The sequence below is a fragment of the Amphiprion ocellaris genome, chromosome 12 (genome assembly GCF_022539595.1).
Source record: "Amphiprion ocellaris isolate individual 3 ecotype Okinawa chromosome 12, ASM2253959v1, whole genome shotgun sequence".
Taxonomy (NCBI): domain Eukaryota; kingdom Metazoa; phylum Chordata; class Actinopteri; family Pomacentridae; genus Amphiprion; species Amphiprion ocellaris.
Window position 1 is genome coordinate 24910934 of NC_072777.1, and position 129575 is coordinate 25040508.

The 129575-nt window shown below is 40.2% G+C and overlaps 1 protein-coding gene across 3 annotated transcripts; it reads left to right on the forward strand.

Moving 5' to 3' along the window:
- The first annotated feature begins 11992 nt into the window (after window positions 1–11992).
- bach2b (BTB and CNC homology 1, basic leucine zipper transcription factor 2b) lies at window positions 11993–119792 on the forward strand. Of its 3 annotated transcripts, XM_023266443.3 has the most exons (6): window positions 11993–12409; window positions 30489–30631; window positions 84196–84450; window positions 97579–99090; window positions 109980–110186; window positions 112963–119792. In XM_023266443.3, the coding sequence occupies exons 2-6, from the start codon at window positions 30593–30595 to the stop codon at window positions 113470–113472; spliced, it is 2523 nt and encodes an 840-aa protein (XP_023122211.2). In that variant the 5' UTR covers window positions 11993–12409; window positions 30489–30592; the 3' UTR covers window positions 113473–119792. The 3 variants fall into 3 exon arrangements, with proteins under 3 accessions (XP_023122211.2, XP_023122212.2, XP_023122213.2); XM_023266444.3 differs by lacking the exon at window positions 30489–30631 and having other exon boundaries at window positions 11994–12409; XM_023266445.3 differs by lacking the exons at window positions 11993–12409; window positions 30489–30631 and adding an exon at window positions 71365–71453.
- Window positions 119793–129575: the final 9783 nt, after the last annotated feature.

The following is a 129575-nucleotide window of genomic DNA, read 5'->3' on the forward strand; positions in this document are numbered from 1 at the left end:
ATAAGTGAAAAAATCTGTCAATAGAACAAGTGAAAAATGGCTTGGGAAGATTTCTTGCAATACGATGTGATATTTAGAATCTTGAGATCTTAAAATTAGCTGGGAAAACTTATTTTAACCTATATTTTACCAGGATTGTCAAGCTTAGGTGTCTTAAAATAAGCCAGACGTGCTTAAAAAAAATAGCAGTTTTTCACTCAAAAATCGATTTTCGCTTTCATGTAACCTCCTAATTTGAGATATATTAGCCCTCCTGTTGTCCTCATTTATGGGCACCAAAAAATATAGCTTCCTTGTCTGAAAAAAAATCCCAAAAAATCTGCAAAAAAATTCCCCAAATTTCTAAAAATTTGCAAAACCTTCAGGAAGAAAATTCCAAAAATTCCTTAAAAGTTTCTCTTATAAGTTTTATTTTTAAAAATCCCCCAAATTTGACAAGAAAATTCTTGTAAATATTTTTCAAAAAATGAGTAAAAATCTTCCAACAAAAATACTAAAAATATCTAAAGTGATTACATATATATCAGTAAAATTTCCAATATTTTCTTAAGACCATTCACTAAAAAATCAACCAAAATCCAGTGGAATTTGCTGGATTTTGGTTGATCATTTTTCCTTGTAAGTTATTTTCTTGTGTTGTTTTGTCACTTTAAGTCAGGAGACACATTGTAAAATAAAATTTTCACCTATTTTCCACACAAAGAAGTCTGTTGAGTCTGTCTGCCTATCATCTTCGTTGACTACTCCACAGATAATACGAGTAAATATTTTCATGAAAACAATATGACATGTCGTAATTTCTTTAGCATTCGAGCACATCCAGTATCTTTACATACACAACTAGCTATACCCTGCCCCAGTCGAATTCCTGGCATTTTTTACAGTAAGAAAAAAAAGGTAGTAATTCAACTGAAATTGTTGTAAAATCGTCAGAAAATGCAGGATTTATACTTATTCCAAATGGACTTTGCAATTTCTCCCATCTCCTAGATCATTCTAATAAATGTGAATTGAGAACAGCTGATGTAATAGTTCTCCAGCCCGTTACTAATCAATTGCAAATTGCGGTTTAAACCAAAGAGTTTAGTGAGCCGCAATCAGGATCCATCATTGAGAGGGAATCACACATTGTGGCTACTCAGAAGACATAAAACAGCTGTGAAGCTGTATCAAAATGATTCCAAATGCCAGTGGCCACAGTGGAAAGTGTAATCAGAAAGTACAAGGAGACAGACACGGTGAAAGATCTCAAAGGGATTGGTAGGAGACCAAAAGTAACCCCTGCTTTGACATGAATGGTAGATCAAGAGGCTGTAAGAGCCCAAGGATCACCAGCACCATCGTCCTCGTGAATCTGAGCATTTCTGGTAGTAGCATAGACAGATGGATGTCAGAAGTTTGATAGCTTTTGGTCATCAGTTGTGGTCAGATTTAATAACACATGCTAATTTAGATAACTTTTCCACTACGTCCAAGCAATTTTGAATGGAAAATGCTCTGACAAATGATTCTCTTTGTTCTGATTCTAAGAAATCTTTTAAAGATGATCATCATCACCATCACCTGACGCAACAGACTGATACATATGATGGTGGTAGTGTGAAAAAGTTACAATAAAAATAACTGTGGAATAGAAAAATACAGATATTTGACTTTATTTAACTTGACTTTACATGTTGTCTCAATGCTTAATATTGCAAGAAATAATGAAATATGTTTTTACTATTTGTAATATTTCACTATCATCTGTCATATTTCTATTTATATGTAGCATTTCCTTTTTTATGTATTAGAATTCATAATCACATGGTATATTGCTTTGCTCCTTAAGAATTATTAAGACTTTTACTTATCACTTTTCTATTCTAGTCTTATTTTAGGTCACTTATTTTTATTTTTAATACTGTATTCTGCTTGTATTTTATTGCTTCTCTATTTGACATTGCATTTATTCTCATGCTATGCATTTTTTTTCAGGCAGAAATATTTCCTTTGGGATTGATAAAGTTCAGTCTTAGCTTAGCTTATCATAGCTTATATTAGTGTATCAGGTTTCACTATTTTAGTTTTTAGTTTTCTCAGTTTCTGCCTCTGCTGCTTACAAGAAGTTACTAAATGAAGACCTTTGTCACAATTTAAAGCTGATTTGTTGTTGTAGTTTGGGATTTGACAAAGCACATTTGAGCCTCCCACAGCCAACATGAACTCAACAAATAGTTCCATCTATTTAAACTGCATGGATGGAAAGCAGAAAACAATGATATGACGTCTTTAGGAACGAAATGATTGACAAAGTCTTGGAAAAATTGAAATGACAGAATGAAGTACTTGTGAGTTATGACAAAAAGTCCATCTCTGAGGTCTGCAGGATGAGGATTAAGACTTTGAGAAGACTTGTTTTTAGTCATGGGTGCCGACTGATTGAAGAAATCATGTTTTTGAACTAAAGTGTAATCACATTTTTAGTGCTAATTTTCCAATACTCATCTTCATGGAAAGTCATCATCATTTTTCCTTTCATGTTGTATAAAAATACAGGACATCGCTGACTCTTTCCCTGAATCTCTCCCACTTTGATGCTTTTCCATGCCAATACCGCAGTGCCTGTTGGTGTTGTTGTTTTGATGTCAGCAGCAGCACCATCTCAAATTGCTGGTTTAATGCGTGCAACGGCACAGAGAGCTGCTCTCTCAATGCCACTCATGGAACATCCAGTGAAAAGTGAATACTGCCGCGAAGAAGGGACCGTCTGCTGTACTACGATAATTCATAATTACATGCAAACTCCCTGGGGGTAGTTTCTTACATTTGAAATTAAAACATCTCCAGTGAGTGTTTGCTTGTCCAAATAGGATATGAGCTCCTTCCAGAACAAAAAAACCCAGCCTCCCTCACACGGCTGGTGTTTTTTAAGCTGAGCAGCGTTCTCCGGCTTACCTCCCTCCCACCGCCTCCACCTCGCTTTGCTCATTTAGCGTCATGCATTTGCATTTCTGCCTGTTTGCTTTGCTCTGTGTTTTCACCACTGCAAACTGAAAAAGTGAAGTGAAAACCGAAAGGGCTCCACATCACTGGTTTACTCAGTGCAGTCACTTAGTCTGGTGGCTCATCTCGCAATATTACAACAACAAAACATGAATATAAAACCTTTTATTCTGCCTGTGGAGCTTAATTCATAGAATTTATGACTTTAGCATCAACAGAACATAAGGAAATAGGAAAGTTTTTTGCATAATTTCAAGAAAGGCTACTGCCACGGTGACTAAAGTTTACTCACTGTCTATTCGGTTTATTTATTTGAATAGTTTCAGATATGTTGTTTATCACTGCACTGCACAGAGAATTCTGAAATGCAGTTAAAAACTGTAAAATATTTTGCTTTTTTGAGTTAAAAACTAAAATAAACCTGTCATTTGAACCAAATGTTTGACACAAAACAACGCAAACAAGACATAAAATGACACAAATGAGACACAGAACAACAAGAGGAGACACAAAAGAACAAGAAATGACACAAGACTAAAATAATGCAAAGGAGACACAAAAGAACAAAAAACAGACACAAAAAACACACAAAACAACACAAACGAGATATAAAATGACACAGACAAGACACAAAACAAGAGGAGACACAAAATGACAGATGAGACTAAATACAAATGACACACAAAACAACACAAATGAGATTTAAAAAAGCAAAAACCAGACAACAAACAAGACACACAACAATACATATGAGACACAAAACAGCAAGAAGAGACACAAAGTCATACTTAATTAACACAAATGAAACAAAACAATAAAAAGAAGACACAAAATGCCACAAAAAGATACAAAATAAAACAAATGTCGCCTGAAATGACACATGAAACACAATACAACAATACAAATGACACACAAACAAGCCATAAAATTACAAAAAATAGGCCCAGAATGACACAAAATGGCACAAAATGGACATATAACAATGCTAAAGAGATGCAAGAGGAGATAAATGAGACACAAAACAATACAAATGAAATAAAACAACACAAAACAGACACAAAACAACATAAAGAAATACAAAATAATACAAATGAGACACAAAACAACACAAACAGCATAAAACAGATACAAAACGACAAAAAGATAAAAAAAAACAATAGAAATGTGACACAAAATGACACAAACAGGACATAAAACAACACAAAATGGGATGCAAAGCAAAACAAATGAGACATGAAACGAGATAAACCATCAAAAATTGCAACCAAAACAGCACAAATTGAAAAACAAAACGACACAAAAACAAGAAAAACTGTGGTACAAAACAACAAAAAACAGACACCAAACAACGTAAAAGAGACACAGAGCAATACAAAATAGATACAAAGCAACACAAATGACATGAAACGACAGACACAAAACAACAAAAGAGATATAAAACCATACAAACGAGACACAAAATAATACAAATAAGACATAAAACAAAATGAGATGCAAAACCAAACAAGTGACACACAAAACGAGATAAACCGTCAAATATGACAAACAAAACAACACAAATTGAGAAACAAAATGACACAAAATCAAGACAAACTGAGACACAAAACAACAAAAACTGATACAAAACTACAGTTACAGTTAATGTTGATTCCAGCAGCAACACAATGTAAATACAGTATGTTTCTGGAAAATCTAGTTAGAGTATTAAACAAGAAACAAATTATACAGTATTCAGATTCTTACATTTGAATCATTATAGAGGAAATAAGTGTTCAATATCTCACAAGGAAAAAAAAGCTATTATTTGGAGAAGCATATTTCCTTCTTCTTTATCAGATTTCACAGGTAGGGAACTATTTCTTTAATGATATTGTGTTGCCAGGAAACTGCCTGGGTCGACTTGAATTTAGCTGTTAAAATAATCCAGAAATACTTACTTCTAAGACAGGAACTAACACTGTTAGAGACAATAATTACCAAACCATGTTTTATCTTTCAAACTGCATTTCCACAAGCAAAATATATACACTGCATTGCCAAAAGTATTCGCTCACCCATCCAAATAATCAGAATCAGGTGTTCCAATCACTTCCATGACCACAGGTGTATAAAATCAAGCACCTAGGCTGCAGACTGCTTTTACAAACATTTGTGAAAGAATGGGTCGCTCTCAGGAGCTCAGTGAATTCCAGCGTGGAACTGTGATAGGATGCCACCTGTGCAACAAATCCAGTCGTGACATTTCCTCGCTCCTAAATCAACTGTCAACTGTCAACTGTCAGCTGGATTATAAGAAAGTGGAAGTGTGTGGGAATGACAGCAACTCAGTCACCAAGTGGTAGACCACGTAAACTGACGGAGTGGGGTCAGCGGATGCTGAGGTGCATAGTGTGAAGAGGTCGCCAACTTTCTGCAGAGTCAATCGCTACAGACCTTCAAACTTCATGTGGCCTTCAGATTAGCTTCAGAACAGTGCTTCAGCAGAGAGCTTCATGGAATGGGTTTCCATGGCCGAGCAGCTGCATCCAAGCCATACATCAGTGGTGTAAAGCAGCCACCACTGGACTCTAGAGCAGTGGAGACGCCTTCTCTGGAGTGACCAATCGCACTTCTCCATCTGGTAATCTGATAGACAAGTCTGGGTTTGGCGGTTGCCAGGAGAATGATACTTGTCGGACTGCATTGTGCCAAGTGTAAAGTTTGGTGGAGGGGGTATTATGGTGTGGGGTTGTTTTTCAGGAGCTGGGCTTGGCCCCTTAGTTCCAGTGAAAGGAACTCTGAATGCTTCAGCATACCAAGACATTTTGGACAATTCCATGCTCCCAACTTTGTGGGAACAGTTTGGAGCTGGCCCCTTCCTCTTCCAACATGACTGTGCACCAGTGCACAAAGCAAGGTCCATAAAGACATGGATGACAGAGTCTGGTGTGGATGAACTTGACTGGCCTGCACAGAGTCCTGACCTCAACCTGATAGAACACCTTTGGGATGAATTAGAGCGGAGACTGAGAGCCAGACCTGCTGGTCCAACATCAGTGTGTGACCTCACAAATGCGCTTCTGGAAGAATGGTGAAAAATTCCCATAAACACACTCCTAAACCTTGTGGACAGCCTTCCCAGAAGAGCTGAAGCTGTTATAGCTGCAAAGGGTGGACTGACGTCATATTGAACCCTATGGATTAGGAATGGGATGTCACTTACGTTCATATGCAAGTCAAGGCAGGTGAGCGAATACTTTTGGCAATATAGTGTAGAAAGGAACACAATCACAACTCTGCTGCAACCTGTATAACATGGAATAATCACAGTAGATTAGAAGAACACTTCTCAATGTGACAGGTTGCTTTTTTGTTCTATGAAAACACAAAAGACATACTGAATAATATGCTAAAATAATAGCCAAACTAAATAAAACATACAACTTATTCAAAAAGAAAACAACTGCCCTCAAATGTACACAAAAAGGTAATATAAACCTTAAGGAGAAAATGAAAGCAGAAAATGATATAAATAGCATCAATAACGGTGTTGATAACAAAACATGCTTTTCTTTTTTAAAATATAAAATACTGTAATTTATAGGGAAAGGTTGTGTTTAACAGGTTACCTCTGAGTATAGTTACCCAACTCATCCTACTCATAAAGTACATGTGTTTGATACATGAATTTTATCAATTAGATGGAATAAATTATTGTAAAAATAAAAAGGGGATCATGTTTTTCTCAGGTTATTAAATTTTATTGCTCATTTAATGATGATTTAAAGCTTATTCGGTGACCAAAAACTCTTGCAAACGAGTGAACATAAGAGTCAATCCAGAACTGGAGGACATTTGGGATTCAAAATCTTTGAAAAATAAACCTTGTCTTTTACAGTTTTCTGCTACATATTCGGATAGATTCACTCAGTTTACACATCAATGGTCCCATTTTTATTCCATGTTTTATTTGTTGTTTGCTAACCCTACTCTAATCACAGTAACAGAGTTGCAAATCCATGCTAATATTAGTTTTTTCTCAGGAGTAGAAGCAAGATATTTATCTAGCTGTTACTGCTGACCAAGAGGACAAACTGACTGATGGACAGCAGTAAAGAAAAAAATAAAAACAATTAGTCTGATCCTGATAATATGAGGTAGAGTGACACATTCAATCAAGGCTGACAATGTGATGAAAATATGAAAAATAGAAGAGAGGACATAGCTTTGCTCTGCCTAATCTTTTAGAAAACTCTTTGATGATTTCAGTTCCAGTTTCATGTGATTCACTGTTTTGTTCTTCTTCTGCTAGATAAAAAGGTTTTGCTAACAGGGTTGTCATGGAACACAAGCTCCATGCATATTAATTATTATTTAAAATATTATCTTGATTTCAAAAAATCACAATTACAAGAGACACCAATGAAAAAAATTACACCTGATTTAAATTTCATTTTAACTGTTTTATTTGAGATTGAATTTGGTCGTGGGACAAGAGAAAAATGGCATTTTAGGGGGAACTCCAGATTTATTTGGTGTTTTTAAAAATATTTTCAAACATTCTTTTCTCCTAGTTTTTTCAGGATTTGGTCTCAGGACAAGTAAATGTACACAAAAACTGCATGTTTTGGTATTTTGTAGATGGATTATTTGAAATTTCATGGGTGGGATGTAAAATGTCCTCCAATTCTGGAATGACCCATAATGACATACTATTTGAGTTAGGATACTTTGCTTTAATGATTTGTTCCACCCACTTAATTCAATAATTTCATTGCTTTATTGTCTTTATGAATCCTTTATTGCTTAAGGATAATGCAAAAGAAGACAGTAGAGTGAATCATGTCTGTATGTGTGCTGAAACAAAAGGGATAATATTAAATGGAAAAAGCTGATTGAAAGCAGTATGCCTGGGAGCAATGTTGCATTTTATTCCATTATATTTTGCTTTTGCACATGTTTTTGTTTCCATAATGAAGAGATGTTGTAGAAAAGGCACAAATTGCAACATAAAAGTTCACTAGAATGCAGAAAATGAAAAGTATGATGCTTTAAGGTGGAGGATCTGGGTGTCATCCTCCAGAACATTTCAGTTTATGATAGGAATCATACATTTATGTGAAGGAAAACATAACATTTAGGTGCAATGATTAAACAGTGATTTTTCTAAACACGCATGTTCCCTTCTGAAATCTATAATAATAAGTAAACAGCCATCAGTGACACTAAATGATTTATGAATAACCCTGGATCTTAATACAGTGGTTTGTTTGTTTGTTTGTTTTTTTGCCTGAAACAACAGTCAAACCTCATGACTGCTCAGTGCAGTTATTCTAGAGGCAGCAGAGAAACATTTTATGATATTTTCCCCTAATGCATGAACACAAATAAAAACCATAATCATAAATATCATGTGTTTATTGACAGCAAAAGGAGAAATGACAGACAAGTGCGTTAAATTAACAATAAAAATAAAATTACAGCCAGAAGGAAGATAAATAAGAGTAAAAACAAAACTGCAAACAAAACAAAACAATCATCTACTTTTAAGAAATGAACTCAAATCATATTTTGCCTCAGTGAAGTGAAATTCAAAACACTGCTCAGTGCAGAACTATTTTCCTCACAAGCACATGCATCTCATCTTCTGGACTGTTTATATTCATGTATATTTTTCTACTTACCTACAATCTGTGCAATATTAATACTTCTGTCAGTTTTTTCTAATCTGTATTTTGTGCAATATCCCTCATGTGTGCAATACTTTTACTTCTGTAACAATTACTTATGTATATTTTGGATTCATTTTCCATTTTTGTGCAGCATTCTTAAAATATTTTCGTTGTCTTTGCTGCTGTAATGCTGCAAATCCCCCCACTGTGGGAGCAATAAAGGCTTAGGTTACCAAAATTAATATTAAATTCAATTATTATTAAGACATAAAATGAGCTTTTACCTGCCATATCACTCCGGCTGACAGCTAAAAGTCGACAACTCTGGCCGAGCTGCAGCATTTATGAAAGCTAGTATTTCCAAAGCATACTTTTGCATGAGATCATCAGAAATGAGACTAACTCAGGCACAAAGTTAAAGAACCACCAGTCTGCTGATGTGATGTAAATGTGGGCGAAGCATAGAAGGAAAGTGGGTTGACCTGACTTTGCCTTGAGCACAGGGTCTAGCATGTTATATATTAAATTACCCTGAAATAATTTGAAAATCAATCAATCAATGAGACTTTACTTGTACAGAGCAGCACTTTCCACACTAATGCCACGTAATGCAAAGTGCATTGCAGAAGAAGAGGAACGAAAAATAATAAATGCAAGAGCCTCACTCATAAAAATGATGTTGTAAATGATAGACTGGATAAAAACAGGAAGTGAGGAAACACTATAATGAATAAATTAATGCGTAAAGAGGAAACACCAGCAGCAGGATAAGCCATAATTGTGAGTATTAAAGTAAAAAAAGAGAAGTGATAAAACACACATAATGGACTGAAATGTATTAATAAATTGAGAAATAAATTTAAAAATGAATAAAATATATATATAATAATAATTCCTTTGTTCAGACTTTGGGTAGAAATAAGAGGTCAATATCAGAGGATCTCATGGTGCTAAAGGGTTCATAACATAAAAGGAAAAAGTAATAAAGTATTTTAATATCAATTCTTAAGAAAAATTGCAATAAGGAGGTTAAAATCTAAAGAATAGTAGGCTTCATTATGTCTATAATGTTTTAAAAAGGGGTCTAATAAATGAGAAAGTAAACAGTTCCCACCCTCTTGTTGATGAGGTAACATGGTTGTACTCGTAAAACAAGTATAAAAGCTGCATGTAGTATGTGACTAAAATCTCTCTGATCTTTTAAAAACATGGGAATGCGTATTTGTTGTTCCGACACACAGCATCTCTACAACAGATTGGATGTTATGAAACAAGATGGAAGTGAGACTGTATTAGAAATGATAACAGACAGATGAAGAGTTGAGTCATAAAAGCAGAAATCACAAGTGATTTACATTTTTGTTGAGTGCAAATAAAGTTAATTCCAAAGCACACACTTCATGAAACACTGTTTATCCTGCATTCAGTGAGATAATAATGTGGGCTGAGTATAGAAGCAACGTGGGACGACCTGACGTTGCCTCGAGCGCTCACATTTTATCTTCATTTTAATCTGAAATAACTTGAAAATGGCAAAATTAAGAGGTTAAAATCCTAACAATGCCTATGGTCTAAACAAATAAGAAAAGAAAACAGCTCCCACCTTCTGATACACTGGAAAAAAAAAAAAAAAACTTTAGTTTTTAACAGCTTTTAAAAGGAACAGTTTGCTATTATTTCACAGATTTCCCCGGCTTTGGTAAATTGCAGATATCCTCATTAGTAAAATCACAAAAAAGCATTAATTTACTTGTTTATCCTAAAAACAAACACATTCCACTTCAAAAATCTTTTTTTGTTAGATTTTCTTTACAGTGTGTGACTGTAAAGTCGGCCTTACTTTACAAAAATACGTTACAGATATAAATATTTTTACCATTTGTTACAGTTTATTTTAAACATTATAATATTCCACACTTGTTTTGCACTTTTGTGACCACATTTTCACTTTTTTTTTCTTTTTTACATTTTGTAAACCCTAAGAAAACTGGACATAACTGTAATAATATCAGAAATCTGTATTTCACAAACAATATTTGTTTATTTAGAATGTGTGATTGTAAAATTACACTGTTTTCCTGTTGTTTAATCAGCTAAAAATATTTTTAAACAAATATTGCTATAATTTGAAAGAAACTTTTTTTTAACTGTTATTTTATACATTTTTCCTATTTTGGAATACTGCAGATAGTAACAAGTAAAGTCCAAGAAAAAAGTATTAATATGCAGATTAACCTTTAAAACAACCGTCAAAAAACTGGCATAATGTCTACATCATAAATTTGTGTCTTCACAAATAATAATTAGTTCTTTTATAGTAGCTGACCCAAAAGAAATTAAACAGTTTTACTGTTTATAATCAGGCATTATTCATTATTACTTCCATGGTTTTTGTTGTTGTTTCTGCTGTTTGGTTGTTTTGTTTGTGTTGTAATCTTTGAATGTGACAGTATATTCAGACATTTTTTCTGGCATTCTTGCTGCCTGATTTTACAATTTTAGTTGGTTTGTTTCTTTTTTATATATACATAACTTTTTAACACGGCTGAATAATTTGTGAACCAAAGACCATGTCGGTGGTTTGCATGTTTGACCACTTTTGTGTGTTTTAGGGAAAATTAACTCAGTTAACATATGGAGAGATCAAAGCATTACATCCTCTGGACTGTCAAATATTACAGCTATATTTAAAAATTTTTTTGCCTACCTAAGTTTTCTTTGTTTAAAAAATAATAAAAGATAATATAATATATAATAAGCATTTATAATTTTAATTATTATTGTTTTGTCTACCCTATACAACTAGAACTATATATATATATGACTCTATATATATAACTCTATATATATATAACTATATATATATATATATATATATATATATATATATATATATATATATATATATATATATATATATATATATATATATATATACATAAACTATAGACTGGGAAAAACAAATAAAGAAATATAGATTTTTAAAAACAAGGAAAACTTCAGCTTTGGTAAAACTCCTCATAAAATCAACATTTTGGCTAAATTACAGTGCTTCAGGTTTGCTTCTTGGCTTGTAAAAAAATGTCTTGTGTCATCTTTCACCGTCATATTCCCGCTGTGTGCAGAAAGAGGGAGGAGGAGGGGGGAGTTGAGGGTGAGAGTAGAGGAGGAGGAGGAGGAGGAAGGGGGGGGGGGGGGAGAAGGCAGAATAGGCAGCGAGCAGCAGGAGGAGGGAGGAGAGGAGGGATCTCAGCCAGCCGCCGGTGGAGCGATTCTCCAAACCCGGCTGCGCACAAACTCGGGAGTACGTGCGCGCTTCCCGGCGGCGCCAACGCCACGGCCGCGCGAGCGCTGACGATGTTGTGAATGAGGGGATGGAGTGACGTCAGCGGCCGAATGTCAACAATGTAGCGACGGAGAGAGTAGGCGTTCCAGTCGAGTGTAACAAACAGCGGAGACGGAGCGGCACGCCGCGCTGGATCAACACGCACACACACACACACACACACGCTTTACGCACGTACGGAGGCGCGCACACAACAGAATCACAGACGCTCTTGTGTGTGTGTCTTTTTTTATTTTTTGGTTGTTGCAAATAATCATCATTACCGCGAGTGAGAAATAACCGAGGTTGTGGAGGAGGAAGAAGAAGAAGTCACCTCTCTGCAGCCGGGAGGCTTTGAGGAAACGACAAAAGCGAGTCATCATGTGAAAGAACTTATGTGGGAAGCGGACAAAAGGAGCTGGAATACGAGCAGAATAGAAAGTAAAAGGTGAGCCCGGCCGTGCACGTTTCTCCCTTTTTCCTATTTATTGCTGATGCTCTATACAACCCCCGAGTTGCAAACTTGCATAAGTGGCGCAGCGGTGGGCTTCAGCGAGATATATGGAGGAAAAAAAAAAACTTAAAGGAAAAAAAAATCAGCCAAACCGCATGCATGAATCTTGAAAGCTTTGGCGTGTGGTGCGAATATTGAAGGGTGTAATGTGTTGGGGTGTGAACGCGGGTTCAGGACTGAAACACAACTCAGTACCACATCCTGTTATGCTTTCAGTCAATACGACGGTGTGCGCTCCCCCCTCCAGTTCTTTCTCTGTTTTTTTTTTTTTTTTTTTTCTTGCAAAAAAGTAGATGGTTGATCCCAGAGGAGGGTCAGACATGCCGCTGCTGTTGCTGCTGCTGATACCAGCTCCAGAAACAGAAGCTGGCACTTGCAACGTCATTGAACGCCTCCCTCAGTCATTACATGTGAATCAAATCCATTTATCACTATTATATTTGGAGTAGTAGTAATAATAGTAGTCGTGCGCTTGGGGTTTATATCCTCTCGTCTTCCTCATTAATCTGCAGTGATCACACCTCCTCATTAAGGCACAAAAAAACACAACATCTAAATATTTGCTGTGTAAGGACGAGCCTTATTTGCTCCGACAGCCAATGGAATCATCTCAATCCCCATCGCTCGACGGTGCCATATTTTCATTATCATTAACCCCTTGTGTTAAAATAGATCGGCAGCGAGCCTCCCATCTCCTCACTGAAAATAAATGAGCACATTTTTTTCTTCTTAAAAATCCATCACGTTTTTTTTAAGGAAGCTGCGCCTTTTACGCACGGTCCTGCATTGTCATGTGAATGGATGCTGCAGTAGTGGCTTAGTCAGTCCCCGTCAGTCTTATGTAGGAGTCAGTGGTGAATTGTGGTGTGATGCAAGTCGATGAAATGGTATTTTAGTGTAAATTTTGCTTTAATAAATACATTGTGGAAAGTCGTTGCCTGATTGCGCATTATGTCATGCGTAAAAATCTTGGATAGATCGATTTTTATATTAAACGTCAGTCATGTGCGTGGTTTTTTTTTTTTTTGTTTTTTTTTTTACTGCTTCAAGCCATCCAGCTTTGCTTTGTTCACTTTGTCACAGACGCGTGTGTCCACACCGTGTGCACGCAGCTGAATATTAATTGTGTTTATTTCGGGGATGACTATTGTTTCATCGCCACGTGTTTCATTTGCGCCTGAAATCATATCGTCGGAGCGGAGTGATGCTGCCATTAACGCGGTGATACAGCACTTTGAGGGGGAGCGGTGACAACATCCACGGCATCTCTTTGTCTGTTGGGCATCGCAGCATCACCCTGCGCTCTCCACCTCAACCGCTCCTGGCATGACGTGTCGCATTTCTGCTGCTGCTCCTTTGAAACATTTACGGAAAAAAAAAAACAAAAACGTGTTGCGATTCCACTCCGCGGCGCTGCGGATGGATTCGGAGTCGAGAGGAGGTGCAGGTGTGGTGTTGTATATTAATAGTAGTATTAAGATCTGTGTAATCAGCGTCGTTTTTTGTTTGTTTGGTTTTTTTTTGACGTGAAAACACATTTCCACTGACATCGCTCTGCTTTCACAACACGTGCATGGCGGCGGCACTCATGCGCAGTTTTTACGCACGGAGCCTTTTGTTCTGTACAGTAGCCCCCGCTGCCTTTTTTTCCTCCTTTTCCCATGCATAGCAATCCTCTGTTTTTTTGTGGTGGTGGGGGGAAGCGGAGGAGGGGGGAGGAGGGGGGAGGAGGAGGAGGAGGAGGAGGAGGAGGAGGAGGAGGGGGCGACTGTAAACCCCACAGTGACTCAGTCAGGCTTAAATGCCACTTCATCCAATCTGCCATCGCTTTATCTCCTGCTTGCATCACCACCGCCGTCGCCTGTTTTCTTTGTCCATCAGCCTAGAGTAAGGAAAAGGAGTAAAATGATATAATACAGGACTTTAGCATCATAAATAGTGAGTTCAGTAGACCGGTAATGATGCAAATCTCTCATATCAGTCAGCAAACGTTCATATCAGCCAGAAATTCCAACTGAGATCTGGCTCCTTTTGTGCTCTGAACACATGGAATTATATATGTGGATTTGTGGAAGCAGATACTTTGCATTAACCTTCATCTAGTAAGCATCCATCTATTCTCTATTTCTAGAAAACCATCTTTTTTGTCTAATTCTGTAACAAATCAGACCAGGGCTACTAATTTCTGAAAGCAATATCACAAAAGCAATAAGATCCCCTTTGCAATACGGTTACAGTGATGCCAAATGCGTGCAATTAAGCAATGAAAAACAGCAATAACGTGTTTGTTTTTAATCAAGCCTCCCTCTGGATGATGCATTTTTGGGCATAAGATGAAATCCTAATTGTATAATCACAGTATGATTCCAATGAGCGGCAGTAAAGGATCAGACCAAATTGTTGCCCACTTATTGCATCACATGTTTTTGAATTCCCTCCTTCATTACTGCAAAAAAAAAATGCAGCTTCAAAGTCAAAGCTGTTTGTGGAACAACATATGGTATGACATATATCCGCACCTTTATTCTAAAAAGCTTTCTTTTTCCACCTGCTAAAACATAGAGATAATACACTGGAATTAAATAATGTTATATATTTCAATGAACAACAACTCCCTCATTTGGGGGAACAAGATGAATTAAATTGTATTTTTCAAGCATTTTTTCCTTTTCCTGTTTTGATATGTCAGTTGAAAGGCTGTTTGGTGAATACATTTAATGGAAAATCTATTTATTTTTTTATTTTAGTCACATTTTCTGTCAAAAAACACTACAATAAGTTTGTAAAAGAATCACAAAAACAGACTAATTTGCTGAAATCCGGTGAATTCCAAGAAAAAACAAACCAAGAGTTGATTTCATAGTCCAACCCTGTTTGGAGTGTTCACCTTCCTAAAAAAAACCTGATTTGGTTAAAGCACCCAGATTTGTAGTGGGCTTTTGGAAAACCTCCAAAGGAAGGAAGCAAGACGCCACTGAAGTCCTTTAAAACACGAGTAATTGTTGGACCAACTAGCTGTCATTATATAACCTACATCTCTCCACTTGTGCGTTTCTTGGGAATGTCTCTCAGCCTGAGCGAGGCTGTTTTTGGGGGGATCTTAACATAATGAGTCCCTCAGGCTTCCCAGCCTACAGCTGAAATCCCACACGGCAACAAGATCCCTTCATGTGACCCTCCCGACCCCCCCACCCCACCCACCCCCTTTTGTTCGGGCTTCTTTTGGTCGTGAACTGTAACATCCGCGGCTTCCCTCCTCCGTGTTTCAGCCGGTTGGTCGCAGTCGCTGCTTTGCGCGGCCGAAGTTTCCTATCAAGCTAATTAAAATGCTGATGACAGAAGAAGCTGCTGGTGCTCAAAAGTAACCGAGCACTTATGGGTTAATGATTCATGAAATTGCAGCTGGAGTAGGATGCGACGGGGCGATTTCTTGCTGTGATCGCAGATGAAATTTCTCCCGAAGACAATCCCAGCAGTCTGCGAGGATGCATCATTTTGATGTATGTGAAAAGAGACAGCAGAAGTGTAGTTTGAAAGGAGAGGAGAATCAAAAAGGCTCCTTGTCTTTCTCATAGATTGTCTCCTCTCTCAGCATCTTTAAAGTATTGTCTGCATCACTGAAGATATTTGAGTAACCCCCACCAGCTCAGCCCGACATCCCAAGTCAGTGCCTTGGCTTGGAAAAAGAAAGAAAAAAAACATGTTCCCATAGCTCTCCCACGTCAGCACAAAGGCATGTTTGACTGGGCTGCTGCCAGCGTGAGGCGTAGATGGAACAGCACTGCTGGGAGAAATCTCAGATCCTGCACTTTACACCAAGAGCTATTGTTTCCCTTCTCTCCTTCTTTCTCTGTTGCGATCCCTTTCTCCCTTCCGTCATGGCATGGCTGCTCATTCTCGTCCTGCTGGCGTCCTCGGCAGCGCCGTGCACTGGTCTTGGCATGTGAAATCAGACTGCATTATCCCGGCAGCTCACCATCAGTCTGTGCAGAGTCAGTGCCTGTCTGTCTGTCTGTCTGTCTGTCTGTCTGTCTGTCTGTCTGTCTGTCTGTCTGTCTGTCTGTCTGTCTGTCTGTCTGTCTGTCTGTCTGTCTGTCTGTCTGTGTGTTTGCTGCTCAGTGCACACTCCTGCCAAGAAGCTATCAAATACAAAAACACCGCAGGCAGTTTTCTAATTGTTCTGTTTTGGTTTAGTGTTTTTTTTAATCTTTTGCTTGTGTTGCCTGTAAGAAATTATCAAGACGCGTAAATCATCCTGATAGTTGCGTCAAACCTGCCTGGTGATCTCATGGGCTCGTCCTGCTGCCTCGAGCGGTGAGCTTCACCTTCTGAACTCTGCTAGCAGCCCATCCTGCAGTCCACAAGTTCACAACTGTGCAAAACATACTGATGTACATCTGGTCCTAATAGCTCTGGAATTAAAACACTGCAAGACGGGGAGCTTTAGTTGGTAATGAAGCAGTTTTGAAGAATGCAAAGTGGTGTTCAGTGAATGAAGAGCAGACATTTAGTGCAGTATAAATACCTGTTTGTATTGGATTAGTGCAGCACCACCACTACTACTGCTACCACTACTACTATTACTACTATTACTACTATTACTACTGGCAAAGTGACTTGTGCTTTGCTGAGGTCTGTATAAAGCTTGCATCCACTGAGCTGTAGTGCACTCAGAGCAGAGGTTCTGCCACATTTGGTTTCCTTCCATTCAGATTTCGGGCTACAACTGTGAGCAGAGAAAAGCCTGAAGTAGTCTCAGCTGCAGGGAGAGCTTTAAACACACAATGAACTTTACTCAGAGCAGTTTGTTGGATTTTTATGTGTTTTTAGCAATGATTTGCAGAGCCTAAACATTCATCACAAGCAACATTTCTACACAGAGAGAGCTATCTGAGTAATAATTAACAATAACATGAATAACAGTTGAGATAGACCACGAGATTAAAAGCTAAAGGAAGTGTTGTGATCAGATGATTTCTTTCTCCTGCACAGAACCCCTTCATTCTTGGCACAATTTTAAATTCATGGCTAAACTGACATTTTAAAATAGTTAAAATTCTCACTTAAATCTTTTGAAATTCAATGAATAATTCTCATTTTTTTCATAACCAGAGATTTCTGAATTAATTTCAGTCTTCTTAACATCTCCTTGATTTTCCACTTTATTTTTAACACTTGAAAATTGTGACTTCCATATTTATCTTATTTATTCTAGAATTATAAGAATAGATTTAAGGTAAATTTATTCTTGATATAAAATTTGAAATCAGAATTCATTTATTTTTTCTCACCTGGAATTTTTAGTTCCTCACCAGTCTGAAATCAAGCAGAGAAATTTCATTTTCTTGTCTTGATATATTATATATAATAGTTGCCACAATTTTTTATTTATATATATATATATATATATATATATATATATATATATATATATATATATATATATATATATATATATATATATATATAAATAAATAAAAACCTTCAATTTCAGACAATGAACTTTTGAAAATTTTCCTAAGTTCTTCTTTTTTGTTTATTATTGTCACGGAGTTACATTCATCTTTAATTTAAGATAGAAATGAGTTTCCATTCTGTCAATTATTGCTTTAATTTCTAAATTGAAAACAAAAACTAATTGTCAGTCTAATTTTCTTCTTACAGTATATTCATTTTTCAACTCAGTTGTATCCACATGTCCTTGACTTGTTCAAAATTCCGAAAATAAAACAAAAACAAAAGAAATATTTCTATTCATTCTGACAAATGAATCAATGTGTTTTAACCGATTTCTGATTGGTTTTAATTCTAAATTAAATTGCAATACATTTATTATTCAATTAAAATGTGAACGTTTGGTTAGAATTCTGACTTTTATCTCAATTTTGTCACTTATCCCTTTAGTTTCAAGATGTTAAAATTCAATTTAGAATTCTCACAGTCTTCTATTAAATATTTCATTTCAGAATTCAACACAGATGTATTTAGAAAGCTGAAAAAAAAGTGTTAGCTTCATGTGCAAGAAATAGAATATTTCAGACTTTAAATCTCATAAAAAATCTAAAATTTCTTTACAGAATTCTCACTTAGCTTAATTTCGACTATTTCCTTGAATCTAATATCTGTTTTAAATTTCTAAGCTAGCACTCGGGTTTCAAAAAATTATTCCGAATTCTCATTTCTTTTCTATTCCCCTGCTCCTATCTGTCTTCTATACGTTTCTGTGCTGTCACACGGACACTTCAGTTGTGAAATTTGCCACTGGAGGCACCTAGCTCGATAAAAATAGCTATGAGATTTAAGCATGTGTTACGCTTGTTTCTGAGCATGCTCCAGACACACACACCCCGCGTTGTGTGAAACCCACGCCTCCACATTTAAAGGAGGCCTTTGATGGAGCTTTTGCATGTTGTTTTTGAATTCCTCTGACTTGTGTGTGGTCTTTCTTTTTTTTTCTCTCTCCAAGCGTCACAGAATGCGAGTGACGTGCGTTACAATGTTTCTTTCCCCCTTTGGGCTCAGTGGGAAAATGGCGGCCAAAGAGCCTCATCAAGTGCTTGCGCTGTGTCTAGATATTCACCTCGGTAACGGTAACGGTGCCATTATCACGGCATCTAGGAAGTCTAGCTCCTCCATATATTCATGCTGGGTTTTCTTAGGGTTGGTAGGTTGTTCATGATAAGCAGCGTTGTCTGTGTGGTCCCCAGAGCCCACCCCCCTGCTGCCACCATAGAAATGATATGCGTACCATATCAAATTAGAGCAGTTTGCTGTGAAAACGAGGCGGTGTAAACAGAGTGTGTCTCTGGGGTTAGGCCTCGTCTGAGTCCTCGTGGGGAAGCGCAGTAGCAGCTCAATTTTAAGTCCTCTTCTGGTCTGTCATGGCTTTTCTATGTGTTGCTGCTGAGTCACATGTGAACTGGAAGCTCCTGCTGACCAGCCACCTCTAATCACACATGCAGCCTTCGTCTTGTACTGTCAACCTCCGGGCTCATTAGGATGTTCTTCGCGGTGTACCTCGAAGGTGTAACAACCAAATTGCCATTTCATTTCTGCAGGCCACATTTCTAGTTGACAAAACAGTTTCACCCCGAGGTCTATTTAGTAGCCGGTCGTGTCACATGAACTTCATTATCAGATGGAGATTCTTTCCAAGGTCAAGAGCATCAATGCATTTTTTATAGGCAATGTGGATGAGAAATCCTTTATTTATATTTCTGCAGTTCAGTCACAACTGTGCATGAAGATCATGTGACATAATCAGTGAAACCGCTCACAAAAAATTAACTTTAAAATTTCACCACAGTTAAAGTATTTACTTCTTCTTTAAAACCTCCAGGAGATGTATAAACATATGACTGTCTTGATAACAATACTAGTTTCAGCAGTTATTTTTAACCACAAGCCCAGCCTGTATTCGATATAAAAGAAAAAAATCATATGACGCAGTTTGGTTACCATAGCAACATAAATGACAAATATCATAACACATTTAAACTCAAACCTGAAGAGACTATGTAACCTCCAATAAATAGCTGGCATTCTAAGAAAAGTTCTACACCAAAATCCAAATATTAGAGTCAATATCAACAAATTTTCCACTAAGTTTAACTGAAATATTGAGCTAAATTGCTAATTAACCGCACCAAAAATGGAACTTGAATTAAGGTTAATTTACCAACCCTGTAAAATACTATTGCTATTCTTTCATAAATACAAAAAATGAAATAATCTGCATATATAATAAGAGTAAATTAAGGCAAAAGTAAAATAGACTGCCTCTGTTTACCTCTAAGCTGCTGTAAAGCTTCATCTCCTGCTTTTTCTAGTTAGAAATTTTCTACTTTTAGTTACACTCCTCTAACATCCTCACCACATGTGCATCTGACAGAATGAAAGTATTGACTGTTGGTTGCAAACATTTGTGCTTCGAAATATAAGGACTCCGAAGTAGAACGAAAAGTGTTAGTTTCGGCTCGGTTGTCCCCCTTTATGCACAGACAGAAGAATGCTGCTGTGTGCTTCTTCCTCTGAAGACTGAGGTCATATCCTTCTATGTGACACTCTTTTGTTCTGCTCACAGACATCGCAGGCTACACTGCAAGAGTGAAAAAACCTGCCTGATTCGCTGCAGTCATCGCCGTTTCTTTCCTCTTGCTGAGTTATTGGTGTAAAACTCATTACTGTGTGTGAATATGTCAGTATGTCGCAACAACTGGGTATTTATGGTGCCTCTTTATAACCCAGGCAGACTTCTGAATGCAGCAGGAACGACCAAGTGTCAGTGATAGTGTGATTAAAATTGGAAATTGAAGTACATTCAAGGCCATTTGTGAGATGAGCTCAATGGAAATCTAAACACTTTTTACTCTTTTTGCAAAGCTCAATAAACCATGATATTGGGTTATAACAGAAAATAGATGCAAAAGAAGTTACAAAGTGATGAAAGAACAATTTAAAGCAATGGAAATAAAAAAAATATTTGAACAAATGAGAAATTACCATATAATGTTAAACGATAGTAGATTTACTATAGAATTGTACTATTGTAACAATAAAGCAACAATAAAATTGTTTAAGAGAATGAAATCCTGGAAAAAACAGTTTTAAACAGAGATTTGAAACTAGAAAGTTCTTGATCTCGTTCAGTTGGTTGTTTCAAACAGTGTTCTTGGCTCCAAAGTCTCTTCTGCTTTTTAGCCTCAACCAGGAATTACTAACAGACCTCTGCCAGAGGATCTCAGTCTGTATTCAGGCTCTTAAGGGATTAGCACGTTGGAGATGTAATTAGGGGCTAACCCCAAGAGTGCTGTTAAGGTAATCATTCAAATTTTAAAACCAATTCTAGCAGGTAACTAGTAAATGGATGCTAAAATTAGCATTGTATGGATCATTTTATTGGATTTAGTGAAGATGCTTTGCTACAGCATCTTGGACTAGTTGAACTCTCGATAGGTTAAAACTGGAAGACAGCAAGTTAAGGTCTTTTTTTTGTATTTCAATGGTAAAATAAGCAAAACTGAACAGCTGACTTCACCTTGTAGTTAAATTTGCATTTTTGGCAAAAGATAACACCTGAATTCCTGCAGAGAACCTAAGTAGGAGGAGATTGTAAGAGTCTGGTCCTGCGATAATAATAGTAACCTGTAATAAAAACTTTGATAAGACATCTGTGAGGCAATTTTGGATTTTGCCCACCTGAGAAATAGATGTGGGAGTCATCTACATAAAAATAGAAATTGATATGGTGCTTCTGGAAGATTTGACCTAGAGGTAGTATTAGAATAGAGAATTGTAAAGGACTGAGGATTGAGCCTTGAGGCACTCCGTAAGTGAACTGAGAAGTGGCGCAATTACACTTACTGATGGCGACACAGAATCTCCTACTAGAGAGATTGGAATAAAACCAATCTAAAGGTGATATGCCTCCCCAGTGCATAGTCAACTGCATCAGAAATCGCAATAAGATCTAATGGTGTGGACTGCAAAGCGGGAAATTGCACAAAAGAAATATTGTTGGCTGTATTTCCCCAATTTAAGCAGTCATAGTGAACTTACTCATTTCAATTCAATTCAGTTTTTAATCTAATATGGATTAAAAGTCCAAAAAACATAGCATCTGTTCAGTAAGATCATGTAGTATAGTCGAAAGGAGGTCCAAACAAGTTTTTAAGTGGCCCTTGTTTCATAGGGAAGACATTTGCTGTTGATTTATCTTGTGTGTTTAGTAGGTATTTGTATTGTAAATTTTAGGAGTTCTGTTGATTTGACGTATTTTCTTCAATTGTTTGAGATTTGTGATTGACTTTTGGTTCCTAACTTTGAGAAATAAGCATATGTTTTGTTTTGTTTTGTTTTTTTTTATGAAAATCTGTTTTTTTAGTTTAACACAGGATTGTTGGAGCACACCTCCTAGAAGTTAGCTAAAGAGAATATTCTTGAGATAAAATGCATGTATATGGTAGAGGGACGATGGTATGAGACACTTAGATCCATTGTGAAAATGGGAAGTTGACATATGTGGAAACACCCCTAATATCTGCATGAAGGCCTCTGATAGTTTTGTTGCCGATCAGTTCTATGGGTACATTTAGATCTTTACCCAAAAAAATGGGCTTAAATTACTGAAATTCCAAATGTTTTATTCTGTACTATCAGTTCATATCTGTAGTTACTGTTTTTGGTGATAGAGTTAAAATTAAAACATATTTCCTTGAACATATCTTTGAAAATTAAACAAAAATATGACGTTATGGGAAATGCTTTTATTTTTACTCTTCTCCAGTATTAATATCAGGTTCAAAATCCAGGTCTCACTTTTTTTTTTTTTTTTTTTTTTGCACATCTCACCTTCAGCATCAGTTTCAGATTCCTCACTTTCACTGCCAAGAATCATGCTCAGTGTTTTCCGATCAGTCTTACTGAGTTACAGTGGCTTTGTAGTCACTGCCTGAAATTTAAACCATTAGTTGTATGGGGCCAGAATGAAGCTAGTTCCCATCTTGCTAGAGGGCTGGACGTTTCCTGCCAAGGTCATTTTGTCTCCCCCCCCCCTCCTTCACCTACACCTCCCTCTGTGTGCTGCGGTTCGATGGGAAAAAGAAGTGGAGCTCAGCCGAGCATGGTGGAAGGTATTTCAAACAATCAGCGGATTCCTGGTACGTGGAGTGAGATCATTGTTTCAGTGAAGGAGGGTAGGGAGGGAGGGAGCAGGGATGACCCCAGCAGCAGGACGCTGTCCTCTGTCCGCCAGAGCTGCTCAGTTATCGCCCTGAACTCAGAGGTGACGCCGGCCGTGGCAGAGGTCACGATTCCTCCCCACGTGGATTTATTTGTACTGCTTTTCACATCAGAGACACCCTGCAGAAACAAAACGCTCCCATTGTGCGCGTTAGGCGTGTTAACACGGAGCTCTGACATTTGCAGCTCATGGTATAAATAGAAAATAATAAGCATGCTTCTCCGTCTCTCAGTGTCAGGGAAGAGCTATTGATGATTCAGTACACTCAACGATTTGATTTCTTGTTTGTTTTTGTGAGTTCACATATTAGAGCCGACAGCATTTCATGTTCATGTCATCATTAGAGCTGCGTGGTTTTGAACCTGGCGATTACACAAGACTGCACAACATCCACCTTACGACAGTTCACGCAAAGTACAGTGAAGCATATCCCTCACTTGACCCAAATGCTTTCACTCACACAGATATTTCCGTTTTTATTTGTCCTGATTTGATGTCTCTGGGATTTCTGCCAATTTAACAAACATGCAATTGAATAATTAAGTATTTCAAAATTGCTATTTAAGTGTGGGTAATTTTTAAACCAGCAGAGCTGCAGTTTAATATATCTGACAGCCATTGCCAGCAAATCTACTCAGCTGCAGCTAATTAATATGAATTTAGACTCCAAATTGAGTACATACACAAGTTTCTGGCACCTACAGAACTGAAAGCTGACATTTTAAGAAAAATAAGCAACATCTTTTCCAGAAACACTCTTACCATTCCGCTTACGTGGCTATAAGGCAAAGATGTAGCACTCTTAGAAACAGAAGCTAACTTTTCTTTGTCAAGACATTATTAACAACACTGAAATGATTAATTATCATAAGTAAATAATGAAGCTGTTGAGAAAAAATGCTATGCCATTAATTTGTTTATTAATGTTAATTAATAAATGAAACTAGCTTAACATACCTTTCAAACCATGGAGTACACTCAGGTACAATTAAGTCATATAAGCTGCTGATAATTGTTTAATACTTTATGGAATGCCAAAATTTGTAGAAATTGTAATTGTGATTTAGACAGAAAATGCAGTGTTTTTTGTTTTTTTAACTTAAACCTTCTACAGAATTAAAAGGTGATATTTTAAATACAATTCTGCAGAAACAGACTGTAAACTTCTTTTACGGACAGTAATTCCAACAAATAATGGTAATGAAGACAGAAATCTTCAAAACAGATATTACGTGAATCCACAACTATCTGTATGCATAAATACCACTAGAGTTGAATGAGTTTATTTTTTTTTTTGGTAAGGGAAACTAACCCTGTAACGAGGGCATGCATTTGGAGGCATTTTTACAGTAAACCAAATCTTCATGACGTTGTCGAGGCAGTGGAGTGTAAAAGAACAAAGCGCGTTGAGCGTGCGGTTTGGTAAAGACGTGCAGCTGTAAAGGAGCTTGCGTCGGGTAGGAGAGGAGGCTTTCTGGGGAGGGGGGCATCCTGTGAGACCAGCACAGGTGGTTGGTGTAGTGGTGGGAGGGAATGGGGAGGCTGTGGGCGTGGAAGTGCAGTAATGTGCCCACTTCCTGCACCGAGCCCCCGTGCTGTACTGTAAACCTGTAAGCTTACAACGAGATCAGCAGGATTTGCCGTCGGTGGCTTTTTGCCATTTCGCAGCAGGCAGCCATAGGAGGAGATCCTGTCTGTGCACTTAGTGGCCCACCGTGCCTCGTACTTTTCCTCATGATGGCCTTTTTTCCAATCATGGCACAGGAGAAAGGAGCGAGGGGGGGAAAAAAGGGAAATTAATTCTACAGTGAGAGAAAGCTGTGAATTGGAAGCATAAAACCGAGAGCATGACGTTCACCCCAATGGGTTTTCCGTTTGTTGCACACAGATGTGGAATGGAAAACATGAAAGCCTATGTGTTGGGTTAAATCCATAAGTCCTGCCCTTCCTATGGGGTAGTGATCTGACTGTGGATACATATCAGCCAGGTTTCTGCTGAGCCCATAAAATCCATATACCAGCACACCAGGACATGTTCACAGCCGACATGCTGAGTAGTAGCCCAGTCATACTTTGAGAAGGTCCTCCATGTCAGCTGCGTTGTGGATCTTTCTGTGCATCAGTAGACTAAATATTGTTTTACAGATATTGGATTTGTTGCCGTATTAAAGTATTCTGAGGTTGTATTCAGTGACACCTTTGGATGGTCCGTGTTTCAAGTAGTTACTTGCATAGGACATGTTTACTTTTTTGTGTAAAAACTCTGCCTGCATACAGTTTGCCGTTGCAATAGCTATTTTTGGTAAGGTTTAGGGAAGATTGTGGTCTGGTTTAATTCAGTAAAAGGCCTATAATGCTTTAAAACTGGATGTGGAAGATGTACTTAGATCTTGTATTTAAGTAGAAGTATTAATACTACAGTTTAGTGTTCTGTTACACGTTAAAATCATACATTTAAATTCAAATTTAAGTAAAAGTACAAAGATTTTAGCATAGAAATACACTAAAAGTGCCACAACTAAAAGTCCTCGTAATGCAAAAGAAGTCACTTTTGTCACTTGAATGTTAGAGCTAACAAAAGTGCTTTAAGTGCTTGTCACAGTTTAACTGCTAATTAGCTTGGGAGTTTCCCCACGAGGATCAATAAAGTTTCATCTTAATTTGTCATATTACATTATGGTTTATATGTTTATGTTTTGTCTTATTAAACTAAATCTGCAGAGTAACTGTGACTAAAGTTACAAAAAAAACCCATAGTGGAGTAAAAAGTGCAATATTTGCCTCTAGAATGTGGAGGAGTAGAAGTGTAAAGTAGCAGAAAATGGAAATATGTACAAGCAAAATGAAATTGTTCGGCACATGAGGAAATACTTTTCACTACTCCTTGAAATGCAATGAATTTACATTTTCTCAAACTCCTGGTGACTTTGATACAGGTCACAAATGTGGTACGTCATTCACTGCAAAAAAAAAAAGCTTTGCATTCAACTGTAGGTTTTTAATGGCATTTAATTTAATTAATCATGTAGGAGAAACATTTTTAAATGTGTTTTAGTGTTAAAGTCAGAGTTAAATGCATTATTTAAAAGGATAATTTTCTTAACTTCCTGTTTACATTTTAATAAACCAATACCTCGCAGGACTATTAATAGGTGTCAGATCTGCTCATCCCATGATTCTGTCCCTTGTTAGGAGGGAGAATGTAATCCAAAGCAACTGGAGGAAATGACCTCAGAGCACAGGGTTTATGGGTGGATGGCGGATGTTGACATCTGATAGCCTGCCATTCTTCATTCTTGCAAAACCTGTAGTAAAAATGCCGTTTTAACTAGTGTGACATCCAGAGAAGATAAATTATGGCAACAAACAGCGACAGCAAAAAAAAAAAGTTTGAGCCCTTATGTGTTTGCAGTCAGACGGTGTCGCCTTAACGACCCAAACAAACTGTAAAGCAGTAAAGGAAACCGGCCGTCGGTGCGATTGGAGTTCACGGTCAGTTCAGTGGGTGTCCACTTGTGTCTCCCTCTGGTCTGCAGTGAGTAAGCACAGTCTTGTTGTGTACCTGTAGCGGTCACATGCTCCCCCACGGTGTCATTAAGGACAGATGGTGAAAGGTCAACCAGGCAGAGCTGTGGACGGTCCAATGTTGATACTGAGTCACAAGATTTGCGTCAGCCAGGCATGTCAAAACAGCACAGAGGAGGCGCCTGTCAGCCTGCTACCTGCCTCTGACTTTTACACCAGTTTCCCACAGCTTTTAGATTTGATCTTAAAGTGGTAATGATAAAACTTCCTTACGAGAATTTCTTTCTGCTTGTTTCTGGGAGTTGGATCTTGGTGTCAGTGGTTTGACACCACATCATAACTCTTTTCAGAGCTGATTGGCTGCTTGCAGTCAGGCAATTTTGAAGCGTCCCTAGCTGCTTATCAGCATCTATGTGAGCGTGTGTGTTTGAACTCTTTGTGTTCCTCCAGGTGTGTGTGTTAACGCACATTTACTTTCTATTTTGTAACTTCTGCATGTAAAGTTCTCTGCATATGCCTTTCTAAGCAAATGCAAACAGATGAATGTTCATTATTGCATCATCATTTTGATTATAAATTAAAGCTACTACTACTACTTCATTAAATAATAATGCTAAATCAAATGTGTTTAATGAAAAATAAGAAATCTGATCATTTAATAATTGTTTAATTCATATCTTGAATTTATTTGAATATAAAATATTCAAGACAGATTCAAGAAAATACTTTTTTTCTAATTTCTGAAATCTTAATAATCTTTTTTGACTCTCTTAATAATCTCTTTTGACTAATTAATTAATTAAGTATATTTTGTTGATTATTAAAGTGACTTTATTTCACTAATCTATTTTGCAGCCTTGTCCTGTAAAAGTTTGTTAATAAGGAATGTAGAGCTCAGTGTTTACTTAGTCGAAAGGGAATTAATCAGCCACTATTTGATAACTGATTTCGGTTTTCAGCTTCTAAGCTTTTATAGCTTCAGGACTGTTTGGATATGCTGCTATTTTCCTCTCAAATATCATTGCTGTTAAGGTAAAAACAAGGAGGACATTTTCTCTGTTTTGTGACATTTTTAAAAGGAAAGAAGACCATAATTGGCAGGTTGGTAAATTAAAGAAAGTAGTTATTTGTTGCACTAATTTTGTGACTTAATTGTTAGATCTATTATTAGTTTATGTTGCCAAACAGATTACACGTGATCACAAATAAACAAAACGAAATATTAAAATTTTAAAAAGCTCTATCTCAAACATTTCTGAGGCAAACTTCTCAAGCATGAAAAAAAGTTTCTGATGAAAGAAGTAAATAAGATTATAAACCTGACATGTGGGGCAGTCCTTTGATATCAGATCAATTTTGGTTTGCACATAATATATATTAAACATATATTCAGTTGGTGAGCTGTTTTGTTATATCCACCTTACTTAAATTTAATTTACTTGTTCATTGATATTGTTTTTACAGATCTTTTGATGCCCTGTCAGTTCTTCCTTAATCCCTGATTGATGTTAACATTTATTTATAGAATATTCTAATTAGACACAACCAGTATTAAATAATAATAGATTATAGGTGTTCAAATTTCAATTTTTAAATATTACTGCACAGGTCACCACTGTCCTAAACACACAGCTAACTTGAGAGTCAAAACCAAAGGCAGAAAAAAAAGAGAATGTGCAGTTTTGTCTGTCACAACCACAAAAGAAAAAAAAAGTTCACCTTTCTGGGAGAAAGTGTTGCATGCGTTTAAGGTCCAGTTACAGAGGTTTTCCAATAGAAGGCAGAGAAGAAGAAAGGTTGAGAAACAAAGGGAGAGTTAGTGAGAGTGGAGATCAGTCGCGGTGGCTGCATGAAAGGCTGCTGCAGCGGCCATTTAGATGGATTACAGTAGCGGAGCGTGGCTTTCATCTCACTCAGGGATTGTGTCTGGAGGGGAAGGAAGCAAATTGGTTCTCATCATGCTTAGCAAGTGCTGCTCAGTCTGATTCTAATAGCTGAGTCTGTTTGAACACCGTGATGTATATTTCTTCAGCGTGATATACAAGAGGAGCATTAATATGCTGCTCTTGAAGGCGGCCATCAGTGACAGACCAGAAACAGGCTAATCTGTCATTCTCTGTTCTGTACATTTTCCTAAATGCGATTCATCAGTTCGCTGCACCGACCATTATGATGTGACAAGCGCACAGCTGCGAGCACACTCTCAGGTCGAGCTGCTGGATTTTTATCAGTCGACTCTGGTGGCAGAAAAGAAAGATTTCACAGCTGATTTGAATGTGAAAGCGAAAGATTTCAGACAGACAATGTGCCCTTAGCTCTCACCACGTTATAGTCAGGGCTACTTGTACTGTCTAAGGATTTCAACTACTCTGTGATAGCTGTGATGTGAATCTTTGCTTCATCTGTTCTGTCAAAAACATCCAGCAGAGTCAGTGTGCAGTTCTACTTGTTCCTTAAGTTTTAGGAATCCTTTAAAAATGTTTTAGAGCCAGACAACATGAGGCTGATTAACATGATTCTACAAAAACATGTGAACGAGTTGGCTTGATTTTAAAACTGAGATGTGTAGCTAATGATTGGTTTTATTAACAAATCAGTTATCGTTGTAAATAAAAATGAACATAGCACAATGATTTTGTTTAATGCAATTTTCTAGGTATTTAGGCTGTACAATGTTGAATAGTTTGTAAATTGAAATTCTTGTTTTTGCAGTACAAAAACTCAAAGATACTCATTTTCCAATAATTTGAAGTTTGTTTTACAAAATTAAAGGTTTGTATTTATGCTGCATGAATGAAAAATCAGTAATCAAATAGTCATTTTCTGTGAAATCTGTAAGCTGCTGTAATTTTGTCAGAGATAGTAAGAGAAGTAAGATGTTTATCTGTTTAAGAGCAAAGACGGTGATGTGAGAGTTTTGGCTGAATCTGGAAATCAAGAAAAAAAGAGCACAAAACTTTAGATACATTTATGTACTTAAAGTTATGTGTAGCATAAAAAGCCTTGCAATGAATAGTAAGTATTAAGGAAATTGTACTGGAAAAAAAACAAAATTGAACTGAAGTACAATAAAAACTAATTTTAATTTCATTAAACTTAAATTGAACAGATCATAAATGAAGATCCTCTTGTTGGCTGTTTCCATGACTTTCAATAGCTTTTTAAGTTTCTTCTTCAGCAAATTCCACCTAGAGCTGAGCAAACTCCCTCAGATTTATTGTCGCTGTTGTCGTTAAATCAAACTACAGTTTTCAAAAATCAAGAACAAGCTTTCACACCTCAGCTTCAGTCTGTCCAGTTGAAGCTTCATGCGTCTTTACTTTAACAAAAAACTTAGGAACAGGAACGTTTTTTTGTCCTTTTATTGCTGTTTTTTGTTTTAAGAATATGCAGGAAAACCTGTGCTAAACTAAAAAAAAGATTTTTATATTTTCACTGGTTTACCTTCATTACAGTTACTTTTGATTGTATAAAAACCTGACTTCAAAGAGATTTCAAGACTTTTTAATCTTGTACTTTTATGTTTCTTGTACAAAAGCTGTTTTTTTTAAATGTCTGTTATAAGAAACCTGAATTTTCTTAAAAGTTACAAATGTGCAATTATCTCATAGTTTATACTGTTGTAAATCTGTTCGGACTCCTTCCATGTGAAAGACGTCTGACATGACGATGGTGCACATGTTAGCTTTCCTGTGAGTAAAAGATGAGTAACTGTGGATGATAGGAGGGCCTGTGTTCACGCTGCAGGGACGCCCTCCCCGTGCTCCACCGACCTGCCAATCATCTATCTGACCTCGCATCTTTCTGACTGATAAGTGATGTAGATGTGTCCGCACGCTACTCGTGGATAAATGATCACTAATCAGCCCCCGAAGATGAAGGACAAATCTGTAAGTAGAACTAACGCCGCACTTACTCCAACTTTTGCTTTTACATGTCAAAACAACATTTTCTGTTGGCAGGAAGGCTGTTTTTTCCTGTTGTGGTTAGGCTGTGTGAAGCCGAGGCAAACATTTGTCACAGTGACACACACAAACAAAAGTTCAGCCTGCGCTGTTGTCTGATTGTTTACATTTACAATCTATCTGTATTTAAAATGAAGTAGATATTTTATCAGCTCAACAGCAACAAAACTCACACGCCTTGCTTTTAATTTCTTTCTGCTGTGAAAAAGAAATACATTTGGAGTCAATAATCTTCCTTTAAATTAGATCATTCGGAGGCTCTGTGACTCAGGTGGTGTTGCCTATATGTTGTCGAACAACAAGAGAAAACCACATAGTTCGAAACTAATAAATTCTTGACAATGTTCGCATTTCCATTTATAACTAACTGTTGCAAAGGAAACAAAGCTTCCTTCTCAGACTTCCTTTGCAGGTGCTAGAGTAGCGACTGTAGTAGCCTTGATAATGATGATTAATCCAGCTTTCTCTCCAGTGGCTGTGTCAGTCTTTCAACGAGCCTCGTAATTTTTGCCAACTCCACTGACTCATTTTCACAATAAATGAAACAAACCTACACTTTAACCCTTTCTGGCTAAGAATAGATCCAGGCTATATATTCCACTGAATTAATGCTTGCTAAAGGGAAACTATAACTCTTGTTAAGTGGCATGTTGCTCACGACTCTCACGTGCTTTGCGTGTGTACATAAAGTCACAACTCTTATCCCAGCTTTTCTTAATAGCCTTCGAGCGAACACAAAAGCGTCCTTTGTCCTGGAGCTGTCAGTGTCATAGCCAGTGTTTGTGGCTTAGTGTAAGTAAGTGGAGTTAAAGCCGCTGTAGTAGGAGTACAAGTTGTCAGAGCGCTCAGGCCAGACCACGTGGAGCGCTGGCATCTGTGTGTCACGCCCTGAGACCGGCTCAGCGTTGATACTTTTACTTTTGGCGGCTGTGGCATGCTGCTCTGGCCTCGTACGAGCCCTGGGCCTCCCACTGTCCAACAGGTTGGACTGAGAGTAAAGCTGAAATCAAAAAGCTTGACATGTCCTTGGTGTTTGGTTCGACTTGTGCCCCTAATTGGCTGAGATTGCAAATACAAAAAAATTAATGGTCAGACCAACATCTTGCACGGTAGCTCCACGAGTGTGTGACTATGTTTTTTTGAATGGATGAACTGAGTACAAGTGAATCCCTTTAAATGTAGCCAGTATGAGGACTTTTAATTGTCTTTTAGGATGTTTTCCTCTTTCATTTGACTCGACTGCACAAGAAAACTAAAAGTAGAACTAAAACTAGTTTGTTACTATGTATGAAGTCACTCTCAACAGTCTAACAGGCAGTTTTGAGGCCACGACTGTATGCATTAAACCCGACCCTTAACTCCATTTCATATAGACTGCTGATCCACATCTGGATCCATTAAAGCCAGATAGCTGAAGCGAACTCGCCCTCCTCCTCCTCCTCCTCCTCCTCTTCCTCCTCCTCCTCCTCCTCCTCCTCCTCCTCTTCTCTCCACAATATGGCACAGACGCAGCTCTGACTCAGCAGGTGTTTCACAGCAGACATGTTGGCTTGCCACAGCAGGAAAAGCACAGTTGTTTTTAAAGACATTAAAAATAACTGCATTCCATTCACTTGAGTTGCTTACAGAGTCTTGGTAATGTGCATATTGATCTACTGTCATTCTCGACTGAAATGCTTGATAGAACTGAGTTGTTGTTAACAAAATGTGTTTCGCCTTTCCTCTTCCAGGTCAAAATGTCTGCTGGGAAAATGCTCTGTAGCATGAAATCTGTGCTCGCATTAGAGAACTTGACTTGCTTTTTCCGCACTCTGAGTGGAATACAAACTTAGCGCAAACTTGACAAATGTTGAGCTTAAATTTCTAATTTGATGGCATGCATGTCTATTCAAGAAGAGTGGAAAATGCATGTCCACGTTTGTTTCAGTCTGTAGTACAGACTGTTAACTTAATCCCGCGATGTGTGCGTCCGCTCTTGATGCCCACACAATATAGAGTTTCATTGATTTTGTGTCTGCTCCCTTCCTGCAGGCAAGACACATTATTTTATTGTGAAACATTAATAAAGAGATACATTGTTGTTGGTAATAATGTAGCAAAATCATATTTACATCCATAAGAATTCAATATTGTAGGGTAGTAAATACATATTTGATATATTGTAGATAGTATTTTGTTTAATATGTGCAGGAAAAAAAGCTTACATTGACAGTGGAGAACCCAAACGTGCAAGATTTGTGCCTGTTGTGGTCCAATACTAATTTCAATGTTCTTATGAACTGAAAAATTTGTCCAAATCTCAGACTTGCCTTACTTTGCTTTAGTATTGTAAAAAAACATCTTTATCTTCATTTTAACTTGATTTGTTGACTCCATCTTTCTAGTAAGTGCTAAATTTTGGTACCTGCAGTTTATTCTACCCACAGAAAAGTTACAACTGTCTCGAGATTTGCACTGTATCCCACAGAATCCCAACTCCAATGCAGACTAGTCTGTAGTGTACTATGACAGTTGAAGAAATTTAAGTTTAAATTTGAGCTTTGCAAGGTTAAATACAATTCTAATTTATTCTCTTTAAGTTTCTAAATATGGCATTTCTTAATTATCCCTCCTTTGGGTGTAAGAAAAGTTTCAGACAGAAAGTCAAAATCCTGAATGACTTCCTGCTTCCTGTTTGTGCTCTTGTTAGTTGTATATCTAGAAAAAACTGGAAAACAAAGAAGGAAACTGTAGCTGAAGTCAGGGATGAACAGAAAGGAAAAAAAGTAAATTTATTGTTAAATTACTGTCCTGTCTCCAAACAGCTTTCACAACGCATTCCTTCTTTTTGTTTGTGCAACAGAATACAGATGTCAAGGGACTCCGCTAAGCTTTCAAATGTACTTAAGAATAAATCCTTGCTGCAGGGAGTTATTTCAACATTGTTAAGAAAGAAATTACAACATCACTGAATAAGGCGCAACATGTAGACAGCAGTTCATGCTCGTAGATCAAAAACAAGCGCCAAAACATTTGATCACGCTTCGTTTTTTTCTCACATATGATCAGGAGTTGTTAGAGTTCTGTGAACCGCCTGCCTTCTAATTCAGATGGAGAGTCTCAGCGGTGTGTGTTTTACAAAGCTCAAGTAATCCAAGCACATAATTCACACATGGCCCATGTCTGGAAGTTTAAGTGCCGTCGCTTGTTGCCTGGGTTTTTGCAAGGCCTCTCTGAAGTATCCACGCTCAACTGTACGAGCCTGTCTGCTTCCCATGATGCACCTCCCCATCTCCAGCCTGGTGCAGCCAGTGAAAGAGGCTATTGTTCCTGTCACTCTGAGGCATGTTGCATGCACTTATGACACAGAGTGGGAGAAATTATTCCCATTATACCTCTGGAATGTCTTTGAATCAATCAATTCTGTATGAATAAGTGGCACTCTTTAGCAGACTTTGATTTACAAAGTCATTCGGTCATAAATGTGCTTGTTTGTTTGTTTAAAAGAAGAGACAAGACAGTATTGTACAGTACAAAAAGTCATTGGAAAAAGACAGAATTGCAAGTTTTCTTAGCAAAAGCAACACGTTGTTATATGTTAATGTCCCTGCTCATTGAGGCATTTTTCATCTTTAGCCTGACCTGGCGCAAAGACCTCCTCCAGAGCCTGATTCAGACGTCTGATCCTGTGAATCGAGCGGCCTGTTAACACTTTGCAAGAAAACAAGTGGCTTTCAGGACTCCTCTCCTCTTAATTCCCTTCTTTTCTCACAAGGCTTTGATTGATGCGCAGCAAACCACAGTTGGAAAAGCTCGCAGCTTCTCTCATGGATTTTTGCGGCGTGATGTAATGTTTTGATGATCCTCAGTGTAGTATGGCGTGTGCGGTGACATTCAAAACAAAAGAGATATCCTCCCCTTGAAAAGGTGGACTTCTGTGTCTTCTCAGGAAGATCATTTATGCTTCACATACCACAAGACCCTCTGAATCCCCAAAACAGGACGCTGTGTGCTTTTGACATGCGTGAGAACGTTTGATTCTCCCTGTTCTCAAGTTCCAGGCCACATAAAATGCTTATGGAAGTGAGGCTTGCTGATCCTATTTCTGCATCTATAAGTGGTGGAAAAAAATGCCTAGCCTTGTTTTTTTTTTTGTTTTGTTTTTTTTTGTTTGTTTTTTTTAAATCCCGGGTTGAGTCTGAGTCTGCAGGATAGCAGCTCAGGGTGTAAACCAAGAGCACGATGTGGAGGTCATGAAACACTGCCCAATCCGTCAGCACAGAGTCTATTTTTAACCCTGCTGTATCATGTATCACCTCTTGCCATTTTGTTCTTTTGTTCAATGGGGAGGGATATTTCAGGACACTCTCGGATAGCGTGGGAGGCGAGGTGAGGCGGAACCTCTCCCTGACAATCGATCCGTCCCTCGGCTTCGTGTGTGTGTGTGTGTGTGTGTGTGTGTGTGTGTGTGTGTGTGTGTGTGTGTGTGTGTGTGTGTGTGTGCGTGAGGCGAGGTAAAGCCCACGCCTGCTGCCGACCTGTTGCAGCGGCTGAAAATGTGCTCTTCCCATTCATTAGCCCGCGCTGCTACCAAGCGCTTTCACTGCGTCTGTATTTGTGGTCTCTGATAGGATCCAGATGGCAGTCTGGAACACCCGTGCAGCCCTCGTATGAGCTTCACATATGGCCAACAGTAAAGGAATACTTAAAGGGGCCTTGCACCGAGGTCACTGTGTAAGCAAGTGACGGTCCGTGCATTTATGGTATTATCAGTTCGTTCAAAAGCTGCAGTGTCCCTATAGTAACGCGATTACAGTGTGTACACAGTGTCACACTTTTTTCTGAATGCCTACAAATTAAGGTGAAATGAATAACAATGACATCACGTACACTTTGAGACATTCTGTCCTTGAAGACATCCATGGAGTTGCATTGGATTGTGTGAAGAATGAAAAAAAATCCTCCCACTTTCTTATCAGCACACACCTGGCCAGTCGCTGCATAACATTGCTGTTGTCGGTTACAAAAGTTGCAAAATACCTCATTAATCTGCATCAAAAACACACCCAAATCACAACAGAAGGATGTTGTACTCCCCACTCACTGCCACTAAAATCACAAAGTAGATTTCAGTTAGAAAATGTGCAAATGCAATCCCGGTGATTGCTTTCAGTACACCCATTGCAGAGCAAACAGGAACTAATAATAGGTTTTTACTGAACTTTTTAAACAAAGACACCCTCATACTTATGGTACTTGTGAGAGGCTGAACTTATTCTATAAATGACATGGACTTAATATACTATAAGCCCATAAAGAAAGAAAACTGAACCAAAGCAGCCCATGGTTCAACAGGTTCAAGAGAGGAAGACGTATAGAAAGTTGCAAAATTTTTTGCGTTTGTAAGAGACTTTTGGAAAGTGACATGTATGGAGTTTAGAGGTCTAGTGACTGATCAGAACAAGACTTAATCTCCTCGAGGCAGAAGCCCACAGACTCGTCTGCTGCTGTATTTGTTTGGGTTGGGTTATGACCCTCCTCTCCAGCCTACTGCTGCTGCTCTGTTTTGCTCTGATTTTTTTGCTGCTATGAATGTGGCGGGGGAATGTGCGTGGGGCGGCGTAACGGAGGGGAGAGGAGGGGTGAGCGCAGGAATTCCCACTCACTTGGCTCGTCTCGCATTTGCTGTTCTCCTCCAGCGACTCTCCCCCGCCACACATGGAAGAGGGGATGTTTTGTTTGTGAAACACAGTGCTCTCTGGGCCGTGCACACACCATCCCTGTTTTTCAAACGTCGGGGACCCGCAGACGCTGCGCGATGCCGCTGCTCGGTTAGTGGGGAGGAGCACCGCTGAGTTCATTCATCCGCCTCTCAAGGGCCCCTTTTTGCTTTTATTTTTAGCCAAAATCCATCAGGCCTGACAAGTTGAGGGCAGCGCTCCAGGTCCCTTCCACAAAGTCAATCTTTTCCTCCCCTCTTGGGGAAAAAAAAAGCTCTGGACAGCCCTGCTCCAGGACTGGGGTTTTGTTGAGTCATGTGAGATCATGTATACAGAAACAGGGGAGGGGTGGGGGCTGAAGGTAGAGGCGGGGGGGGCCGTAGGGGTAAATGAGGCGGGTGGAATTGAGGCCAGGGGCAGCAGGGGAGCTAAAATCTCCTCGCAGGCCAGCAGACAGCAGAACATGCCGGTGCTAGCCTTGTATAAGGTAATGTCTAGCGAGCATGTTGGGGTGGGACGTGTGCACAGATTTATTTTAATACACTGCCGGCCCTTGCCAGTGGGGGGAGGGATGTGAAGCCTGCCAGCTCATCCCAGGACCATTGTCACACTCCGGACAAGACGGGACATTTTAGTAGACAAACCTACCACAGGCGAATAAAAAAACAGTGAAAAGAGGCAAGTTTCAGTCAGAGTTTGACCTTCTAATCTGCATGATCAGACTGGATTGTTTTTCCATCCCCTGAATGCTGTTTGCACTCGTTCTCTTCATGCTGTCTTCTTGCGGCTGGACTGGCTCCTCTGACAGATGCATGTTTTGAGTTCATTGCCCTGCAGGGAGGTCTGGATTTGACATGTCAGTCTGGTATTTAGCATCGCAGCGTTACAGTATGAGCGGTTGTCTTGAAGTTATGCAGTACAGAAGTAGGAGTGTGCTGTAGCTTCATACCTGAAAGAATACAGTACGTCTGTGCATCACACCTTTGATATCGACTTACAGGAATGAAACTTAAATCTCTTACGGTAGATACTCTCAGGGCTGCAACTAATGATATCACAAAGAATGAAGTTGCTGATTTCTGTAAATCAGTTAATTGATCATTTAATTTCTAAACAGTCACAAAGGATTGAATATTTTACAATTTCAAAACCATGTAAAACAGCAAAAAAGCAACAAATCTTTATATCTGAGAAGCTAGGACCTGATATTCTACAGTTCTGCTCAATAAGTAATCGTTTTTTTTGTTTGTTTATCCAGGCATATTTTTGATTGTTAAAAAATCTACTTTTTGTTCCAGCACCACGGTAAAAACTGTAGTCACATAGCTGCATTAACTACTAAAAGCTACAAAGATGGATAGTATGGTAGACACTTTTCCATTTCTAGGCTTTGTGTTGACACACGCTGAAGTGTTGGCTCAGCTTTCAGTTCAATATCAATGCAGAGAAAAGTGCTATGATTAAGGATGGTTTTGTGGTGCCAGTCTCAAATTTTCGATTTTCTGTTTTTACATTTTGGTTTTAGCCACAGTGGTGGCAAAGTCCAAAGTATTATAATGTCAGTAGGTTTGTCCCTGACTGGAATATCCGCAAAACCTCTGCATGGGCAAACATTTACAGCTCTGACTTTTCCATGAGGTTGGCACTTTGGATTTTAAATTAGATCGTTTCACAACAATTCTTGGGTGAATTGTCGTGGATTTTGTGACAGATGTTCATATATTTTTCCATATGGATGTGTTGTAACACTTTTTTGATTCTCCGTGCAAGTCACATAATGAAAACTGTTTGACATCGTGCAAAACTAATGCAATTTCATTTAATTCACAAATATTAGCATGCTAACATACTAAATTAAGTTTGGTGAAAATTATATATATTACCCCTAAACATCAGTTGAAAACAGTGTTACTGTGGGCACAAATTTGCATTCATTCCAGTGTCTCATGCAGCTTACGGAGGTGCTAATGTGGCTCAGTCTTGCTGTGCAGCTAAAGACAGAGAGGGAAAGCATGTCTATCTGGCATCAATAATTTAATCTAAGCTAATTTTGGAGTTGGATCAGCATGGGATGCTACTATCAGGTTCAATGTTGACTTCATGGCTGGTAGCCAGTGGCAGTGATGTCCTCTTAGTGCAGCTCGGTTCTGAAAATGACTCCAAGAAAAGGAAATTAGTTTCTGTTTTATATTAACTTCCTCATTCAGCACCAGTGTTAGCTGTAAAGGAGCATGCTCTGGCTTTTCACTTCGCAGGTATTTTCTGTTGTGGAATTAGACTGTTTAGAGGACATTCAGTGGGTTAATAATTTTTATGGCCTATAAAAAGCTGCAACACTCTCGCAGGACATAAATCAGCGTGGTCTGTCTTCGCGGGGTGTTCTGAATCGTGTTGGAAACAAGGCTGCAACCCATTCCAGCCCACCTTGAGCGATGAAGGTCACACAAGAAGAGAGTTAATGACCAAGCGCACAGGGCAGCTTTAATGAGCCCTGCACAAGCGTTTTTTAGATTCCATTATAGGCTGTCTTCTCACTCCCGTTAGAACTGTCGAGAGGCTGTATATCGTCCGTCTGTGCATGTGCGACTTGTCTCTGTGAACTATAAGCTTCTGTGCTGCCATGTACCTTCATGACAGAATAGGAAAGGATGGCATACATAAACATTTGTATAAGTATTGTTGGACATGTTTAACTACTGAACAGTATTACTCTGGGATGTACTGTAAAAGTTGTCATTGTGCTGGATGAGTTCACCAGTGATCTTGAAAGCTCCAATCAGGACATAGGTGAGTCATGCTTTAGACTGCCTAAACAAGCTCCTGGAGATCTGAGGAAAATCAGTCAGCAGAGTTGGTCAAAAAGGGCAGAGGTAAAGAGGGTTGTCATTAATTTTGAACCATTACTCTGAGATGTGGGCTGCAGCTAATTTCAGAATTGATTTATTTGTCAGTGTTTCTTCAGCTTAAAATCAGCAAAGCTTCACATTTGAGAAGATAGAACTGAAGAATTTTGACTAATACATTGCATAAACAAATGAGTGATTATTAAAATAATAATAATACAGCTTAGTGTGGTTTTCTATATTTTCTACAATGCAAGATAACCACCTTTCAATAAGGCCACTATTACAGTTAAAAGGGCAACGTTGTGCAGCAACTTAGGTAAAGTTTAACATGGAAATTTGAGCTGCTGACAAATAGCCAACTGACAGTCAGAGTTATGAGCGCCAAGCTGTGTCATCACACAACTACAATAAACACAACATTGCGGTAACCACTGTTTCACTACTACTCATAGACAAGGACTTTTTAAACTTTTTAAATGATGAGTATGACAGCTCTTGCCGAGTTTTTGACTTTTTAATGATATGCGTCCAAAGCGAGTTTCCTTGTCAAACACATATTTCCCAGTTTGTGAAACACAGTGAAAAAGCAGAGCAGAACTGGCCACCTTTGCCCTGTAACTTCTCATAAGGTTCCAGCTTATGGGAAGCTTCAGGTTAGGAGTCATAAAGTTCCACAAGTGGCAGGAAAAAGCCCTCCTCACAAAGCTCCCAAAACATTTGTGTTATTCTGACTCCGCAGACCCAATTTGTATCACAGCGTTTTCTCTTAGAAATTTGATGCTGCGCGCACAAGCCAAGATAATCCTCAAAACATTGTTATTACATCATCAGGGTTATTTTTTCATTACACAACTGTCCTCACAAGAGGAGGAGTAGTACTAACTATGACGGGTAAACCGACCTCTCGCAGTTTGCGTAGCATGTTGTGTATCCTGTGACCAGGCTTCTGGTCACCCCCAGCTATCAGTACTGTTCACAGAGCCTCCATCCAAAGAAGGCATGATGGGTGTCGTGGATGTCAAAGCAATGTCTGTGGTCAGTATGGCACTCGGAGCACACGCATGTTGCTAGCACCCCCTCGCCTCCAGCTATGTAGCTTTTCTCCAAAAAGTGGGAATCTTTCCTTTGCTCTGTTCTCTTTCTGGTAAACGATGTTGTGGATCATTGAGTTTAACATTAATTAACAGTGAAAAATGTACAATTGCTCAAGGATTATTGATGAAACACGCCCATAAATACATCAATAGCTTGTAAGAAGCCAGAGAGTAGGTAGAGTGCTACTTCGAATCAATAATGTAAAATTTCCAATTATCTTACTCCTGCTGAAATCGAAATGACCCCTCCAAAGGGTTGCGGTTCTCCAGGCTTGTGGAGTCTATAAGGATGTTGTTTTCTTCCAAACTATTGATGCATGCAAATTCCAACTGTGTTGTCAAGACCATAGGCTGAAAGGATGCCTCTGGAAGGAGAGAAACAAAAAAAAGCTTTAGGAAGTTTGGAGCTGTAGCCATGGGAATAATGGGAACAGCAGAGATGGAAACGGAACAACGGACAAAAGCGGATTTTCTTTTCTGTAAATTGAAGTTTACTTACCTTCTGACACAGAACGGAAAAAGAAGCCCGCTGAAAAATGTTCCGTAACGTGGTGGAAGTTGGGGTCATTGTTCTGCTGGTTCATTTCTGTACCATAGCCCTGGCTCTGAGGACTCATCACCATGGAAACCATTATGTGGGGCAATTGGCGGTGGAGCACTTTAGAAATCTCTTTGGAATATATTAGTAGCAGCAAAGGCCCCACTCTCCTCACCTTCAACCTTTCGCCATTGTCTTGGAGCTAGTTTACTTCAGGCGCTGTTCTCAGGATTTGAGGCCTCAGCTCAGGAATGCTCGACCTATAGACCATCTCCACGCAGCAACGCAAAAACAACCCAGCTCCTGTCGGGAGCTCATGTTTGAAATCTGAAATAAACAGGCCTGCCAATAGTGAAGCTCCAGGGCTTTCTGAATTCTCACAAAAAAAAAAAATGTAATTAGAAAGCTTCACTTCATTGAGTCATTCGGGCTGTAGCAGTGCAGAACTTCAATTTCCACTTCAATCAGAGAAATGAAATGATTTGCACTGCAGAGCTAAATAACCACGCGCACAGTTTTTCCTGATGTGGCAAAAATCCAGATAAGACGAAGACTTCATATGGAGCAGATGTGCTGAGACTCAGATTTCACAGAGAAAGCGCAGCTGATTCAGAATACCCGTTGAATTGTAAAGCAGCGATATTACCTTCTTGCCCTTCACACACATTCCCCTGTGGTGTTTCGTTGGCAACATAGGGTCTCAAACCTGAGACACTCAGCAATTTTGTGTTCTATCATCTGGGATTGCTCAGAGGCACTAACACTGCTTTTTTATTTTAGGATTAAAAATAATAATAATACAGCAGTGCCGGTTTCTGTCTTATCGCCCGATATGTCACATTTTTGTTGTGCAGAAAAACAGGCTTCCTAAAGATCTGCTAACCCATCTGGCTGAGGTGATTAGCAAAAGCTGAGGCAGATGGTGCCACGGCCAGATTCTGCATTGCTTCAGGGGTGTATTAATCTGCATATACAACTGACAGCCATGTTTAGCTGTGAGAAATATTTTTCTCTGGCTGAATAGGAGTGTGAAAGTCAGTGTGCTGCAGCGCTGTGTGTGTGGTGGGGTTTATAGGGGAGGGGAAGAGGCTGATTTGACAGGGACCCTCAGGATGTTTTTGTTAGGGGATGAGGGCGGGCGTTACGGGGACCTTCCTCTTCTTCTTGTGCAGCAAACACGCTATAAGTGAATGAGCCACGCAGCAGCAAAGCCCTCCCACCCCCACTGCTGGCAGCGGGGTCTGGAAATGTTGACACACGGAGTCGGAGAGCAGCCCCAGAAACCCCAGGAATCCCCCTGAGAAGACGCTGGGCGGGAGGGTGAGGTGGAGCCTTGGAATGTGCTCGGAGGAGTCAGTCACTTATTTACTAGCTGAACTCGGTGAACCCCGTCTGAGTCAGCCACTTCCACCCTGGCCAGTCTGTCCCACCTTCTCCCTCCCACTTTCCTCACTGTTTTGTTCTTCAACCTACCCCAGTGCTCCTCATTTGCTCACTCCTCCCCTCCCCTCCCCTCATTATTGACAGACACTTTTTTTTTTTCGCTCACTCATTGCCCGGCCTCTTCGCCAATGTCCCGAGCGACCCGATCCAACCCCCACCTGACCCCTGTCACCCTGCCGCTATCCCTCTAGCTGCGAGCGCTGAGGTCATAAGCTCGTGATGAGCAATAAAACAAATGTCAGTGGGAGTGTGAGTCAGGCTGCAGAGTGTGGAGAGCAGCCCGGGTACAGGAAGTACCACATGCACTTTGGCCTTTGCGATAAATACTACTTAGTTTGTGGAGTGAATCTGACCTGACCTCTAAATCCAAGACCCCTCAAACAGGTTCATGTGTTCGTTAAGCTTTTCAGTCGCTCATCTTTTCCCTGTTATCTAAACTGGGGTTTAACCTGAGCAATCGTAGCGAGTATATAAGGCGTAACTCCTGTTCTCATCCTGGAAAGCCTGTATGTTGGCACTTTCACATGTTTCATAGAGAAATTATGTGAAACCGGAGCGTTACGTGACGGTGCTGCTTTTACAGTGGTGGCTTTGTGTCATTCAGACATGGGCGACTTTAAAGTTAATGTTGTTGCAGATTTATCCAGTCATGCCAGATCTGTTACAGAAAGAAATGCAGTACATAACAGGGCTGAGAGTAGGCACTGAAGAACGTTAAGTATACTGGATAATTCCCCGGTTATCTCACAGGTTCTCATCCTGGCATCTGCTGCTTCTGAATGATGCCTGAGATGAGGTCACAGTTGGAACACTATACATAAAAACGCCTGCCTGTCTGTCAGTGCAACTGCATCATTCAGACCATGTTGAACGTGATACACAAATAATACCGATCTGCTGTAGTACAACTGTCTTGACTTACAGAAAAGTGACCAGAGGTGTTCTGGTGTGTCTGCTCCCTTTCTGTGCCGAGGGGAGTTACAATATACTGACCTAAAAACAGCCACAGATACGTATCCGTCCACATCTCGCATTAGTGAGTCATGTCTTGAGTCTGTTATGTTATAGTCTTACATGTAATCTATAGTGTTTACTAGTTCCCTGACTTTTGCCTTGAAAGATCTGGATTAAAATAAGTCCCCTGGTAAAATGGTTTAGGCTAAACCCAGAGATTAGTCATAGCAAGATGCCTTTGCATTGCATATCTGAAAGGATCTGTGCTGATCTGTTGTCACATTTGATAAAGTTGCAGTTGAACGTTTTACAAGCGGTACAGTAACAATAGTGTCAGTGGCTTGTTGTTTTAGTTTCTGTATCGAATTTACACTTCTGATTTGGGGTGACATATGATGTGCATCCTGCTGCACTGATAGAAAAATAATTTAACTTTGTTGAAGCAAGATACTCATTCATCTTTGAGTGTGGACGTGTAAACTCCAGATTAACTTTCTCAGAAAGGAAAAAGAAAGAAATGCTTAATGGCAGGGCTCATAGAAAACAGAAGCTAGAAGCTGGCAGAAAACTAGCATATGGATTGCACTCAGTTCTGCGAAGGAGTCCTTGAAATATTCTTAACAGTCTGGATGGCGCATCGTCATTCTAATAAAAGTCTAAAAGATGTTATGTCAGTGCTTTCCACCCAAGGATAGGAAAAAAAGCAACCTAAGTTTTTACTTAATCCAACTATTTTTGGTAAAGATATCAAGAAAAATGCTGAAAGAAGAGAGCATCCAAAAGTTTAGTCATTTTCAACTATGTTTGGGTGCTGTCAGACTGCATACATAGAATCAAGAAGTCTTTATTTTGCCTACTGAAAAGTGTTCTCTGTGGTCATTTTTATGACTTAAACGGTAAAATCTGTTTTCTCTTTTCTTCTCCGTCTCCTCCACCACTCCTCCTGTCATATTTGAATTATGGGTCATTTGTGTAAGAGACACCAAGCAAGTTCGACAGCCCAAATGCCACAGTGTTCGAAAGAATTCATGTCTGCAAATCAGTCTGTCTTCAGCTAGAGAGAAGCATCAGGAGAGGAGGTGTAATGATTAATGGTCGCCTCAGTCTTTCTCCCTGACCACTGATCTGATGAGAGAACAATAATCCGTGACTCTGTGGGAATTTGCTGCCTTGTTTTGTCTCGTCAGTGATACTCTGCTTGTCAATTACGATTACTGGGAAATGTCAGCGGGCTTCATGTGACTGCAGCTCAGCAGTGGCTGGAGATCCTGATGAAAATTACAGCAAGACAAGATGTTTACTCTTATAAGATAAAAAAAGACAATGTTGGACTGACTGCTTTTGTGCTCTGATGCTCGGTGTGTGTGTTCTGCACTGGAGGCTCACTTGATCGTGGATATTGAATGAGCAGCCGTGAAGACGTAGAGGAACAAGCCGTTCTCACGTCAGCAGCAGCCAGCCTGGATGTGATCAGCGGGGCGCCACTCCTGCTCACTTTATCACCTTCATCTGGCTGCTAGAGTGATCCGTGTCACCGGCCGACACATTATAGCAGCAGCTTCCGTACGCTTACATGCGCTGCTGCGTCTGTTTTTCCCTTACCTCCACCAAAGAGATTATGTTGGTTTGTCTGTTAGTTAACAGGATGTCTCAAATACCAGCAAACAGATCCCATGGACATTTGTTTGAAGGGAGCGAGAAATAAACAAGTGGATGCAAATGAACCTCGATGCAACTCTCATTGAAAACTTACTCTCACATGTGTATCCCATGAAAAACTGTTGATTGGAAAATGGCAGTGAATATTATTTGATTAATTGGCTCGTAAATATTCATGTTTTTGTTTCTTCTTGTTAATTGATACTGTAAGTTTAGGACTGAAATTTTTACTTTACAAGTCTTTAGCATTTAACATCACCTACCATTTAATGCATTGTTTATTAGAAGCACTTATGTAGCTGTAAGCAGTTTTGGGGACATTTTAATAGATTTTAACATTTTTTAATAGTGTTTTGAATATTTAACAATTTAAATGAAAATATCAAATCTATTGATTTATTGATTTTTAAGTGTCCACAGGAAGCATCTAACACTTGACAAGTACATTAATAAAGTCTTATATCCGACCATAATTACATTATATCACAGAATAAATAATTTAATCAGTGTTTTTACTGCTTACTAATGTCAATAGGGAGTTTAAGTGCATGAGTGGCTTCCATATTTTATCAATTATTCTACTAAAGGTCCAGTGTGTAGGATTTAGGTGGTTCTGTGGCAGAAATTATGATTTCTCTAGTGTGTATTCACCTGAAAATAAGAAGTTCTGTGTTTTCTTTACCTTAGAATGAGCTATTTATATTCAGGATATTCACTCGTTTCAGTCTGCAACCTCATCGCCACAACTTAAAACACAAGTTCCCTTGTTGCACTAAAATATGAGTTAGCTGAACTCAGGTTAAATTATTCAGGTTAATTAGTTCAAAGTTGTCTTACAAGTTTAATAAATGGAAAACCAGTTGAGTTAGCTAAATGTGGGGAAAAAATTCATTACCAACCTTCATAGCAGTTTTTTTTTTTAGATAATGTAAAGAAACAACCAGGACAGACACACAGCAACTTTGTTTTAAAACTACAAAAAGGAGAAAATAGGGTCTATGGAGAGTTTAATTTTCATGCTGGGAAGTCTGATAATGTGCTAGTTTTTGTTGATTAATTCATTAAATTGACTGAACTGTCAAGAATTCATTCATTCGGCAAATCAAGAAAAATAATGAAGTCTTCTGGGTTGAATTAAATTGAAATTAAAAACAGTGTTAGGTTCATGAGAAAAGATGACTGGTTCCACTAAATTCTTGTATACATTTTTACTTTGTGCCTATTTTGTTTGTCTGACAGTCCAAAAGCAAGCAAATAATTCTGACAAACAGGAATCTCAACATTTGAGAAGGTGGAGGCAGCAAATGTTTGCTAGTTTTAAGAAAATTTCAGGCAAGTCACTGACCAGTTAATCCACAGATCGACTGTTACTGTTAAGAAGAATCTGTCATTACTGCAAAAACTCATATATCTTGGGAAAAAAACAACAATATTGAAGAAATATATTTTAAATTCCAATACACTTGCATCTCCAGTGAGACTAATGCTAAGAAACAATCACATTTTTCTGCCTGTTCTAGTTGTTTGTAAGACTTTGTCAGTTAATTTATTTATTGCTGTGGTGTTTTTGTACCGCAGAGGTCTCCTGTCAGTCTGATCAGCTGTACTGCTGCCTGTGGTTATGTAGAAAGGCGTTACTTTGTGTTCACTGAAGTATTTATTCTATCTAAATGCATGCGTTCAACTTACATAATTATTTGTTAGTAGAAAGCAGAAATCAATGAAAATGAAGCTGGTAGTTTGCAGTTGTGAGCAGGTGTGTCCAGACTCGGTATGTGTATAAACCAGGTGAGGCCAGATGTTCAGTGCCACAGAGAAACTGACTCTAAGCCTGTCCAGCTGTGACACTGCTAACCTTGCCTTTGCTCGAGGTGGGTTATCAGTCAGAACAAGCAGACAGAGCTGAGCTGATGGGAAACATCCACAAAGTCCACACAGATAGTGCCAGAGTTTACCCAACGGACCTTTGCCCTAATTCTCACATGAACTGAGCCGAGATCTGGGGTTCACTCAAACCGTTTGCTGAGACATGCAAGTAAACAGATCACTCTATTATGAAATTACTTTATTAAACCATAATGTCGGGCTCAGATAGCTGCTTTGCATTTCAAACTTGTCTTCTGATCTAAAATATTTGTCGTCTCTTAGTGCTGTACTGGTGTATAGCTAATAGCATTGCAGTGTAAAAAAAAGTAGAATTTTATTGTAGGCAACTTATCTTAATTTCTTCATCATATTCAATTTAAAATCTTTTACTTCTCCTAATTTATTCCAAGTTACAGTATTACATTATTTTAGATAATTGCAACTCTCAAGTTTTTATTTCTGTTAATTTAGATAAAGTTAAAGTAATTAATTCTGTTCTGCATCCACAAGGAAATTCTTGGATCACAAGTGAACTCAGATTCATATTATTTATTTCAGTTTAATTTTATCATCTTTTATCTCTGACTCAAGTGCCTTACATGAAGTGTAGGAGACACAGCCTTCCTCATGTCAGTCTTTTCATGAGAAAAAAGGGTTTTTTATCTTAGTTTATTGCATGGATTTGATCCTGGATTCAGACAGAACCCTTGTCTTTTTCATTATCTGCACAGTTCAGATTTATTTGCTCTGCAAGTGTCATTCTCTCATAGAACAAGATTTCTGAACAAGTTACACAAGAACAGTGACAATGATTCACCCCATATGTTCACACCTTCAGTTAAAGCATCAAGAAATATTTTGACAAACTAGTAAAGCTCTGAGTCTCCTGTGTGATCTGGTGTCAAGGTTACTAAGTCTGATCTCAACTATAGAACTTCAGTGTCCTGGCAGCTTAGAAAACAAAGCCTTCTAAAGGAGACACAGGTCTAGTAATACATTCTACATGTCAGTGATAATCATCCAACCTTTTCATATAACTCATCAAGGAGAGTGTGAAAAGTTCTGAGTACTAAATCAAATGATCCACAGTGGTTTAATGGCAGCAGCATCAGCATGGAAGATACAGGATATCTCCATGTTTCACCATAATGTAGACAGTATGGTGGATGTATAGTGATTTTGTCTGCTGTCAAAGGAGAAATAAGCTCTAAGAATGCAATTTAAACTCTTAACTTTTGAGCAAGATGCTCAGGATGATCGCTGTCGGCAGAGCAAGTTTATGTTTGAAGCTCATGTTGTACATAGAGGCGATTTAATGTGCTTTGCATAATTCAAAGAAAACAGCCTCCAAAGGAAAAATAACACTGAATAAGTAAAATAAGTAAGTAGGACAGTGTGCTTGTGCAGGACACACATTTTGTCTTACTGGATCTTAGAACACATTAAACAGGGAGGTCTGCAGGTCAAGGACTGTAGCATGTAACCTCAAAAAGTCTGGTTTGTGGCGATGCCGATGGCATAGAAGCTGGTATCAGCAGCACAAAAAAGCTTCATATTAAGCTCCAGGACTTTAAAAATGCTGCTGATCAAGAGTCAGTTGAGTTCAGCTGAAAAACAGCCAGTTCCCACATTATCATTATTGACCCTTAAACACTCTAAACTTTGCTCAGTGTTGCCTTTGTACTGATATTTGTCATGCTCTTTAACTAGCAAGCCTCTGATTTTTTTTTAAAAAAAGCTACTTTTTTGTGGCTGTACAGTAATATCATCACATTTCCCTTAAATGACATTTGAACTCCGTCTGTGTTTTTGCTCGGGGGCAAGGAGTGGCTAGAAAAGACCGACACTGCCCTTAAGATATTCTGCAAAGCCTTCCTTCCAAATCAACACAGAGAGTGAGAGCTCCTTTTGTTTTTTTGTACTTTTTGTTTTGACTTTCCACATCCCAGCAGAAAGTAGGTCACAGGCTGACCGAGGTGAAGTATGAGGCAGCAGTTTGCAGGCCGGCCCCTGTCGAGGCATATCGCGTCTCCAGGAAGCTTGTTGCAGAGGAGACGTTAAACACACAAGTTCCTGTTTGACATCTGTTTCCAGCGAGCCTCTCAGGCCCTGCCCTCGTGCTCGGAGGCCTCGTTTACCTAGACGCCCCATCGCCCAGGTTTGTCGGTTTAACTGCTCTGTAACCCCTTTCCTCCCCTCCCTTCCTAGAAACCAAAAAAAAAAAAATATTCTGATGACGCTCCTGCCGTTGACTCTGCGCCCAGAATAACGAAGTCTTGAGAGATAATATCAGGAAAGACAGGTTCTTACGCAGGCAGCTACCCTGCTAGACGGCAGACCCTCAGGGCTGTGAATAATTAACCAGGTGTGTATTTAAGGAGGCAAGTCAACTCTGTGTGTGTGGAGTACACCTGCTTGATGTGAATGATCACATTCTGCCGTTCCATACTTAAAAGTCCTCCAACTGCTGCTCGAATGAAGGCGTGATCTGAATGAAAAACCCGCTCGAGGAGTGAGCCATCAATGTGACATCTCCACTGGCACACTTTGGGGTTTGTTGTTTCCCCCAGACGGCTCAGCGACGGCTCTAATTTGTTTTTCCGTAATCAAGAAACCGGTGGTGAACCTCCGCCCGGCCCTCCACGGGCTTCCCTCCGCACACGTATGACGGCGGACACACGAGGGGTGTATTTTTAGCTCCAGGAGATACTGTGACCCGCCAGACATCAGAGGTCCAATCATCCTCCTACTACACCTTGCTTCACGTGAAACCCTAGATAGGCCGAGCGGCAGTTAGACAGCGAGCCGGCACCTCGCTGATGTCAGAGGCGAGGCTGAAAGGCAACACGACTGAGTGACACAGTCCAGGCAGAGGGCCAGCAGGGCACAGGAAGAAAGAGCCGGGCCACCGTGTTCCCGTGTCACACGCTGCTGCTCCCACTCGGACTCTCAGATCCACAGTCATGTGGACTCACAGCTCCGAGATGTGTTCATCGTCAGCTTCACCTTACACTGCCAAACATCCCTCCTCTCAGGCTATTTTTAACCCCTGAAATCACGTTTTAATAAAGGTCCCCTCAGTCAAAGATCTGTTTGATTTAGATTTGACTGACAGGGTTTAATACCAAGGGGCACAATTTGTGATATTGCGGATATTTTGGAAACCAGTTCTAATCCGATAAAGAAAAGCAATCTCATGACTAACGTTACGGTAAAGTAGAAGCTGTTTCCTCTCCAAACCTTCAGCAGTTTCAGGGTATTTTTTGCTCATGTCACAATTTTACTCACTGTGGGCTCATTTTCACTGCGATATGACATCATGCACCTCTAGCACAACCATGATTACAAGAAGAAAGAGCTCAAATAAACTGTGCAGTATAGCAAAGTTATTATTATGCCATTATTTCTAACAAATAAAAAAAGAAAAATTAAGTTTCTTTGATTATTTATTGCACAAAAATGCAGCATTTTCTAAGTGTCCCCAGGTGTTATCATTCCTCAAAAAATACTGGCTCTGCATACTGTTGATATTTTACTACTTACATTTTGAATTTGTTTCCATACTTATCTCTTATCTGCTCTGTGTAAATACAACCTGCAGTTTAGCCAAACAGTCGCTACATTTTTGTCACAAGACTGTGTTGCAGCTGAGTCACTAATGGATGCTTTGAGGAGTGCAGACTTTTTAGTTTTTACAGAATCTTGTTAGTGTATTTTTATTTTGGGCAATCTTTTACATATGACATTTAGGATACTGTGATTTTGATGAAATATCATGATTTTAAGCTTATATTTGGATATATTTACTAAACTATATATCACACGTGATAAGTTCAAAGGCCGTCAGAAAGCTGAATAGCCGGCAATTCTTTCTGTTTTTACAGATTATGACTCTGACAGATGGTGTAATTTGGATAATTTTTTTTTAAAAAAAGAAGAAGAAGAGCATACCTTTTAAAACCACGTGTGGGTTTAAGGGTTCAGAGAGTTAAACTTGTAAAATAAACAACAGTATTTAAAAAACCTGAAATTTTAATGTTAATGTGTCAAGTCAAATTTATTTTCTTGCGGTCAGGGGGATTTCTGTTGCGGGCCAGAAGCAATAACACACTGCAAAGATAGTTTGTTGAAAAGGAAGTTTAAAAAAAACAAAAAAAACCAAAAAAAAAAACAAAGGATATATCTAAGAAGATCACAAAAAATCTGTTGATTGTAAGGTCAAATGTGTCTCTCACATGGCCCAAAACTACATGCTAGAGTAATGAATTACTAATTAATAAGGCAGATTACTTTTTATCATCAATCTGCTAAAGAAAACAACTTCACTTCTTTTCAGTATGATCAAGGTCAGTCTTTGTAGCAGTGGAAAAAGCATGTATTCAAATAGTTTCAAGGTTTTTATACTCCTCTGACTTTTTAGTGGAAATATTTTACTTTTAATTTTGCTTCATTTATTTGACAGCAATAGTTATTTTGCAGACTTGAAAGAGGCACTCAACACATTTCATCACTCTTCTTAAGCTAAAGAATAGTTGTTTAGTACAAGTCCAAGCAGCCATTCTGTACAGTGTACTTTAAGTTTTGATACATTATGTCTGCTTTGCTTTTTCTGCACTTTGGGAGGAGTAAAAAAATGACTTCAGCTTGTAATAGATCTAACACTGGATGTGATTTGCAAAGATGCATTTTTATTTTGCACTGTGGAACACTGACATTAGATCTTGCAATGTATCAATAGAGGCTTTTGCTAAATGCCATACACTTAGTCATCATGCATTAGATGAAAACAGCCTTCTGCCCACTTCCTTCCTCAGCAGAGACAGTTATCCTGCAGTCAGGGATGTGATACAGTTAGATTTTATGAATATGTTTAAAGCCCTGTACATTTTCCTGTGTGGAAACAATGAGGGGTAGTAGGCGCAGCCGACATTTCCACTGATTTCTTTTTCTTTTTTGGGGGGGGGTTTGAAGCGTCACAGTGGGTGATTCACATTTTCCACTTACTGTAAATCTCCTTGCAGCTCAGGGTTGTCTGTGAGTAATTAATTTGCTGTTAGCATGACGTGCCAGCATCTTCAGAGTTTCTTCTGCACCAACTTGCATCTCACAAGTCAACAATCACATCTGACACAAGCTGAATCAATGCCAAAGTTGTCATACAGTAACATGTCAATATTCTTATTGAGCTGTTTACTCTGTGTTCAGTAAATGAATCATGATGCGGGCTGAGCGCAGCTTTCTGAGCACCAAACTGTGCCTTCCTAATGATCTCTTTGCTGTAAAACCAATTTAACCAAGAGAGATGAAAAGCTTCTACTCATTCTGTGTGATTGCACAGTTCAGGACTTGAGAATCTCAGCAGTATTGATACGGCTCTGATCGATAAACCATAAGCGTACTGTGCGAGAGATTCCGGGTGGAGGCTGGAAATAAATTTTAAAAACAAAAAAAAGAGAATCGGTTCTCTCGGAGTATGTGGGAGTCCGTGGGATGATGAAAAGAGAGGAGAGAAAAAAGAGCTGTGTTTGTTGTTGCTCCCCAGCGCTTCAGGCTGAGATCAGACTAATCAATAGCAGGGATAATGTGGAGATGAGTAGTATGACATCAATATTAGGCGCAGAGGCCCATTGTGCTGCTTTCCAGCCCGCCCTGTGCTGAGTAAACGGTGGCTCCCCAGGGAGAAAGACACTCATTGATGGGTCCCTTCAGCCTCCCGTCTCTGTGCATTGTTGAGTCTCCCATACAGACCCAACTCATCAACAGGGAGGGGTCCTACCTGCTCGCCAACAGAGGAGGAAGAGACCCGGTCGATGGGCGGTTAAATACGACGACGTCTCGGCGGTTTTGCGACATTGACGGACTCTCACCCCCCTCCTCCGTACCACTCTCACGCCCAGAGTTTTTATTGGATTGTGAAATAAATCAGAGAGCTTCTGCTGGGACGATTCCTGTGGGTGATTGAGTGGTCTTCCTGCTGGAAGGTTAGAGTTTCACTGAGACCTGATGATTTTACAACAGCTTTCATCCTCCCACTGGGAAAGAGTTAGCACGAGAGTTTGGTTTCAAAATGAAATGTATACAGTTTAAAACTAGGAATCGACAACTGTTCTTATAAACTGACTCATTACTAAGTTTATTATTATGATATGACTAAGGTATTACTATAAAATTTTGATGTGAACTTACAGTAAACCGTCAATGTCAGTAATTGGGTCGACCAGTCAGTGTAACGGTCTGTGTAGCGTTTGTGATTGTTGCAACATTTTTGACATTCACGGTCCTCAGAGGAAGAATCGTCACAACTTTGGTGATTTTCTTCTTTCTTTGTCAGCACGAAAACGACCTTGAATTTTTGGATTTTAAGTGAAATGTCTCAATATCTGATAGGTTACACTGGAATAAGGTTCGGCTTTTTGTTGTCCCCAGAGGATGGATCCTAATAATGTTCTCACATAAGCGTTCACTTATTCCGTGAAATATCTCCACATCTGCGTCATAGTCTGGCACACAATTTGGTATGGATATGCTCCCTAAAAGATGTATTAAAGGTAATAATGGCGATCCTTTGACATTTTGTCAGCTTTAAAAGCACAGAAATATAACGTAACCACACATGTGGTGTTTAGTTTGGGTTACTTAATGAATAAGTCCTTTCAAACAGCCGCCGTAAAATTCCTGATTCCACACGATGATGATGATGCGAACCCCCTCTTTACTTTTCCATGTGATTATTTTCCCTGCACTCGCTGCACACTCCTTGAAGGGTAAATAGCCTGACCAAGTTGGCTCTGCTTCAGACAGCGGGGCTCTTCCAGGAGCTGCCCAGCAGTTTGATGAATGGCTGCGTTTCCCCCGTGGTTCCTGCAGCAGCAGAGCAGGTAGAAACGATAGGAATTCTCATCCTTCTCTCAACATGGAGTAAGACAGGAAATCTTCTGCCGGTCATCTCTTGAGCTGATGCCCTGCAGCTTCTGTTTAATCTCAAGAGGAGGAGAAGCAGCAGTTTAAGTTTCTACACTGCAGTTAGAAAGAACTTAATTTTCTAATCTGCTGATGAAGCTTTTATGTCTGTAAAAGAAGTTTGGTTTTGCATTGATGTGCATATTTTCTGCATTATATCGAGTTAGAATCCTGTCACTTCCTTTGTTTGTTAGGATGCCTGTGATGTGGTAATTTATCATGTGTCATCTGCTAACAGGCCGGTGTTTTGACAGTAAACAGAATAACTGTCACTTTGAATTAGGGTTGCAAGATTATAGCTAAAATCATGAGCATGGTTATATTGTTAATTTTGGCATCATGATATTTGTCAAACTTTTTCCATCTTTTGTAGCAAACTGCCTTCTCTCAGAACCAGAAAAAAATAATTGAGTAAATCAGCAAATGAGTCACCAACAGTTATAATATTGGCTTAATCACTTAAATCATCTATCAGACAAACATGTCATGCATTCTCTGATACCTGCTGCTTAGATGTGAGGATTTTCTGAAACCGTGTTTTGAGCTTTCGGTTGGAAAATTGATGGCATGCTAAGATGAAGAGCTTGGGCTCTGAGAAGTTGTGGTTCAGATTATTAATTTATGGATTAAATGATTCATCAGCTAAAAGAAAAAAGATCAATAGATCGAGGAAAGATGAAAACAAGTGTCAGCTGAAGAAAACTACAATCACTTCGATCACTTTGCTCCTATGAAAAACTGTCCACTATACAAATACAGTTTGGCAATATAATATCAACAGTTCACTTTAGCTTTTTTCAGAGCTTGCAACTGTGTCTAATGGTCTTCTTTAGCCAAAAACTGAGTAAAGTTAATCATTTGGGTAAATCGTGAAACTTTTTGAATAAAGTATAGAAAGTTTTCTTCAGGGGAAAAACCCAAAATGTGATAAAGCTGGAGCCCAACTAATTTGCAAGAGGTTCAAAGCTCTGGAAAAAGCTAATAAGAAGAACTTTAGATAAGACAAAAATGCCGTTGCCAAGATTATGATTAAACATTCACATTTAGCATTGCAAGTTTAGATACAATCATTATTTAAATGTATACATTAAAAAAAGTCTAAGTAAGCCTACCTATGCCTGGTAATTGCTAACAAAAAGCAAAAAGAACAATCATTATGACATGATTTATTTTGCATCCCCAGTCCAGTGCATTATGCCTGCCAATTGTGTTGACAATGGACAACTGTGTAGCATCCAGAACTGACACTCACAAAGTAGTGTCCACTTTAAGCAGCAAGAGGGGAAGTAATGGATGTGCAGGATATATCATTTACAAAAACTCTAATCAGGTAGCCTTAAGATTGAGAAATAATTTCCAGAAGAGACCTGAGAACATGAAACATTCATAAAGATACAAGCACAAATCAGCACACAAATTTATAACGGCGCAAAAGCAGTTGCAAGAGTTATGAAAAAAACATCAGCTCATGAATCTTTAGAGTCTCTAATGTGTATAAAAGAATCCAGCTTGAGGTCAGTTAGCAGTTAATGCCACTGAACAGTGCAAAACCTGAAACCAGATCTGCAGAGGTTAGTGAGGTTAAAGGTGAGGTTTAGGTTCATGTTTGTTTTTTTTTCACCTACCTTCACCAAGTAATCGAGTTGTCTAACCTTAACCTTGAATGAAAATATTTTTAGACACTGTCAATGCACCTAATGGGGTTTTTCCAGAGCATTAAATCTCTGGTGAAAGATCTGTCTCGTTTGAATTCATGCATAATAGGGATCCATGCAGTAGGTTTAAGCTGATCTTGAGGCAGAAATAAGCCACCAGCGGGTGAAGACAAAGACTAGATTCTACAGCATTGTTTCAAACCTCCGTTGAAATAATTAGCGAACGTGTAACAGACTCATAAATCCAGTCTAACACAAAGAGATTCCTCATGTGTAAGGTGGAGAGTCAGTTGGACAGGCACACTGACAGACCTGAGTCAAAGCTTGAATTGATGACTACCCAGGATGCTCCTCTCTGCCTTCCATCCCCCCTCGCCTCACGCCTCGCCCCTCTCAGCGGAGCGGGGATACCCGACGTAATTGGTGGAGCTTTGAAGTGACGCCGCTCCACTAAGCCCCTCAATTCAGCACTTAGCACTTAACAATGCACATTTCTTTCATCTGCAAAGCCAATTAATTTGCACCATGGAGTAAAATTTCAAAGAGCGGCTGCACAGAGGGCCGTATATATATTTTTCAGATTTTTCGCCGGAGAATGGTGTTGCGTTACTGCCAGACAATGCATCTGCTTTGTATTTGAAGTTCTCACTCGAATGAATTACACTGTCATCAGAGGTGGCCGCATAGGCAGGGTAACCAGTTCACTTCAGGAAACCAGTCCGGTTTTACCCCCACAGCGCTTCACGCTGCATCAGTGTTTGTTGTAGTTCTTGTTGCAGAAAAAAAGTATCACCAAACAACAGACGGCAAGTTCAGTCTCGTCACTGGAGTTATTTATTGTGTCAAGAGACAAACAGTCCCTGAGAGTCATTCATGCAGCACTGAGATGTACTATTAGGCTTGTGGAACATTTTCTGACTCATTCCTGGCTTCCTCCTTCATATTATGACTCAGAGGCACAGGGTGAAAAAAAAAGTTTCAGACTTCAGAGCATTCTTCTGTGTGTATGTTTGTGTATGTGAGTATGTCTTCCTATATTTGTGTGGACAGATTTCTGTTCAAGACCAGCGCAGTGGGGGCATTTCTGTATTCTGGTACAACTTCAAAAGGGCTCAGGATAAAGTCAGGGTTACAGTTTGAGGTTTTATTTGATTAAAGTTAAGATAAAGGGCTTGGAAATTCTTTGCTGTATCAGTGAGTGGCCTCATAAAGCGATTGCAAGCCCTAGTCATAAAATGATCTCGCCAGATTACAAACGTAAAAAGAACCAGAACTGCCCCAAGATACATTTCTGAAATAGGTGCTCACATTACTGCAGCTGTTCCAAGAAGTCACTGTACATGTGGTTTATTTAATGAATTATTTATTTCAACATTTGGAAGTTAAATTCATGAAATATAGATTTGTTTTTGGATTCACTGCAAGTTGTGCATTTATGAAAGGGTTAATCCTGTCACCACCTTATTCCCACTGGGTGTAGAAGCCTTTTGGGCATTCCAAAAATCCATTTCTGCATGTTTTTGTCTTTTCTGTTTTGTCTTTTTTTGTTGTTTAAAAGCAAGCAGAAGAATCTTCCGTGTGCTGAAGGCTTCCCCGGAGATCTTACGGACATTCTGATTGTCACAGCAAAAGCACATGTGGTACTAATAACATTAATGATAGATCTATTCCAGGGAAACCTGCCATTAAAGTCACCTGCATAATAACAGGGAGCACCTAAATGGAATGCAGCCATTGTCAACATTAGTAGTTCCTCCTCTGCTTTCTATGCTGTGAAGAGTCCAAATGTACACAGTCATAAACCAAGATCACAGTTACTAACCTAATGAAGGTGTGTGCTTTTATGCACCTCAAAGCTTTTAATACCATCACATGGAGCACTTGTGGTCATACAAGTACAGAGAAGACATGCAGTTAAATGTAGTTAGCAAGATCTAAATTCAGAAAAAGCTCCAATGATGCAATATGTGCATGAGCTATAACAGAAAGCAGTCATCAAATCATCATTTTAAAAACATGTAGCAGTATCTATAACCAACTAATGAATCAGTAAACTCCACTGGTAACATAATGTTCAGACTGCCATATGACCACTATTGCCAAGATTAAAGGATTTTGCTGAAATCTCTGCTAAAATCAAAATCTTCACTTTCTGCAACATTCACACAAAGCATGAAATCATGTGTTTAAAAAAAAAACTGCCTTTCTGTGATTAATTCAGTTACCATCCATCTTACCTAATAGTCAGATGTGCTACACACCCATCCACCACCCTGACATCCTCACCCTCACTTTCTGCATTGTACATAGTGTATGGGCAACACTACTAATGCACTGGCATTGCACTTAGCAAATGGATATAAATCACAAAGTGTTGAGTCATCCAGTATGGATGAATGTTGCTTGTAATAGCTCTAGGGTCCAAATATACAGGAAGCTTCATGGATAAAACAGGTGTTTAAAATGGAGGTACATCAGTACAGAAAGCGAACAGGACATACATAGTGGGAATACTTAAAGGGATTACTATACTGTGTACCTGCATCCCTCAAGCAATTAACTTCATTGATAGTTCATTTGATATAAATATATACGATTTAATTTTCTCTGCTATGTGTTCAATACAGTGTAAATGAAGACATGATACAAAATAATATCAGGATGATTGGGATCAGCTCATCAAACAGAACATTGTGAATTTTGTCTCACACTCATTTCATAAGTTCCTGAAACAAGATAATTTGTCCTGGAAACAGGTTAAAATAACTTAACTTCTCTGACACATTTTCAAACTTGTGGACAGCGACTGATGTTATTGATTTTGGGAATCTAAAGATTTATGAGACAGGTCCTTTTGGTGCTAAACACACTGCTCACACTGACTAATCCCTCGACACAGCACGGACATCTCTCATGGGCACATGAATGTGGGTGGCCCTGCACTGCTCTGTGGGAATGGGGAAGTGAAATAGAGTCCAAATGCCCCCACCTCCTCCCACTCCTACTGCCGCCACCTCCATCAGTGCACAGTGTGTGAGTATAAGAATGGGAGGGGATGCATGTCCTGCGGCAACCCCGGTGCTTTGTGAGCTGTTTACGAGGCTCCTCTGTGGCCCTTTTCCACCGTCCCAGCCTCCCCTCCCTCCCGCCTCCCGCCTCCCGTCACCTCGTTGCAGAGAGTTTGTTGTGACGAGCCCGAGCAACTGTTTGAAATAAGATTACGACAGTCACACAGGATGTGAAAGAGTTCAGAATAAGTCAGCTTGTCACATACCATTAGGTGATATTCGGTCTGTCGTATTTGAATTACAGAGCAAGTCAAGCAACGAGGAGTAAAAACAAACTTAGAATGTATGTTTCTGAAGGTATCCTACAGTCCTGAGGCTAAACAGCGGCGGTCGTCGTAGCTTACATCAGCTCTTCCCTCAAATAACCTTCAGTCGGTGGAGGTCTGTTAAACAGACCGCGACTCACTGCAGGCTGTTGCCCTGACAGGTGAAGTCTGGGCTGGAGTTTTTACGAGTTCTGCAAACTGCAGAGGTGGGAAAAGTTCACCAAATGAGGCGAGTGAGGACCAGAGGCACTGCTGAGCCACACTAGTAAACTGAGCTCATGCTGAAGCTTGTGTCCACACAGATACTGCCTCAAAACTCACTGAAGGAATGCAGAGTTGTCACACTTTCAGTACCGACTCATAGTGTTTAATGAAGCAAAAGAGGTACTAGAGAAACAATTTTCAAGACATTCGCAGGATAGTTGTTTGATGTGGTGGTATAGCAATGAAACTGATATATACAGTCTTATACACAGTATGTGGCTTTGACTGTGGAGGATGTTACTTTTAACTGCTTTTGCACAACTTTTGCAGAAACATACAGTATGTCTGATATATCCTGCTGAATGTTAAAGTCATCAATGTAGAGTTGAAACAAAAGTTAGATGTAGCTTAAAAATGTCACATTTTTTAAGATCTTAATAGCATTTAACCAAGTTTTATTAGATAAAAAGAAAAAAGAAAGCTCTATAGCAATACTGCATTTTTAGATATTTTCAACGTCTGCAGTCCAAATCATAAGTCTCCACTTGTGTATGCATGATGCATGAGATATATTTTTTACAGCCTGTTGTATGTCATAACCTGATTCAGGGTGACACATTCACATACACTGACATGACAGCACACATCAGTGAAAACAGTGTTGAATTTGACTAAGCAACCAGTACTGGTGGTGTATGAGTTATTTGATATTGGCACAACCTCCGGTATTCTGCTCCGCTCAACAAAGAGCAGCAACAACCTGTAGTAAACCGTCCAACTTTCACTGAAACGCTTCCAGTTCTACATAAGCCTGTTTGCCAATATACTGCCTGGAGCCAAATGTGGAAATATTTTACTCACCGTACTGAGAAAACAGTCTCAGCAGACTAACCAAAAACACAAAACTGATACCGCAGTGTGCACGTTCTCACCATTCCACACGTGACCAATGAATTTTCCTTTATTGCTTTAATTGTAGGTGTTAAATAGCAGCACAGTTTCTGGAAAAGTGACAGCGTTCAAATGCTTGTGCACTTTCAGGTCATATTCTCATGGATCATTGCTATTGATCAATGCTTTCTGGTGTGATGAGATGTATAAAAGTGCGACTGGGCCTATACTTGATGGCATTTGCAGCAGCTGAGGCCGGAGTGTGCATCCATAGGGTTATTGAGCTCATGTGGGCTGAGCGTCGATGGGCGGCTATACATTAGGACTTATTGAGCAGGGAGCTGGGGCTGTGCACGGGAAACTGGGACATCAGTAGGGCTTCACCATGGATGGAGGGCAGAGAGGGCAGCTGGTTAGGGTTGAATACCTACTTCTGACATGTGGAACAGGGCCCATTCATCAGCAGCGGGAAAATAAATCACCTGCTATCACATTATCCCTGAATACGTGGTTTTATCTCACCGTGGTGCGGAGAGCTCAGATATGCTTTGCATCACTGAAACATCCTTTTCCCGTGTGTTTCCTCATCTGCAGCACATGTCTGCTTGTTCGGTTTTCCCTGTATGACAGTTTTCCTGTGAAACTGCACTGCTTTCCTGATTCACTGTGAGGAAATAATCATGTTTGGCCTGAATCTTTTTCTGTTATCTCTTACATTATGCACACAATGGGAATTTTTGTATTGTAGACATCTTGCTTGCCTGAATGTAAAGCATGCTAGTGCTATCTAACAGGCACAATAGACAAAATAATGACCAAAACATGAACAATTTGGGGGGGGGAAATGTTATCTTGTCACTTCATATTGTCCCTAATGATATTTCTGCTACATAAGAAGATGACATTAACATACTTGTGTTGCTTATTATTTAAATGTTGAAATAATAATAATGACTATTCTGATTTAACAAGGCTTGGATCTTGTTTTGACCTCCATTTCTGTTAGTAATAATGACAATGTAGTCACCAGGTTAACCTCTTTATACTTTCCAAGCTCAGAAAACCCTTTCGAAATAGTGTTTTAATAGCCACTATGGTGTGATCTTCGGGTCAGGGTTAACTGCTGAAGACTGATGACATCTGCAATAACAGAGCTCTTGGTTCAAATTGAACTCATTGTGCTCATTATAATTGTGTGCTCTTAGCTATTATCACAATTTCAGGGGCATTCACCTTTAGTTTGACCTCCAGTGTGAATAATTCATATGAACTGTGGACTTCTTGATATGAAAAAAAGATAAGGAATCATAACAAAGCTACTAAAATGAGATTCAAGCTGCAGTGAATGGGAATTGTACTTTGAGGGTAAAGAGGTAACTACTTAAGGTTGATATAGTTACTGATATAGTTTCTACTAGAAAACAGAAAAAAAGACTTGAAAAGGCTAAACTACTAAAGCATCTGAAACTTGCCTTTTCAGGCATATTGATTGGCTCACTCAAGCAGAGTAACTTGCATTTGAAGTCCTGCATTCCTCCAAATATCCATGTCAGCTTTGCCATTATCTAGCACTTTGTTGTTTTCACTGTGGCTGCTTTCCACTGCCTATATCTACAGGTTTGCAAGATTTTAGGGCACAGATAAACTCAAAATTGTAAAATAAAAACAAAATAAAACAAACCAAAACAAGAAAAAGATAAAGAAAAAAAAAGTGTACCATTCACCATATATGTTCAAAAACACATGTGTTGTTTATTTTGGTAGGATTTCTGGGGTATCCATTGGCTTGCAGCAGGGCACTGAGCCAAGCATGATGGAAAGATGATATGAGAATAGATCCCAGGTCCTAAGGTGATGCTTTAAATGTATTAAAGAGCAAGAGGTTGAAGCCCAGCCGAGCCAAGCTGCTAAATGTTAATGTTTTCCGGATTCCTGACAGGTAGAAGAGTTTGAACTGGATAAAAGCCTGAGGGAAAGTTCATGCAGTCTGAGTGTGTGGTAATGTTTGTCCCCACCCACCTCAGCAGATTAGCTGTGCAGTAAAGAGTGTGCAGGGCAGAATTTCCAGGGTTTCTGTGAGACATATGAAAGAATTTAATTAGACGCTGTTCATGACAAACTTGTCGTTTCTAACACTTGCTGCTGAAGTCCCCCTTCATAATCCCGCCATTTATAATAAAACATGCTCTCCTGTTCCATAATAAGGCTGACAACTGTATACAGCAAATCATTTTTCAAAACTGTAAGATGCAGAGATTTTTCTTTTTTCATAATGGAAATGTAAAGGGCAAAAATAATGACAGATCAGACATAAACCCAGCATACATGAAGCTTTTTATGTTTATTTTTGTCATCTGGCCAGTCTGGGCCATTATAAATCCATTGAAGGATTAAGCGGCTAAATATAGCCTCTTACGATAGGGGACTTAGTGCACAGTCAAAGCCATAAACAAACAAATGGCAATTTCTCTGCGGCCCAGTCTGCCAGCATTTCAGGGAGTAATTTGTGGTGTGCAGAGAGGCTGACCTTGGTCAGGAAACAGCGGCAGGATAAAGAAGGACCATTTAGCCCTGTTTGGAGCTTAAGAGTGGCCTTCTCGCAGGCCGTGTCCACTGTGTGGCAGCTGCACGGCCACAGACGAGCTAAAACGATTAAGACGCTCGAGCGGAGATGTGCATCAATCATGCCTTCCAAGAACTGTGTGCCACTAGAAAAGCCAATGTCCTCCCACAGACCACCGTCCAACGTGTCATTTCAGCCAACGCTGTGTCTCATCTGCAAATAGCAGCAGCTTGCCTATGCGTTTTTTTCCCCCCCCCGAGGTTCCACGGGGCTGATCTGAGAGGAACACTGGCATCCTCCTTCACTAGTCAGCGTAGTGTTTGCTTTGCACTTGACTTCAGGCTGAGGGAGAGTGGCAGCAGAGGTTGACCTTTAAGGCAGAGCGCAGGGCAGCATGTCTCTGAGCATTTCTGTTCTGAGTGAAAAGTAGTTTTAAAGTAATGTGGAAATGTTCTTTTCTGCAACAAGTCTGTAGCACATCAAGAATGGTATTTTCAGCTGGTGGACTAAATTGGGGCTGCAACTAATGAATATTTTCATAGTTGATTAATCTGTAATTTAACTGACTAATCATTCAAGCCATTTTAGTATCAGAGATTAATATATAGAACTCCACTAATGTAGCAGCAGTAATTAAGAGCATTTAATAGTAGAACAATCATGGATCAACAAACTAATGAGACTGAGGGAAGGTTCTTAATCTAAATAATAAATGAATGTCTAAAATGAGAAAATAAAATCGGAAAACCCAAATAAGGATTTTTAAAGAGTGTAGGAAGTTTCATGTCTGATTGGAGAATTTTTCTGCTGGAGGGAGCAACAAACAAATCAATAAAAGGTCAAAAACAGTTAAAACATATCCAGAGATATTCACTTAAAGCCTAAGGGGAACAAAACATTTAATTTTTTTGCACTGACACGTGACTGTCAAAATTATTAGCACATTATTTTTAATAATCGCATGACCATCTGAACCTCAGACATTGACAGGCGGGTTTGAAGGCAAGTTGTATTTTTAAATAATCCTCAAAATGACACCATTTATCAGAGACAGAAACCATAAAATTAAAGAATCGTCAAATAGAAGTTTGAAGTTACCGTGTTTAATGTGTTAGCAAATAATAACCTACTTATAAATGAGCTATGAAGGTCTATGGGGAACTTAAGTGTTGGGTGATAATGGTGTGTCATAATACCCACTTGTAAACAGCGTTGGTGCCTAGTTTAGTGGCCATTGTCATTTAGTAGACCAACTTAGCTACTTTCGTAGTTTACTAGCATAAATTAGCTACTTTTGTTGTTTTTCTGTGCCTTAAATTAGCTACTTCTTTTGTTGTTTCAGCTGATAAGAAACCGCCTCAAACTCACAGGTTGACTGCATAATTATATGATGATAAAATAGAAATGTGTCCCCATTATCTCAGGTTGTTCCACCATTTTAACACTGCACACTTGATCCATAACAGTACTGATTAGTGCAGGTTCAAAGAACGAACAGAGCACCTCTCTGAACCTGACTTTTACAGGGACTGATGGGAATTGGTTACAAATCTGACCCACTTACAATTAAAATAAACCATTTGCATATGAGTAACATTAATTCCCCTTTGATTGACTGGTGAATGCAACAGTGCCTAAAAATTTCCCTCAGCCACTGTTTTCATGTTTGCTCTGAAAGGGAAATTTACATGCAGGGAAGCAGCTGAATGCTGAATGGCTTCTGTCCTATCAAGAGATTCTCCTTTTAATAGACGGTTGAGTGTTTATCTTTATAAGGAGGTGTTGACAGATGGCGATATGAACATTCAGTTTGGCATTATTTTCATCAGTCAGCCTTGCTGCTCACAGCCGTAATGACACTAACAAATGGCAGCACACAGGCTTATCTGCACTCACAAGCTGCAGAGTCATTGCTAACACTGACAACTGAGGGCTTTAATGCTGTATTTTTATGTTAAATTGGATGTTTAAATCAAACAAAGATGTGCTGTCTGTATGTGTGAGTGTATATGTATATAATAAATCACATCAGAAGAGGATCAATATGTGAAAGCACATAGCCCAGCTCTGACTTGCTGTGTGCTGCCTATAGATATGGTGCTTTCAACTGATTATTGGATTAGTCATTTCCAGCCGTGATGGAAAAATCAATCACGCACTGCTCAGAAAAATGTCATCCACACTACATACTATATTTAAGTGTCAGCGCTGTGGTATGCTGATGCCGGAGCGTACGGTTGTTGGTGTGAGCTCAGGTTTCTTGCCTGAATGACTCGTCCAAAAAACGCCCACCGTGCTTTTGCACTCAATGCTCCTTCTCCTTGAACTTGTTAAAATTCAGTTTTTTAATCAAGTAGAAATCAATAGTCCCAGAGATAAATATTGATCTCTTCAGAGCCAAGAGTGTAACTGAGTTATTTGACCCGCAGCCTGCACCTTTAGAGCCACACACAACGTCTGTTTGGTATTCCAGCAGAACGAAGGCTTTGTGTGCAGCGTTCATGCTGCAAGGGTGTGAATGTGCTATTAATTTTGCAAACTGATGACAATACAGTACATAAAAATCACTAACTAATAATCAATAAATAACCATTAACTGGTGCTTAAATAACTAAATCAGCGACACTAATTCACTTGAGAGCAGATTGCTAGAACAACACAATGCCAATGAAACAAAATGTAAATATTGACTACTTTCTTAATGGATGAGTCTCAATTAAAGGTATTTCTACAAAACCAAGTAGGTGGTTAAATCCTTGTGTTTCTGCAGCTTCTTTCACAAAACAAACATGATTTTATAGGGAGAAAAAACAGCCGGACATGTGTTCTTCGTTCTGACAATTTGCAGTTAAAGTTGCGGTTCGACCATAAAATCCAAATCCATGGAAGGATGTTAAGAGATTAATCATGAGGCAGATGCTTGAGTGTGGCAGCACTGAAGCATCATCTATTATATACTTGAGATTTTGTTTATTTTATCTTATTTTTACCAATGACAACAATGAGATGCAGCTGAAAGCTCTGGAAAAGACTTTTAAATGGACCTTGAATTAGAATTGCTTTGTTGATTTTCTGCATTTTAACTTTTTCATAGCTGCTAATTGGTAATTCATTCATTCTTAATTTGTTATTTCTTGATATTTAGTCAAAATGTTGTGAAAATTTGAAGGACTTTTTTGGGTTTCATTAAAAAATACACTAGTCGTGTTTGGTGAACAATCATAATGTGACAGCATACAGCAAACATTAGCAGTCAGATTGCCACACGGTGTTTCACAGATTGCTCTAATGGCTGTATGACATGGCTGGCCCACCTCTGAGTAAGTAAATCACAGGCTGGTTACAAACACAGTAATTGCTCGGGGGAGGACTTTATGGCTGAGGGCTCGGTCCCCCCACCCTCCTGTTTGTGGAAGTATAAACAGAGTCAAAAAGGCAGAGATACAGTTCTTCCTCCTCCTACGCCTCCCTTCGAATATTTCCACTGTGACTTGTGATGCTCCGGGGTGTGAAGGGGTCTAATCAATAAGCACTGCTTTCTCTTCTCAGGTTGAGTCATCGAGACCGATGCCCAAAAAGCCACTAAACCACACTCTGTGTCACTTCTGCGCACACTTGAAACTGTAACCTTTCATTCTGTGCCCTCACACTTCATGCAAAGCAATTAGGACTCCTGCTGACGTACTTAGACAGCTCTGACAGACCTATGATACATTTTTTGCACTGATGCGTTACAACTGATTGCCATTTAAGAGGATATTGTAAATTTTATCTGCTAGTGGAGCTTAGAGTCTGTGCAATTTGACTTGATAAGCATATATAGAAAAGACACAATGCTAGATTTGCGACTGGTTCTGCAGCTACAGCAGTTCTCAGTCATGTTTAGAGAGAGCTGCATTCAGATCAGCGAAATCAGCTGACTAATGATTGCTTCGTATGAAACTTGCAAACTCTTGCATGTGATTCCGACAGCCTGGCTTCACCGAATACTGTGAAATGAGCACAGTGGTTACAGAAACCACAGATACATGCTGTGTATGGAGAGTGAGAAAGGTATACTTTCAGACTGCAGAGAGATTACACGGAGACACAAGGTGAAGGAGAACAGTGGTTGTGTGCACTGGTGTCATTGGTGCTGTAATATATCTCAATACATTACCTCTCAATGCACAGACATCGGTATCACTGATCTCTCTGGCAGATGCCTTTAAGACTCTCTACACTTGGTAACACATGGGCTACTCTCAGCAGTCAGTCAGCCTGTTGATTCCTGAATTTTGGTACATTTTGCAATTCTGGGGATGTATTTTTCAGCAAGTTGCACAATTATTGAGCCTTACATGTAATTGCATCTTTGTCTTGGAAAAAGAAAATATTTTAAGGTTCACTAACTTCCTTTTTTGGTGAACTTTTACCCGCATCAGGCTGTCTTTCTTGAACAGATGGAGTTAGTCCAGTTGTCATGGAGATGGTTCAGTTCAGTTATGTGATAATAAAATTTAAACAAGAAAGCAGAGACACAAAAGCACTAGTAAGTGGATCTTGAATTATGCTTTTTGACAACTTGCATAGTATTGCTAATTATATCTTTATAAGATGCATCCATTTTTCTTAGAGCTGAATAATGAATTTTGAGGAAGACATTTTGAGTTGGTAACAAAATGATATCCATATCATTCTTCACTTAATAAAAAAATAACTCTAAACACACATGTTCAGGCTTTTCTAAAGATAACAAAATATTTGATTAGAGAGAATAAAAAGACTAGATTAACAAGCATTTAATAGCTTTCAACACATCACTTTTCCATCTGAAGTTCCCTGCATGTATTTCTGTTTTTGTATATAGCTATGTGCATGTGTAACGTATCATGTCTCAAACTCTCTCTCACTAAATATCCAGTACAAAAGGTGTGAGATTCCTGTACAGCAGAGAATTTGTAATGCAGACAGCTGACTCTTAGTTTAGAAGTAAAACACTTGGTCAAGGTTTGTTTAAATATTCACCGCATAGTCATCTTGTTCAAAAGTATTGACCAAGTGTTTTAAGATACCCATGAAAACATAATTGTGCATGAGCAGTAAACATTTTTGAGCTAGTGTAAGGATGAAAATATAGACGCTTACTTGCTGCTTACTGATGAAATTAGAATATTGCAAAGATAGTGTTGCTTATAAAAGCACATTCAATATCCATGCATTGTCTATACACCGCTTAATCTTCTGTAGGGTCACAGGGAGGCTAGAGTCTATCCCAGCCGACTCAGGGCGAAGGCAAGGGGCAACCTGGACAGGTTGCCAGTCTATCATAGGGCTACACAGGGACAGACAACCAAGTACACTCACATTCACACCTATGGACAATTTAGAGTCACTAGTTAACCTCAGCATGTTTTTGGACTGTGGGAGGAAGCCGGAGGACCCAGTGAAAACCCACGCTGCACAGGGAGAACATGCAAACTCCACACAGAAACATCCTGGGAAAGCCGGGACGCGAACCAGGGATCTTCTACATTCAATATCAAAATTTCTTTCATATTTTTATATAATACTGCATGTTTCTTCACTCCTCAATCCCTCATGCAAACTCACTATAGACATTTTAAATCATGGGTACTCCTTTCTTCACGTTTGAGCAACATACCATATTGTTCACACAGCAGAAAAATCGCATGTTTTGTCATTTTAAGAGATGTGTGTACGTATGCATCTGTACTTCTGTAAACCACCAACTGGTCACGCAGTGCTTTCTCATGTGTGCATGCTGCGTCTGTGTGTATGTGTATATGCAACCTAACATCACTTCCCAAATTAGCTCCCCCCCCCACTATGTAGCTGCTGCCGCTCATCTGACTTGGTATGGCCATTCTCTGGCTGGGTATTGCAAGTGAGCTCAGCTTCAAGTGCTTCAACATGTGAATGTGTTGCAGCCCCCCTCCTCACTCGTCCCTCACACTGGCATCACTGCAGCCAGAGTAAACTGACAGCGACGGCTGTACAGAAGATCTCTAAACATGCAGTGCTCTGATGACATGTGGGTTTTTATGTGACCAAGCTGATTATCTTGGAGCAGCGTTGCCACAGACATGGAAGTCAGCAAGACAGTGACTCTTCAGACCGTGGAGGATTACTGTGGTAACAGTCACAGTCAGTCAAGGTTAGTTATAGGGTAAAAAATTAGTTGTGGAAATTATGATTTTGTCTGGAATTTCACTTTCAGGTTGTTAAGTTGTCAGACAGCTTTGATTAATAAAGAACATAACATCTCTGATAAGTTGGACTGTCAGGTCCAGGTCTCCATAGGTAGTTATTTTTGAATAACCAGTACCTGATCAGTGAATGTCAGGTTAGGTCCACTTTATCTTCAGTATAGCTGGGTTGCATTGCCTGTTCAGTCCTTTAACCTCAAAAACCTTTAATTCAATATGACTGATAGCAGTAGAAGTTGTGTCACAGATAGGATATTGCAAAATGTGTGAAATGACACTGCTATAGCAAAGGTTTGGTTATGTTAGAAAAACATCAGGGTCAAAACAAGCACTTTGTTAAGGATAGTGACTGTTCATCATCATGGTTTCAATAATAAACACGGTTCAGGTTATGAAACAGACTAGCAGCCTAGCAGCATTCTTATGTGTTAAAGTCCAGTGTTTTGCCCACCCATCATCCACCCCGACCTGCTCCCTGTGTGACTCTATAACTGCATCTCCTGACTTGCTCCTTTATTTCCATAATAGTCACTTCAGTTGATAGAGTTTGCCATCGCTTGCCTGTAATTATGTTATTTGGGGTCTTCTGCCAAATTTGTCTGATCGACCACATTTTTCATCAGGTCAAATTGTCTCTTTCTGATTAGGTCTCGGGTCAGTTTTGTGAGGATAATCTTTCCGTTTCTGTCCAAAATTTTCATCAGCTTAAAGGAAATTACAATTAAATTGACTTGAGATCAAATAAATAACTTTGATAAATAAGACTGAATAGATTAGTAGCTCACTGCTTTGTCAATGGATGTATTGTTTCATAAACTGTACTCGACTGATCTCATGATGTTTCACTGGCCCTTGAGTTAGAATTGAGTTCACAGTAAATGAGCTGCACTTTGCTCCCAAAGCAATACTCTGCAAGACTTGGTTGTCAGTGGTTATTTTCTGTGACAGTTTTCAGACATATTGTTTTTATTAGTGTTAGTTGTATGGATGGGTCACTGTATTTTATGCAGCCTTCTCAGCCTGATTTCTCCTGAGAGATTTTAAAATAGGGAGCCCTGCCTGTATAAATAAAGGTGCTTTGTCTGCTGTATCCATTTGATGCAAGGTGGTCCTCAAATTAAACTTCCAAATCTGTGTGCTTTGGTCAAAGGAGGACATTTAGGTGTCATCTTCTAACATGAATAAGTTGTCATTTTTTAAAAAATTCATGCTAGAAGAAAGCAAAAACTGCAAAGTGCATTGTTTTGTGAACAAGTAACAATATGATGTCCAGCTCCAGCCCTGCATTTTTAGACATGTTGAATATCTCTTTGTGCTCAACAAAAGGATATTATAATCAGTCATATCAGGAGATGTCTTTTTTTCCTCTCGCAGCCCTTTGATGTCAGCTGGGTATATGCAGTTGTTCCAGTTTTGCACATTTACCACAAGAACATATATATATATATATATATATATATATATATATTCTTAAAACTTGAGATGTCACACATGCAAGAGCAACGTGTGAAAACTGCTTTTCTTTGCCGTATCAACAGACTTGTACCCTGCAGCCCACTCGCACATAGACACATGATTGCACACGCACACCCACGCACGTACACATACATGCATACAGACGTGGCTTTTGAAGGTTTTGACGTGGGCGATGCCTCTGTGTCAACTCTTTCCTGTGGGGAGACTTTCCACTTGCCTTTTTTCCATGAGGGCTCTGAGCGTGAGCTTTGGTGAAATTGACGGTTGAATTTTTATCTCCACGCACGCGCTGAATTTATTGTTTCGAACGAAGCCTCACACCACAAAAACCCCTGCCCCTCCCGCTTCCACCGGGCCCCATTAATAATGCAGCACATAATCCGGTCCTGGGCACGCTCATGCTAGAAGCCCCTTCTCCTGCCAATCACCAGCCTAATTAGCACAAGATCTGCTCCTTTCTCGAGCTGCTGCTAGAAAGCTCTACACATAGCCTAATCCAATCCTTCAAAGGCCGTTTTCCCTCTTGGCAGTGACAGTTTTGGGGTGTTTTATCCCATCGTGAGTCGGTTGTCTGTACTTGCAAATTGAGGTGTCTGCAAACTTGTTTCTTTGTTGATTCAGCCAATCACACAGGAAGAGGTTTAGACTAAGAGATTATTGTGTGTGCAGGTGTATCTTGTCACTGTCTGTGCGAGGAAATGCAATAAGCAGCTGCTATTCTTTCTAGATTGTTTCAAAGACTTTGTGCTTGTTGTGCAGTACTGTGGTATTACATTTAAGACCGAAGCGGTGTCAGAGGAAAACCAAAACGGGTCTGAGTCACGATGGATTACACCAAAATGCTCAGCAGACTGAACTGAAAATCTAATTCAGAAACGTCAAAGATACTTGTTCTGAGATGTGTCGAAGATTAAACAAAAACAAATGAGACCTGGGATCATGTGAAGACCAGAACAGAGGCGAGACACAGTAGCTTTGCTTTAGATATTTGAAGCAGCGAGTCCAGTCTATAGATAACCCCAGTGTTTCTATCACATGTGCAGCGTGTTACCATATAAGACAGCAATATGACTCACCCCGCTCACTGACCTACTATGTGGGAAGTCATGATTCATGCAAGCTGCATTTAAGCAGGCAGGGCCCAAAAATACTCTGGCATGCCATCACACAAACACATACACAACTATCACACAGACACACACTCACACATACCTCACTTGCTCAGTCATACTCACCACCCACAGACACTGATAGGCTCAGATGCTGTCGGTAACGTACAGTGAGAGACATTAGAAAGTTGTCAGAGCAAAGACTGGAATAACAAGATGACTGGGTCCGTGCTGATGCCTTTCTGAGGTAATGCCAACTAGCAGCCGATATTTTCACCGATGGTTCTCTGTTTCTGTTACTCTGCATTGGAAACTGTGATTTAATTTTTGTGAAAAGGAAGCTTTTTTCATATGCAACAGGTAGCTTCCGTGAAAGTGACTGCATTTCATTGACGCTAATATTTCCTCGATAGCAGACGGACATTTGCTTGTGATTTGGCAGCTTGTTCAACCATGACTGTGGTTGGTGTTGTTTGTCTTAATGTTGTTCTTTAGAGTGAGCAGGTTCTTCAGGAGCAATTAGTCAGCAACACAGATACATCTATAAATAGCTTGTCGAGAGTGACACTGCAATGTCACTCAGGTTTTGAAGACAAGTCTCAGAAAATAGTCCTCAGACACCTGGTTGAGTGTTCTAACCATCTATTTGGATGTCCTGCACATTAGTTATCTTTTTGTTAATCGTGTGGACTGGAGCAGTAAAATGTTTTCATTCAAGCTTTCATCCCTCCATCTCAATATTTTCCTGATGTCAAACAGATAGTCCTCGATGCATTTTTAATGCAGATGTTGCCTGCTCTGGTAATGAGTTTCTTAGTATGTAATCCAGCTGTCGTTGATGGTTTCCATGCAGCTAGAGCCCCACACTAATTGTTTCTTTTAAAAGGTAAATCTTGGCAGTTGTTTGAGTATTGATTCATGTGCATGAGGTCATTGCCTGGACCTTTCCAACACTGCGAGATGAAGTAGCTCTGATGTTAATTAGACTGACTGCAGATAGATGCAGGTTTGTGCAGCTCAGCAGATGGGTGCTTGCTCGCTTGCCCTCTCATTTGTCAGTGTCAGCAGCAGAAGCACCTCAAGATGGTCCACAGCTCAGGGGATCACCCTAACCTGGGTTCCCCTGGTCAGCTGACCAATCCAGACCTGAGAGTGTAGCTGAGGACATCACATGGAGGGATTCTGGAGTAGGTTCCTCCATGGGTCAGACGTTTACTTAGACACAGGACAACATTCCTGCAGTCCAGTTGAATCTGGTGCATGAATAACTCGTCTGTGTTGAGCTTTCTTGCTCAGGAATTGATGTTGTGTTGCTTTTGCTCAGTCCACCGATCGAAGCGCAGGGAGACTGTATTGATTTCTATCTGGAGCGAAAAGTACTCGATCTATTTGCAGATGGACTTGAGCATAATGACTCTGGCCGTAGCCTGAGATGACTCTGTATGTTTCATGTCAGGTGTTTCCTTGAAGTTTCTGTTCTAAAAACTTTACCTGCTGCATCTTGCTGATGTTGTGCTTTTTATGCAATAGGTTTTAAGGATCTATGTTTCATGAGAGGACATGTGTTTTGGGCTTAACTGCACAAACAAATCTGTCGAACGTGTGAGTCAATGTGATCAAAAATGGCAAAGGATCGCCCTCATTATGCTCCCACATTCCTCAGTATGTAATCAGCAGAGCCTGAGCATCAGCAACATGTCTCAGACGTGGCTGCCCTGCATATATTATCTCAGGATCAATATGAGCAACCCAGTGACCTTCTGAAAAGCTGTATAGCTTATCAGCAGCATGGAGAATGAGGAGCCTTCAGCCATGGATGTTAGTTTCTGTGGTCGGAGTGGAAAGCCCCAAAAACTGCTCGGCTTTAATCTCATCATACAATCTTAACGGGAGGAATTTACTTCAGGGATGATGCTGTGTTGGTTGCTTTGATGTGAAAAGACAGAGGATGTTCTTTTTAACTGAATTCATTGCTCTTTTTTCAAGGAGGGGAAGAAACCTTAGACTTGGAATGTATTACTCACTTACTCAGTAAGTTACAGTTTGCTGCGTGCAGTGCACAGAAACCTCAGCCTGAGAATGGCCTCTCTCAGCAATTACTTTGTGAAGTGTTAGTGAAAAGATGGAACTGTTTAATACAGTATTGCTGGTATATATTAGAGCCTGAGCAGCATGCCTTGTCTGTTACACCAACAGCTGCGGATGGAAAAACACATTGAGTAATTAGAAAATGACATTTTTTTCAGGAACTAAGAAAAACAGCTTTGTTTTCAGTCTTGATGACAGGGCAGATTTAATGGTTTTCAATGAGTTTTGCAACCGTGTCCTAAACCACAGGGGTCAGAGAGTTGTGTCATCTCATAGACAAAAACATACTCCTGCGGAAGTTACAACATAATGGGGATAAACATCATCATTTATAAAGTGAAAATGTTGAAGATTTTACAAGACCAGCACACGGATTACAACATTTCAGACAGAGTCTTTAACATCTGCAGTGTGAACAGATAGGAGGGTGTAATTGAATAATAGCCAGGGACACATTTAAAACAAGCTAGGAGAGTCCATCCTCATTAACATATTTTTATTACAGCCCTGTAGAGCAATCCCTGTTTAATCAATCCCTCTGCCTCATATCCTCCTTTGATGTTTCTAATGAACCGTTAACTCATTTCTGATGATCTCTGCAGTTTGTCCTGCAGAGGTACGATTAGCGCCTACTTCCAATATATATTACAGGAGACCACCTACTGTGCATGAAATGCATGATGCACTGTCTGCCTAGAAATGCACATTTCCAGACATCTTGAAATGTTTTTTTTTCAACCATGTAAAATGAAAATCTTATGAATTTCAAATGTGTTTACGCATATATTTTGCGGCAAGTCAGAGCAGCTCCATGAAACGATCAATATTTTACAGATTTTAAAACTAAAGACTGGAGTCTGCACGCTCTTTAAAGTTCATTTCATTGTCGCCAACAATCCAAATGTGCTGGATGAACAAAGAGCACAGTGTTGCTGGTCTCAATTCGGAAACAACAGATCATCAATAGAAAGCTTGTGTTAGAACCTGGGGACATGGAAGTTTACCCTCTGGGCCATAAATATTTTATGATATTTCTTGCTACTGGGACATTTTTGCTCACTGTGGCCTTAATTTTCACAGCAAAAAAATCCCATGGAAACAGCACAACCATGACTAAAAGTAGAGAGATCTCAAAAAAGTGTTTTGAGCAGCATAATCGTGTGAACATGCACAGGACACAGTGGACAAATGTCACATTGATCGGTCGGACCTTCTTTGTTTCCCATTTAAAGAACCAGAGCTGTGTACAAACACCAAATTTTTCTTTTAGCCCCACAGAGAACATACAGCTAGTGGTCTGTGAGGGGATCTTCAGTGAATATGACTACAAGTGCACTGGATTAGAATCACATACTGCACCTATAAGTGATGATTTTATTTGTTTTTTATTCTGTCTCTTGCCAGCTACCAAACTTAAGTACAATTCTGATTTGCTGCCTTTAAATCACAGGGCTTTATTCCCATGGCATCATGAATATGTCCAGCAAATGTCATGGCAGTCTGCACACAAGATATTTTTGCACTTTTTTTTAAAATGATGACATCAGTAGGACAAAACAGAGAGAACAAGCAAAATTGGAGACTTTAAATATCTACATGTAATTTACTAATTTATAGTCCGTCAGACATTTGTCATGGAAGTAAGAGTGACAAGGATGTTTTGGTCATAAACAGAGCTTTTACTTGACTAGATAAAAAGCAAGGGAGTAATTAAAGTCATGTATGGTTATGACTTGCTTTGGACCAAAGTCCTTAAATTACAGATGTGCTGTCACGCTGACCGACACAGCCTTCAAAATCTAATCTGAGGATATGGGGAAGTAGAAAGCTTCATTTGAGGAAATGAAACTTGTCCAAAAAAAATATCTGCACGTTGTATTCAAAGACATTCGAGTATGTGTTGTGTCACTGAAAACACTTTCTGCCTTTATTTTGCTCGCAAACCCTGACCTCAAGCAGACCTGAGTGGGATTTTCATTTGAACTTTACATGGCGATATACACTCCCAATTAGAGCTTCCATTTACCTAGACATCATCGTCGTCACCATCCATGTTGACATTTGCCGCCTTGTACAGCTCCAAGGGCGTTCATCGCTGTGGCCTAATTTGATAATTCCAATTAAAACCATGTTCATCCTCAGTGTAATTACAGTCATCTGGCTGGAGTCTTCCCCCCTAATTGTTCACAGTGACACAGTGTTCATGTTAGTTTCCCTCTGACTGTACTGGCTCAGTGGATAATGTTATTAGAGTGTAGCAGCAGCAGTTGAGACTAATCTTGTTTATTACAAGGAGCCACAGGGTGCATATGTATTTTGTCACAATCATGCTGTGTGGATGTTCCTTCCCAATAAAAAAAGGGAAAAAAAGAAATCATCCCAATAGCTCAAGGGATATTAAAATTATCGTCCCACTGTAAGCTGTGATTTAGGCCTCCTGTCTGTGATTTTGTTATTTGCAACAACTCATCACTTGCGGCAGGTGTTCATGAAAGTGCCTGTGGGCCTCATTCTGTTCCACGCTGATCTATTATCTGCCTGTATGAGGCAGTAATCTGCCAGGAAATGATGGAAAACATTATCAAATGTGTTAATAAATCAATGAATGATGGAAATTTCAGAAGCGATATCTGTGTCGACTCAGCAGTAAAACAGCTGGACACGCAAAGAAACTCTTTACACCACAGCAGTTATTAGACTTAAATGAAAATCTAGTGTAACAGAGCAGCATGTTTTTCCTTGCTGATAGTTTATTTTCAGTTCTGACCATTGTTTAAATTAGGGATGCTAACATTGTAAGTAAATTGATGATTGTTTTAGTGCTAAAAATCCAATGGGGAAAGAAACATATCAAGAAAGAATGCAAATGCAAAAAGGTTATTATCGCCAAAACTGTTGAAACTAACCATCACGGTTCAAGTCTGACATCCTGGCTTGTCTTTCATTTGCTTTAATTTCATTGTCATGATTTTACATCTCACTGCTCATCAAGCTTTTTTACTGTTTTATTCATTCCCACATTTTGGCAAAGACTTTTGTATGTATAATGTTAGCGAAACTGATAAATGCATGGCCAAAACTACAAAAATATCCAAACAATCTCCACTTAGTGTCTATTGATCCTGCTTGCTTTTGAGCTTTTGCTCATATCACAGTCTTCATCAGTGCATAATGATGGAACTGTGCATACTGTGATTTGCAACATGATTGAGATATTATAGTCTGATCAAAAAACCCAGTATCACATTATGAAGGCAGTTATTACAAGTCCCATATGGTTAGGATCCATTTTTGTTGTGCTTTGTGATTGTTATAAACTTGCAGGTGTAAAATAAAAGCTGTTAAGATATAGGTTGCTTTATAGCACACAAAACAGTGTATTCTTCCTGAAAGACCGGGAACACCAGCAGCTCAGTGATTTTCAGAGCAGGACAGCTCTGAAACCAGAAGTTATACAGTAAATTAAACAATTTTTGCAGTATCTTGAGCTGAAAAACAGAAACGCACACCACAGGGACAGGTAAGATTTTGGTTAAACTGATGAAAATGGGCACAGTATGGAACCTTTAAGGCATTTGTAACTCATTTGATTGTGTACCAACACTTAATCCTTGCCACTCTGACGGTTCCTGCATCTTAACTTGGTTGTCTCTGCCTCTTAAAATGCAATCTGCTGCTATGTTTGAAGGTTGCACATTCAGCATAGAGGCCACTTGCAACTACTTAAAAAAAATTATGCGGCAATTTTGTGCTTTTTTTCTGTTGCATCACATTCAGCAGAGCTTTTCTTGAGAATTTTTAGAACAGGTTCAATAACATCAGTGTCACTGACTTCTAGTAATAAGGCTGCTCTCCCCATACTTTACAGTTGATTATCTAGGAGTAAAAATGTCCTTTTATGGTGGAGTTTTTCAAGTTTCACTCAGACCTCACGAAGGGGGACAGAGCTACTGTATTTCAAAGATGTCCTGAGTATCTCTTCCTCATAGAGCCCAAGGTTGTTTGTTTTGGCCTTGCAACTGTGAAACTGACTAAATTTGAAAGTCTAGGATTTACGGGGTTAATGTTTTCCTATCTCCTTCCTGCTTTGATATTAAAGGTTGCTCTTCAAAACATCCTGATATGATTTGCAACTGTTCACTGAGTTTTTTCCTGAAACTGTCATCTGACCAGTGACTCAGTAGAACAGTCGGATTCGTCATCAGCTGGTTGGTGTCTGAAGCATTTGGAAAGTAGTCAACTTCTGAATCTGATTCTTTTTTATGCGTGTTGAACTGACAGGACCTGCAGGAAAATATTGTACTTGCAGTGGTGCTCAGTACCTATTTGTCTCAAACAGAAATACTAGCTTCCAGTGCTGGTGTTGCTCAGGGGGAAGTATGAAGACTTAGAATGTGAGATAATGTTTTTCCACCTTTGTGCTGTTGCAAATAATCTGTGCGTATATAAAAATGCAAAAAGGGCTTCTCAGTGGAAAGTGTTAAAGCCATGTAGGCTCTTAGAAATGGCAGATGATGTTATTTTATGACAGGAGTAATCACGCCTCTGCCACTGGGGGCTCAGTCTGTCCGCCCTCGCTACTTTATATATTTTATTCCGTCATGACCCAACCCCGCCTCTTCCCTCCACAGTGTGACATTATTCTGCAGAGACCCTCAAAGAGAGGGGACACACATCGCAGAGCACATCATAGCACACTGTCACACATTACAACCCCACCCTCCCACCTTAAAGTCCCCAAACCACGACCACGTCATATGATACAGTCAGGCTGAAGATGACTCAAACATCCTGCTGCTTATCCTGTTCAGCTCACTGACTGGCTAATGTAAATGGGATTTCTTTTTTTTTTAAATGCCAGACTTTGTTTGGTCCGCAGTAGAGAAATGATGCATGAAAATCCGCCCAATAATCTGTGACACTTGTGACCTGCTGAATGAAGAAAAAAAAAAGTGGAAAGCATGGCTCACAATTTGTGGCATGTGTGTGTGCGTGACAGAGGAAATAATGTGACACTAAGCCTGAAGTAACTGCTGCTACTAAAACACTTGCCGTTATCTCCTTACAGCTTCGAGTGGTTGTTTTAGCGCTGAAACACTTCACTAATGAAGCAGCTAGTCAACATAACATTAATTGACAACAATTCTGATAATGGATTTATAGTTGCTGTAAGTACTTTATTAAGCAAAAATACAAATGTTAACTTGTTCAAGCTTCAAAAATATATGGAGTTTGCTGTGAAGTGTTTGAGGGGTAAGGATTAATATAATAAGAATTAGAATTTGATATATTCAGGATTAGCACTGTTGCTGGGAAAATAAACAAGCAATTAGAAGCTGTCACCTTTGGCTCGAGGAAATTATATGAATATATATATTCAAATAATAGGGAGGTGATTAGCCTAGCTTTGCGTAAGTGCTAAGGACATAGCGCCACAAAAAAACAAAAATGATCATATTTACTTTTGCTTGTGAACAGATTAAAATCAGGAAATGCCTTGTGTTCATCAGGTAGCATCAATGGTACGTTAAGCTTGGTGTTTCTCCCAGCTTACACTATGCTAAGCTAGGCTAACCCCATCCTAACTACAGCTTCTCACTGAGATTGATATGGTGTAATCTTTTGTACAGCATTGCACCACAGTTGAATAGGTGGATTACATGTGACTCATACATTAAAACTGGTATAGTATAGCCATAGGTAGAAGATTGGAGAACAGCAGGTACACTCAGTACTGAACATAATGAAAGACCTTGCTGGGTACAGGAAGTTACCTGCAGCCTATTCTTCCACACCTTATGTACAGTACAGCGGTGTGTGGGCTGCTGTGCACACAGGCTTTAAGCGGCACACCGAAGCTCTACGAGCCGTAATTGCCATAATGGGGAGTGCAGAGCTAACGGGTCTCCAGCCACATTAGTCTTCATCAGCCTCCCTCAGATCAGCAGTCTCGCTCCAGGAGCAGCCAGCGGTAAGCCCTGAAGTCTGCTCTGACCGGTGCTGGAGCGTACTTATCACCATCACGCTGTGCTTTTGATCTGCAATCTGCACAGGAATGTTCACAACTCACCAAGAAAAGGTTGGCAGCATCAGAATTTGTGTGGCAGAAAGAGCTGCCGTCAACAACTGACCCTGCGAGTGAAAAAAGAAAAAAAGAAATCTTTTGCATCCATCAGCACTTCTAATCAGAATTCTGCCACAACCTGCTATTTTGTGGTGTGTGTGTATGTGTGTAGCTATGCTTGCGCCATGTCTGTGTGTGCGCGCCTTGTGTTTGTGTCATCCTTGCATTTTCCTCCCACTGCAACAAACCATCTGAAGTTCAAGTGAAGCGAATGCGCATTCCAGGGTAGAAATAGCATGTTTAGATTGCTCTGAACCTTGCAACCGCATCTGGAAACATTATTCTTGGAAGACAGGTCATTATCCTGGGAAACCAACTGAGAAATGTTTGGTGGAAATAAGCAAACTATACAACAGACGGACCAGCCAGAACCACAGTCTGGGCTGATGTATTTGTTCCACAACAGACCCCTCACCTCACTGTGTGCTGTAACAATGCACCGCTCCTGTCAAATCATTACTACAGCCCTCTCACAAGTAAACAACTGAGTCTACGTAAAGACATAAATGCAAAGATTTATTGCAAAACCAGCTCACAGTTTTCACTTCCCTCATTGTGGTCTCTGCTTAGTACACATTTGCTCCTCTCAGACGTCATTTCTAGTAGGCTTTACACTAGATAGTAGATGACTGACAAGTGCTCTCCTCTGCTAAGACGTCAACATGATCGTTTTTTGCACCTGATTGGACAAAAGCACAGATCCCCAGGCTGCAATTGGTCTCTGGTGCTGATTTATTTTCAGACATGTTTCAAAGCAAAATCCTTTTCTTCATAAACCTGAGGTCAAAAACGGGTCACACAGTTGCTGAGTCATTTGCATATTTCATCTGCAATACCTGGCTGAGACATGCTCCTGACATTTTAAAAGGTGACAAGCTACATCATCAGCTAAAACACTTCACACCACACTTGGCTGATTGGCCTGGCTCTCAGCTCTACTCACTGTCAGTGGATGTTTTCCAGATGTTTTCCAGACTCTCACTGAAAGAATTTAAGCCTTAGCAAGACTGAAAGCAGCTTTGTGGAGTTAGTCTCAGCTGACTCAAGGCAATGCTGGAGCAGCCGGAAGCCACCATATTCACTATATATCAACTTTTTGCATTGTTGAAGAATGTGAACCACATAAGGTACAATTCATTTACAACTGATGCAGCATTTAGGGTTTTAAACAGTAATAGCATCTGTTTTTTATCGAACCAACAGTCTAAGATCTAAAGATATCTAATTTACTATCATATATATAAAGAAAATTGTGATCATTAGAATTGCTGGAACTTGAGGATTTTCTTGCGCTTTTAATTAAAGAAAGACACTTTATAGAATACTGACTGGTTTCTGGGTTTCTAAGGAAGTAATAAAATTGCCATCCAGTAGGACATGAAGATAGAATATGAAGCAGCAACCTGTTTTTTTCTACATTCTAGATACAGTTTAAGTCTCTGTGCTGTATTCTGGATTCTCACTTCATCCAGTCAGAGCGAGAAACTGCCCTTCTGGTGATCGCCCTGTATATCTATATATAATCTTTTTGAACTGTCTCTACCTATTCTTTGCACATTTGCCCATTTGAGTGTAGTCAGAGAAGTTTCCTTGGGAACTGTCTTATACAAGGACTTTCTACTGTGTTTCTGAGTGTTGCGTCTTTCTCAGGGGAGCCATCTTTGAACAGGTGGCATTTACTAGTTTCATTCGCGCCTTCTGTGCTGTCGCTCCACTATATCCTGGTGAAACTAGCGCTCCGGACAAAACCACATGGTGCCAAATATTTGATGCAAGTTTTTTTTTCAGAAGCTATACTCGTGTGTAGAGTGATTTTTTCAGCAGTGACACATTAACCAGGCTCGTATTGGATGTTTTCTGTTTGTTTGCACGTGTCATTTAGCGCTTACCTTCAATTTGCACTCAGAAGCCCTGAGTGGACAGGTCGAACCATTGATTAAAACCTGGAAATACTGCAAATTTAGTTAATTTTACAAAAAGTTTTTATGCTTGGCTAAGCGGTAGAAAAGTCGGTGTATCCATAACAATAAAAGGCAGTGACTTGCAGTGGAAACAGACCTACTGAATAAATGATCACGTGCATAAAATGTGTGACTTTCACATCCACTGAAGCTCCACTAGAGAGATGAAAAAGGATCAAATCTATGCAGGGCAATGAAGAAACCATCCTATGAATGAATGTTATATTTCTTTCATGTTTTCTACACATTTTTTTTTCCCTATTTGTGGTTTGACAGGAGATCTTTTAATGATGTAATCTTATTGCAGCTTCTTCTTCTGTAGGGGTTTATTCATAAAGCGCCAACAGCTGTTTATCTCAACAAATCACCTCCTACTGCTGGAAGATGATGATTGTGGATGAAAACAGGCATTAATTGGCTTTTTTTGTACCAATTTTCTCAAAATGTAGTTACAGTTTGTTGATGTAAACCCAGCTAATGTTCAGTCTGCTCTACCAAAAAGTCTCTGTGTTGTGCTTCTTAGTCTGTATTCACCTAAGAGTTGCTAACTGTACTTCCTCATTTTCTGTAACACTTCTCCTCTTGCTGAGCATTTTTTATACATAACAGTATGAGTCAGTGAGAGCTTCCTTTGGTTTACATGGTTATGTGGTCATTATTACACACAAAACATTTTTTAAATAGGAGCAAAAATTCCATTCAATAAGCAGTTCCATATATAAGGACACCCGTGACCCGCGAGCTGTAAAACAGATGCAGTTCAGAGTTTACAACATGTAAACATCCAGCATTTGACATTATTTTCTCTCCAATAGTACAAAAAAGAGATTTAACTAGAACAGTTCCCCACAGAATGAGGACATTTCTCTCTGTAATCACATTTTCTAGACCTCTACATTTGTCTGATAGCTTGTCTCAACTTTAAAAAAACACAGACGGGAACTTTTCTGGGGAAATCTAATTTGGAGCAGTGTGAAACTAGGACAAAAGGACAAAGTCACCTCATGCCAGGCAGTCATTCTGTTATCATTCAGTGGAATAGCACACATCCAAGCAAGTTCACTATTCTACTTATTATTATGGGCGGCTTAACTCCTACATTCCAAGACCACGTCTGGTTTGAGTCCGCAGACAAACACAGCAGACTCTGAGAGTTCAGGAGAGCAAATGTAACAGATGTCTGCTGGATAGCTTGAATCGGTGCGGTGTTGTGTCAGCACATGATAGAGAGTCGAGAAATTAATTTCTAACTTGTAAACAAAAGCCCACATAAAGCAGCGAGGCATCTTGGCACAGACTATCATCTAATATAAAGGCCCTTTGAGCAAGTTGTGCATGTCTGTGAGGGCAGATAGTTGTGTGTCTGTCATCGCAGGGCAGCCTTAGCAGAGTGGAACGTTTGGCAGGAAAACTGTTCCACAGGGGCATGTGCTGTTATGTTCCCCGCACTGAACTTCTTGGGATGTGAGTGCGGAGTGACTTAATGGAAGTCTAGCCAGGCAGCAAAGCTGGAGCACGTTATTTATTTGATGTTATTCACTTTTATGCAGCTGAGAATATATTTGCAGTTTGCTGTTGTTGCTCAGAAACAGCATTGTCCTGAAGCTGCCCTTACAAGTGTCCCTTTAACTCCAATAATCCGTTAATCAGTTGGGTTCAGAAGGTGACTGTTCTGAGGATCTGGGACACTTTGCAATGTTTTCTTTGTTAGTGGTAGTTTGATTAAATGCACAATAAAAACTGAAACTGTAAGCGTGTTGCAGTGGATCCTGTCCTACTGTGCTGCCCTGTATTAATCAGAATCAGAATTAGTGTCCTTGGCTAAGAATGTTCAAACAAACAAGGATTTTTGACTCTTTCTTAGCGCTAATCTCAGTTTTAGTTACATTAAAGTCTTTGGGGTGCGCTGTGGTTTTACAGTCTAAAAGTAAGAGAAGATTTAAATCTAATGTCTGTGAGAAACGGAGTATGGATGTGGTTATCCTAGCTTAGCATAAAAGCTGTAAGCAAATAGAAACAGCTAGCATGTCTGTTGACCTCACTAATTAACATGATTTAGTAATGCAATTTGATAATATGTACATTTTCCAAACTGAAAAACTATTTCTTTAATATTTCAGTTGATATTATGCCCACACAGTGCATTATCTTAAATAGATTTGTGTTTATTGGGAGCAGGAGCAGTACTAAAATATAGAATGGAGGGGTCAAAAGGTCTCCTAGTGGGAAGTTGTGTCTTTCTTTTTGGGTCAAAACATGTTTTGTGCCCATGTTTTGCAGTATTTCTTCTTTTGTTTCTATTGTGATGCCTATGAATCAGTCTTTGTGCTGTCTTCCTGATTCTACATCCAAGGAAGAAGCAACTCCTGCACTTATAATCTCACCCTCTTTCAGATGATGTTTTTTGCCGCTCAGCATGCCTATACGGTGAGTTATTCCTAGATTACAAACACGTGTGGAGCTCTAGAGGAAAAAAGACAGCACACTTCACCCTGGACTCTCATCTACTGTCAAATGAATTGTAATTTGTTCCTTGGTGTAGTTTTGTTTTGTGATTTGAAGTGAAAAGCAGAATCATGGGGAATACCTCTGTGACTTATCTGGATATTTTGTGCAGATGCATTCACTACAAAATTTCACTGGCTTTTAAATGTTAAAGAGCTAGTGAGCACGTGAAGCAGCAGTCAGCCAGGCTTATATGTGTTGAATCATGAGGCTGGCTGCAGCAGACCGCCGGGGCTGATGTCAGCCCTGCGGTATGTGCTCGCTGGGCTCGGCTGTAAGCTGACCCCCCTCTGTTGTGCTTCTATTTCCAGGGCGTGAGCGGAATGTCCGTGGATGAGAAGCCTGAAGCCCCCATGTATGTGTATGAGTCGACGGTTCATTGTACCAATATCCTCCTCTGCCTCAACGACCAGCGGAAGCAGGATATCCTGTGCGATGTGACTGTCCTGGTGGAGGGCAAGGAGTTCCGAGGGCACCGGGCCGTGCTGGCCGCCTGCAGCGAGTATTTCCTCCAGGCACTGGTGGGCCAGGCGGAGAATGGCTTGGTCGTTAGCCTTCCTGAAGAGGTAGGTCCATCAAGCACGCTGTTGCTCTGACAGGTTTCCCCCGCAGGGGTGCAAAGGCTGCTGACTGTAAGACAATGCACAGATACAAAAACAGCACTAAACAGGGTCTGCATGCACTGGACTTGTATCCTCTCCTGCCTCATAAAAAAAGCACGCCATGCTAACTGTATTTTTATCACACAAAAAAGCAGAAAAGAAAGATTTGTCATGTAAAATACCATGATTGATGGGTTATTTTGGTGGTACATTCCAAATATAGCAAGTACCTGCACACTACATTTGTTAATATGGCAAAGCTTTGTCCACAGCAACATTTTTAACTACAATGTGACCAAGACAGAACATAACAGAGTGGGTAATTAGACAGATTTATCACAAAAGAACCAAGACTACAGACACAACATTATTGCATAGGCAAAGATGGGGGTGACAAATGATGCAAAGGAGGCCTGACTATCCTGCATGTGGTTGTGTGTGTTTGTGGTGAGAGTGGTATAGGGAAACACAACAGTAAACATGAAGCTCTTTTACTAGAATGTTTATTTAAATTGGAACCCTAATGTAGTTATGTCAGGCTGAAATAAACTGGAATTATCCCTTAGAGGTCCAATCTGGTTAGTTTCAGTAATTTTGTGTGAGTAGCAAGCTTTAAAGGAATTAGTTTTTTATTATAACTTGCAAAAGGCAAGCTCCTGTTATGGCAGCAATGTTTCATTTATTATTTTTGAGGTGGTAACTTTTTACTGGTGTAAAAAGCATTAAGATTTTCTAATCAAATGTTTTGAGAATGCAAAATTAGAAGTAGTAATTTGATTTGGATTCATCTCTTTGAACAGGTTGAGCCTGCAGGTCTCCCATTGGACGGACAAATGTCCAAAAATCTCACCTGAACTCCATCTGCTGCTTTTTTAATAATTCATCACATCTCAGCTTTAAATTCAAAGTTGATTTTCTGATTATTCTTCGAGAATATTTTGTTTTCTTTCCATATACATCGTGCTTTTTGCTGTCACGTGATGAATGGCAGTAAAGTAGTGTTTAAATTTGATCAATTTGCTACAGGAGAATGTCTCAGTGAAAAGGTGTGACAAAGTGCATTATTGAGCCTATAGGGCTGTGGTTGCCAATTAACACCTGTCAGCTGCCGCCGCCACCGCCTGTGTCGGCAGCACGTAGCACTTTGTGCTGTGATTAACGCCACCTCTGCCTCAGTGCTCATCAGGTTCAGCAACACTCCTCAGTCTCGCTCACCTCAGCTCTCACACTGTCACTTTAAACTGAGCCTCTTCAGAGCTCCTGCACCGAACACACGATGAAAGCGCCCCACAGATGTATTGATGTCACACACACAGATTCCTACATACATGTGCTGCTGCGAAAACTGGGGCACATCCCACATATACTGTTGAGCCGTGGCTCCTCACTGGGGCCAGCGTGCATTAATAAAGTAACGCCTGTCAAACGACTTTGTCGCCATGCTCATGCTATGTAAAAAGGAGCAATTTTTTTTTCTTTCCCCCTCCTTAACTCAAAGAATGACTGCAGGGAACGGCTCCTCTGTGCTCAAAGCAGCATCCCTTTCATTCAGTGGCTGCGCGTATGAATAATGCATGAGCTGCTGTGTGTTTCAGGTGTGAGATGGAGTGTGGAAAGTAACATCTTTCAATGACTGTCTCTTTAATGTGCCAGAGAGAGAGTTGCTCCCGTTGAGGTTTTAACTAAGCCTCCCTCCCTTTGTCCATCCCTGCAATTGTCAATTTGACAACATTTGATATATTTTTTATCATTTCATTTGAATGGCAGCATAACACATAATGAATAAATTGGCTTTATTCTGTCACAATGGACACTGAAAATAGTTCCAACATATTCAACAAGAACAGGATGTGTAATCATCTGCTGAGGAAATGTAAATAACTGTTATTTTTTAATCATTTCATCTTCATTAATTAATAATTTAGCCAGAAAAAATGTCAGAGAAGATCATTCAATATATGTGAATATTGGTTTGTTATGCAGAACCCAGATAATATTTAACGTACTAAAAATGCAGACATATCCAGTTTATAATGATATATAACAGATAAGAGTAACTGATATTTAAGCACATAACAAAGAGTACTGTACTATATAGAGGTATAGTTTGAATTGCTATTACTGAGGCATTCTCTTGTGTCAAGCAAATTTAAATGCTGTAGCTGCAGTATATTGTTTGATATGTCTATATACAGTATTTCAGGAGCAACTAATAACTACAGCTGTGTAAATGTACCTCTGAATTGTAATGGAGTAACATCAAATTACCTTTAGTTACTGCATCATTGACTCTACTTAAGGTGAAATCCTCCTTTAAATTGCATCCCTCTGCCCTGCAGAGCAGGTAGTGCATCTCTCTGACTGTGAAGACACGCACATCATGAAGGCATGTCGCTTCAGTGATGGTGCCTATCAACTTTTTAAGGTCCCCTGTCACCCTTTGCTTTACGGTCAGTGACTGAAGTCTGCTGACGCATCCCTTGCCTCCAGTCTGAGCGCTGTCTTCTCTCGGATGCTAACAGCAGGGAGGGCTGAGTCTGCTCAGCCACCACTGGTCTGTGTCATCTCAGAGCAGCAGCCTTTAGCTCTGCAACATGTACTTTAACAACGCGCGACTGACACTTGGCTGTCTGGCTGCGGTCGAGTATTCCTCTGGCAGCTACTGGAGTCCGCCACCTACGTGTAACAAAGGGCAAATCAGAAGGGCCTTGGCTGCCGCTGGGAGAAAGAGGGGGGCGGTTTGTGCAGATGAAATGTGAAACAAAGACCACCTCCCCCACCACCTCCATCATCCCTCTCTCATAGCCTTGCTGCCCCTGGAGTAGCCGGGGCCGGCGCGAGTGAGTGACATCATCTATATCTAATGTGATTGTGGGCTCGAACAGGGGCAGCCAGTTTCATCAAGGGGCTTTGTTGGCCATCACATCATGGGAACAAAACAATCCCGCTTTATCTGAGCGATGCTGTCCTCCAGGGCCAGTCGGCAGGCAGAGGAGCACGATGTCCGTGTTGTTTCCCTACATCATATTTCTTGTGAGTGTAAAACAAAGGCGGATTCATAAGAGTCGGCGTGCCACAGATACAAGGCAGGGAGAGGAATTTCAAAGAGAGCCCTCCACTGGAGAGAAGCTGTTATCACCGTGACAAACAGAAATGATCTCCATATTGTGCGTCTGTGTGCAAAGATGTGACTCAGGTCTCTCTGCCATGATCACATCTGACTGCTGTCAGCTACTTGTTAGTGAACAGCACGTTGACTTTATTCTCCTATGTAAGAGGCTGATACTGATAATCTGATGGTACTGTACTGCACATAGGAATGTCCCTAAATTACAGCAGAAACCCAGTTTAGTTCAGCTTCAATCAAATTACTGCTCACGGAGTCACTCCAATAATTTACTTCTACTGCACTGTCTTCTTGTCCAGTGTGGAAATATTCTGACTGTCTGGATGTATTGATTCAAGACTACTGTGGGGACAGGTCCCGAAGGTGATAGATCATCTGCCATTTTTGCCCTCTCTGATTTCTACTCCAGAAAAGAACGAAGACGGCAGTGCAGTGATTCAGCAGAGTGCTGGTTCACAGACCTCAAACCACCTCCTGTTTGTCAGTTCTTTCCTTAGTCATGAGCCAGGAAACACTGCACATTTTTCATCCCAAACGAAAACACACAGAAACGTGCACCTTGTTTTAAAAAGGAGGGTGTATCCACCTGCAGTGTCACAAAGGGTTTGCTGTGGTTTATTTTTTACAAGACTGAAAGTCAGTGCTTGTGGTTCTGTGAGTCTGCAAGGCTCTTTACACTGCATACTGGAGGATTGTTATAAATGGTGAATTAAAAGTAGCCTTAGCAGCAAAAATAGGAATTCGTCCTAATGATGATCAAAGCTATTGCTATTGCAGGGGTTGAGGGATGTAGTGGTGCTTCCCTTTGCTCAGATATATACACTAGACTCCCATCTAGTCAGGAGGAGAGGCCACACCGCAAATTAGCAGTGGAGGAGACTGATAAAAACACAAAAATCCACAAAACTGTGAGATATCCCAGCCGGGAGGAGGCATCCAACCTGAGACGGGGTTACCACAAAAAGGCCTAGTGATTAAAGTCCAGGGCCAACACTTCAGGGAACATGAATGTGCTCTTATTCTGAATCAGGATGTTAATGGCAAATTAGGTCTTACTAGGAAAAGTCAAGGGGTCATCAAATCCTTAGGAACCACTCTCTGCCATTAATAGCCATAACCAGTTCCTTGATAATCTCACCAGTAGCTGTTCATTTGCGGAACTTTGAGTCGAACGACAAGGCTGACATGACGAGAACAATGACACCATCCTGGAACGTGTTCATCACTGGTACAGTGTATCGTTGCTATATGCAAAAGTGTTTAAAGCTGTTCGGAATGGCGAGAAGAGACGGATTGTTATTCAAAGGTGGATAAAAGTGCACACTCATGGACAATCTTTTATTCAAAGAATTCAGATAGTTGCACTCATTGGTTTTATACTCTGTCTACTCTCTCATCTTGAGATGAGGCTGCATGAAGCTAAAATGCTTTTGGATTGTTAGTTTGACTGAAGAGAAAGCCCTATGATGACCCATGTCCACTTGTTCCTGAAAAGCAACATCTTGCAGCCATGAGGATAAAAAAACAACAAAACCTCCAGACACGCACAGATTATTTGAGTGTGTTAGCTTCTTGGTGTCTCTGAATGAGTACCCTAGTCTTTGTTCTATAGAATTTTTGACGCCAATCTTACTAGATCAGATCTAGTAACATTTATTCACTTTCATCGAGTAGTAAAATTTGATTTAGAGGTTTCCAGAGTTATCTGGACAGTCTGATAAGCTTGCCATTAATTAAAGTTTAGTCTTTTATTATTTAGTAGCACCTTGAACTTTGATGTGTTGTCTAATCTTATGCACTTGGAAAATATTGCCATGGCTCTGTATCAGTGTCATGTGTATGTCTGAATGAATGCTTAAGGAACATTATCATAAAAGTGACTGAATGCTGTGAATGTCATGTCTATTAAAAAGTTTGATTGACTGTATCCTTGAAAGCAAAGGCAGATGTAGTGTGAAGTTCAGCTTTCAGAGATGTGCTTGGGCCAGCAAAGCATCAGATTCCACTGTGATGTGGTTTTCTTGTAACCAAGACCTTGACCTTCCTCTGCCTTCAGAAAGTAGTTCTTTAATCATGATCATGGTCTTTCTTCCACCGTAACTGTGCTGCTTTAGTTGTAAGGACCCTACGCAGGTTTTAACCACAGCAAGCTTGCTACTTGCAAGGCAAAAAATGTCTTGCTGCTCAGAGAGAGAAAGACTTTGAGAGGCAAACATGAAGGTCTTGTGGGGCTTTCAGAAGGTCGATGAGCGACATCCATCCACCGTCTCAGCTTCCATCGGGGCTCGACCTGCACAGTGCTGTCTAATCTGAAGGGGCCTCACACAGACTGGCCCTGTACCAAGAGCCTGGCCCGAACAATCACACACATACAGCCTGTCAGACAGATGGTGGTAGTCAGGAGCCAGGGACACAGCTCTGCTTCCTTAAAGATGGGGGTTGGTTGGTAGGAGATGAAGAGGAAGCTTTGGAGAGAAGAGTGATGAGCTGCAGTGGGAGCAGTGCTCACACTTAGACCCAGCCCCCTTAGTCCAGCAGGGGGTCTCTCTTTCTCTGCCAACACAAGGACACCTCTCCTGCAGTAAGCTGACAGAGACGATGCAGGGTCTTTGTCTGAGCAGGGTGGAGGAGCACCTTGAGCAGTCAGCCTGCAGGGCGACAGCCGGCAGTGATCCCCATGTTTATGCTCTCTGTATTTAACCTCCAAAACCCAGCACGGTTAAGCAGCAAACATCCCCCTTAATGAAAGGAATACACAGACTTTCATCGGTTTGGGCTGGAAAAAACCTGCCACGCAAGCACGATGAACAAACCAAATTCTGGGCACACACCTGAATGTCTTGGCATGTTTATATACTGAGCAAAACCAATTTATGTGATCGCTTGTTTGGGTGGAAACAAACCGCCCAAACATGGTGTTGTTTTGTGTCTTAAACAGAGTAGAGGTGGGGTCATGTCCTCCCCAGTGTCTGGCCTGTACTGTAAGCTGCACTGGCAGAGGATTAGACATACACTATCTGATTTAATCCACTGTCAGGGGGAGGTTTACTCACCCACAGCTCAGCACCAGGAACGTCTGAGCTTCTGCCGCCACTGACGGTGACACTTTCCTTATGCTCCCAATTCTTTCAACATCACAGTGAAAATATATGCAGTGTGCTTTGTACCTCTTTTAACTCTTTAGATTGTTAACTTTGCACTAAATCTCTTGCAAATTGTTCATTTACTTGTACGTATTAGCATTTTTTAATAACTCAAACTGTAAATTAACCTGCCTGTGTTGCAGTATTTTTATCACCAAATTTAAGGGGTAGATGCAAAAAAAAATCAGTACATATTATTTGTGTTTAATAATGTGGGTTTTGTATTGTTTTTTCTAACTATTAATTAATGCTATATTTCGGAAATTGGTCAGTTTAATACTTGTAGCCTTTTTATTGCTTAACATTTTTACCTTTAAGGAAGCCATTTATTTCAATTCCTCTCACACTACAACTTAAACTACAGCTTTAAATATCAATATGCACACATAACCCATCACAGTGAACAATAAGTTTGATTATATGTTTGTCAGAATTTTTTTTTAAGAAAACATAGCAATTTGTGAGGGTAGTTTTATTGTATTTTATAGCAGTACCAGATGAGTGAAACAAGTGGCAGCTAAGTGAAAACATTTTAAATGTATTATATGTGCAAAATACAGTAGATTTCTTAAGTGGAAATTATCCTACCAGATTTTATGTTTTTCCTCCACATAGCAACAAAATTTCATCCAATTCTCAGTAAATCAACTTTTAGCATTAAAACCTCTACATCTTTGTTATTTATGACTTAGTGGCGTTTTTTTTTCTTCAAATTTTGTATTGTTTTTTAAAGAGTTGTTCCATTGGTAATGTCTTATTGTTCTTACACAGCCGTGTGGAACAGCCACTTTGCATTTTACTGCACATACTGTATGAGCTTGTCACAAATAAAAACACTTGAATCTTCTAATCTAAGCTAAAGGACAGATATGATGTCTGCGTGTCTGATAGGTCACTGTTCCAGCTGTCTGTTTAAAAGATTTTCCTTTGGTTTCGGGAGCTTTTCTGTTCTAGCGGCGGGCCTTTGTCCCGTTGCATTTCCTGTCATCTCCTCCGGCACAACAGCTTAGCCCACAACGCCATCGTGACAGTGTACAGTGCAGCGCCGGTTTCATTTCCATTAGCGCTGTGACTCAGGCTCCTTATTGTTTATCTGCGCACACAGAGGTTAATGTCAGGTTACTCAGCAGATCTGATGTTAAAGCGGCGGCTGCTCTCTTCAATGGAGATGGAGTGTTTTCTCCTGTGCGGGGAAGCACTCTATTGTCATGCCATGCCGTGTCCTCATTAGCATGCATGACATGCAGGAATTCACTGGAGCACATTTGAATAAATTAGCCCTCTCCTCTATGAAGGCGAAAGGCCGATGTAAGAGAAGGGCTCTGGGTGAGGGAGACTGATTGAGGGAGGGAGGGTGGTGTAGTATTGCTCAGCTTGTTTATGAAAGGATATTTGGCAAGCTTCCTACAAATGTCATGTGAATTGTCCGTGTGTGATTGGCCACTGCCTATAATTTCCTGCCCTGTAATGGTGTCGGCTGTCCACTCCAGACGCAGAGCAGGGCTGTTAGCCTAAAATGGCCCTAATCTGTCATGCTGATGAATTTGTCTCTTTGTCTTAACTCGTAAGTGCTGCTAACAGCTGAAATGTTTCAAACGTCATGGCAGTCAGCTAATGACCAGGAAACTCTGTGTGTATCCTCCCTGTCCTCCCTGTCTTCCTTTAACAGTTACTTTCCTACACTGTGACCATCTCATTTCCTCTCATTTTCCTTAGTGCTCCGTCCATCCTTCCCCAGTATTTACCTCCTCCCTCCTTCCATTCTGTGTCGCTCCCTTCAGGCTTTCCTTCATTAGGCTGCTGTGCTGGTTGTAACAGTGGAGTAATCACATATGGTGCAGGGCACACATAAAGATGCACTCCCGCAGGCAGCAGCTGCTGATACTAGCTGAAAATAGATCCCTGGTACGCTCAGCAGTTTTCCTCCAGCAGCTTTGCTGTTTATCGGCAGCCCTGGATGCAGTGGGCCGGCCGCCCAGCCTCATTTAAGCTGCCAGTGCCTCACCATTACAGTCGGCATGGTTCACTCTACCACACCTAATTCTTTGTGTGTGTGCATGTGTGTGTGTGCGTAAAGTGAGGCTAGTGGCAGTTGTTAGAGCGTATGTTTGCTCAGTTTGCTAGAAGGTTCTTTTTTCTCTGTGCTATATATGTGAGTAGAATTGCAGTGTCTGTCGTCTGTACATCATCTCATTAATAAATGAATGATTCTTTGTCTGACACAGAGATTCCTTCATTTAATGAGCACATTAGTGAGATGTTCAAAGCAAAGTAAATTACACAGGCATGTTTTGCTTTATATACTCACAAAGGAACCCTGCACCTTTCTTTACACCTAAAGATTGAAGGCTTGTAGACTAGAGATTCAAGACAGATAACATGTAAATGTGAACATTTAACTTTTAGAACCATATAATTACTAAACCTTAGAACGTCACTGCCTTTGCTGCACAGATTTTGGCCTTTGTATTCTAATCGGTTTCTCAGAAATCCCCCAGTATTATAGATTTATGAGAGTAAATCACGAGGGTTCCCCTTTAATGCATAAATAGAAATACAGAATTCATTAATATCATCACAAGCATTAAACGAGCGCTATAAAGAGGAAGACAAGATAAAAGATCAGTCTGCAGCCTAAAGGACATTCACACAATATCATCACACACTTAATAAAAAAAGGAGCACAAGATTCAGAGTCAATGGATTCATTATTGCAGCGAGTACAGAAATGTGTGTGTTTATGTATGTGTGTGTGTGTGTGTGTGTGTGTGTGTGTGTGTGTGTGTGTGTGTGTGTGTGTGTGTCTGTGTTCCTGAGTGGGGCTGCAGTAGTGGTGTAGTGGATGTGCTGTGCTCATCAGTAGAGCGGATAGTCCAGTCAAAGCCTCTACCCTCCCCCCAATCTGTCACACTCAGACACACTCAGACTTACTCTAACACAGGCGCGCACACACACACACACACACACACACACACACACACACACACACACACACACACACTAACACACAGACACAGACACACACACACACACTAACACACAGACACACACCATCCCCCCTCACAGATATGGAGTCAGCAGCTTCCTTTTAACAATGACTGATGTGTGCGATGCTGCTGGATTGTCTGTTAGCACTGCAAAGTGCTTCACACCAGAGGCATGCTGGGAACCTGCAGCCTGTAGACGCATTGGGTTAACAGAAGAAGGATGGACTCAGCTACGGTGCACCATGCACATCCACAAACATGTATATTAAGTCTTAAATTAAGTAATGTAACACATTCCACACTGTATGTAAGCAGATGTGCAAGCAGGATTTGTCAAGTCTGTTAGGAGTGGAACTAGTGTGATTGCTTCCATCACAAACACTCGGATGTCTGTGATCATATGACAGCAACAAAGAAGCTCATTTGTAATTGAAATTAACAGGAGAATTGAGATGTAAGCTCAAAATGAGACACACCAAGAGCTAATACATCTAATTATGCAAGTGTAACTTTACATTGCTATTTATAGCACGTGGTCACCCCTGCATTGACGATTTAGGTAATAGGGCCACAAGTACTGATTTATAAACCCAACTGGGAAATATTTCAAGCTGTCACAGGCCAACTGAAAGAAATACTGAAGGATTTGACAGATGTTGCTCTCAAAAAGAAGCTCTTCATTTCACAGAGCCACAATTACAGTATGAAGCAAGAAACACATTTATTTATAGCTTTTTTTTTTTTGAAAGAGATTCACAGACAGTAGTGGCTTCCAATGAGCAACAGCGGTTCATGGAAGAGAGGAATGTGTAATGGAGGAACAACAGGATAAATGGATGACAGAGCTGATAAGTTACACTCGAGGAAAAGCTTGTATAAAGGAGTAGAGAACAAATACCTCCTTACAGGTTTAGTGCATGATACATTTATGCAATTATGACATACATTTGACAATCAGAAAAACACCAAATAAAGGAATATCTCTCAGAGGAATGATCTTCTACAGTAGGGTTTTGCACACTTGAAGAATTCATCTAAACATATACATTAATATTGCAAATACATCAAAACCCAGTCAACCAATTCTGTAAATGCATTTCTAATGAAATAACAGGCTTCAGAAGTGTTTTCTAATGGCAGTCCTCTGTGCCATGTACCAAGAAGAGTGTGTAGTTAATCTGAATTCTTTGGATTCCTTTGGATAAAAATTCCCAATTAGTTATTAATCATTAGCATAGCAAGTCTTCATATTAATACACCTGATCTAATCTGTGTCTCTTCCTCCAGATTTTTCCTGCCAATCTGGGGGTTTTAGCATCCTGGGGGGAGTTTTTATAGACTGATTTTAACATTTTCTATAATCATTCTGTTTAAAATTTAAAACTTTTAATCTAAAAAACATTTAAATGTGAGGGAAGCTTTGAGATTTGGTTTCAAAGATTTTTTTTAAAAGGCCTTGAGTTTAAAAAATGAAGAATTTCCCCAGCAGACATATAATTCTGTCAGTTTGGCAATAGTTTAAAGCATTTAGAAAATGTCAGAAAATCTAATTTGCTTGCTGACTGTGGCACAGAAAAGGCACTGACATCATCTATGCAAATAGACATCATCTTTGTTTCCATAAACAAGTACAGTCCAACTGTCAGTGTGCGCTCGAGTCAGTCAAAGAGGCTATCATATTTCATTTAGATGGTCTCATACATAATCCTGGAGCTCTGGAGTTGAGCTGAAAGTCAAATTGGATGTTTTACAATTTAAAGCTGTAATACTCGTATCTGTTGTTTAATCATATAATCCCTGTCTGTATTTTGGGGTCATGTTTTATCCAAATTGGCACAAACTCATCTTCTATTGTGTCGTTGCACTCTGAGCCTCTAGCATTCATTTTCTTTAATTTCACTTTTGGAACAAGGAAGAAAGCATTAAAACATTGGTTCTTTGGGGCTTATAGGTCTAAAATAAAAACAACCAAAAAGAAAACCCCCCAAAAGCAGCGACGTAATGCACGTGTTTGTTCATCTTCTAGAAAATCCACAAGGCCCAGCGATTTAATACATTACTAGACTTACTCAGATCACCTCAAGCAATTTTTTTACTGACGTATTTGTGTTTCCACATGTATAGTGTTTAGTTGTTTTTCCAGGCGAAAAAATCCACAAAGCAAATTCTGCGTTTTTTTGAAGCTTGATTACCTAGAGGGGAAAATCCTGTTTTACTTGTAGGGTGTCTGGCAGAGACTGCTGGACCTCTGGAAGCTGCTGCAGTGCTCATATAGTGGATATCAAGGGTAATTCATCTTCTTGTTTCCTCTAACAAAGGCAGCAAAAGAATCAGTAAACAGTGGGCTCATTAAGACCACATTGTGCTGCTCATCCCCTACATCTGCGAGTCTCTGTATAGTCTTGTAAGAAAGACTTTACATCACTCAGCCCCTGAAAAGGTGCTTTGCAGACAAACAATACCAGCCTCGATCCAGAGTGAATCCATTGTAATCGCATCTGTGGGTGCACCTTTACTCCATGTGTAGTTTGATCGCATTCCCCCATCGCCTAACAGTAATGTGTTTGTCACCTGAGAATGAACCAGGATAAAGCTGCAGGGATTGGTTGCTAGAGCCCGAGTAAAGTGATGAACGCAACCTAGTGTGAACCTCACGCTGATCTCCAAACAGCAGACAAGGCTTGTATTAAATCCAGCTCCTCTGACTCCTTTCTCTCGTCTGTGTGCTCAGTGACAACAGCACCAGAGGGCTGCCTGGACTTCTACTCAGGCTCAGGAGTTTACCTAATTATCTGGCATTAAGTCTAAATGGAAGGCTTCCCTCCATCCTCCCGCAGCACATGGCCACAACGGGGATAAGCCACAGTCTTACAAACCATTAGGCTTTACAGGCACTTGACCTGAGGATACAGGGCACTGACACAGAAAGTGAGGCTGTGGGGCCATGTCCTGATCGGGGCAGTTACAGTACAAAACACTGCTGGGGCATGTTCACGCATTAGCAACGCTGTTTTCTTTTAACCTAAGGTCCCAGGTATAATAAGGGCAGGATATCAAACCATGACATTTTGTTTGCACAAAAAGCTTTCACTTTACTAGTGCCAAAGGCTGGCATCGAACGTGTGGTCAGATTCGTAATCTTGTTTACTTGTCATTTAATCAAATAGAGCCCGATTTCAATCACAGTTTTGCACATTTTCACCATTTCATTTACAGTGCTTGCATTTCAATCATGTTTAATTCTTTTGCTCACTTCAAAAAGTGTTTCTTGTGTACAGTATAAAAATGTTTGATTGGTATCTTTATCAAAACCTCAGTATTGCGAACTAAAACTCTAAGCCCAGGTGTAATTCTCTGAGCAAGTATTAAAAAAATCATTGCCACCATTTACCCACAGAACAGCACAGCAAAGGCAGCATTTTAGATTCTAGCTAAGAATGAATACATTTTACTGAATGAATATAAATCAGCACTTGTGCTTTGACACAAGCTCAAGTAAGTGAGGGTTTTGCAAATACAGAGCAGTGACAGGAGTGGGCGTATGCAAAACCAATGATATAACCACAGAGCAGACAGTGGTGGACTGCTGGAATGTCCCACAGGTTGTTATTATGAACATGAGACTGGACACACAACATGCCTACATCCCCACTGCACCAGTTCTTATTTACTGCTGTATAGAATGTTCAGTGCTGACCCCATATAAAGATTAACCGGTACTTTACTGTGTTTGTTTATGGTTGTTGGAGCTGTCGGTTTGTCTCACCACACTCCAAGTGCTCTGAACAATGGCTGTGCTGATGGTAATGCTGGCAATTTCCCTGTGTTTTTGCAGGTCACTGCCAGGGGATTCGCCCCATTGTTGCAGTTTGCCTACACTGCTAAGCTGTTACTCAGCAGAGAAAACATCCAGGAGGTCATCCGCTGTGCCGAATTCCTGCGCATGCACAACCTCGAGGACTCATGCTTTCGCTTCCTGGAAGCTCAGCTACGCAGCGAGGAGGACGGCTTGCTGCTTTGCCACAAGGTGGCGACAGAGGCGAACAACTCTGAAGATGAGAGCATGCAGTCAGAGGCAGAAAGGCCCACCTCCCCCAAGGCACGGCACTGTGCAGATGCCATCACCTCCTTTCGACGCCCTGACGACGATCGGCTAGCAATGGCTTTGCCCAGTAATTTCACGGATGGCCGGCTGGACTTTGATTGTCACGGAGCGTCAGACCTGCCACGATGCCCCAAGTACAGGAAATACCAGTGGGCTTGCAACAAGCACAATAATGACACCTCCTCACACACCAGTACCTCAGGTTTTCCAAGCACATTAAAGGAGAGCAGCGTTAGCGGGGCAGTGCCAGGTCAGGGCAGGCTGCCTTTGGCACAGATCAAAGTTGAACCACAGGCAGAGGAAGAGGCCATTTCATTGTGCCTGTCAGGGGACGAGCAGGACGTCAGGGATAAGGACAGCGTGACAGCCATGGAGATGGATAACCCCATATCTGTGGAAAGAACCAAGAGAACCAAGTCCCCCTCCTGCCTCCGAGCCTTCTTCAAGAAAGGGGTGGACCTCCCCAGTCTGCCCAACACATCACAGCAGCTATTCCCCAACAGACTTGTCTGCCCCCAGGACAAAGGAAACTCTCAGGGAGATCATAAAAAAGACTTCAGACCTTTCACTGGGGAGCTGGGTCTGTCTGTTACATCCCCAAAGGAGGTGGACGGTTTCCCTGCAGGGTTGTCCCTCAAATCCGCTTCCTGCGATGGGGTCTGCAAGCAGGAAGTTGAGCTAGACCGCCGTAGTGTCATATTTTCCTCAGGGGCCTGCAACCGTCTGGGAACCCCAGCGCATTCCTACCCTGGTGGGAACTCTTTGGAGATGGAGCTCTCTGAGCACATGACAAAGGGCCTGTGGGCTGGAGCTAGCCAGTCCCTCCCCACCTCCCAGGCCTATTCTCCCAGCACCACTTCTTCTGAGCCCCCAGTCCTGTGCCGTCCACGGCCCAACACCAGCTGCCCAGTGCCAATCAAAGTATGCCCACGCTCGCCGCCTTGTGAGACTCGCACCAGGACTTCCAGCTCCTGCTCCTCCTATTCCTATGCGGAGGATGGCAGCGGAGGCTCCCCCTGCAGCCTGCCCCAGTTTGAGTTCTCCTCCTCTCCATGCTCCAACGTGGCACGCTGCCTCAATGTGGACCAGCAGGAGCCAAGTGTGGGAGGGGATGCTCTTTTTAACCAGGTGCGGCCCAAGATCAAATGTGAGCAGTCCTACGGCACCAACTCCAGTGACGAGTCAGGCTCCTTCTCAGAGGGAGACAGTGAGTCCTGCCATGTGCAGGAGCGAGGGCCAGAGGTGAGTGTAAAACGTTGTCTTTCACATGTAACCCACAATGTAGCCATGACACTCAATTCCACCATGGCTAATTATATCGCAGTGGCCTGCTCTCCAGGTCTGCGTTAGCAGTCATTAAATCATCATGTAATTGAACCGGGAGTGTTCAGTACAAGATTTACAGCACCACCAAAGGGCACAGGTGTGCTTTGATATTATTAATCTGCTTTATGCGCTGTTGGAGATCTGTATAATGAGTCTGAATATGAGAGCCCAAATGCACTAGGACAGTCTAAATGCGGGAGGCTTGGCGGGCTGTTTTTAGGACTGTGATTGGTTCATCATCTTTGCTGAGAGGAACTTATGTGTTGAGAAGTACTGCAGGTGTTTAAAGGGTCAGGATTCTCCCAGGGGGGACTGGCCTCTGAAGTGATTCCCTCTGGCCCCCCGCCAGTGTCTACTAGCTTTAGCTCACTTCATCCCAGCAGAAACACGTCTATCCCTCTTCATAAATATGCATATGCTAATTCTCACTGTAGCCTAGCCTACAAGTGAGGTGTCACAAAAGGTTTACAACCAATACATTGCAGCAGCAATGTGCTGTGGCCATAAAGCTTTAATGGGCAGCGCTAGCAGTGAGTTGAATGTGAGTGGGCGATAGGTTCAGTTCAGTCTCATGTTGGGACTGTAACGCAGCTCAACAGTGCTGACAGGGATGAATAGCCAATCCTCTAATCACCCTCCCCTAATCCACCTGGACAGACGTCCTCCAAGCTGCAGACTAGACAACTGTTGTTGTTTACCGGGTAAAGATCAGTGAGGGACTGTCTAATTCTCAGATGGAGCACAGCACAGGTGTAATAACAGAAATGAGCAAATTTCCCACCTGAGGCAAAGACAATAAAATCAGTTCACAAGGAAAAGCTTTGCTTGCTCATAGCGCTGCTGTTTACTCAGTTTAATGATTAAAATTTCCATCTGCATCTTGCTGAGCTTTTGCTGATACTTGCTCTGGCTGCCAGGTGAAAACCTTGTATCCTCTAAATGCTTTTAGCTCGGAAAAGGAGCTCTTCTTGTTTCCCTGGTTGGAATGTGAAATGCTTTTCTAATAAATTATACATTTCTACAATCAGTTGTGGGGTTTTCATATGACACGCTGTCATATGTCTTTCTGCAGACTGTGAAATCATACTTTACGCTGGCTGCTGCACAGCTTGAACTTTCGACCTCTTGGCACCAGTTACCATCAGGCCATCTTGACTCTTGTGATATTGCATTCAGTGATGTTTCCTTGAGGTGTAGGCAGAATTATTTTTGATGAGCTTGGCGGAGAGGGCTGCTCTGAGTGCACAGAGGGAGCAGCGAGAGAGGGAGAGAAAGTGGTGCGTTGCCATGGCAATGAGATTCACAGAGCAAGCCTGTGTGTTGCAAGGGTTGGAGCTACATGACAGGATTGTGCTTTTCCGTGGAAAGAATTCAGTTCCGCTGCACAAACAGAGCTGCAAGATAAAGAGGCTCGGCAGTAATGTGTAATTATTACCTTCACAGTGAGGCACACAACACCCGTCGCCATCAGATTTATGGGCCTTTGAAGGGTCTGCTGAATGTGCCACTGTAAATTATGTAGGATTGATTTACAGTGCTGAGCTATCAACCGGGAGAGCAGCCCAAAAGTGACAAGGAGACATTTCAGTTCCCTTTGTCATTTCTTTGTGTGGCTATGACTCTGTTTATATGCATGTGTCAGCCACAGAAGGCGCTCCATTACTCCACACAATATCCTCTGTCAAATCTCTATTGACTCACACAGGGTTATCTGCCAGCTTTGCAGTCACTATCGCAGGCTGTTGATAAGAGTCTTCATGAATGAATGTTTCCCAGATCTGCCTGTTGTATAGTTTATTGCTCATAGTGGAGGTCACAGAGGCAAAGTGAAGCTCAGCCTTGGCTTACTTCCCTTTTTGGCTTTTTATGTGGTGAAGAAATGCTACCTCATGCTTTGTGGGACGCTCTTTTTCCTATCACCCCTCTCTGTATTTCAGCCATCCAAACAAACACAGGGAGAAGGCTATCCTCACTGTGTTTGTACAGCAAATGGCAGAGGGGGTGTGGAAGCAGCTTGGGTAAAAATAGCTGCAGCTCAGGACTGCGGACTGGACACAATGAATCCCGATGAGGAAGGAAGTTGTTAAAGTGCAGACCAGTCTGACCAAAGCCTCGTCGTTTAAGGTAGCCAAGAGTCACTTGAGGTCTCTGGGCAGCTCCTGCTCTGTGGTTATGGACAGTTACATTTGCACGGGCCACATCTGTGCAGAAAACGATCAGCAGCTTCACACAGCAGACAACACAGAGTCGCCAATAAAAAGAGAAAAAGCAACTTTTGAAAGGAACAAGCAAATGCTTTTTATAAAAATGAGAAGGTGGACCCAAGTGAGTCTGAGATGTACTGATGTACCATCCCACTGTGGTTTTCACAACCATACATCAGTTATCTCACTGACTTACCACCTACACAGTAATGATGGAATTTTAACTCTTATTATATTGCACTTCAGAGTCAGTCTAGTGTGAAAAAGGAAATGCACAAAAAAAAATGGAACTTAATATTCCAACAAAAATATGCTTGTTGTGGCGTGAAATAAGAAAAATGATTTTAAAAAACAGTGCAGCAAGTCTGAGCTTAGTAAGGAGTGCTATTTAAGCATATATAGGCTGGTTTGAATTTTATGGTGGGGATGAGTATCATGACAAATATTGTCCATTATACTTCTATTGTACTGTTTGCTAAGTTTAATGAAATTGAATTTACATGTACTATTGTGTGCCCATACGCCTTTTGCGGTGTAGTATGACCTGTAGTTTATGGTTTGCAAACTATAGATATGCATTGCTATGTAACTGACAGGACTGAGTCAGTTCTCTGACTTAATGGCTCCTGTTTCCTTGTGCTACTAGCATTTATCATTATCTCATAATTGCCTAATTAAAGTTGAATCCAATAGCTATAAAAATAAATAATTCACTCCCATCCATGAGTAACATAAAATAAGAGTACTTTCAGTTGTGTGAAATGATTCTGTGAAGATTTTTTTCCACATTTCACCACCAAAATTGGTCCAAAAACATCATAGAGAGCACAGAGGATAAAATCTGTGCGCCAAAATCATAAAAAGCCTTTCTAATTCACTTACAATTTCATCTCTATTACAATTTGAAATTAACTGAACAGTGATGCAGACAAATGATAAAATATTAATGAGACTTACCAGTAAAGAATGTAATCCTGAAGTTTAGTTTAGGTGTTCATAGAAGTCTTTCCTCTCAGTTTATGAAGGAAATAAGAGTTTATGAGCTGCAGTTAAATCTTTTGTTACTAAGCATTCCTGAGCACCATCAGAGGTGCAGGGATATTTTATAGAACTGCTGGTGAATATACTTTGATGATTTTTCTATTAGTTTAGATTTAGTCTTTTGTTTATTGGAACATTATTACGCATTGTTCATCACTTGATTTACTGTCCAATGTTGGGCAAGTACTGTGTTGTGGGTCTGTCTGAATGAATCTACAACGAGCCTAAAAACAAACGTAAAAGTGACCTCTGCCCGAATGCCATTAACTTAACAGACTGATGAAGCAGTAATGTGACATATGCCACATTTGAAACTGGCTTAAGTTTTAGCACTTAAATCGCCACACCTAACAGTATAGCACTTCAGTTGGGGGATTTTTCTCTACAGTTGCACTGGTATGATCTATAGACTGACATAAACCAATTTTAGCTAACTTTCAGGTGTAATAGGTACTGTTGATGTCTAAGGGACTTTATCACAGTGCAATGTTTCACATTCCTCACTTCCTGATGAATAGAAAAAAATAATGCACTACACTTACAATATTGTTCTCAGAGATGATGTCATTCTTTGCCAAGATGAATTGTGGGTCCATTGCTTTGCTTTGCTAAGTTTTAGCACTTATCTGCTTTTTCAGCAGTCGTCTAGGTAGGAAACAGGAGCGTGTAACCACTCAGGTCACAGTTAACGTTGTGTCACCTGCTACAGCATCACCCAGATAGGATAATGTTGAAGATGCTGATACTTTGCCGCTACAATCAGAAGCATCTGAGCTGTGGATGTATCACACACCTGCACACAGCGGCATCAGCACCTCAGTCTGTCTCCTCTCTTTGTCAGAGTTCCAGCTCCAGGTTGCAGTGTAGGTGTGGAGCTCATTCTAGCGTACAGTCTGGTCACAGCGGTGCAAATATTGATCTCAGAGCAAGTGGGAGGAATGAGGAAGCAGTTCTGATACATCAGCACATTGCTGTTTTCCTTTTTTTCTTTTTTCTTTTATCAGGCAACACACAAAAGTGAATGTGTGACAGGAAATGCGCAGACCTTAATATCAGTTCCGCTACCCTTGCACTATGCCAGAGAACCTTTGCTCTAGTCTAGATATGATGTGGCTGTGGTCTGAATCCGTTTTGCCATTCATAATGTTAGCCGTGGAGCTGTTTACTTATTTTTAGTCATGTGCAGCAGATAGTAGCATACGATGTCAGATCAAATCCCAGCTAACTGATGCCTTTTTCAAGTGATGTTACCTTCTCATCCTCAGGCACTACATGTAATTTTTAAAAGCAATGTGACAACATCTATCAGTGCCAGATGGAAATGAAGTGTTTTTTTTTTTTTTTTTGCAAAGACAGTTAAAAGCTGCAATGGAATACAAATACGTGACATCTGAAATGTGATAAGTGCAATTAAATGGAAGCACATGAGGCAAAAATATGAAAGCTGGGGAGTCTTCTGTGTAAACTGTGTGATATGTGGAAGGAGACTTATTCAAGTTAAGCATTAGAGGGATGTTTGCCTATTCATTTCCCTTTTAAATCTATATTTAACAAGGGCGATGCATATAAAAAATTTACTGATAGTAACACAGGGAGCCTTCGTTTGAGGCCCACAGAATACGCAGAGGGAGACTTGTTCAAATTGAGCAAGAGGAGTGCTGTTTACCCAAGCATTTTACTTTGAAATTTATATTTATCTAGCTTGATGCATGTAAGAAAAATGTAGTAACAAGGTAATGAGATTCAGTGCCTCTTCATTACCCCCCAAAACGCCCCTGGAGTATATGCTGCATCGCTTCGGAGCGCTGAGTAGAGCGGGACAAATATAGAGACCGAACAGAGGGGATATTTTTGCACTCTTATTTGTCTGCAGAGAAGAGGCTAGTGTGTGTATATGATCAGACTGGCATGGAGATCCCCAGGATGCTGCTAGAGCCGAGTTACAGCAAACCGTACAGTATGTGGGCCCTTGGGGGCCAGCTGGGGCACAGAGAAGACTCTATTCCTCTTGCAGGACCTCACATTCTGTGGTAGTCCTGGAAGCTTTGAGACATTTAACATCCAGCTACCTTACGGTGGTAATCTGCGAAATTCTTGGTATGTTGATTTTGGCTGCGTCATTGCAGCTGGGCAGCCAGTGCTGTGGTGTTCTTGCACTCGGATTCCCAGAAATAACTTGGCAATCAAACAGTGTGTCCAGTGCTGCAAGGTTTGCTTTTTGGATTTTATGTTAATGAAGTCTGACACTCTTTTCTTAGCTAACTACTCATTTCTTTTTTTGTGTTTAATCTGGACAAGCTGCAGTTCTGCTGCCAGTAAAGTCAAAAGCATGAGAGGTTTTTGCCATGAAAATATCTACATAACATTCAGGCTTATTCACGTTCAGCAAGAGAGCAATTAAATAAAATCCAGACTATTATTTTTACCCCATGGGCAGAACAGTCACTCCTGAACTTCTGAACGTTATCTCTGTTAAGATCTGACTCAGGACATGCGTGTGCGATGCTGCTTTATAATCCAGTTTACAAGCATGTAAGATGAGGTTACTTAGAGATAGCATGAAACCCACATGCAAAATCATACACTGCACACTGCAGGATAAGATCTCATTTTAGTTTGTATTAGATAAGGGACAAGTATTACACAGACCCAGAGCAGAGGTGTCAACCAGCAATGATTTTAGAAAATTGCTTCAGCTTTTAAAGCAAACTGCCAGTGCAAATATCAGAGTGCTAAGAGCCCTGGAGCCTTTGTGTGGGAATGAAGTGAGTGGTGAGATGTCAGAGTAGGTCAGAGTACTGGAAGTGAACGCAGAGCACAGTGACCCCTCCGAGTCATGGTCATCCATCGAGCCATCCCACCCTGCTGTAACTCGCCTCAGGTCTCCACCTTCTGCCTGCTGCCAGCTGCCCAGCCTCACACACGCTGCAAAAATCAGCTAGTCCTCACCTCCAGCTACCAGAAATCAGATCATTTCACTTGTCTTCACATTATATGAGCATGCAGTAGTCATTTATATCAACCATTTTCAAGAATCATTTTAGGAAATAGGTTTATTTGCTTTATTTCAAAGACTGAGGCAGGATGAGCAATATCATGCCTCAATGGTTAGTGGAGCTTAGTATAAAAACTGAATGCAGGTGGAAACTAGCCAGCAAGCCAGCGTGCCTCTGTCCACGATTCAATCCAAAATGACATCCAAAGCTTACCGATTAATTTCCTTATTTCATACACAACCAGAAATGTAAAATTATGATTTATGGCTTCAGCCTCTGAAACTCCAAGCACTTGGTTCCTGTCACCTTTTTACCCACTGTGGCCTCATTTTTCACAGCAATATAAAGTCTTGCACCTCTATGGAAACAGCACAACCATGAGTAGAAATAGAGGGAACTAAAGACTGTCTTTTGTGCACCATGGCAATGTTCTACTGCTAGAAATAATAACAAAAAAATGAAATTAAAGTTCAGTTTCTTTGAATACGAACTTTACCAATACTGGAAAAATATGATGTAGCTACATGCCATAGATATATAAATACTTGTCTGCAATCTGCCTGGTGTAAACACCGCCTGCAGTTCAGCTCAGTTCAGCTACAAAATCTCTTTAGGTCACATGACTGTTGCAGCTGAGCTACTTTTGGCTTCATAGCTGTACTGAAAGAGCACAGACTTTTTGTTTATTTCCAGGATCTGGTGCAAACAGTTTACCTGTGGCAGATTTTTTGAATGAAACGTGCATTGTAGAATCAAGTAATTTTGATGAAATATTGTAATTTTAAGCTTGGAAATCGCACGTGATTAGTCCAAGGACTGTCGGATGGATTTAAATCTGACAATTCTTTGTTGTGTTGTAGTTTCTTGATATAATAAATGGTGCAAGTGGGATTTGGTGATCAGAGGGTCAAGAGGAGTATGCTGTAAATATTTCTTTGCACACAGTAATGCTATAGTTCTAGCAAATATCTCCCCCTGAAACTACAAATCACTGATTATTGTTTTTCTATGAGCTAAATAAACTTGTGGAAGCCTGTTAATTAGTGAGCTTTGATGAAGTTTTTTCCCTGTAAACATAGCTGGGCTGCCTGTTTTGCTCTTACAGCCTTTATGCTAAACTAGGCTGACCACATCCTGCTTAGTTTTGAAGGCACAGGCATGAGACTGATACTAATCTTCTTATCTCATTCTCAGAAAGAAAACAAAAGAGTGATTTTACTAAGTGAAATAACATCATTATGGAGCATTATTCTTAGCCTTTGCTTCAAAGAAATCATTGTAATCATTTCTTTGTCTTCGCTGTGTGATATTAAGATTTTACACAGTGTCTTCAAAGACGCTGCATACAACATTATCAAATTTTCATCTTGCATTTTTTGTATTTCATGTCCCTGATACACTGTCAGAGAACCAGTAGAAGAGAGGAATGTCGCCTGGGACAAATACATGAGCAGTCAGACAGATTTTATGCTCTTTATGGAAATAAGACCCAAGCGTTGATAAACCCCGGTTCACACTGAACAAAACAAATGATCATCGCCCCCTTTTGACTGGATATGTCACCTGTCGTAAAAATAAATAATACCTTGAGCCTAAAGTTGAGACTTGAACATCCATTATTTTTTAACAGTGCACGGTGTCAGGGGCTGAGGCCCGGCACAGCGCCGGTGCTGATAACAGATGAGCCCTACTTTTCTGTCTGTACTCCATTTGCAGTATAATGACCCAGAGAGAGAGAGTGACTGAGGGTGGGGTGGAGGGGATGAAGACAATTGAGAAAGAAATGTAAATCCGGAACAGTTGGGTGTGAATTTATGACCACGGTTGAAGCGTACTCTGTCATCCAGGCTGTGCTGCTGAACTGGTTCTTGTGGTGGAACGGTTAAATTTAGCAGTCCCCTGCGCACCAGTGACTGGGGGGGGGAGAAAGAAACCATCACAAGGTCGTGGTGTCTCTTTCCCCTCTTGTTTTCTTAGCCTGGTTTAGTCAAAGATCCAATGGTGGGAAAAGTCTGCACATCTGTAACCGCTGTGCATTGTGGTACACAAGCTGCCTTCTAATCACAAACAAAGTCATCTTTTCTTTTGCTTTAAATGAAGCTGGCAGCTCCTACTGATGTTTCATAGCTCTCCCCGCGCCTCCCTTTGAGGCTGGAGTTGTCATGCCCTGGCAAAGTAGCGGGAGCCGAGTGTGGCCTTGAAAGCTCACGCCATTATTTATTCATGTGTCTGCATGCAGATGTCGAGCTGAGATGAGAAATGGGGCTCCTGGCGGCTCAGAGGGCTGCACTTCTAATGAGGAAACTCAAGTCATTTTCCCTCTTAGGGATAGATTGACATCTAGATTTGCTCTTCAGTGAGGAGTAATTTCGATTCTGTCATGAGTAGGCACCTCGCTTTGTCCCCCTGAGTGCGCTGCTTACACCAGGTGACGCCTCAGCCACCGCTGTGTACCGTCTGGTGGAGACAGAGCTGATCTGCCTCTGCTGCAGCCTCAGCCTGCAGTCATCCGAGCGGCTCGGTGTCTCCGGGGAGCATCAGGCCCAGCTCGAGCAGCCAGGTACAGTGGGAGCGTGGAGCCGCATGGCTTTCTCCCCTCTCTTCCTCCTTTGTTTGACTTTGTTCCTCTTGCGCTCCACTGAGGCAGCCACAGGGAGGGAAAAGGAAAGGGAGAGGAGAAAGAGAGAGCAGCAGCTCCTCTCATCTCTGCCAAGCTCTCCGGCTGTCTTCCTCTGGCTCTTTGTTATGCCTCCGCTCCTTCCCTCGCTGCCTAAAGCTACAGCTCCCTGGTGCAGGCAGATACCGCTGGGGTGGATCTGCCTGTGATGTGCTTATCATAAGGTTTGCCATCACCTGAGGGAGAGAGGCCGACTTATTGTTACTCTCCAGACTGAAAGAAAGCGAATAAACACATACAACCTTGATATGTTGTCACATCATATCACATGGCTTTCTGATTTTCGTTCGCACCGCCAAATCACTGCTGCATTTACTTCACTAATTCTTTTGTTTTGCAGCACCAGAGGACTGCTGCTAGTTTGCTGGTGCAGATATTCATGCCCCCAGAAATCATCTGACACTGATTTGGATCAGGTTGACAAGTCACTGCCCCCCTCAATCTGTCATACTGGCACACTTCCAGATGCTAAGGGACAGATGGAGGGGGACTCTTTTCTTGGATCACCTTTTCCCCCCTCTGCTTCAGAATGTGCTACATGTTAAATATGAGGCGGAGTGAACTGAAAGCTCACCAAGTCCTGCTCTCTAAGGCATGTGGAGCAGTGCTCTTTTGCCATCTTGTGGGCAAATGTAGAAACTGCTTTCTAGTCGGTGGACCCAAAGATGCATTGATTCACCTTGTAGATTCTCCTCCATGGTACATTTAGCGGGGCTGCACAGTGGCGTAGTGGTTAGCACTTTCGCCTTGCAGCAAGAAGGTCCCTGGTTCGCGTCCCGGCTTTCCCGGGATCTTTCTGCATGGAGTTTGCATGTTCTCCCTGTGCATGCGTGGGTTTTCTCCGGGTTCTCCGGCTTCCTCCCACAGTCCAAAAATATGCTGAGGTTAATTGATTACTCTAAATTGCCCGTAGGTGTGAATGTGAGAGTGATTGTTTGTCTTTGTATGTGGCCCTGCGACAGACTGGCGACCTGTCTAGGGTGTCCCCTGCCTTCACCTGAGTCAGCTGGGATAGACTCCAGCACCCCCCGCGACCCTAGTGAGGATTAAGCGGTGTATAGATAATGGATGGATGGATGGTACATTTAGCTGTAATCCCTCTTTGTCACTAATTAAATGAGTGTGTTAGTGATGTCTTTGTTGTGGTTTGTTTTGTAACAAAGATGTAACTAATGAAAAAGCTCAAGATTTGCAAGCCATGTTTCCTCCTAATCAATTAATAAAATGATGGATGTATAAATCTTTCCTACTTTGATTAATTAAACAATAACTTAACACTAGCACCATTCTTCTTTTTCTGTGATTTAGGGGGAGACCACTTTTGCGTGACCACTTCCTTTTCCTTTTGTTGCAAAGTGCTAAATTACTGCCATTATTGTTATTAACAGACTAGGTTTTATTGATTAAGATGGAAACTCTGCATCTACAATATACAAAACGTTTCAAAATATAATATAAAAATCTTGTTATATATAAGTAGAAGTTTTATTTCTTTATTCTGATTTAAAATGATGAATTTTTAGAAAATGTTTTAAATTTGCCTTCTTGCTATTTCAATTACTTGTGTTTGTATCATATTCTATGTAACACTCCATTTGTTCTCTTATTAATACTTACAGCATCCTTTAGCTTTGTTATTTGTTGTCATATTTCATTTTTTTTTATCATCACCCCATTAATGCAGTTAAAGCAATTAATCAGTTTGTAAAAACTTTTAAATGTAATTGAATATAATGAAACCCTCTAAACATCTATAATGAATTAATTCTGTTGGAACACTTCAGACTCCATACAAAAGCAGGAAAGTCTTCCACCTTCATTACTAAATAACATGTAAGTTTACACCTGTCTTATGCATAATGCCTGGTACTTTTCATCGTTTTCCAGGTGAAGCTTCCTTTCCCTGTAGATCAAATCACAAATCTTCCACGGAACGACTTCCAAATGTTGGTAAAAATGCACAAACTGACCTCGGAGCAGCTTGAGTTCATCCACGACGTGAGACGGCGGAGTAAGAACCGCATCGCAGCGCAGCGCTGCCGCAAGAGGAAGCTCGACTGCATCCTGAACCTGGAGTGTGAGATCCGAAAACTGGTGAGTGGACTGTTTCTGCCTTTCACCAGCTGTCCTCTGGTCCTAAGACTCTCCTCTGTAGACACTTTGTCATCAGGACTGACAGTGACCTTAATCGCCACCTGAACGAAGCAAAGGAAATGATGATGTGGCTAAATACTTGCTCTCAGAAGGGTGGGCATTGTTTCAAGTGGCTCCATTCTGTCAGCACTTTCACACCATCACAGTGCATTCTGGCTATTGTTCTGGCTGTGTGGAGCCATGAGTAGGCTGGTGAAGCTGAGGATTCTGGAGGTACCTTCAGAATTTCGGGTTTCAAAGTTCACCTAATATTTATTTTTGTGAGGTTCTGCTGCTTTGATTTGTGCGTAGTGACAGCGACACAGCATGTTCGCCTCCGTTACATGGCAGACTTTGAGAAGAGGAGTTTGATATTGGATATGAAAGGGACATCATGAACACAAGCTTTGTCAGCATCTAGTGGCAGGATGTCTGGACTGACACAGTATCTAGCTTTTTTTTTTCTCCTGTCTCATCAAGTTACAGCAGCCTTTGGCCTGTAAATCACAAAGTCATAGTGTCCAACCAATGACAAAGCAGTATTTCATCTTGTAAACCACTACAGTCATAACATTGATTTAATTTGCATTGTTGGCGCAACATCAAAACCTGTTAGCCTTTGAAGCAGAAAGGGTTTGACCCTGACTGATAGTAGTACACTCCATCATGATTTGTATCTAACAGCTCATTTTTTTGTGATGGAAAAAACTGAAATCCTCGTTCTACCTAATCAGATTTCTGAATTATAGCCTGTTGTTGAGACTGCCAGTTAAAATCTTTTTTTTTTTTTTTGTCATATTCACTCCAAAAAAACACATGAAATGTGACTTTTGCAAACTTGATCCAAACAACATTAAATATGGTTTGAAATCCAATCAGTTTCAGCAGCTGTGTCTTAGTCCAGTTGCTCTGGCAGCTCAGATCAGATATTTCTTTGTGACACTTGTAACATGACACACAACAACAACAACATCAAATCAAGAGTTACAGAAATGCACATCAGAATCCATTCTACTATTAACAGAATGCACTGCAGAGCAACTTTGAGAACAGTTCATGGATAGATATAGCTGTGAAGTTACTGACATATGCTATATTAATAACACTGACCACTGCAACCCCTGCAGATAGGTTAGTGACTTCTAGAAACACTAATCCACTCTGATCACTTACAATGTGGACAATCTGTCCTTTAGATTTGATTTGAGAAACACATCTGAATTGCCTGCAGTCTAAACAAAGCCTAATAGTTTTGCTACAATGAGTCAGTAACACTGATGTTATTGAACCTGTTCTAAAAATTCTCAGCTGCAGCATTACCAAGATTAAAAGAACGGAAATGAAGCACAGTGATGCTGCATCAGTTTTAGCCAAAGCAGTATGAGGAGGACTCTGCATTACAGCCATTTGGAGAGTTTCAGAGAGTAATGATGGCTGGAAATGATGATGACTCAAAGCTGTCAAACATCATCGAGTATTAGTCATTTTAGACTGAATGACTGTTATGTAATGAATTAGTGAAAGAGGGTCAGAGTGTCCTCATCCACAAGAGTTTGGAGTCTGAAGGACTTAGAATTATTTATGTAAAGACTCATAGAGACCCTTATATATCCAAAATACACCAAGTTTGTCCCTCTTTCAACCACTGTTGGTTCAGAGGTGCTTTGACTCAGTCCTGTAGACATAATGATTCGACCCTCATCAAAGTGGCTCAGGTCTTTGCACGTGCACGTTCAACACAAGAACCTGCTCTCCGTCGCATATGTCCTTGATCTTGACTAGTGCTATTGTTACGAGATAATCATTATTGTTCACTTCACCTGTAAATGATTGTAATGTTGTGAACCGTGAATGTGAACATAAATATACTTTACATACTCTACCGTTCAAAGGTTTGAGGTCGCCAAGGCAATTTCATGTTTTCCATGAAAACTCACACTTTTTCATGTGCTAACATAACTGCACAAGGGTTTTCTAATCATCAATTAGCCTTTCAACACTATTAGCTAACACAATGTAGCATTAGAACACAGGAGTGATGGTTGCTGGAAATGTTCCTCTGTATCCCTATGCAGATATTCCATTAAAAATCAGCTGTTTCCAGCTAGAATAGTCATTTACCACATTAACAATGTCTATACTTTATTTCTGATTCATTTAATGTTATCTTTATTGAAAACAACTGCTTCTGTTTGAAAAATAAGACATTTCTAAGTGACCCCAAACTTTTGAACAGTAGTGTATGTATTCACCATTGGGAAGACAAGCGTGGCCACTATCCAACCCAGGCTTGATGGAACAAAAATGTCCCTCATGGTAACAGATCAGAACAATTTCCTTGTCAAGGAACAAGGAGTCATTGGCTAATTAGTGATCTAGACCTTTCAGTTAAAAAAAAACATCATATTGGTGGTTTTTGTTGTTGCAGACTCGCTTCTACACTGTCTATGAGCCTGCTGGAGAGAATTTGTCCCACATACTACCAAAAGCTCTCACTGAGAACTTAATCCAAGCGCTAGAAACATTTATTCAATGAGTGGGATAACAGTCTGAGTACAAAGCTCCGTAGGCTGTGAGTGGAAGCTTTTTCTGCTGCACACAAGCCGTCTTATTGATCACACCTTTAAACTGAGTCATGGCCTGTGTGTGTGTGTGTGTGTGTGTGTGTGTGTGTGTGTGTGGTGTGTGTGTGTGTGTGTGTGTGTGTGTGTGTGTGTGTGTGTGTGTGTGTGTGCAGGTGTGTGAAAAGGAGAAGCTGCTGACTGAGAGGAACCAGCTGAAGGCTTGCATGGGCGAGCTGTGGGAGAACTTCTCCTGCCTGTCGCAGGAGGTGTGCAGGGACGTCCAGCTGAGCCCCGAGCAGGTCCAGTCTTTACACCACTACTGTCCCGTGCTGCGGCCCGCCAACTCCACTGCCAGCAACAACGCTGCCCACGAGCCCAAGCCTGCCCTCAGCGCCCCCACCACCACCACTGCCGCCGCCACCAGCATCGACCTCACCATCCACTCGGGCTCGGCAACGCCGGAACCCAGCTTCCACGGGTCGCCGGGCCCCTCAGAGAGCGAGCCCGACTCGGCCGTCAGAAACGGGGCGGACAAAGACACGGACGGCCAAGACTCCAGGTTGTATACAAAGTCGGGCTTGTCCGTGGAAAAATCCAACCAGACGGTAACGGTGGATTTTTGCCAGGAGATGACTGACAAATGTACAACTGACGAGCAGCCAAGGAAGGACTGTACTAAGTAGTGGTGGTCCTTTGTGTTGTTGTTGTTTTTTTTTTTTTTTTTTAATTATTATTTAATTTTACTCTTCTGACAAACCCTCTCTCAGGGTTGTTGAGACGGTCAGCCTCTGCCAGTGTTCACTGAAAAACAAGCTTTGTTTGTATTTATGTCTTTTTGTGCTGTCTTTTTTTTTTTTTTTGAACGGTTGACACTAAAGTTGTCTTAACAGCAGCAATACTGTTCTCCAGGTATTCTCCTTACCATGACAGAGTGGGAACTTCTCACCAAACCCTTACAATGGTGCTATACTCGCCCCGGCAGCAAACCTCTACAGTGGAGACTCTGTTCTTCATGTGTCACACATCACAGCTCGAAGTCAAACCTCATCGGACCTAAACAGCAGCTCTCTTTGTCTCTCCATGTACCAACAGTATCTCTGTTCCTGCCTTTGTCTTTTTCTCCTCTCCTGTCTTTCCCCCACTCTGTCTCTATCAATCTCTTCTACCTCTTTCTGCCTTTCTATCTCTTTCTTTATTTCTCTCTTTCTCTTGGTTGTTCCTTATTTTTTTTCTCTCGCTATATCTCAGTGGCCCTTTTCGTCACAGCAATTCAAACTCAGGAAAAAAAAAATCCTCTGAATGTTCAACCTAATTCATGAAAAATGAGAATACAGCTTCTGTACACGAGGAAGTTGTGATGCAGTGAGACTGTAAAATGTTCATATGCAAAAATGTCTTCAAGCGTCTCGCATTTGTATTTCTGTACAGGAGAACTTTGTACAGGCTGTAACCGAAAACATTCCTCCTATGCCTTCCACAGCACTGAATTGAAAGATGAAAAAAAAAAAGGCTTTTGCGGGCGGTTAAATGGCTATTTTTATTTCCCACTCATCAGCAATACCATTGTATTTGGATGTTGTAATAGTGACTTTCAAGTGCTTGTTTGGCAGAAGTGTATATAGTATGGAGCATGATGACTGTAACAGTGATTTTGTACAGGTAGAGGCTTAGATGTTTCTTTTTCACCGGGGTTATATCAAGCACCTTTTTGCTAAGGGAAAAATCTTTGCTTTGCTGTTTCCTGTCCTGCCTAACGAACACTCCCCATCACGGTGGGTGTTCTTATACTCAGGAAATCAGCTCGATACACATGTAGACACACACACGCAGTACATACAGATGTCCACACACACATGTAAAATTTTGAGCCCCTTGCATGTATAAAAGTTAGACATTCAAGACGTGTTTTTTAAACGCGTGGCTCAGGCCAGCTCCTCCTCTCCACCTTTGACTCCTCTTTAAATGTGAAAAAGACTTCTTCCTTGTGTTCTTCTTTGTTCTTTTGCGTGTTTTTTTGGAGGAAATCTTATTTCTTATCAGTATTTAAAGATGCTATTTGTGTACACTCTCGCAGACACGGTTTGGTTTCTTCAGTGTTGCCATTGTGAAAAGCGAAGCCTTTTTTTTTGTTAATTGATCCTAAATAAGATAAAATTGACAAAAGCAACACAAAAAAACAAGACAAAAAATATAATTCAGGCACTTTGTTTCCGGCCCCAAGCGCTCAGAGCCATTTAGCACTTCAATAAGGGTCTTTGTCTTTGTTTCAGACCCCTCAAAAGTCTGAGACTGGAGCACTTAAATTGGCACTTCAAAAGGAAACATCTTGTTGATATGATTATATGAATATACAGGAAAACAAATGAAGAATCTGAAAGCTAAACACAAAAGGAAGCTAATGTTTTAGTATATGAGTGTTCACACCTTATATTTGTATTTCTTTAGGAATTGAATAAGCTAATTCAGACTTCATTTGACGTGAAAGCAGTGTATGTGTTGTCCAAATGATTGAGTAACAATCATATAAGATAGTAACATGTTTGCCCTAATTGTGCATTTGTTTGAACATCCTACTTTGTGATGTGCATGCATGCTGCCTATAGCTATAAGCCTAGTTAGTCGGTCTAGCATCTGTTTTGCCTTGTAAGTTCTCTCTGGAGCAGTCTGCTTTTAAAATGCTATTTTTTTAAATTTCTATGTATAAAGAAGCTGAATTATGTCAACCTCACTAGAGGCAGGCTTTAAAGTGCGAGCAGGGTGCCGTACTCTAGCACAAAGGTTGAATTCAATTGGAACATGAAGCTTTGTTCATCGCTCTTTAAAGCCCCGATCCAAAATGGCACCCACTGTTAGCATAACAGAGCTCAAGCTAACTTCAGCGAACGTTGAGCTTTTCTTTCAGTTTTTCTGAAAACAGGCATGTACCCTTACTCTAAAACAAACCAGTATCTACTACAGTACTTGCTATGAAAATTTGAACCTTTAAACTGTGACTTTAACAAAGAAACGAAACAACAAAGCATAAAAAAGCTAGCTTTTACGCTATTGCGTAACCAACCAATATACAATGCTGGAACTGTGAATTTTTCACTTATTAATAGCTGTGTTTAAAATAGTGAATTTAGAAATGTCACATTAGAAAAAGTTAACAGAAAGAGCAAAAATGGAAAAAGAAAACATCCCCAACTTCACTAAAAGTCTTGTTTCATATGCTTTTTGACTTTTCACAAAAAAAAAAAGAGTCAGTATACTTCATGGTGATGGAAGCAGCTTTTCTGAATAAGTTCTAATATAGCGAAGATTTAATTCACGAGTTATGAGCTGTTTTTCCTTTTTTTTTGTTGCCTTTGAAAAGCATGAATTATGGCCAATTCAAGGTAACATGAAAGAACAATTACAACTTTTCTGATTGAAAACAATTCCATGGAATTCCATTTTTCTTAAATAGCCAAAAATGTGTTTGTTTCTTCTTCGTTTTTTCAACAATTGTCAGGTTTTGTTCCTGGCATCTCCAACTGTGTTTATTACAGGCATGCGTATTGATGCCTCTAGTGCCACCTTCTGACAATGTTACGCATTTTGCTCTGTTTTAAAACTTTATTTCAAAATTACTTGATAAATATATGGAAGCACAGCTTATGGTATCTCACATGACACTGATTTTGTGTTCTAAAATCATCTTTCTAACTTTTTAGATGCTTCAGGGAATAATAATGGGCACGTTTTACTATTTCCTGAAATTTGTGTGTCAAAGGTATTTATAATGAAAATAATTGTTGCTTGCAGTCTTATAGTTCTTTGACTATGAAATAGCAGAACTTGACCCTAACAAGCATTCAAAAAATCAATCAAAAATCATACTGACATTTCCAATAATGCATAACTAAAAATGTCAACACTTTGTTAAAATCACTAAGATTTAAATTCTAATAGAAAGTGCTGTAGTGAAATTTAATTTATACTAATTAAAATGTGTGCCCTCACATAAAAGTGTTTGCATCGCCATCAGGATGATTTTGAAGCTATATATTTAATCCTTGAACAGCCCATATTCTAATTTGTGGCCAAATATTTCCAGGATCAGGGCTTTAAAGTTTGGATGACATGAAGTTCTCCCCCCTCCTTGACTTTACCGATGTAAATTTTAGATGTAGTTTAAAATACGATCTCATGTGACAGAGGAACTCTAAGTGTATCTTACGAACCCGTCTTTAAATCGTTCAAAGACTGATCCCTATTTTGTAGAGTACACTCACACAAACACACGCACACATCCACATATATTCATTAGACACACACACAGTGCATATGTGTTGGCACAGCCTGAGTGCGGAGCAGTGGTGATTCTTTGTCGACTGATGTGGTTTCTTGTGTTTGTTCAGCCCTTCTTTTCTCGATTTGTGCTCTTTTCATTCATGTACACATATTTACTGAACCAGAGCAGTATTTACCCATGTTGACATTCTACCGGGTTCAAGCCAGAAAACTAAAGTGGGACGATCCACGTTACAGACGCTTCTTTTCTGCAAGCATTGTGACTCATTTTCTCATTTTCTTTGCTCATTCTTAAACTGAGGAAGCCTGATGTTGCACTGGAGAGCAGATTTTTTAATTTTTTTTTTTAACATTCTTCAGTTAGGACAAAAGAAATCCAGAAAGTCTGTGTCCCCTGATGTGTCCTAACAATAATCACAATTATCTGTATAACCTTCTGGATGTTGCTGATTCAACTTAACTAAACTGTACATTCCCATAGAGTTAAGATGACTAGATGAAACAACACTCTCCAGTTGTGAGAGCAAAAACTTCTAAGCCCTTTTAGCCTTGTTGCATACTACTAAGTACAACTACAAGCTTCCTCAGTTTCAATAGTAAGAGTTAAGAATCTTTTTTTACACCTTCAAACAGTCGGGTTTACACTAAGGAAACTATCATTTCCTGTGTTGTTTATTGGAGTCAGTCCACAAATAATTCTCTTTTTTCTAGTTGCATCTACTCATACAGATAGCTTTGGTTTCATCTTGTCCAGGGTTTTAAGATCTATGTCTTTTGATGTTTCTACCGTCACTCAATTGGTAAAAAAAAAAAAAAAAAAAAAATCAGCAGCTAAATCTCTGTTTTAGGAACAGTGTTCTTAGAATCATTTTTTTGGATGCAATTCCAACAAAAACTAGAATGGAAAAAACATATTAGGTTGGTGGCAGAAATCCCAAACACCGTCATGTCAAAACCAAAGTTATCTGCATTGACGATAGCAAGGAGATGAGAAAATGTGTTTCAGTGTCATTTTGGTGAACCATCCCTCTAACGTCTCAGGGTGCCAAGCATTCAAACATGCGTTCTCTGTCACTCTGAAGCAGACTATTTCTTTTCTTATTTTTTTTTTTTTTTACTTGCTTTGTTCAAAAGTCAAACAAAAGGTTCCTTTCAAAAAGTTGTATCTTTTAAAGCAGCATTAATTGATTTTTAGTGGCCACTAGGGGTGCAGCAGATCAAGCTATAAACACAACGCTGGCCAAAAACAAAACAAAAAAGACCTGGTGAATGTTAAGTCCCATATTCACTCTCTTTTAGCTCTGTATTTGGTCTCCACCAATTTGTGCAGAAAAATATCTTTAGCTGTTCGTCAGCTAGCGGCTAATGTTGTATTGCAGGCCTTTGGAGCTGGGCTGGTAGCACTCAATTAGTTAACCAGTGCTTTTTTGAGGGTTAAAACAGCTGCTACAGTAAAAAGATTTTGTGTTTGCGGGTTGTCAAACCAAAACAATGAGATAAAAAGAGCTGAACAGCAGAACAAAGGCAGAGTTTGTGATAATTCTCTGCTGGTTCATGACAAGCAGCTTATTTCACACTAGTCATTGTACCAGTTATTTGCATTCAAATTAGTGCAGCTTTAAAACGATGTTAAACATTGAATATCTTGATACAAGGAATCCTTCAGGTGATTTTACGCAGGCCAACCGCGTTGTTTATGGCCATTTTCACAATTTGATTTTTGTGAACAATGTTTTGCTGTTGCTGTAGCTCTGTAATTGAATGCTCTTACCTTTTTGCTGTGTATTTGTCTTGTTTAGTAACACTTTTTTTGTCGCTGCTTCTCTGAAACAAACACTGGCTTTTGCAACTCCAAAGGTTGTTCTATGAAAGAATATGAACAAAAAAAAAAACATGCCTTTCTCACAGATTGCTCAACTTTACTGAAAGAAAAAGAAAATCTGGTATCCTGGTTGAATGCGCAGGCTGAGATCATAGAGTCAAATATAAAAATGGAATATGTTTACAAATAGGTGTCATGTCATGTTTGATCAATTTTTGCCATGTAAAAAAAAATCGCTCGGTTCAATTGGACTGGTTTTTGATGTTGTGTAAGAAACAAAGAATGAGTTTCCTCACCTTGTCTTTAATCCAACTTTCGGGATGGGTCAGCATTACATGGATACAAGTGCACCTCCGATATTTGCCTTAGAACTTGCAGAGGCCATAGTTCACATTCAAGTGAAGTGAGTGTATGCAGGGGCCTGGGCCCCCATCCCTGAGTCACCAGTGCGGACTTTCTCACACTTATCTACCTGTGAAATCCTTCATACCTCTCATAACTGGTCAATGACTGTATCAGCAAACTGCATCAGGTGTTTTTTCTACATGCTTTTTACACAGATTATATGGATTATTGTATTAGTAGATTTTGGTGCATCATTTTTAATGTAATAGCTCTTAAGCTTGTAGTTCAAGTTGTTGTTTATTTTTCTCTCATTTTTCTAGATGACTGTTTTGTGTTAATATTGTCAATTTGAAATAGCTGTTATTTGCTTATTCTCTACTAAGAGTTCTTACCTAATTTTTAAATGCTACATGACCCTAATTAATGAAATGACTTAATAACCATTGTAAATACGGTATTGTGCAAACCCCATTTTCATTCATTTCAATTGCTAGTGTTATATAAATGACTTTTTTGTCTAGACACCATTTCTCTTTATGAAATAAAGAAACATGCATATCATGTCTCATGCATTGTGGATGTTTTTGCAACAACACCTTATAAAACTGATGTGGTGAAGATAAAGTACTCCATTCAGCAGACCAACACGACAAATGTTTTTGCACATAAATAACTGCATTTTAAAGCTGCCAGAATTATTTCACTTTCTTTTGACTGACTCTTGAGGGAAAGATCTGGCTGCTCAATTGCTAAATGCTTCATTATGTTGACCCGCTAGTCTGTTTCTGTCTGAGCTTTTTCATTTAAAGACAGTTGTCCTTGACAAAAACAAAAAGTTGCAGACAATAAAACCAAAATAGTGAGCCAAAAGACACAAATGTCCTCATACAGGAGAGAGCTGCAGGAAAATGATGTGTTTGTGTATGGTCCCTTTGACATTACATACACTATATTGCCAAAAGTATTCGCTCACCCATCCAAATAATCAGAATCAGGTGTTCCAATCACTTCCATGGCCACAGGTGTATAAAATCAAGCACCTAGGCATGCAGACTGCTTTTACAAACATTTGTGAAAGAACGGGTCGCTCTCAGGAGCTCAGTGAATTCCAGCATGGGACTGTGATAGGATGCCACCTGTGCAACAAATCCAGTCGTGACATTTCCTCACTCCTAAATATTCCACAGTCAACTGTCGGCTGTATTATAAGAAAGTGGAAGTGTGTGGGAACGACAGCAACTCAGCCACCAAGTGGTAGGCCACGTAAACTGACGGAGCGGGGTCAGCGGATGCTGAGGTGCATAGTGCCAAGAGGTCGCCAACTTTCTGCAGAGTCAATCGCTACAGACCTTCAAACCTCATGTGGCCTTCAGATTAGCTCAAGAACAGTGCTTCAGCAGAGAGCTTCATGGAATGGGTTTCCATGGCCGAGCAGCTGCATCCAAGCCATACATCACCAAGTGCAATGCAAAGCGTGGGATGCAGTGGTGTAAAGCAGCCACCACTGGACTCTAGAGCAGTGGAGACACTTTCTCTGGAGTGACGAATGGCGCTTCTCCATCTGGCAATCTGATGGACGAGTCTGGGTTTGGCGGTTGCCAGGAGAACGATACTTGTCAGACTGCATTGTGCCAAGTGTAAAGTTTGGTGGAGGGGGGATTATGGTGTGGGGTTGTTTTTCAGGAGCTGGGCTTGGCCCCTTAGTTCCAGTGAAAGGAACTCTGAATGCTTCAGCATACCAAGACATTTTGGACAATTCCATGCTCCCAACTTTGTGGGAACAGTTTGGAGCTGGTCCTTCCTCTTCCAACATGACTGTGCACCAGTGCACAAAGCAAGGTCCATAAAGACATGGATGACAGAGTCTGGTGTGGATGAACTTGACTGGCCTGCACAGAGTCCTGACCTCAACCTGATAGAACACCTTTGGGATGAATTAGAGAGGAGACTGAGAGCCAGACCTTCTTGTCCAACATCAGTGTGTGACCTCACAAATGCACTTCTGGAAGAATGGTCAAAAATTCCCATAAACACACTCCTAAACCTTGTGGACAGCCTTCCCAGAAGAGTTGAAGCTGTTATAGCTGCAAAGGGTGGACCGACGTCATATTGAACCCTATGAATTAGGAATGGGATGTCACTTACGTTCATATGCAAGTCAAGGAAGGTGAGCGAATACTTTTGGCAATATAGTGTATATTAATTCAATATTAAAATATTGATTAGTGCAGCTTTAAAGTGCCTCCCCGTCTGGAGGATGGAGCCCTGTTTTATAACCACCTCCCAGGTCCAACATGTATTCATTTAAAGTCATTTTAAATTGAATGTTATTTCACACCATTAATTAGAAAAAAAGTAAACGAGACACAAAACGACAAAAATGAGAAAAAAAGACAAAATACAAGTCGCACAACACAAAACAAAACAGAGACAAAAAATTAGACAAAGTTTCAAAGCGACAAAAAACTTGACAAACGACAAAAATGAGACAAAAAATTGTACAAATGACACAAACAAGACAAAAAATTACAAAAGTGAGAAACAAAACAACAAAAAAGTAGACAAACACAAGCAAGACAAAAAAATACAAAACAACAAAACCGATGCACAAATCAACGAATAAAACAAAACACAAAATTACAAAAATCAGAAGAAAAACACAAACGAGACGAAAAGGAACGACAAAACGACAAAAGCAAGAAACAAAATGACAAAAACATGAGACAAACTACAAAAATCAGACAAAAGTCAGACAAAAAACAACAAAAACAAGACAAAATATTACAAAAATAAAACAAAATGACAAAAGAGCAATGAACAATCTAGTACTTTATTTTATGATCGAAACAACTTGTCATGATCTAGAAATGATTTTAAATTTATAGTTTTACTAATTTACTATCTGTAGTTAATGTCTTCTCTGGAATTTTTACACTTTGAGGGCCGGATTGGACCCTCTGGAGGACCGTTTTTGGTCCGTGGGCTGCATGTTGGACACCCCTGCAAAAAAACAAAATAATTGAATAAATAAATTTGCTGCTGCAAGATTAAATTTCCACACAGTAAATTCTTTTTTTTAACATGCAATGTTTATTAACTGAAAAAGTGCAGTATTATCTAACTCACTGTGTTTCATTTTCAGCTGTTCCTCCGGTGCCAAGGTAAGCGCTAAAGTGCAGTTTGCAATTAGTGCCATTTATTTTTCTGTCTGCCAGCAAGATTATACAAAAACTACTGAGGTGAAATATGTGAAAACTGGTGGAAGGTTGGAGAATAATAACAGGAAGAAACCATTAAAATCTGATCCACTTTTATTCCATTTTTGAGCTAGAGCCTTGGGCTTGGTGGAGGATGAACTCATAGTGTCCAGAGTGGCTGAAAAAAGTAATGCAAGAAATCATTTACGCAAATCAGACCATCAGTGATGTGAGTGAGCCACAGGTGTGTCAGTGATGGACGCTACGCAGGTGGTTGGAAGACACAAAAACCACATTATAATGTTAGGAAATGATTATTGAGCAAGATAACAGTCATTATGCTCCATTATGCTCACATTTTCTAAAAAGGACTGAAGTTTAACAGATTGGAAATTGTATTTATCCCTATCACAATGATTAATCAATAATTTTATATATTTTCTCTGGTGGTTAATATGTGCATTACAACTAAAAAGGTTCTGAAAGCTTACTTAAGTCTTTGGGACCATGGGTGGCCTTATTTAAACTTATCCAAGGGGTTTTCTATTGTCCTAACCTCTAAACGTTAACCTAGCAACTTACGAAGTGCCAAACCCGTTAAGAGGAAAGCTGCCGTTGACAGACGTGACTGGTAATTAATTTAACCACTCAAAAGTGGCTACTCGGTTAAATTAATTACCAGAGGAAGCATCTGGAAGAAGGCAGTGGGCTGTTAGGAGAATTTCCTGACCAGCTTAAATGTTCTTTAGAATCTCACCTGGGTTAGATCCCTCTGGGCACTGCATTACATGGATACAAGTGCACCTCCAATATTTGCCTTAGAACTTGCAGAGGCCATAGTTCACATTCAAGTGAAGTGAGTCTATGAGTCACCAGTGCAGACTTTCTCACACTTATCTACCTGTGAAATCCTTCATACCTCTCATAACTGGTCAATGACTGTATCAGCAAACTGCATCAGGTGTTTTTTCTACATGCTTTTTACACAGATTATATTGATTATTGTATTAGTAGATTTTGGTGCATCATTTTTAATGTAATAGCTCTTAAGCTTGTAGTTCAAGTTGTTGTTTATTTTTCTCTCATTTTTCTAGATGACTGTTTTGTGTTAATATTGTCAATTTGAAATAGCTGTTATTTGCTTATTCTCTACTAAGAGTTCTTACCTAATTTTTAAATGCTACATGACCCTAATTAATGAAATGACTTAATAACCATTGTAAATACGGTATTGTGCAAACCCCATTTTCATTCATTTCAATTGCTAGTGCACTGAAAAAAATGATTATGTGCTGTCATTGGCATTATAAGATCATATTTACTAATTTTTACCTAATTACAGATATTCACAATTTTTATTAATAAAAATGAATACATGAGTCTTTCTAGTATGACATGCATTTAATTAAAACACATAAAACCAATGAGGTTGGGTTTCATAAAGGTTCGGACAGTAGGTGGCAGCATTCACCTACAGCGTTGTCTCTTTGTATGCAAGTAAAACCAAAGAAGAGGCTGAGCGCCAAACTTCTCACCACAAAGCATCGATGCAGGGCGTTGGTCCACCATAGTCCTCGAGTTTGGTAAGACTTTTCTTTTTCACGTCAGTCTGTTTATAGCCAGGCTTACTTTGTGTACATCGGCTCGACAAAAACTAAAGCCTCAGTCAGAGTTAATGGGTATCACAAAGGTGGTTGTCAGGTTTCTTTGCTAACTCAGACTTTCTGCTTCAGATTCTGTGAGTCACAACCGATCAATGTAGCCGCTTTTTTTTTTTTTTTTTTTTTTTTTAAACTGGCTGCTGCACATTAAAGTTGCATGGCTTGAAGTATTCCGACACGGCACCGGTGTTTGGCTCGGAAAAAAATGATAGGACTACTTTGCCAATTGAGTTCGACTACCAATGAAATGAGGGGAACGCCGGTTTTGCTCTCAACCAAACTAATAAATGACTCGGCGCACGGGAAGAGTATCAGCCAAGTAGAGGTGTTTTCCCTTTCTGTAGACTAGAGTTAGGTTGAATTTCTGTAGCCCTAACATCATGCGCTGTAAGCGTGCTGGGATTGTGTGGAAAGCTTTGCTATGGATTGTGACCAGTGGCTGGTGGTCTGTCTCAATCACAACAGGTTTGCCATAGATGTAGTCATAAAACTTGTAGCAGGCAAAAATTACAGCTAGTAATTCTTTCTGAATCTGTGCATATCTTACCTCTGTTTGAGTCAGTGTGCGTGATGCATATGCGATAGGTTTTCCTTCTTGCAGACAGGCAGCACCTAAACCATGCTGGGATGCATCACAGCTTGTTGCACATGCTTTGAGCTTTTCAAATGCATCTTGTTGATATGGTGTTCAGCTCCACACCACATCTTTGTGTAGCAGCTGACCTAGTGGTGCCGTTAGCTCACTTAAGTTAGGAATGAATTTGCCCAAGTAGTTAACCAATCCTAGGAAGCGCTGCAGGGCTGTCTTAGCCTCAGGAGGTGGCATGTCGGTTATTGCCGTGATCTTTGTTGGATCTGCTTTTAGTCCTTTGTCTGTGAACACATGTCCAGCGTAGCTTACTTCCTTTAGTCTGAATTTGCATTTTCTGGGGTTGAGCCTGAGCTTCACCAGTCTGGCTCCCTCCAAAACCTTTTCCAGATTTTTGTCATGCTCCTCAACTCCTTTCCCTTCAATGATGATGTCATCGACCACTACTGCACAGGGATATCCAGTGAATATTTGCTCCATGGCTCTTTGAAAAACTTCAGAGGCAGTGTTTATTCTAAAGGGCATTCTTAGGAACTTAAATCTGCCAAGAGGAGTTGTGACTGTTGTGAGGAGAGATGAGGCTTCATCCAATCTGATTTGCCAAAAGGAACTTTTTGCATCTAGAACCGAGAATACAGTAGCTCCTGCCATTTGAGCTGCTACTTCTTTAACGGTGCGCATAGGATGATGACGCATTAGTGCATTGTTCAAGTCTTTTGGATCTATGCAGATGCGTACGTCGTCAGTCTCTTTTTTGTGTGTGGTGACCATGTTGGAGACCCATTCTGTAGGCTCATTTACTGGTTCTATTACCCCTAGAGCTTGCATTCTCTGGAGTTCTTGCTCAACGTTTTTCTGTATTGCCACAGGGATACGACGTGGTGGATTAACAACTGGTGTTACGTTGGGGTTGACTTTCATGCGGTAGATCACAGGTAGGCGGCCTACTTCATCTTTAAAGAGGTCTGTGTACTCTTGAAATACTCTTTGTGACATCTTGATTATGCTCAGTGTCTATGTGGTATACTTCTTTGCTGAAGGTAACCAGCTTCATTTTTAGGCTGTCCTGTAGACCAAGTATTGACTGTACGTTTTCATTTACCACTTGGAATTGCACAGTGTATGACTGCTCACCTTGTGTGCACTGTAGAGTTACTGTTCCAATGGGCTTTATTACAGCTCCTCCAAATGCAATTAGCTTAACTTGCTTGTGGGGCTTGCTGAGTTTTTCTTTCTTCATTATAGTCTTGTATGTAACCTGGGACATGACGTTGCATTTGGCTGCTGTGTCCACCTTTAAAGTGAGGTTTTTGTCATTGACAGTTACTATGCAATGACCTTTTTTGTCACATTCGTCATATATTGAAATGCCTTCAACAGTGAAAGTATGTTCATTATCAGAATCTGTTTCTGCAGATATCTGATTTATTTGTTTCCTAGGTTTACCTAGTCTTGCAGATCTGCATTGATTTTTGAAGTGATTGTACTTTTTACAGTTATTGCTGGCCAAAAGCTAGGCACTGTTCACGTTTAGCTGGGTGTGTGCCTCCACAGTTCTTGCAGCTTGTTATTGGTTTCAGGTCTTCTGCCTTTATCGCATACTTTCTCTTGCTTTTGAAGTTGTTGCTGTGCTTTATCTGTACAGTGTTTACAATTGCAACAGACACATTTTTTGGTGTGGAAAGGGCTTTGCTGTGCTGCTCTGTGAGTTCACTTATCTGGCAAATACGTATGGCTTTAGCTAGCGTGAGCTCAGTCACTTTTAGCAGGGCTCGTCTGACGCTGTCGCTAATTCCACAAACTAGTCGGTCTCGGATAAGCTCGTCTTGTAATGCACCAAAGTTAGCAGGCTTGTCGCTGTGTGCGGCGGCAATAAATATGTCATGTTCCCGTTCAAACTTGCGCTAGTTCTCAGCCACGTTGCCATCGAAGATGAGGGGGTCTGGTCGTCGGAATCCATCCGCCATTTCCGCCTGCTCGATACAGCGGTGGCTCCCTTTACTGTCCTACCGGGTCCGACGAGTAGAGTCGTAGTTTCACCTGGGGATCTTCCACCATCCCACTTCTGACACCATGTAGATTCATTCACAGGAGAGTCTGAATGAATGTTTAACCTCGGGTTTATTAACCTGAACATAGAGCTCACAGGGAGTTGAAATATCATCACTACTGAATACACACCGAGATCACGTTATACACATCTTGTGAGACTTACTCTGAGTATGACAATACTCAGTAACCAAAATAGTATTAACTATGCAACTGTCTACACAGAGTAACTCAACATCTGGCAAACAGAAAAGTGAACATTGCCTCAACACTTACAGAAGAAGGAACAGATGTCAGAAAGAAAGAAGAAATAGATGGGGAAAAAAAGATTCAGCTTACCAGTTCTTGTAGCACCGTAAATGTTTTTTTAATTGAACTGAACTGTAATTTTCTGTAGTAAACTGTATTTGCTTATTTTCTATTTTCTTATTTATTTTAGTCAGATGGAGTACCTACCACTGCCTACTGAGTTTGTGAAGGCAAATATCTTCATTTCTTATTAGTTAACTAGATTGTACCCCGACCCCCACCCATAAGCAAAAAAAAAAAAAAAGTTCAGGCTTAGGAATATTTTTCACTTTAAGCCCTGAAGCTGTTAAACTTTAAATTTCATGTATTGAGCCATTATATTGAAGAAGTGCACTTTGGTCAGGGGTGGTCTGATAATGCAGGAAATCACTGTAGTTCAGTAGTTTGAGTTCTTTTGTTCAGACAAAATCAATAGACAGATCTTGAAAATTTTCACCAAAACTGTCAAGGTAATCAAGATCTGTCTATTCATTTTATGTCTGAACAAAAGAACTCAAAACTACTATATTAATCCATCCAGGGCTCCAGACTGCGACTAAATGGTCGCATTTTGCGACTAAAATTTGAGACAGTGCAAGTAAATTTTTCATCTAGTCTCGCATGTGCGACCAGTAAATTTGCCGATTTTTAAAAAATTATTATTGAATATTTTTTTGTTGCTAACAAACTTCTGTGCCACACTTCAGCCCAGTAGTTGACAGTAACATGCAAATGAGCTGGTTTGCCAACCGACATTAACTCCAAAGGAAGAAGAAAGGAGACGAACACCAAAGAAGAAGAAGGCAGGCCAATGTGTGTGAGAGACGGTGACGCTCCTAATGTTTCACAAAGCCATTATTTACGTTCAGCCGTCAGCCTTATTTTGAACGCAAATTCTATGGAAGCAAATCAGACTCATCAGATTCTGAATTTTAAAAGCTGCTGAATGTCTTACTTTGAATTTTTTTTGCATCAAAATTACGTATGTGAATTTTTAATGCCTGAATTTAGCTCATCAAAATTCTAAAAACCAGTTAAAAATTCAATGTCTTCAAAATTCGCCATCAAAAAAATTCGATGTCTTCAAAATTCGCCGTCAAAAAATTCGATGTGTTCAAAATTCACCATCAAAAAATTCAATGTTCAAAAGTCGCCGTCAAAAAATTCAATGTTCAAAATTCGCCGTCAAAAAATTCACTGTTCACATCCAGGGGACTCAGGCTTAAGCAATCGATCTTGGCCAAAATCGAACCAACGCCTAGCCAATCACGTGACGCTCCTCCGGTCATGTGACGCGGTCGGTTGACCTCACAATACCGGGGTCAACCACGGCTACCAGCATGAACGAAGGCGCTTCAGTGAGTGTATTAATTCTTTTTGTCCTGTATGTGGTTTGTTTTTGTGAGAGTCAGTAACCTGTAATGCATGCCGTTAGCCGCGCTAGCACGGCGCTAGCCACGCTAATACAGCGCTAGCCGCGCTAATACAGCGTTAGCCGCGCTAATACAGCGTTAGCCGCGCTAATACTGCGTTAGCCGCGCTAATACGGCGCTAGCACAGCGCTAGCCACGCTAATACAGGGTTAGCCGCGCTAGCCAATACAGCGCTAGTCACGCTATTACAGCGTTAGCCGTGCTAGCCACGCTATTACAGCGTTAGCCGTGCTAGCCGCGCTAATACAGTGCTAGCCGCGCTAGCACAGTAATAAGGTCACACTGACAGCATGTTCTGCAGCTGAGTAGTTGAGTAACAATTTTATAAACGCACAAATGCGCCCGAAAATGCAGTTAAATCACAGAGCAGTGTAAAGAAACTGGTCACCTAGCAACCTGAATTAGTCTAGGTAACATTTTATTATGTGTTTTCTGCTCAAGTTAATGATCTGGTTTGTTTCATTTTAAATTACTCCTGATCTTGAAAGGGTTTAAACTGTGCAGTCAAAGTAATTACAACTGTAAGCGAATAGCTTGAAATGAACTGCCCTAGACTGCCCTGTTCATAACCAACCATTCTTTCACAGAATGCTATATCAAGAGTTATTGTGCAATGATAGTGATAAATGAGGCCCATGTTTTCAACTGTTTCCTGTTTACTATGTGTATCCTCCTTTAATTTTTTCTAAAAGAAGTGTCTAATGGGGCAGTCTAGACTTTCACTCAGGTTAAGTCATTTATCCCATTGGTGGTTTGCATTTTATAACTTTGTTTTTCTCTATTCTAGGAACTATTGTTAAATCATCTTTATGTGAGAATTCGTTCTCGTTTGGAGCATATTCTCGGACGCATGCCTCTGGAACTGGACTTCTTAGAGTTAACTTGCACACAAGAACTTGTGTTTTTAAATGCTTTATCCAACCAAGTAGAAATTTGCCCAGCTATTTTAAATGCACTAACACAGCTACACCATCTCATCAGCTCAGAAAAAGAAAACAGGAATCAGTACATTGCAACTGTGCACTCAGAGAGAGGAGCAGCTGGGCGACAAAGAATGGTTGCATCCCCAGAGCACCTTTGTAACTTACTGGAACTTAATATGTCTGTCTCATGTATAGATAATGGTA

Bases quoted from the DNA above. Each gene is read 5' to 3' on its own strand.
- bach2b (XM_023266443.3), top strand. From the start codon at position 30,593: ATGATCACTAATCAGCCCCCGAAGATGAAGGACAAATCT. The intron at 84,451-97,578 runs GTAGGTCCATCA...GTGTTTTTGCAG, and splicing joins TCGTTAGCCTTCCTGAAGAG to GTCACTGCCAGGGGATTCGC. The intron at 110,187-112,962 runs GTGAGTGGACTG...GTGTGTGTGCAG, and splicing joins AGTGTGAGATCCGAAAACTG to GTGTGTGAAAAGGAGAAGCT.